Raw genomic sequence first — 144,179 nt, forward strand, 5'->3', positions numbered from 1 at the left:
ATGCCAGAACGATATTAGCAGTGTGATAGATTATTTGTCCCTGCAGGGGAAATGTTTTACCTTTTGTCTGCGTCACCCGAAGTCAGAGGTCCGCTGTGAAAATGTTCTGTCTCGAGAGCAGAAGCACTCTATCCTGGGACATCGTTTTAAGGTATAACTTCAAATGCATTACTCATACATCAAACAATATAAAATTATGACCAGATTATGATAAGCACATTTAACGATGCAGATGTAAATCTGTCATCATGCAGCAGGGAAGGGTTTTTCATGTGAATCCAGTGGTCTAGTTTTACCTGTGGGCTTTTAGTGTCAGTGCCGTCATGCTGAGTTTCCATATGTCGCTGCAAACTGCTTATCAAATTTTATGAGTCATTCACAGAGCACACAATTCACATCCTTATCCTTAACTCCATGCAAAGCCGTCTGCAGATATTTTGTTTGGGCAAACTCAGTCTCATACGGAGGAACCATCCACAGGCACAAAACATAGACTGAATTTGATAACACAGATGAAACGCAACAGATGCATTTGTAGTATATGTATTTGAATTGTTGGTCCTCTGTAGCCTGTAGGACAATCAAATGTCGTCCCTTCCTGATGCAGTAGTTTGCAGCATTGTCCCTCGGAGATGTGTGTCCCATATGGCAAATTATATTGTATTGCAACGTGGAAAAAATTGTGTGGGTTTACTCACATTCAAAAAAACCTCAACCCTGTACTTTACAACAAATGTTGGTGTTTAAAGGGTACGAGTTTGATTCTGGGCCGTTTGCAGACCAGGCAATTCCATCTATGTAAGATAATGTGAAGGAGATCTGATAGGAAATGATGCATTTCAGTGGGGAAATGGGTGAATGCTCAGAACAAAACTTTTTTCCCTGAGACAGATTCCTGGGGGAATTTTGTTTATCAATATTCATCTGCTGAAAGCTGAGCAGCCAGTATGTTAATGCTAGCGACCGCACTTCCCATCAATTTAAAATAAGAATTCTTAGTTAAAATGTAACACAGTAAACATAATTGGAATAAATGCCGACCATCTCGGACAGATGACGAGGAAGAAAAACTACATTGAACCTCAAACTTAAATCCCGCAACCACCGAGAGCTCAACAGCACGAGAAGGATGGTTAGATGTCAGTCAAACTCAGCTCAGGGAGTTCGACTGAGAGTTGGTTGGAAATGTAGAAAAAAAATAACATCAACAAACATTATATCGCTCCAACTTTACAGGCTCCATTAGAACATGCACCGGTGGTGTCGGGGATATCACACACGAGGGTCTGAGAATATTATTCATCTTTGGAAAATGATAAGTTGTGCTTACAAGACAAATATTTCACATACGTCCACTGATGTCTAACAGTACTTAGGTGCAAACTCGTAAATCGACCACTGACTGCCATCTTTATTTCCTTCTTCCCACTCATCACCGACATGCTGAGGACTGAAGGGCAGATTGTTTTTGACCATCTCATCGATCAAATCCAAACTTACCCAATGATTATATCATGAGCGGAGCAATGAAGAGATACAAAGACGTTTCTTTTGATGCTAACCTGCTGTATAACTCACACGCTGCTCTTATCAAAGACTGTTGCTTGACAGAGTGATAAATTCCACAGATCTGAAGGTCACTTTATGTTGTGTGTGCCGTCTCTTCTGTTTATTTTGCTGAACTCTGGAGAGTATATTCAAATCCTCAAGTGTTCAATCTGAAGAACTCTTGGTAGATGCAGCCTTTAAAGACGTGCATGTCTTTTTTGATTCTTCATTCTATAGAAAGTCTGTGAATGTATTGAAGTGCTCCACAGTGGGACATTTGTGACTTTGTGAAAAGACAACTGTCTATATAAAGATGGAGGAAATCCTCTTGATCGCCTCCTGGTGGCCGGCTGGATGCAGTAAGGGTCATAAGCCCTGCCTCCTCCATGTTAGTGGATGAGACGTGGTCCAAACCAAAAGGTGATCAGTTTGTTTTAGGTGTTTGATGGTATAAAGACGGGTGAAGTGTCTTCATTGAGGATTATGAGTGATTGAGGACCTGGAGCATGATCACTTAGGCTTCAAATGATGTCCCAAAAAAAAAAACACAACATGCTGGCACCTGCATTTGCGATATTTTGGTTTAATTTTTTATACAATGTGAGAAAAGGTGAGACACGATCATCTTTACGCTCACCACCCTTCAGCTATGTCCTCTGCCCGGCCCAACACCATCCACAATCCACTTTGCTGTCCACTTTTGTCTTTGCATGGATCCTGCAGCCATGTATGCTTCCCTGGATGGCCTCGAGACACACTGGGACAATATGACCTAGAGAATTTGAAAACAGAGGAGCGTGGCTCTGATCATCCCCTCTGATCGTCCAACCAACCTGCTCTTACCAGCTCTCCAGCTTGAGAGGTCTAGAAATACAGATGTTCCCAGAAGATGATATTGTCCCACTCATATTAGATAACCTGTGGGTGAATCTGAAAGTTAAGCAACTAATAAAAATATTAAACGGCAGCATTTGACATGAATGGCTGTAAAATATATATAATACTCAAGGAGTTTCCCACATATTAGCAAATGTGAGTTTTCCTCGCAGTGCAACAGGATATAGTGCTCCAAGTTAATTCCATTACTAATATCTCATACTACCTGGGTCTATTGCACAATTTACCCTCTGCCATCATAAAGCTCATTTTCATTGACGTGTTGAACAAAGGTTCACATTTAAAAGCCTGTGAATCACGGCATATCAGAGGGAACGACCATGTGGCTCAGATCAAAACCTCCCCTTGACTGAGAAGAAAACTCAGCTAATTAAATGCTTCCTGATTAATTCAGTCACTCTAATTAGATGGGAATTTATTCTACACTGTGTCAGCAGAAATGCAGCCGTGGCCACGAGAGAACGGAGAACCCCCCCCCCCCCCCCCCCCCCCCCCCCCCCCCGCCGCCGCCACCCCATCACACTCGGTGTTATACACACAGACACTCACACTGTGAATGTGAGTACACGCACGCCTAAGCTGTCCCACTTATTTAATCATTTGTCTTCACACTCTGATGAGTTATTTCCCCTGGTGACTGATTTTGAGGGACGGGGCTGATGCAAGAAATGAAAAGTCAAAAGTTCATCAAGTCAGCCCAAACTGCAACTGAGGAGCTCTTAAAATTATGTCTGAACGCCCTCTGAATGACTGCAGAATTGAAATCAAGTACGAGATGCTCTTTGGGTTTATTAAAGTAATTATAATTTTGAGAATTCAATCATTGTTACTGAAGATATTTATTGATTAATTTGACTTTTTTTAAATCATTCTGCAGGATGATGCCCCTGCTGTTAGTCTTGAGCTGATGCTGAGTGGATACGGATCCGTTAAATATGTTCCTTTCTTTTCTTCAAAATTAGCTTTTCTGGGATTTAAAGAAATAACTGACTTGCTTTGAAAAAGTTCCAACAGCTGTAATTGCTCAGATGCTGGAGGCCTCCACATTAAACCTTAATGGGTTTGGGCTTCATCCATGTAGAAAAAAAGACTTTGTTAGGCAAAGCTGATCCCTGAGTTTATTTAAAACTTCTTTCAAGTGAAATTAATAAGGTATTTACTATGTGCAGTTCTACATTTGACTTGTTTTACAGCAGCAGGGTGTTTTTTGGGGACTTTTTCCCTCATGCAGTTTTCAACACATGGGGCCAGAAAAAGAAAAGCTGCATATATGCTTTTGGTTTTGTCGTTCACATCGTGATCATGTTCAGATCATAGCTGCGGGTTCACGTTAACTGTACAATGTAGAAACTGTACAGCTCAGCTGGTGATCCAGGACGGTCCTGAGACATTTGAAGTTCTCTTCTCGTTGCCCAGTGAGTGAAACAAATGTTTGTTGTGATGATCATTTCCTTACATTGATCTGGAGCTGGATCGTGCAGCACCGTGTCTCCAGGGACTTGGCCAGATAGGCAGCCTCTCCGCGGGCTGAGTCGGAATTCTGCAGGATGAGAAATTGGGCTGAGTCAATAATGGTCCAACCATGGATCCCTGGGGAACCACATGACCTTGTTAGAATATCAACCGTTAACACTAACAAACCTTCTTCTGATATTTATTTAATTCAGAAGCAGTGTCATAAAAACCACATTCTCAATACGACACTTCACTCCGAACTACAAACAGGAAATGCATTTCCGTCCCCTGGTTGGAGAATAGAACATCACAGGTGTTGAAATATTGTGACTGCTCCCCCTCCTTCTTAGGTGTGAGGATGAGGGCTCAGAGAAACTGGAAAATGAAGCAGGAAGGCAACAAAAAGAGAAGACAAAAAACAAAAAAAGGTGGAGTGATTGAATGGGAGAAACGCAAGAGTCCTATTATCGATCAAGCACAAACGGCTCATTCACCCCTCTAACAACACATTCGAGGCTGGTGTGAGACCAATATTAAACAAAGGAGATAATTAACCAAGCCCGTGGGCAGCAGTGCAGGAGAGTGGAAACACAAGTGTGCAGTACACAACCACTTTAGCTTCATTAGCAGTGTTGTAACCAGTGAGTCACTCAGCGAGCTACTCTGCTCGTGACCTTTGTAAAGCACTCTTATGCACTTTATGTGCTTTGTTCCGTTCCCCGGCACGAAGTGGTTTAGCTTAATTCACCAGAAATGATTAACCAAACCAGAAATGTGTAAAACAAATTGAAACTACTTGTATTTATACTTTTTTCACTTGTACCATGAGGCTAGAATCACGAATGTTTCAGGAAACTGTAATAAAACTGCCAAGTCATTACTCCTCCCGATCCACATGACTATGAGGCATTCATGTTCTCCACAAAAATCAAGTTGTTTTCAGTCCCGTAATACATCTTTTGTACCAGAATTGACAGATCTATACGATTGACTGCTTTCCCATTGCAATTAAAGGAGTTTTTTTTTCTTTTTATTGCACATGTCAGTGTTTAAACTGCGGAAATATTCACTGTCTTTGGTTTAACCATTGAGTTGATAGTGTGTTTGAGTCAGTGTTATTTTGTTTGACTGCTAACCTATCTTCGGTGTATCGCTGTCACCCACTGCATGCTGGGATAGACACCTGCCCTCTTCACGAATGAATGAGAGCACACGAGATAATGGATGAGCTTCCTAAAAAAAAACGACAGCAGCATTGTCGTGACGCTGCTCCTTTGTGCGACTGTTGCCTCCCACAGAAGGGATGAGTCATCACACTCGTCTTTGGGTTCGGAGTCTGCCAGCCACCGGAACAAAGCCTAACATGTCCGTGTGACAGTGACGAACACAACATCTGCTCACACTCTACTCTGCAGCTGTATTTCATGTAGCCAAGCCAAGAGGACGATGGCCAGCGTATATACTGAATAGTTAAAGAGATTCTTATTAGCTCTATCGTACTATTTCATTCTGAGAGGACGGCTCATTCATGTTTTATGATCTTAGTTCTTCAGGAGGATGTCGTCCTTTCTTGGCTCTAAAAGTTTTACAAGGTTGGGATGTTTTATGTGCAATGATGGCCGATGAAATGTCCCCTCATGGGGGATTATTGCCATTAGCTTCGCACTCACTTGCAGATGAATGTGATGATGTGTTGTGATATTTAGTCAGTGTGATCGGAACAAACACTAATAGCTTTGGTGGGACGGTTTCTACAGGTTTTTATAATTTTCTCTCCTTTACATTGTACAATTTGCTCCTGTCTGTCTCAATAGTCTCAAGAATGACTCAGGTTGTTTATCTGTTGTAAATCGATTAGATGTTTGGGTGAACAGTGGGAGTCACCTCTGAATAAAATCAAAGGTGTTTTATCCATCGCAACAACTCTAATAAATAACAGCGTGAATGCGTATTCGCTCATTTAACAGAACAACAAAAGATTTGTTTTTATCTTTTTAAAGTTGATTGTTCTTTTATTTTTAATCAGTGAATTGAAATCAATTTAAAAACATTGGAACCAGTGAAGGGGCCAGAATCCGTTTTTCTTTTTCCCCTTTAGAAAGACATTATGTGACTCAGTGCTAATGTTGATGAAATTTAGGCTGTTCATTATTTCATAACTTGATCTGAAATGGGAACGACAGCATCTCTGGATTTTAAAAATGTATCAGTTGTGTCTCCGCAACACTATTTCAGTTGAAGTTATAGAAACAGAGCTGATAAAGTTTTGCAACTGACTCAATACAAAATATGTTGGTGGATTGATATTTGTGCGTTTCAAGTCAGAATCTCTTTTAAACTCTCTTCAAAGCTAAAGCTGTTTATTGAGGTAGTTCTATAATATAACATCAGTAAAAGATTTGTAGAAACACTTCTTCAAGTTTTGTTTTCTCATGCAAAATAAATCCAGGATGCATTAGCGTATTTCTACATTTAGTTTTTTCCTTCAAGCCTACTTCAAAACTCCAGCACATTCCGTCTCGTTCGGGCACAGTCAGAAAACAGAAGTTGTTACAACCACAGAAATCAAAGTTGTAAAAGCAGCATAGCTAGGAAACAAACTCTGGTCCAACATGGAGGATTACATATATGTGTTTGAAATGAATCTGCCCTGTGGACTGTGTCACATCACAGCCTCACCGGCCCGATATCGGCTCTCGCTACTCGCTGGGTGATTCAGTTCAACTGTAGTTTTCCGTGCTGATACTGAGACTGGAGTCACAACGGCCTCATTTAATGATAGCGGTGTCATTAATAATAAAATGGGGGGGGGGGGGGGGGGGATTACAAGGGATTCTGGTCGTTTTGAAGCTTGTCCTCTACAACAGGTGTGTGACTTTGAAGATGGATGAGGAGGTAAATTGCTCAAAAGCAAATTATATTTTATTCACGCCGATATAATTATGATAACGTTGATTCTCACACTGTATGTTGAAAGACGATGTATTTCAAACATCGTTTATTCTTTGTGTGATCTTGGCATATTTGCACTGGTTAAACAACCATCCACAGCCCAACCCCACTTTCTTGAAAAGATGGTAAAGTCCAAACGGTGCAAAGTTTGCTCTTTTATTTTTTCTGTTTCATTATAATTTCAAAATTTAAACTCCTCCTGTGTCTTTTTTTTTTTGAGTTGCTCGCCACGTCCTCCAAACTTCGTCTGCTGCATTGGCCTCATAGAGACTATTGGAAAGGACATATGCGCCTTTTACTGTGACACTCGAGCAAACAGCAATGAAGAGGTTTTAAGATGAGCACATTTGTCATTTTGATTATCAAGTGGCCGTCTTTCACAAACGTTTGTGGAACGAGGCCCTTGACATTAAGCAGAAGGGTTGCGAGGGAAAAGTCTGTAAATTCTGCCCTTGACACGAACATGTATGGATTCAGAAAAACGTGTGGTGATATTTCACTCGCTGCTCAATGACTGCGGCACTTTCCACTGATTGATTTGAGCCGACAGAGCGGCAGCATCACAACAGGTTGATAGATCTATGTCAACAAAACCTGTTATAGCTAAAATAAGGTGATGTCTTCATAAAGGTGTCATTTCATTCTGTGATTAGAATCGGTGATATATCGCAGACGAGGTACGGATCTCTTCAAACCATAGATCAGAACAAGGATGAGTGTTTCGCATTAGATGTTAATTATTCGGAACAATCACTGGAGGAATCATAGATCACTTACTGTTGTAAAGGTGCCATCTGGACTGAATGTGAAATATCGTCTCTTAGGTGGCAAAAGCTTCAAGCTGGAATTCATTATGACATAATAGTAATAATACACATACATAATAATATACAATTTTAAAGGCTCATCAGAGTCAAAGCAAGTCACACATCATAAAGATAGTTTGGAGATTTTAAAGCGTTGAATGAAGCATTGGGCAGTTCTGTGGCTGTCAATCAAATTTAATTTGTACGGCCCATCCTCACATCCTCACATCCTCATGTCCTCACATCCTCACGTCCTCCGCCCTTAACCCTCGACAAGAATGAGGAAAAACTGAATAAAACCTTTTATCAGGGGGAGGATACTCCTGACAGTGTCTGACATAAATGGAGAGCTGCATCAGTGTTTGAAGTATTTATACAAAAGAAAATTTCCGACAGATATGAAGGGAGCAATAATGACAATTGTGGTGAAGCAGTATTGCCAGTAATAGTAATATATTACGTATAATTGTCATCAAAATCCCAGATTAGCGGCCGCCACGATCCATGATCATCATGTGGCCGCAGCCGCGACCCTGGATCTGATTTTGCACAATTTATTTATCCTTTGCAAACAAATCATGATGTTTCATGATCCACCAGCAGCGTCTTCCCTCAGTTTTTGTGCTTGCTTAATAAACTCTCCTCAGCTGACAGGGGGCCGGCAGGCAGAACAGTAACGTGAATAGTAAACTGAGATGTTTCTTCTCGAAAAGCCTGAGCAAAGGGGAGCACAGCGAGGACCCGGACACCCTCTGATGGAAGCACAGGATGAGTCAGGCTGCACAAACGCTGCCTGTGCTCCTGGAGGAAGATGGAGGTTTGTATTCCTGATGACAACATGGGTCCATGGGCATCGCTGCATAGCTCAATGGGTAAACACTGATGCACCAGCAAACTGACTGACTCTGTGTGTTGTTGATGAAAATATGTGTAACACCAACACACAACGTTCACTCACAGCAGATTTCCAGCGACTTCAGGGTTGGTGCGAGAAAGTGAAGAGCAAGTTAAACTTCACTCGCTATCTTTTAGTGAGACGCACTTACCAAGATATTTAGAAAGCAGCATGAAGAATAAATGTTGCATGCTCTGCTGTGACAGCAGCAACTGCACTCTGCTGGATTCACTGCTCCACCTGTTTCTTCAACATGATCTCTGTCACAAACCAGACTAACACACACATAACCCACTCTTCATGCATCCTCTCACCACTCCCAACATCAGTCACCCACTCAACTGCCACTTCTCTGTGAAGCCGTCAGGTCGCATACACTCAGATAGTCAGAAAGTATGAAAGCATCAGTGCAAATAAAACCAGGAAATGTGTTTAGGGCAGAGATCTTCATGATTTTGGAGCCACTTCTGTCGAATGAAGAAAATAATGTTGCAGAGCTTTTATGGTAATGAGAAGTGTCTTAATATCTATTGTAAACACGGGCACACTCAGGGTACGTCAAATAAAAAGTAGAGCAAATATAACTGTAGGCTTCTGTCACCACAGGAAGTCTTAATGTCTGAATGGTAAAACTATTCTATGCTACACGTTGCTTCATGAGACTAAGACACAGGTCGTCACTATGCAAGCACCCAATGTGTTTGCACAAGTTGTGTGTGGACCTGAGTTCCTGCAGTCAGACCCAGAGTCCACATTTATGGTATTTTTCTGCCACCTCCTGTCCTGAGGCAGTAGTACAGGAGGACCATAAATACCTGTTGCAACACACAGCATGGGACTCAAACCATTCTATTCTCACACATACCTGTTTTAAAGTCAGCGACGGGAAATCAAATAAATTCTTAAAAACACAAATACTGAACAGATTTTTCATGTAAGATTATAGACCCAAATGAATTCAAGTAATAGACTTTTTTGTTTGCTTTAAAATACCACAAAGTTACGTCACAACTCCAGCATCTGGTCGAGCAAGAGCCACTCACTCCTTCAGGGTGAAGCTCAGATTTAAAACCAGATACCAATTCAATTAAATTCCCCTCAAGCCTTTGCACACATCACCCCACAGAAAAAAATTCAGTGGACCAATCAGGTAAATCCTGAATTTCATGGTTGATGATTCTGTTTTTTATTCATGTCAATCCTCCCACACACCCCACGTGTTGTCCTCTGACGTGGCAGCAGGTGTTTAACAGGAAATGCTGGTTGTTCAAACTCCACCTGTCCTGTTGCCTCATGGGAGGAGCTGCAGAAACACACACACACACACACACACACACACACACACACACTTCCTCGTTCTGCTTCACAGTGGACATCACATGCACAGCACTGACAGATCCAGGACAACTGCAGGTACGGAGACATTTCTAAATATCGCAGCTCTAATTCCAGTCAAGAAGAATACAAATGAAAAGGAGATGAACTCTTCAGCAGGTTCTAAAGGTGGTTGGTTATTGGATGAAAGGGGAAATGCAACAGTGTCATTTAAGATGGAGCAGAGAGGAAATGTCTGGAGGAGTTAACTAGTTTCAATAATGACAATTCGGGATATATATTTAAAAAAGAACAGGACACAAATGAAATAAAGTCAAACATTTAAGGTGTCTGTCTTTAAATCAAAATAAAGAGTTAGTTCACATGCGGAAGCTGTCACATCCCGGATATCTGGTTGGGGTGTCTACCTTCAAAATAAAAGCATTTATTCATTCATTCAGTGAAAAGTCGTGTGTTGTCAGACAAAATGATCAGTTGTGGCTTGGTTTTCTTTGTCAGGTGTAAAATGTAAAGTTTGAAACCAAAATTAATATAAATTTCCACCACGTGCTCCTTCATTATCAGACTAGTTGTTTTGCTTTTGCTAAAGTGGTTTTTCTTTTTCTTTAGTATCAGGCTGGTCTGAGATGCTGAAAGTTGATGGGAACAAAAATTATCTGCACATGTTTTATTCATTTGAAAACAATGATAGTGAACATTTACTCAATGTTTATTTTTAATAAATGTTTAAAGTGAAAAACAGTTCTGGGTCCCTTTCTGTTTGATTATCGAATTGTTACCAAGATACTTTATTTATGTATCCGCTATTTATTTAAGTTTTTATATTTGTTTATTACATTTATATTTTTCTATATCTTTCATTATTTTATTCCCACATTTATTCTACACTTACTTATTAATTAACTGATTATTATTTAACCCTTCTGCAGTAACATTGCAAATTTCCTCGTCGTGGGATGAATAAAATATAATTTTGTCTTGGACCCAAATGTATGTATTTCCTAATTTACTCAGTGGCCAAATATATAAGTAGTCTGGACTGGTAAACGTTACTTAAAAAAATAAAGTTAGCCACATAAACTAGAAGTCTGGTGCTTTGCATGAAAGGGTGGAAATGAATGGAGTCAAATTCCCCGCCTGAATTATTGTCCCAGTCCGCCACTGGAATGGGATGCATCATCTGTAGAAATTGTGTGTGCATTTCCATCATTGGCCAGGAGTACCTGGCTGCTTTCCTGGATGTTTTCTTCTTTATCAGTATTCACCTTATCTGATCTATGCTGCATATATTTTTCTTCATTCACATTAACTGTACATAATTTATGTCTGTGTGGCTTATCTCAATGCACTCAGATCACTTTAATCATCCAGGATTGATCTACATTACAGTTTTCACAGCCCGGTCACCGTCCTTTTACATTCAAATATACTACTCTTACTTTATAACGTTAGTATGCTGCACTGAACCGCGTGCATCTATACAGATTTGTACTTTTACAAGAACATAGTCGTACTTGTACAAGAATAAAGTTGTACTCGTTCAAGAATAAAGTCGTACTTGTACAAAAATAAATTCGTACTTGTACAAGAATAAAGTCGTACTTTTAATTTTTGAAAATCAATTACAATTTATTTCTCCTAATATTACAACAACTAAAAAATCAGATTCTCAACTGCATGTGATGTCACTGATTTGACTTGTTGTCTCTGTCGCTTAGAAAATAAATAAAGTTGTTTTGAATCGTATGCGAGGGAGCTCTTATCCTGAAAAGGTCTGACCGGAAGTGTTTGTTGTTGTTGCTTTGGGCGGAAGTCATGTCCCATAAGTTAGCGTCGCTAGCAGTTAGCTTCCTCAGCTAAATGTAAATGATCCGCTTCTCTCACGTCGGCCGGACCTTTGCTCTCCGTGTCGCCATGAACAGGACGCATTTGAGGCGGTACAAGATCCTGAGGATGGCGCTGATGGGCTCCGGGCCGGAGGAGAGCTTCCTGCACCGGTCACTGAGGATAGCGGCGGTGGTGGCTCTCTACTGGTTCATCTCCATCACGATGGTGTTTCTCAACAACTACCTGCTGGACAACAAGGACCTGGAGGCTCCGCTGTTCGTCACCTTCTTCCAGTGTCTGGTGTCCGTGGTTCTGTGCTGCGTCATGCAGCTGCTGGCCAAGATGTGCCCGTGGCTCATCGACTTCCCGCCGGTCCGCTTCGACCTGAAGACGTCCCGGGAGGTGCTGCCTCTGTCCGTGGTCTTCATCAGCATGATCACCTTCAACAACCTGTGCCTGAAGAATGTCGGAGTGGCCTTTTACACGGTGGGTCGATCCCTCACCACCGTGTTCAACGTGTTGTTGTCCTACGTGATCCTGAAGCAGACCACGTCTCTGCAAGCCATCGTGTGCTGTGGCATCATTCTAGGTAGGTCGCACAGATCATGTTCTACTTAGAACACTCATGTGTTCCCGAAGCCAATCTGGTGATGTGTCCTTATTAGTTTTCACCTCAGGAGTCATGGCAACAGAATAAAGTTTAGTGGTGTAACCAGAATAAAGTTGTGGATTTAGTAGAATAAAGTTGTAGTTTTACCAAAATAAAGTTGTGGATTAACTAGAATAAAGTTGTGGATTAACTAGAATAAAGTTTTGGATTAACTAGAATAAAGTTGTAATTTTACCAAATTACAGTTGTGGATTAACTAGAATAAAGTTGTGGTTTAACTAGAATAAAGTTGTAGTTTTACCAAAATAAAGTTGTGGATTAACTAGAATAAAGTTGTGGATTAAACACAATAAAGTTGTGGTTTAACCAGAATAAAGTTGTGGATTAACTAATATAGAGTCGTACTTTTACAAGAATACAGTGGAGCTCTGTGAGTTTAGGTTCTCCCCGCTGCTTATTGTCATATTTTCTTATTAATTATATTTCCAAAGCTTAATTTCTTTTTTTTTTTAATTTACACTTTTATATTTATACAAGATAAATAACAATCAAACATCTCACATGTACATTTTCCATTAACAAGCTGCTTAACAAAGTCCACCTGACTGTTTGCACAGACGTCTTTGTACTTCGTACTTTGTTTACTTTTTCCTATTGTTACGTTTCCCTGTTTGCAGAAACAGTAACGCTAACAAGCTGATTGACAACTGACAATCAACAAACACTTAAATATTCTACTTAAAGCAGCTAATATTTGTATTGTCTCATCAGTCAAACATTTACCATTGTTCAGGTTTTACTTGATGTTTTGTTGAGTCATTTCATGTCACTACAATATAATTTGCATCTGGTCATATCAAGCAGATCCAGCAAACTTTCACTTTTTAGTTTCTCGAATGTGACAATTTGCCGTTTGTCTATTTTAATTCATTTTGTCATTTGCAATGATGTAAATATATATAAGTAAGTTTTGAACTTTTTTGAAAGTTAGAGAAAACTGCATTTGAAGAATGAGACATTTTGGCTGTTGGTGCATTTTCTTCTTTTTTTTTCAATGACCCAAACCTAAGCTTCAAGTTAAGTAAACTTCACTGTCCCTGAGAGGACATTTCTCATCATCACGCTGCTACACACGTGGACACGATTTCCCGGGATTGAAAGAAAAGATTAATATTCGGTATAAAAGATGTTTTATTGAACTAATTGTTTCAGCTCTAGTTTGATCAATATGTCAATAAGTGCCTGAAAATATCCATAAATCCAAGAATTCTAATTTTATAATTTAAAAAACATGGTCAAGAAACTGAGTTATATATATATATATATATATATATATATATAAATTATATATATGTGTGTGTGTGTGTGTGTGTGTGAAAAGCTGTGTAATGATGTCACTGATATCCTCTATGTGTTCTGTCTTCTCAGGTGGATTCTGGCTTGGTGTGGACCAGGAAGGTTTAGCAGGGTCCCTCTCGTGGTCAGGGGTTTTCTTCGGGGTCATTGCCAGCGCTTGTGTTTCCCTCAATGCCATCTACACCAAGAAGGTGATGCCAGCAGTGGATGGTAACATCTGGAAACTGTCCTACTACAACAACATCAACGCCTGCGTCCTCTTCCTGCCGCTCATTTTTATCTTCGGAGAGTTCGGTCGTCTCGTCAGTTTCAGCCGTGCCTTTGACATGGGCTTTTGGGGCATGATGATATTAGGAGGAGTGTTTGGTTTCGCCATCGGGTACGTCACAGGTCTCCAGATCAAGTTTACCAGTCCGCTCACACACAACGTCTCAGGGACAGCAAAAGCCTGTGCGCAGACTGTCATCGCAGTGCTGTATGAATCGTCCACTAAAAGCGCGCTGTGGTGGACCAGTAACATGATGGTTCTCGGCGGCTCGTCAGCCTACACTGTTGTCAAAAGTCGAGAAATGAAGGGCACTCCCCATAAAGTCCCTCAGGACTCAACCAAAGAAAAACTGCTACCAGAGGAGAAAGACAATCCTGATGTTTGACTACTGGCAGAGAAACGTGTAGCGTTTGTCCATGTGGCGAAAGAATGTTAACTAATGAAATAGTAAAACTGTGATATGAAGCGATACTTTGCCTACGTGGAATCAGAGCGTTTGGTTGGGTTTACTAGTTTTGTGGGTGTTTTTTTTTTTTTTTAATACACTTTAACTTAAAGGGATCGTTCATCGAAAAATGAAAATTCACTCATCACCTACTCACCACTTTATGTTGAAAGGGTGGGTGAAGTGTTTGAGTCCACAAAACTCTTCTGGAGTCTCAGAAGTAAACTTTGGATCAGCCCAATCCGATATACAATTGAAGTCAACGGTGTCCTCTTCGTCTTCAGAGGTAACCAAACAACAGAAAATACACTACATGCCTCCATATGCCGCCGCTCGTGTGGTGTCATCCGAGTGCAGCAAGCCCCGGCATCCATATTCGGCACAAAAGGTCATTTACCATGTTTTAAGCCTGAATTTCTGCTGATATCTTCCTACGAGGTGATTCACGGACCCTCAGACACCAACGTGAAGCTAAGTCAGCTAGCTTAGCCACTTCCTGTGGACTTTTAGGCTTAAAACACGGTGAAAATGACCTCGTTTCTGTGCTTTCGGACACTTGGATGACACCAACCACCGGTTGTTTTATTACATCTGGAGTGTAAGTCACCATTGACTTCAATTGTACTTCACCCACCCCTCCATCGGCATAGTGGTGAGTAGAAAATTAGTGAATTTAAATTTTTCAGTGATCCATTCCTTTAAGTTTGAAGGAATTTGTACATATTATTATATCAAAGCTTCTTATTCGTTTGAGGCCTCTTTTAAATTATTTTTTAATAGAGAAAAATATGAGGTCTCTTTCATGTTGTAAGCTACGAGTGAAGGAAGATATATACGTTTTTCTTTTAGTCAGCGGGAGGGGAGACAATATTCATTTGGTATTGGATTAAAATTTTCGAGAGCTATTTGATTCTGATTGTTATATTTTTATTAGAAGTGATGTTTGAACATGCAAATTGCAGTTAATTTTGAAAAATAATGTAACAATCATGTCGCTGTTTTGAGCCTTTGGGTATAAAATGATTCGTTTTCGCAAATTTGAATAAAGCCAATGTTCATTTGCTTGTTTTTTACAAAGATTTGAGTTGGTGAAATGAAACTGCTGCCAAATATTTCTACTACTTTACAGTTTCTATCCTCAGAGCTTAGTTCATGTAGCTGCTTTGTATCTGTCCTCATTCTTCTGGGGCCTTGTGTAAGGAGTGTCTCAGTGGGAGGTCCTCTATATGTCCCTGCTGTGCCTACCTTGTTTGCTTATTATCAATTAAGAGTCTCCAAATGGAATATTCCTCTAGGCAACATGGAGGGTTCAAAACAGCTCAGGGCACCATGGGTAATAACATGAGCTGAAAAACACTGGTCTCTGATGCTCATTTCAACAGTGACGTAAATTAAAGTTTTGTCTGAATTAGGACACGTAATCTCCCAGACTTCCATCTTTCTCGTACGATGACGTTCAACGTGACTTTATCTCGATCGCAGTTGATTCAAAGGTTTCGAGAATCTAGAAGTACCCACTCATGTTTCTTGATGTGTGGTTGTGGAAAAGTCTCTTTGTTGATGGGACAGTTAATTGATACCAGGTTTCCACAGTTTTATCTTGTGTGCAGGATTTTCATTGATTGTTATGAACGATGTTTTATGTGTTTAAATATCCTCGGCAGCCATCTCATCAAACGTAGACTGAACCAAAAGAGCGAAGCTGCAATGGTCTGAAAGACACTTAACACCCCCCCCCCTGTTTTTATAGTATCAAATAAGTACTTAAAACCATTCTTTGTGTAAAAGTATACACCTGAATACACATCAGTGTGAGAAGAACTTCCTAAAACTACAGAATCCATCTTTGAGAAAAAGTAGTTTGACCACCAGGTGATGATCAAGTCATTTGGCTTCACTTTTTACGAGCAGTCATGTCGTCCTTCATCATATTCAGTCAACGGTTTTACCCTGTTCCCCATGAACTTAGTAGATCTACATCCTCCGTCCACACATATATCATCTATGTCTCGTATCCTTTGAACCAACGGCAGCGGTGATGTACGTCTAGAACAAGTCGTCAAACAGGTTGTCAGCAGATCACAGGGCTGACACGTAGACAAGCAAACATTCACACCCACCTTTGTCTCAAAGTAACCTAAGCTGCCTTTCTGTGGGCTGTGGGAGGAGTTCCCCCACACAGACACAGAGAAAACATGCAAACTCTGAGTCAGGGTTGATGAGAACCATCTTGCTCTGAGGCGACAGAGATAACCACTTTACCACCGTCCCGCCCGAGACCTGCATCATGTAGAACACTATTAACGTTTGCACCAACAACTATAAAACAAAGAATAAAGTGAAAGTCCCAATGTTTTTATAAAGACCAAAAAACAGTTGAAGTCACATCTGTCCGTCCGTCTGCTTGCAACCTGCTGGAAACGAAAAGATGGGAACAGATATGAAATCATAGAATAACGACTTAGGTAATGGAAAAGCAACCTTGGTCCTGAAATGGGCTGTGGCGCTGCTATCAGCCTCATTGCTCCTGGCAGATCTGCGGAGACTGACATCATAAACATTTGAATGGGGTCATTACAGGCAACATCTGGTATTTGTCTACAAAGAAGCTGTGAAGCTGTCATGTCTGGGATCTGACAGCTGGTGTGTGATGACACGTCAGTAAACTCGTTTGTGTCGTGCAGGAACAGCATATATTTATATTTCTAATGACTTTCAATGTCTGGAACGAGAAGAAGCTTCCCCAAAAAATAATGTTCCTTGAATCCTCTCCGTGACCTGACAGATGGACTTTTTTTTTTCCCTCTAGACTTTCTTCATCTCTGTTTTTCTCGTTAGCGTGTTTTCATTTCCCTCAAATGCTCTTTCCACTCACTTTGCCAGCAAAGTTAGTCGCAGCGTGCTCTGCTCAGCCTGAGCTCATAACGGGAGCAGAGAAAGTGGAACCAGTTGCAGATTGAACACTGATTGTGAGCTGAACAATCTCAAAGCAAATGCAACGCTTTGGTGAATGAAAACATCACGAGAGGAATGGGTTAAGGATTTCTCTCTATAATGCGGAGATGGAAGAATTCATCATCCGCAGCTATGCAGTGTTCTGAGCAGAGAGGATGATCTAACTCGGAGCTGGAGCTACTTTCTCTGAACCTTGTTGGAAGTTTGTTGCAGCTAAGATGTTCACTTTCCTCACGAGGAAGATGAACGTGTACCCTGAGCTCTACTGCCTCCTCTTAAATATCTGTTATTGTGTCACAGCTTGGCCTCATGGTGAGTAAAAAGCATTTATTACAGCTTTGATTGAATGTTGTTCTCACTTTTACACAACTTTATATAAATCTCCTTCATATTTTTTTTTATAAAGCTGCTCATTTTCACGAAAAGCCTGTTTACGTATACGTGCTGACTAACTGGAATTATTTCCTGATGAGTCATTTCCTCTGGTCTCAGTTTATGCTTCAGACTGAAATAAGAATAACACGTATCTTCTCCTGCTGGAGCCCTTGTTCAACCCATATATTGTTAATAAATGAAGATGTCAGACGTATTAGCGAGGGCTCGATATCTGGGAGGTTTTGTTATTTACACTTAACACAGAAATCTATAGCTATTGATGGGTTGAATAAAACATGGGATGATGACACTTAGCTGTAGCCCCATCTGAATCAGTCAATGTCTGAATCATGGGGCCCCGAGCTGAGGGGGGACCCCCCCCTGGAGAATGTCAGTTCTCGACGGTTGTGTGAGAACCTCCTTAAATTCTATGATGGTCAATGTTCTTCTGTACTTCAACAACAGCTTGGTTGGAAATCTGAAAAAGTGAGGCAGCATTCATACGCATGTAAACACCTGAGTGAGCTGAAAGGAAATATTCTCATCGGCAGTGTTTCTCCCAGATTCTGATCGTGATAAAGAAATTGTGCTAAATGAGAAAACAACAATTCAGTTGGAACAATAGTTCAAGAACATACTACTGTAATGTACAATATGATGAGGACTCGTGGAGGAGACGTGTTTCTGGACACGTGTTCTGTAACCACACGTGCAAAAGTTTTATTGGAAGAAAATATCTTGGTGTAATTCTTCAGTCACATTTTATTTTGACAACCAATAACTAAGATGTCGGAGGTCAGATGTTTCCTGTTAAGTTTGATCCAATGGCTTTTGTTTGTTTTGTGTCCACAGCTCCTGCAGGGGACAACTGTCCGAGCGCCGAGTGGAACGTCATGTGTCGTCCGTGTTGTGAGTACCACCTGATCCAGTGCCGCTGTCCGTCCAAAGGGTCGAGGGTAGGGTACACTGTCCCCTGCTGCCGCAACGCCCTGGATCAGTGTGACCCCTGTATCATCCACCCAGGTACACTCTCACCGAGACTCATACAAAGTGTTGTGGCAGCAGATGACTTTAGATTTTTACCGTCGTCCTCTTTGTGCTTTTGACCCTGCGAGGCTGCAGCCTGTTTGAGAACTGTAGAACCTGCCACAACGGAACCTGGAAGGCCAACGACGATTTCTTCGTCAATGGGAAGTTTTGCACCGAGTGTCGCCAGGGCTGGAGTGGAGGGGACTGCAAGAGTGAGTTACTCTAAGGTCTTAACTTTCTATAGGTCTAATATTCTGAGAATGCATTGATCACAAAAATACATAGTCGTGAAGATTGCATTTGTCAATTTAGTGTCAGATTTTTTATTATTTACAAGTCTACAAAGAAAATCCTTCACTTAATACTACATTTCTTTAATATCCATCATGATATATTCAAATATACACATTTGTAATACACCACTTGGTCACTTGGTGGCGCCAGTATCCTTTTTTTTTTCTAGGTTCTAATTTTTCTTTGAAAACCAAATCATCTGCATAATGTTGCCGAAGCTCCCGCAGCTAAATGATTTGAATAAAGTGTGGGCTGGTGGATCTCATGGTTTATTAATCGATGCATGCAAACAGGTTGAACACGTTGCCACTCCTGCTTTTCACTCACAAACTTTCATGTGGTGGAAAAAATTCCACATGGAGGAGAGGCCTCCGAGTTATTTTGACGTACACAAGAGGAGCCATTGTGCGGCTTTGTTGTCCTGAGTCACCTGTGAGGTGTTTCACAATCAAACTGTCGAAGAGTTTTTAATTAAAATGGCTGATAACTCGATGAATGATTCACTAAAGGAGTGAAGAGTGATAGAAATCAATTTCCAGAATTTTCCTCATCTTGTTTTTGCCTTTTTTTTTTTTTCTTTTACTCCTCCAAAGCATTACGTCAATAATCACGGTTTGTGAATCCTCCCATCATTTTTAAGACATCACCCGCCAAGTTTAAAAAACATGTCCGCCCTGTGAATATGAATTTACTAAACCAAAGTGACATTTCCCTTCTAGCGTGTGGAGGCGTCATCCAGCGAGCTCAGGGTCACGTAGCCCTGGAGAGTTACCCGACAAACGCCCGATGTGAGTGGAGAGTGCAAGCGCAGAGGGGCAGAAGCATCGAGCTCAGGTAAACGCCCCTTTTCCACAGCAGACAGAGAAAGAGAGAGAGAGAGAGAGAGAGACACGAAGAAGAAATGTAGTTAATCTCGATGTGAAAAGCCCAGCATGTTTATGAGAGGACTTACTGAGCCCCTTGGTGATTCGACAGTGAGTCAAGCAGTCAGAAAGTGTTACTGTCTGTGTCTGGCTGCATGAAACGGCTGCAGACAGAATTCCTCGAGGTTACGTTCGGCTCCGGTCGGCGCAAATATTCACCAGAAACACAGCAAATCAGCAAGTTGTGCATCAGCGGCATCATTGAATGTGGCACATGTTGAGATTAGAGTGAGGAGTAAATACCTGGAACAGGAAGCGGCATAGGGCCTGGAGTGTGAGTGGAGTGCAATGCATGCTGGGAACACAGTCAGACTCATCGTTTCCTCAAGTCATCGCTGCTTATTAGCAAAGTTGTGACCTCAACATAACTTCTCTGCGTGGTTGTGCCGCAGGTTTTCGCTGCTCAGTTTGGAGTCCGACCACAACTGTCGTTACGACTACGTCGAGGTGCGCGACGGCGACGACCTGAGCTCCCCTGTGATTGGTCGGTTTTGCGGGGATCGGCTGCCTCCACCGATAAAAAGCTCCGGGAATCTCCTGCACATCCTGTTCACCTCAGATGGCTACAACAACTTCGATGGATTTGTTCTCACTTATCAGGAGAGTTCAGGCAGGTATATTTGTTATTAGTAATGTGACTGCTATATACTTTATACATTTATACATTCATTCAATATATCGACACGGCATCGAACAAAATGACACAAACACTGAACAGCTTCCATTCAAAGGTTTATGATGTGGGTCTTACTCTGAGTGAGTACGTTTCTGGATTACACTGCATTAAAAATCAAGACAGATTCATTTTTGCAGCATGTGAAAAACAAGAGAGTTGAGCCAAAGTGCTTTACAGTCATGGCACAGAAACGAAAATGCAAGTATGGATAAAAAATAAAAGTAAAAACAGAGAGAGAGAGAGAAAGATGTGATAAAAGACACAAGATAAAAGTAAATGAGATTTAAAACTAAACATGGGCATTAAGAGAATCAGCCTGAAATAAAAGCAAAATTCAAAAATTTTTATCTGGTGTTCCTTCTTATTTTGTCCACACAGTGTGAAGCTGGTTTCCTCTGTGGAGTCCACACACACACAGAATAATAACGCACCCGTCTGATTTATTCTGTTTCATGGTAAACTGAAGGTGTCTGCTTCAGAAATCATGAATACATGATGGTTTTCCACTGCCCATCCATGCATAGTGCAGCACCTCTCTCCTATGAAATGCACCACGTTTGCTACTGGACTTTTTCTGTGTGCGTGTGTGTGTGTGTGTGTGTGTGTTCAGCGATGTGAGACGGGCAGACAGTGACACAGATTTATCACACTCACCTCTCTCTCTCCGTTTCGCCTTCTCTGAAGCGATTCATGCATCTAACTTGCATCCCATTTATTCTCTGTTTTCTCCTCATGGGCATCTCGCGCTCGCTCACAGAACCGTATCATAGCACGGTGTTAACTGCGTGAGAGGGCGTCCGGGCGCATTTCAGAAAGATTTCTGGTAAAAGGTTTACATCAATAAGTTATAGAACAGTTTTTCTTTTTTTTAAGCATAAAATCTCCTCCCCTTGGGGAAAAAAGAACCTTTGAAAAACTTCGAGATTAAATCAGGTCAAAGTAAAAGGTGGTGGTTTCAGAGAAGCTTCAGTGAAGCTTCAGTCAGTTTCTCTCTCAACGTTGAGTTCTATCAGGTTGAAATCTGTTCGCTTCATGAAAAGTGTCAGTGCACCTGAAATTAAAGCCTTGAACAAAAAGAAATGTAAAGGTTTTGGAAAATAAATCACAGATTTTTCCTGTTGGACTGAATTTTTCGTGCAGAAGCCAAACACACGTCTGACTCCACTTTCCATAATGGAAACCAAATGTTATTCATCAGTTTTCTTTTTAAGACTGTTGCAGAAGTTTCATGTGCTGCACTTGTAATTGTAATAGCTCCTGTGAAACTCCGTGAGTTATTCTCTGGAGATTTTGCAAAAACAAATTGAAAAAGAAATCCTGGATCTGCCTCCTGATGCACAGACAGAGGGTTCGTAAACATCACACATCCAGAAAGAAAAACTGTAAACGAATCATTGATTTAAATCCCTTAAAACATATTTTACTATATTTAATTTAAACACATTTCTTTTTAACCTTGGGCATCTTATCGCTTTGTAAGATGTAAAATCTCAAGGACTTGGTCTGTCACACTGATTGAAAAGTGACATTCTATTACTATTATGCTGAACACTGAGATTCAAACTGGCCCCGGAGGAAATGAAGGCTGTTCTTTGTTTGAGCTCAGGATGTTTAGAGCAGAGTCGTCTGTAATCTCACTCGTATTATAAATGAGTTTCAGAAACTTAGCGACCGTGGAAAGATGTTACACATAAAAAGTTGAGGATCAACCAAAACTTGGCTCTGCATGTTTTACACTGCTGCCACCCTCTGGCACAATTTGATTTATTTACACATTTGTCATAATTTTTCAAATTGAAATAAAACAAACAAACAAATTAACTTATGTCTAAATTAGGAAACTGTAAATAATGCTGATTTTTTCCACAATTATTTATTAATCCCTCATGGATTCGTATATGATATTTTAATATATCATATGATATATTTGTAATTGATAGTTCTGCTTTGGACATAAATACATTTGTATTTATCACATTTTAACATTTCAAACTTTTTTTTTTCACAATTTCCTCATATTATTATTGTATTTTTACTTATTTATTACTTTTACTGAAGGTTCTGTTTCTACAATCTATAGTTTCATTACAGTTTTACAATCAAATGTCCCCATAGTGGGACAAATAAAGGATTAACTACATCTGGTCTCATTTTCAAACGTTTTTTTACCGTTGATGGTAAAAATAAATAACCGGTAAATGATTGAAACGATTGTGTCCCTTCAGTTTTGCCTGTTGATTGAGTGGAAGTCTGTCCTTCACTTTTAACAGTCAGATATTTTCTCCTATGTTTCAGCCGCTGGTGATCCGGTGTGTGCACCTCCAGAGGCACCGGTGAACGGATACTGGCTGCCTGTGCACGGCCTCCACGAGAAGCTTGCGTCTGTGAAGTACCGATGTCATCCACCTTTCATTCTCACCGGCTCCCAGCAGAGGAGCTGTCTGCCTGATGGCATGTGGAGTGGCACCGCTCCCACATGTGTGAGAGGTACTTTCTCCCACCAGGTTTTTTTTTCTGGGCTTCATTTCTGAACGCACTGAAAGCCACAAATTATTTTTCTCTCCTTTCTCGCTCATACAGACCAAACCAGCCGAGTCCAGTGCGCCCCTCCTCCTAAATTGCTCAATGGCTTCTACAGGCCGGCTCAGGACACAGCAGGGGGTGCGGGGGCGGAGACGATGGAGTTTTTCTGTAAAAACACTTTCGTGCTGATCGGAAACCACCAGAGCACCTGCCTCTCTAATGGATCCTGGAGCAGCAGGCCACCAAAGTGTGTGAGAGGTTGGTTGTTTTGAAAAAACACACGAGAGGTCGACAACTCACTTCATCACTGTGTCAACATGAAGAAGAAGAATTCCTTTCGATTTCTTATTTCATTTTTTTATTTTACTTCACCTGCAAATGTTCATGTGAAAGAAAAACACATTTTAGAAACTAGAGCACAAGGTTGGATCTTGTTTATTGTGTCATTTTACTTTCTGAACACCTTTATTCATGTTATTGAAACCGAGCCGCTCAGCAGTGGAAGTGATTCTATCATAACAACAGTTGCCCTTTTGGTTTGCAGCCTGTCGAGAGCCCAAAGTGTCCGAACTTGTGCGACACGGTGTTGTGAAGCCGCATCTGTCGTCAAGGTAACGTTCATAACAATGTGCTGTGTGTATTTCAGTCATTTGACTACACTTATGTGTACAAATGCTCGACGTTGTTAAAGCAACACTGTGTAACTTTTACTGAGCAACAGCGCCCTCTGCAGCTGCAGTGTTGATTTGAAGCTAGTTGCCAAATTAACTTTATTAAACATCAAATGCCAAAAAATCAACAAACATCTTAATGTGCATCAAGACCTGATCAAACAATCCACCTTCAGGTAAATCTTTGAGAATGTTAGATTGAGCGAGGAGCTACTGAGACAAGCTGCAGCTCTTTCCCACAGAGAGACTCCAAACCTGCGGCTGCAGCTCTCATCCAGGTTCAACATCCACGATCTGTCGTCCGCCGGGTTCATCCCACCAACACTGGGCCGACTGTCCGCCATAGACAGACATGACGGCGCTTCGGATGAGCTTCCTCGTGGCTTTCACTCTGTCCACACGAGCATCGAGTACAAGTGTGCTTCGCCTCTCTACCGCCACACGGGGAGCTCCCGTCGCACCTGTCTGAAGACCGGCAGGTGGAGCGGGCGCCACGTCTCCTGCTCGCCAGGTGAGGTCACGCTGTGAAGTGAAACTTGAGTAAATGTATATTCTTCTATTAAATGAGTAATATGAAGCATTGAATGGATGTAGAGTTCAATAAAACATGTTTCATCAAATGTGGCAGGGCCTTCAAATATTTATTAAAAATCTCCTTGTCAGAATTATTGCAGTTTATTATGGATTATAGTTTTTGACACTTTTTCCTCTTTGCCTGTTGCTTTTCTAGTTTGTGGCAAATTCGACACTTTCAGTCCTCACAACCTCTCAGACACTCAGTGGCCGTGGCACGCAGCCGTCTACGTCCGCTCGCCTCCTGATGGTACAGCCCGCGGCCACAGGCCCCATGGAGCGAGCGGCAGACGGGAGGCCTCAGAGGAGTCCACGTTCTGGCTCCTGGCCTGCAGCGGGGCTCTGCTCGCCCAGCGCAGCGTCCTGGTGGCAGCTCAGTGTGTGGTGGACAAGGACAAGCAGCAGCCGTTTCACCCTGCGCACGTGAAGGTTGTCATAGGCGTGCAGCACCAGGCGTCCAGGGCTCAGACGAAAAGCCAGCACCACCTCAGGGTACGCCACCGTCGACAACACGTCTGAGGGAAATGCTCTCAGATCTTTGTTTTTAATTCCTAAAATAACTGTTTCATTGTAAAAGCAGCTAAATTTGAGATGATGGTGGATTTATTGCATTTAATCCACATTTATCTCACGTTTAACCTCGAAGCCTAAACATGTTTTCACCTCAAATCCTCCAGTTACACTGGTTTTATTTTTAACATTTTTTAGGCGAAACAGCATAACAAAGTTTCCCATGAGCAAACAGCAGATGCAATGAAGAATTAAGCAAGAAATCTTCATTAAATAAATATAATCCTCTGGACAGGGTTTTGTTTTTACATGGTTACAGGGAGAAATCCTCCCGGCATCAGCATGTGCACTTAAAGCTTTACTGGGATACGACTGTATTTGATTTGGATTTTAAAATAAGTGCACATCTTGATGCATATTATCTGATCTCAACACTTATTCCAAATAGTATTCTACTTTTTAATCCACTTTCTCTTTTCCCTCAACAGGTTGCAGATATTTTAGTCCATCCAAACTTTTACTTCGCCCCGGACGCCACCGTGGCCGTGCTCAAGCTGAAAGACAAGGCCAAGATCAGCGAGCGCGTGCTGCCGGTGTGTCTACCCAGAATGCACGGAGGAGAGGTGACGGTGCGGGAGGCTTACACCGCGAGATGGATTCTACCGAACAATCACAGGCACCTGAGCCGCTACGCCGCCTCGAGCCAAACGGAGCTTGTTGAGTTGAGTGATGTGGCTCATTGTGAAAAAGAATTTGCTCAGGGAGGAACACGTACCGCAGCGATTAGTGACAGCGCGCTGTGTGTCGTCAAGAGGCCATCCAGTCCTGAAAGCCCTTGTCCCGGTGCTGTTCCAGGCCTCACAACCCTGCCAGCTGTGTTTCCACCCACGGGTCGAGTCTTGTCGGGTCAAGAGGAGACTCTGGGAGCCTCCAGCAGCTCGGGCTGGCAGCTGCTCGCTTTGGAGGGTTTCAGCTACGAGGAAAACAACTGCCACCGACAGACTCAGACACGAGTTGGCAGTTTTCAAGACTGGATAGAGAAAAACCTGAATTGAATAATATCACGTGCAGCTAATTTTTATTCTGTTTATTTTGTCTCACTAGTTCTGTATTTGGGTCACCTCCACTTCAGACATAGGCGTGTTAAGGTGCACATCCACATTCTCACACCTTATGGGTACGTGGCTTATTTTTCACAATTAATTTTGTGGATAATCTTCTTCAGAAAATAAATTCTGACAGTTGTTGTCCTGTTTTTGCTGATTTCTTCTCCACGTCAGTGCCGAGTCACTTTCAAATCTAAAAAGTGCGCAGGAGCTCAGAGTGTCCATCCTATAATTCCACCTCTCCGTCCTGCTGACGTGTCCTTGGCCACTGAATCTCTGTCAGCTCCGGGCCTCTGACCTCTGACTAACCAGGAGATAAAACTTTTCCAAGAAGGATAAGTCATTATCTGCACATCGAGCCATAATGGTCATGATGCAAGAGTTCAGATATGCATTTTATGATTCAGTTTGCATGCATCCTTTTAATTCACACAATAAAAACATGCACATTTAGTGCAGCTTAAGAGAACGAACAATCGGGGGCCATTCTCCCTTATTCCCGAGCTACGCATGTGTGCACGTGCATGGCAGCACACCGTGTACAGACTGCATGTTCATCTTAATATGTACACAGCCTGTGTGTCTGTAGCATGTTTGCGTGTGAGGGTACGCGTTCGTGAGTGTCTCTGCAAGACATGTGCCGTCGTCGGGGAAACAAGCACACTGAGAGGATTTGCTAAACTTAGCTCTTACTCCTGAGACGCAGACACCCGCTGTGCTGTCCGCAGCTTTGTGCAGGACACCTTTTAATCCCAGCCAATTAAACAATGAGTATAGTTCAGTAGTCACTCTCTGCGAGCTGGGAGAGTGAAGACAGAATAAAGCAGGAGGGATTTGTTGCTTTCTTCTTGCACAAAGTAAAATCACACGAATCTGGAAAATACATTAATTCAACTGCAGAAGAAAATCAGTGGCTCGGGAATCAAAGAAAGTGAATTCATGCTCTGTAAATACAAAACTGTGGTGAATTTAATCCTCAGGAGGCGTTTTAACCAGCTTTGGGCCTTAATGACTCTTACTAGCAGAGGTCTCCATCTTACTGTTTGATGTCACGCTGCTAAAAACAGGGTGAAACTCCACTAATCTACTGCTCTTTAACTGAGAGAACACCCCCCCACACACACACCTGAGGGGAAGGGCTGACCTCCCCACCCCTCAGTCCGAGCATCACTGTGGATGTGCAGGACGCTTGTGGGGGAGGAGCAGGGATTTCTGCACCTGAACGCGGGAGAGGAGGAGAAACCTGCTGCTCCACCTGTACGAGTTCGCTCCATAGACTCTGCAGATTATTGATTTAAGGAAATTACCTTTTTTTTTTTTTCCAAAATCAAGAAAGAACATTTAAAGAAGACTTCCAAAGGTGAGAATTTTTATTTAAGGATGAGATGCAGAATTAGATGCATAGAACTTTTACAAATCATTCCCATCAGTGCGTCGTCCTCATGCCGGTTGCTTGGTTGGGGACAATTCATCGTAGCTCTCGAGGTGCTGTGTTGTAAGTGCTGTGATTTCTACAGATACCTGAATGTGCTGGTTGGTGCTGAGCTTGGTTCTACTCCCACTCCCCTTCTCTTAAATCAATGGCTCACTGCAGGTCACCTTAGGATACTGGAAAAATGCCTGTACCAGAAAAAAAAAAAATCATCATCAGCGCCCAAAGTCCTGAAATAAGCTGCGTCGGTGCTTCACCAGCCCCCAAAAATGTGAGAGACACATCTGTTAGTGAATTAAAAGATTAATGACTTTACATCTCGGGACAGGAACGAGTCAACTCGTGCATTTTTCTGGAAGTGACAGTTTCTTAAAGCAATGCAAAACTGATGGCCCCGAGCCACATGTGCATCATTAGAGATACTGGCGCTCTTTGAGATCCCCCCCTCCACACACACACACACACACACACACACACACACACACACACACACACACACACACACACACACACACACACACACACGTGCACACGCACCCCCTTCAACTCAAGACAAGACTGTGAGAGGATGAAGTTCAAAAGAATGGCCAGAAGGATCACTCTGTGGATCCCAAGTGAAATTAACTGCATGAGTTGCACATCAGACACTTTTTTTTTCTTTCTGCGTCTTATTAGGGAACGTGACCAAAGACACCATCTTCTTTTGACACCGTATGAATTAAACACTGCATGACGCACATTTCATACATTCATGCAACTTTGTCGTCCGCATGTTCTCGGCAGACTCACAACACTGTAAAACACAATCATGTCACTATAACGTTATGTAATAGTAAAAGAAATAAACAGTTTTTGGGACATTTAGACTGAAATCGAGGGAATAATTCTTTCCACAGAGATTACGTGTGGAAGGAAATCTTATTTTTCTGTAGGTTATAAATGTTCTTTCACAGAATAGGAAGCTGGTCAGTAAAATATTTTTCCATTTTATTAATTTGTGCCTGAATGAGACTTTCAAGTGTCTAATCAGGAGGATAACTGGAAACCCTGAGGAGAAATCTCCAGGTCCAATCACTACTGTGACTTAAGTATTTAAAAAATATATGAACAATTCCAATTTGTAGAGAAGCATAGATTCACTCGGTTTCAAATTAGTGTTCAGCATTTTAAGCTGATGTTTGTGTAATTTGATTTGGTTTTCTTTAAATGAAAATATGGGAAATGCAGATGAAAAGTTCTCTTCTATAAGTGAATTAGAAATATTGTGAATAAATGTGAGAATCTGAGCAGTTTTCCTTCTTAACACTTTCAACCTTGACTCATTTCCTCTGTAGGTCAATCTCTCCTGTTGATAAGTGTGCATCACTTTGCGATGACTTGATTTTATCCCACAGAAGAAAACCTCCTGATATCTACGACATTTTTTCCTCTGAAGAAACAAAAAGTCCAAAGATGAAAAAAAAGACACGACAAATATTTCATTCATTCACGAAAGCTTTTTTTCTTCAGTTATTAATAATTCCACCTCCTCCATATTTCTATTTGCGGCCTCAGGCACAATTATTGTCATCTGAATGTGTAGTTACCCTCAGAAGGCACAGGAGGCAGTGGAGGGACCTTGGCATGTGTCACGCTGTAATTTCCATTCAATTCACTTTCTTTTGAATCAAGTGACAGTCACCGTGTGCATTGTGGGAAATGGGTCATCATGGGACCATAAAGAAGTTTTATCCTGTTTCCTCGAGACTTGGCTCCAGAGGCAGGTGCCCATTAAATCTATAATGCAGGTTCTCACGGCACTATATCATTTAAATCCCAGTAAAACTGTGGCACTTAAATGCATCGGGAACGATCCGTAATTGAATCCCATATTGAGCAATATAGAATTTTAATTTCTGTAAGTACATGATGCATATTTATTTGTGTATTTATCTATTTATACTTTTTAATTAATAATGGTTTTAAACAATAGACAGCTCAGCACCCCCCCACCTCGTACAACACATCTACCAGAGACGTTAATTAATTAGATTAACGACAAAGAGAAAAACAAAGACACAAACAAAAGCTTGAATACTCTTATTTTAAATTTAATAATACGTGTATTTACATCGGAGCCATTTATTGGTCACAGCGTGCATCATCTCAGAAGTCGTGTCTTCATTGTGAAGTTTTCTACCCAACAACCTCCACAAGCTCCAAACAAAACAAGTCCGTGGTTGCTGGTTGCTTGTTTCTGATATTCAACGTATAAACAAGATTTTACAGCGAATAGTTGCTCGTTTTCATTTCTGCCAGTGAAACTATTCAAAGCCAGTTTTGTGCAGCGAGCTTTTCAATGCACAGAGATCTAAATGAATAACAATCATCCTCTCACCTCAGCCATGATAAGACTGCAAACAAGTGCATCGGCCTATAGCTTCATTAATTAGCTTCACTCTGTGGAAGGGTTCGGCTGAGGAGACGTGGTGAAGCGAGCCTGGGTAGAAACGATGTTTCCTCTCGCAGCTTCTTTCTCAAGTGGAGTCAAGAGCTGCTCATCCGATGTGAAATGTTTTAATTGTACATCTCCTGCATAAGTAAGAGCGGTTAGCTCTCGTAATCAGGAGCTCTGGCTCAGATCCAGCTCCAATGCTGCTCTTATCAGACAGATGTCATTAAATTCATCACTGAAACACCGTCATCAGCCGCGCATCATGATTGCAATCCAGCCTCTGCGATGCAAAACAGGGTTTGTATCGGCTCATGACTGCGCTCACTGCATAGCCTGTGGTCCACGCCGATCCACTGTGTTGCATTTATACAGTAATTCAATCAAAGCTATGAAATAATATGATTATTCTGTTCCATAAGCTAAGTCGCGTTTCAGATGAGATTATTTTCAGAATGTTTTCTTATTTTGGTCTTTAGTTTTAGTTGAATCTATTTACTGCAGTGGGAAACTTTATCACCTCTTTATTTACTTCCTGCCATCAAGTTTGTGCAGAAAAGTGTGAACCCACATTTTTGCAGCTACTAGTTTGTTGACTGATGCTTTTTCCATTTTCCTCCAAAAAATTGTTTGGGTTTGGGTGAAGGAAGAACCCTGAGCTAACACTCAGACAGATTTCCATATTGTTTTGACGAAGCAAACCGCCGATACCTCTCAAAATGAATGAGAATATGCATATATATATATATATATATATATGTATATATATGTATGTATATTCTTTTTTGTTGTTGTATTGCACTCTATCGTATATTGTACCATGACTCTAATCTTGGAGCAAAATGGTTGTCGATCTTTTCTGATCTTATCTTAAATATCAGAACTTTTAGTTTTTTTTTACTCTTCCACTTAATCAGTTCAACTAAACACAACTATATTATTAATTAAGTCAGTTTATTGGCTCCGAATTAGTGAAACTCACGAGTCGGATTTGTTTGTGACTGTGTGCAGAGACGTGTGCAAAGGTTCAGACAGAAGAACTCACACCTGGAATCACGTATCTGAAAATGTACCAGTGTTATTGTTAAACTAGTTTTTATTATCTAATCCCAACGAGACGATCCACCATCAGTATCACCGTGTGTTCTCAGCATCTGAAGGAGGAGACCTTGGTGCTACGATGTGTGGGAAATATGTTCTGAGTCCTCACAGCCGCGGACCTGTTCTCGGACCGTGCGTCTGATCCATCTCGGTGTGTATGTGCGCTGGATTAGCGTGGCTCAGGACAGATTAGATAATTATAGACACCTGCTGTCTAAGCGTGCTGCGTGTTGTCAGGTGTTGCAGCATGAGGTTGGTGCTGAGGGCAAAAAAGGTGGAGCGAGGTGCGGAGACGCACGGACGAAGGCTTTGCCATGTGCCCTCCTCGTCCCGTAGAAGCCCTGAGAATGCTGGGTAATTGGAGGCCTTGCGCACGCTCTGCGGATCTTGAGGGTCACCTACCCAACACACAGGGACTCCACACACTGCAGGGATAATGGGCCTATTTCCTGCTGCAGTTATACGTGCTCCTCTCGTCGCAGATCACCGTGCAATCAGACATTCTGTTCACCTTCGATTCCAATTCTCTGATTCCCACGTCGAGGGACGAAGGAGAAACACGTCGACATGAGAAACTGACCCGTGATAAAAGAATACGTTTCAAACGGCTCCAGACACGTCGGTAATCTTCGTGTCCACATGAAGTCGCTCACCCCAGCGCAACATTAATGTGAACTGTAAACGCTGGGAGACTAAAAGAAGCAACGGTCGTTTCCAGGAAGAGAACGATCACACTGAGGCCCGAGCACCAACACTAGAAACTCCTTCCTGTGACTGATGAGCACAAGAAACATTCATGTGTGATTTGATAGAGAGATTTATGTTTTCTGTGATTTTACTTTTTGTTCGCAACAAAACTGAGAAACGCTGCAAATTTGCAAAAACTAGGCCTATTTTTTTTATATAAAACAAAATTACCGAGGTTATATTTTAGACTGAAGTCCCGAGGAAACAGCTGCAAGTCATTTTTTCTCTTCCGCAACTTTTATTTTGACAAATTACTTTTCTTTGAAGTGTTTTGCTGCTAAATTGGGAAGATATTTTCTGTTTGTCAAATTCATTGAGAATCAAATGTTAAAGAATTTATTAATTTCATTCGTGCCTTCTGTTGAGTCTTTCACAAAATAGCAGATGAACCCAATTAAAATTAAAAACATAGTTTGGACAAAACAAGACTCTTTTGAGGTCGTCAAATGAGTAAAAAATGATCAGCCCTGTTTTTAAAAAAAAAAGAAAAATCTGCTCCATTTTTCTGAATTAACAAGATAATAAACAGTTCCTATGAATTATTGTTGCTTGAGAACAAAATTGAAAAAAAGTTCTGAAATAATTGAATGAGTTTTTTCTTCAATACAAAAAATTAGCTTTTTTTAATCAAAACATTTTTATTAAAATTAAAATCATTTTTTTCTCACACCTCTGTTTGTTTTGATGCTATTTCTTTTATTATTCCTGGATTTGCACATTAGGAGTTCAGTAATTAAATTGTCTGACAACCACAAAGTGAATATGAGAGAATTTGGACTTTTCTTTTTCTTTAAAGGATAACTTCCATCAATGTCCGTCAACATTTCTACATCTCTATCCTCTGAAGATGACGAATCAGTTTTTGGGTAAAGAACGAGGCTCAGGTTTCCTCTAAAGGCCGCGAGTAACAAAACGAGTAACGAATTAAAATCGTCTGCAAACCGAAGCCCTTTAACGTTCGAGAGGTAAACAAAACACAAACGTTATAAAAAGACCACCACCGGGATTTTCACTCAGCTGCTAATCTTAGCTGCTTGACTCCACCCTTCCTGTCTGGGAGGCTCCTGTCAGACCTCCATCACTTTCCCTTTACACGCCTCCCTGCAGCTGACTGAGCAGGTGACCGTGGATTTACACCGAGGGAGAAGATTTTGAATTACCGAAGATTCTTTTCTCTTTCAATCATGTTCTGATTGGATTTATTCATGAGTCATGGCTTTGTTAATGTTTTCCCCTGTGAACACGGCTGTGTAGTAGATCTCCACCAAGTTTAATTTCAATTCCAAAACAACTTACAAGACAACTGGTGAGTACTTTTTGTAATGGGATCATCTTCACGCTGTCATAATGAAGAAGTCTTTCCAAAGTTCAGCATCTCCTGAGCAGCTTTAAATCGACGTATATTGATGTATAAGCGATGCATTAATGACTGACGTGTGTGTATATGTGGTTTATAAAGGTTATTTTTCTGCAGTTATACATCTGTAGTCATGCTGTTAACGATACTTATTGATTTTTTTTGTTGAAGCTCTTTAAATGTGGCGCACCCTGTTCTGATCTGTTGGGGAAAAAAATCACGACTTAATTAATGTTTCTTTTGTTTTGCAAGCACAATGGCCACTCGTGCAGATTTGTCTGGTCTCAAACTGATTCGTTTCGTTCCCAAAACAACAATAACTCTGTTTGCAAACGCGGAGGTTTTGTTTTTAAATGAACTTAATCTCCTGCATAATCGTAAGTATGCAGGTAGAGGTGACACCTTGACTTTTCCTGGGAAGCCCCTTTTCTGTTGCATAACTCGGTGGCTTGTGTGCTGGAGGTGCTAATTTTATCCTCTTTAAAAGGCTTAAGTCTCATTAATGCTGGAGCACAGTGTATCAGACAGGCCTGATTGACTTGGCAATTTGTCCTCACCTTATATGTTCTCTGTCACCTTTCATGCCTTTTGCAGAAGCAAATTCACAGACTGAGTTATTGAACGTGGAGCGGCGTGCGCCTTATATTTCTGTGCTACTCAAAATCAGAGCTTTTGTTCCTGCTGTCACTCGTACATTGTTCTCTGTAGAGAAGCACTTTTTCTCTTGGAAGAAACCTTTCACTTAATGTACAACCTCTCCAGAGGGAAACTTCTTGTTTTTTCCCTTCTTTTGCGTTTTAATATTCCAGGTGTTGAAGACATGAAGGTCAACAGTGTCCAAGTGAAACAGGAATTCGCTGTTACATAAGTGTGCACGTCTGTGGTGAGCAGAGGATTTAAAGGCTGCACAGGGGCGAGCTGATCTTTAAGTCAAAGAGGCTTTACGCCAGACCACAACAAACCTGAGATGCTTTTTGCCTCGGTGACACGATGAAGCAGTGAGATGAAGCGGTGCCGGGCTCCTCCATCACCTCGAAGACATCCTCAGGACACATCAGCACGTTACAAAGCACAAATACAAGAAATGTCCCGAATATGCATGTTCTTTACATGCAGGTCGTCTTGCTTACGTCTTTGTAATAAACTTTCATAGATTGCATTCCAACAGCAGCAGCAGCAGGGGACAGATGACTTATCAGTTTATTCAAAGTCAGAGAGAAAAACTGGATTAAATTGTTTAAAATGCCGACTTCAGAACAAACTCTTTGTTGATTCTGTGCTAATTGTTTGGGAACGTCAGTCCCTGATTATATAAAGACTTCCTGTGAACTTCAGAATTCATTTGATTTAATCATGTGTGCATATGTCTCTTTTGGTTAATTAGTGAGTATTGACATTTTTATCAGGACATAGCGTTTTGTTATCATAACACAATCACTCCTCCACAGTTTTGGAATCACCACTCACTTCACTGTGTTGTAACTTCTGTGGTCTCAGTGAAGCTGTAGCTGGAAATCATTCTCCTCCAGTGCACATCTGCTAATCAGCTGCTTGTATTTTCTCCACACACCAGCAGTGACCCGTTGGGTAACGTGTGGGAGATTCACACTCTTTATTCATGTCTTCTCTTTAGTTGTGTTATTTTTATATCAAGGAATCAGCCAAGGTCCAACAGTCTCCTTACATCCAACCAAGCTGCACCAAATTACACACACTCATAGATTTAGACTCCTTTTAATTCATCTTTTTCATCAAGATCCATGAATTATTCCCTGGAAACTTGAGAGTGGCCTTGATCTGCCGCTTTGTTCTGATCCAAAATCGAATGTTTTCAAGTTGTACTGAACATAGTTATCAGTCCTGTTGCTGTATGTATATGAGGTTTTTTTTTTAGTTAAGGTCCACAAGTTATTCACTAGGAAATTGGACAATATGTTCGGTCTACATCGACCCTAAAATCTTCTGGGTTCTTTCTTCTTTCTCTCCCATCTTATATCCTTCCACCAAGTTTCATGGAAATCCGCTCAGTAGTTTTTTGCGTAATCTTGCTTCTTCACAGACAAACATACAGAATGTGTCGGAAACCCTGTGAATAACAGCACTCGTCGTTTTTTCTTCCTCTCCTCCACTTTCAGTGCCAACACAATGAAGAAGCAAGTGGAGGTCAGGATGGACGAGAGCCACCTGGAGCCCATCGTGGAAAATCAGGAGAGCGCGTGCAGCAGCTTCTGTGATAAAGTCATGAAGAACATGGTTCTCACTCTCACCATCCTCGGTACGTTTACACACGACTGCTTTACTGATCACTTATCACGGTCAGGGGGACGCAGGTTTTCCCAGCATGCATTAGACAAAATGTAGGGTGTTTAGGCCGGCAAACACATTCACAGCTCCGGGTGATTATCCCACCTACATGGGTTGTGGGAGAAATTCCACCCACACTTTAAATGGGTGCAGTGTTTTCAAACTACAGCAGTTTCAGAAGAGAGGGAATTAAATGGCAAACAACATATTTTTTTTAATGTTATTCTTCCTTAATGGATTTAAATTAATCTGAAGCACTTTATCTTTCATTTGAGGATTTCACTTACGCTCATGTGTTGACAATAACATCAGAAATAAAGTGGTGCTGTTATTTCATTAGCTGCTGTAAAGTAAAACGTAACAACCTCACGAGTTTAACGGTTTTATTCATCACATATGTTCATAATCATCACAGGATCTAAAGTTAACGTCTCGGCTCGGACTCAGATGATAGTTTGTGGCGATAATTAAGATTCTGATGAGGAGAAAGCGTCGTTACACAGTCGTTAATGTATTTTCATTAGGAAACTTTAAGTGTTGACATTATTTTCATTTCTCGCCGGCTCAGGTGTGTTTCTGGGCTCCATCGCTGGAATGCTGCTGCGGCACATATCTCCTCTGCCGGCTGATGTTATCATGATCATCGCCTTCCCGGGGGAGATCCTCATGAGGATGCTGAAGATGCTGATTCTGCCTCTTGTTGTTTCCAGTCTGGTCACAGGTAGGCGACGGTGCAAAACGCTGAATTTAGGGACAAGTGATATTAGGTCACAGGGTGCAACCTGTTGCTGGGGAGAAATGGGAGGAGAAGAACAAGAGTCTTTTACTTTTTCCTCAGGCAAAATAATAATAAAAATAATTTAAAAAATACCTCTTAATGTACTTTAAACTTTTCACAACTGTATAATGTGTGAGTAATGATGTGTATTTTATATTTATATGTATTTTATTTTATTTGAGTTGACTGTTTTTAACCTAAAGTCTCTTTGAGCATTGTTTAAATTGCTATAACAAAATTAATGCATTTTTATCATATAGTTATATATTTTGTAAAAACGTAAACCTCACATTGGTTTTAAAAGCAGAACTACACAACTACAACATCCCACAAATAGAAATAACACATGAATGCTAGTTGTATTGACATTTCCTCAGAAATACACAAATTAAATAAAACATTATAGTTATTTGTTAGAATATAAGAAAAAACCTTTCTTGGTCTTTATATAAAACTAGTCAGGTGTATTTGTGTGTATATAAATGAAGAAGTGTCTGAACAGACTCATTTAACTGTTTTTACGAATGCATGCATCAATAAGAGAAATACCAAATCATTCTCCAGCAGATTTGAAGATTTAATGCACATATAAAATTGTATATTGTACAATGTGCTGCCTCTCGACCACTTAAACACAACTTCTGACGTATAACTGTAAGTTACCATCATCCCTGCACAGTTCATGTGCTGAAGACAGATGTTCGAGGCATCGTGTTCCGTCCAGGAAGTCGAGACGTCTTGTTTCCTCCATGAGTCAACAAAGAAACTGAGTTACCGTCACCTGCTGTCACGCTGGATAATTAAACCCTGAATTCAAAAGATAAATCCGATTGTCTGACTAAGTGCAAACGTGGGGAGCTGCTGTTCTTCTCGCGGTTACAGGTGCTCGAGCAGCAGTTTCCCACCGAGTCGTCTCACTTTGATCGTAATTCTCACGAAAGCGCCAGGTGCAGAATTTGTTTTTTCCAATACATTCGCACAATACGTCCTCAGAGAGAAGTCACAATTACAACAGCGGCAAGTAAGTGAGATGAGCGGCTCTGTGCACAGGCTGCAGGTGTGGAAGAACAGCAGCAAGTGTTTGGTGAGGGGAGCTGAAAGTCTCACTGTCAAAGAAATACAGAAATCAGACAAACAGCAACTTATAATATATTATTTATTATATAGAGAGTATTTCTGGGTTTTACGCTTTTGATTGTGGACATCGTCGGTATTTCTCTCTAACAGGACTCGCCGGTCTGGACGCAAAATCCAGCGGCCGCTTAGGCACCAGGGCCATGGTGTACTACATGTCGACGACGGTGATCGCAGCCGTCCTCGGAGTGATCCTCGTGCTGCTCATCCACCCCGGAAACCCCAAGCTAAAGGCTAATCTCGGGCAGGGCAAGAAGAACGACGATGTGTCCAGCGTGGACGCCTTCTTCGATCTCATCCGAAATCTTTTCCCAGAGAACTTGGTGCAGGCCTGTTTCCAGCAGGTAGGAGTCTCACAGAAGAAAAGTTCTCACCCACCATGTCAAGTCTGATGCATTCGCGCCAACTGCTTTCTTTCTTTTTTTGCTTCTTGTCCAGATCCAAACAGTCACCACAAAAGTACCAGTGCCCACCAACAGGACCAAGGCACCCCCGCAGTTCACTGTGAAAAGGTCGCTGCAGTTCAAGAGTGGGATGAATGTCCTGGGTAGGTGAAACATTTGGAAACAGAAATAGAAATAAAGAAGTTCTTTTTCGTTTTTTTTCAATATCTCAAATTTCTCCACCAGTGCTGCACAGTCAGACTTCTTCACAGAAAAGGGTTTTACTTCTGCATCTGGATCCAGATCTGTGTCAAAATACTTGCCAGATGTTTTTAATGAGACGTTTTGAAAAGAGAAGATCCACAAAAATAAAGCTCTCGTTCCTCAGATGATCATCTTAAATATCCACAATCAATTTAGAACAGATGCGTATCATAGTAGATATCATAATTCATATATAGAAAAACGGTGTCCAACATACAAAAGTCATGTTGCGTTCATAGAACAGCTTCAGGCTGAACAGCCGTCATGATTAAATACTGCCTGAGGCGAAATCTCTTGAGAAAATATCTGGAGAAAACATGTAGACAACATGTTGAGAAACATGTGGAATTTTTTTTTAGAGAAAATGTGGGGGGGAAACATATCTATAGAAAACATGCAGCAAAAAAAAAACAATGTTCAGTGTTGGTACATCATCTATACACGGAGTATTATCTTTGTTTTCGTAGTCACAGACAATGATTCTCGTATATCTCGGGTTGTTGTGAGACTGACTTAATGTCTCTGTGTCCTGTGTCCTGTGTCCTCCAGGTCTGATTGGATTCTTTGTTGCGTTCGGAGTCATTATGGGCAAAATGGGAGAAAAGGCCAAGCTGATGTTGGAGTTTTTCAACGTCCTGAATGAGATCGTTATGAGGCTCGTTAGTGCGATTATGTGGTGAGTGCTGGCATCGATCCACGATCAGTGCAACTGCCAATACCCAAAGAGTATCCAACAGACGAACAAATGCTAATCACACCCATATCTTCAGGTACTCCCCCGTCGGTATCGCCTGCCTTATCTGCGGAAAGATCATCTCCATCGCTGATCTGGAGGTGGTGGCGAGGCAGCTGGGGATGTACATGGTCACCGTCATCGTGGGCCTCATCATCCACGGAGGCATCTTCCTACCGCTGATATATTTTGTGATAGTTAAAGAAAACCCCTTCAAGTTCTTCATGGGAATATTCCAGGCCTGGGTGACGGCGCTCGGAACAGCGTCCAGGTTTGCGACATTTTGAATATATTCTCTCCTGCTTTCTATTCCAGAGGTTTCCTCTCCCGTGCGCTGCATATTTTTTATAATAACGTCTCTCGGCCGTATTTTGAAAAACATCCACACTTTTTATTCCAAGTGGCGACTACGAAGCCGTCTCGCCAGCAACGGCTTCTCACTTTGCCTCAATGTGGGATATTTCTTTCCTGCACTATGTTTTATTAATGATATGAGATACAATATTTCGCCCTCCTGAGGTGAGCTCGCTTCTTTCAAGTTCCTGTCTGCTCACTGCCGCGCCACCTACACAAGAAACACTTAATTATCAGAGTAACGCAAACAAAACAACTGCTGAGTCACAACCGACGATGTCTCACCGTGGACTCCGAGTGAATTCCAATGAGCAGAAGTTTTAGTTTCTTTGGTGAAGTCAAACTTATGAAAGCCAGAGTGTCACGTAATAAACAGTATATAGTGGATTTATTTCAGAATCAATAGACGAATAAAACATCCAGTGAAATTAAGTTGGTACCTTGTTGTTGAGGTTCATGCCGTTTGTACCAAAACCCTTCTTCCTGTTTCACTCGCCACAGTGCCGGCACCCTGCCCGTCACGTTCCGGTGCTTGGAGGAGAACCTGGGCATCGACAAGAGAGTGACGCGATTCGTGCTCCCCGTGGGGGCCACCATCAACATGGACGGCACCGCGCTCTACGAGGCGGTGGCGGCCATCTTCATCGCTCAGATGAATGGGATCCAGCTCGACTGGGGCCAGATTATCACCGTCAGGTGAGAATGTGGCAACAGGAAGATGTCACAGAACGTTTGTGAGCGAATGTGTCGATGGATTCTGCTCAAACAGGGTTATAAACATTCCCAAACAAAAGTAATTAATATTGTAATTTAAAATATTTTTTTCCCCTTTAAACACCTATGAAAGGTGCTTAAATTAAAATGTTTTTAAATACAGTAAACCTGGAAACATGAATCTCTCAATCCAATTAGTAAAGATGATTTTATTTTTCCAATAAAGGCATATATTTCCTAATTGGACTGATTGTATTTCATTTATTTTTTATTGCGCACGCTTGACGGATTGTTAAGCGTGTGCAGACAGAGTGTGTGTTTGTCGGAGGCTGTGGTTTGACCTGCTGAGCACTGAACTTGTCTCCTGTGCAGTATGACAGCCACCCTGGCCAGTGTCGGAGCAGCCAGTATCCCCAGTGCCGGACTCGTGACCATGCTCCTGATCCTCACGGCGGTGGGGCTGCCCACTCAGGACATCAGCCTCCTGGTGGCTGTCGACTGGCTGCTGTGAGTTTAACACCGACACAAAACTGGCTGTTGATTTCTTTGGGTTTGTTAGAGAAGCAGATGTCAAGACTCCCTTCAAACAGAAATAAGTTTCTTTCCTTTCAATTCATCATCTCAACATCATACACAGGGAGTTTTAATAGAATAACAGTAATGTATGTTCGCTTATAAGGACAACGCTTCACAATCTGATTATTAACTCTCGCTGTAAAGTTGATTCATTACAAGATGAGACAAGATAAGATAAGATAAAACTTTACACAGTTGTTACAGCAGCAGGCAAGAGAATAAAGAAATATCAAAAGGCAATAGAATAAAAATAAAAGTAAAAATTAAACTGAAAAAATGCTAAGCATGTATATTATATACACCTAAAAAAAATAAAAAAAATAAAAATAAACCCACAAGTTCTTTGAAATAAGGAATTAAATAGATGCTTGTCTGTGTTTCTCTCTGACGACTCTATAGATTTGTTTTTTTCTCTTCTTCACACACGTGCAGAAATTGAAACTGATGTTTGACTTTAATTTAAATGTACAGGTTTGTGTCTCATTACACACAATGAGCACTCTACCATCTTTGATGCACATAAACCAAAATCTTCAGGATTAGTCTGACGCGTCATCTGTAAACCACAGTTTCATGTGAATCCATCCCAAAATAGTTTGGATGAGATGGTGCACTGTTAATCTTTTGGTAAATGTTCTCACTCTTCCTCCACATGTTTTCTCTCGTTCTCTTCTCCGACACGCAGCGATCGTTTCCGGACCTCGGTCAACGTGGTGGGAGACTCGTACGGAGCGGGCATCGTCTACCACCTCAGCAAACACGAGCTGGACTCGTTTGATGCCCAGCAGGCCCGGATGGACGAATTTGAGATGGCAAAGACACAGTCCTTCTATGAAAATAACTCCAACCAGAATGTATACACTAACCACAACTCAATCTTGATAGACGACTGCAAGGTACATTTCATGTTAACGGACATAGAGACGTGTATGTAGAGAATCCTTCCCGGCTCCGTCCACGTGTTTGTCCTTCTCTCTATGTGCTCGTGTTTCTTCTTCCATGTGACTTCCTCTGTCGGTGCATTGGTGACCATGTGCATAGTAACTGTCATATGAAAAAGCAGTTTTTGTGATACCAGGTTCACAAAAAGCAAAACTCTGTAATTTTTTTTTTTTATAAACATTTGTTTAATTTTAATCATCCTCCAAAAACTCTGTTTTCTCTTTTAAAATCCCAAATGAAAGTGTTTATTTTTTTAAACATCAATCTTACAGAAAGCGGCGTCTTGTACACGTTTATACTTTAGTCTGTATTTTGTTGTGACATGTCTTGATTTCAGTGAAAAACTGTTCTCTATTTTTCTTTTGTCTACCTAATTGGACATGTATTTATGGCAGCCCTGACCAAATTACAGTTTTTCGATAATCTTCTCAGAGTTTTTGTAGCCAGTGGTACACATAAAGACTGCTGTTTCACCATGTCTCGTCCAAACTGATGCATTCATTCATGAAATGCCAATCTCAGATCCTTCCCCATCTATAGCGTAGCTTTAGCTTTCTAAAACAAACTCAGAGAATTCTCATGCATAAAGTTCCTGTTGATATTTCATTGCCTGTGTAATGCAGCTTTTCTTCTGACGCTATAAAGTTGCATTGTGATCATTTTGATAATTATTGTAATTCGGTTGGGCAGAGAATCCATAAAATACATGGCCAACTCTGGAAGACAGCTCCTCTGTGTAATTCTGTCAATAACAATATCTGTCAGTGTATCAGAGGACATGTTTGTCAATGCCGGGGATTCACAAACTCAGCCCCAGGGCCAGTGGCCTGATGTACTGAACAATGGCTTCTCTGCCCACAGCCGGTGACGGTCTGTGAATGAAGGTGCCTTGGCCCGCAGAAGTTAGATGTTCTTGATAATTGCTTACAGGTCACCATGGGGAAAAATGGCAAGACTACAGACTTCTCTCTTGTTGAGGAGGAACCATGGAAATGCCAGAAATAAAGCAGATTCAGATGCTGCTGCGCCTTACCCTGAGTTCCACCATCTTTTACTTCTCTGCTGACGCAACTATAAAAAAAACTACAACTTAAAAAAGAAAAAATTCATATACAAAAAGAAGAAAAATAAAATTAGCAGAGTCAACAGTTCTGCAAGAACAGAACAAACAGTCGGACATTTGTTTTTTGTCAGTTACCCATCCGGGTAGCTGCTGGAACAAACTACACAAGACTCACCAACCTGTATTAGATCTTTGCATCTGCGCTAGCCGGACACAAACTGCATTGAACGGGTCACGCACTCGTTCCAGAAGAATAAAACCCTCGGTTGACAACACTCAGGGCCTTACTTGGTGCTGCTTCGAGAGCATGAAAGGAAGGAACAGTGCTTCTTGTGGCATTATGATGTAAGTGCAAGAAGGTTAAATACTGCTATTACCTTTGACTGTTTGACTTATGAGATTACGCCCTGGTCGTCATGGTCAAGCCTAAGAAGCAAAGCTTAGGACTTAGGACCATAAGGGGAGAAGGGCGTGGCCTCTAAATGTGGTAACAAACAGTACAGGATGTTTTGCAAAGAGCTATACAACCAGACGATAGAGTGTATTTATTTACTTACTCATTTTTTGTATATATGTTGTTTTATGAGTGAAGCACTGCGATTCTGTGTATGCCTGTGTACTGGAGTTTATGTGTTTCTGAGAGAAAGAGAACGGAACTCTCAGCAGGCCGGTGCATTGCTCTGTTTTATTTCAAACTGTTTATTTCTTTGCTGTAATACAACTTTGCCTTGAAGACGTCAACTGCAGAGTGCAGTCGGTATGATTTCTGGAGAAAAGTTACTCCCGTTCATGAATAACAGTTTTAGCAGAGGAAATTAAAACAGCTTCCACCTTCCGGCTTCACTGACCTCCGGGTGAGGACGGCTGGGCCTTCCTCACAAGATATCATCATGGATTTAGCAGATTTTAAGTGTTTGCACAGTAGAAATAAAAAAGGCTTGCAATTGCATTTAGAGTTAAGAAGCTACGTTTCTTTAGCCAGCACACGCTAAATTCCGCCTCCAGTTCTCGTATGAATCAGAAGCCGTAACAACAAGGTCATTGGATGTTGATTTGTACATGTTTTGAGTCCGTGTAACAACTCAGGTTAAAAACCTGAATTATTTATTTCTCTTTTCATATAAGTGACGTGATGTTCATGTTTAAAGTGCCTCCTTGCACTTTGTGTATATACTTTCTTTAGATAAAGTTTATAAATCATAGAATTTGATATTTTATGTCATCTATCAGACTTGTTTTTTGCTATGCTAAAAGTTTATATAAAGACTATAGCTCTCTCTCTCTCTATATAAATATAATATGTATATGTGTAACAATGCTAGTTCAGTGGAAATGTTCTTTTAATGGGCCACTAGTTGTAGCAGGTTGTGAACGTAGGTTGATTTATTTGCAAACCATACATTCAATTAATGTTTTTAAAGCAACACTCTGTAGCTTCTACTGAGCAACAGCGCCCCCATGTGGTAATGCATTCTGTTGAGCTCTTTGTCAGAGTGATGAAGTGGTTTTCATGTAGAAAAAAAGAGTCAATCTATCAATGTGTTGAGTGGAGCTCTGACTGCGTATTCCCACTCACTGAACTGAAACACAACGGAGCGCTGGAGATTACCCATGATCCCCGGCTTCCTGAACCGGAAGAGCCGCCGCTTTAACAAATCCACCAAACTCTGTTGAGAATTCTTCATATTTTAAAGGTTTCCTGCTGAATATTGGCGATAAACTCTGGTTTTAAGTTTTTTTAACTGATCTACAGTTCTGTATTAGTCTTGAAATTGCTGAACCGGAATTTGACAATTTAAACAACTATCACCCCTTTTTCCGCTGGTCAAAAACTCCACTAACGCCTCGGGCGAACACTCTAATTTGGCAAGACAGCGAGGTGACAGAGCGCCTGAGTTTTCTGTGCGCTAGTGACATCGAACATGACGTCACAGGAGATCGTACCCAAAGTTGCATAGAGCAAGAACAGACGTTCAGGGAAAGAGAGAGGAAACATTTTCCTTTTTCCAAGTCAGTGAACCATTTAACTCATTTTGAAACTGTGATTTTTAAGGAGAGAAAAAGTTGCATATTGTTGCTGACATATTGCTGCTTCCAACATCTGTCTCGTCTAGTCATTGCAGATTTGGTATTTTAAGTTTATGCAGTGTTGTGTGCAGGATAATATTGCTGGCAACTACACTTTGTCTGCATGTTGTTGACCTCGAAGCTCCTCACTGTTTAGCTCAAGCAGCACCTACCTGGAAACTCAGGAATCATGGAATCATCCATTTACCATGATTTATGTAAAAAAAACAATCGTATATCTGTTACACCAATTTTCCAGTGATTCAGTTGGTCCTTCTACTAAATAAGAATATGTTGTTAGTCAGCTGGCCGGGTGTGTTTAGTGTTTTCTATGAACATGTACAATTGTACAATCTTTAGGAAATAAAAGTTGTATTTTCTATCTTTTCTTTTTGTTTCTATGCACATATTGGTCCCAGAAGGTATTCGACACCTCTTCTTGTGTCGGACATTCATTGTAATGCACGACTTCTTATGACTGACTACATCCACTGCCGGATTGACTGCACTTGTTCTACATAAGCTATAACAGAGCACAGAAACATTTCTCAGGCTGACCAGACTGAAAACGTGTACATGTTTTAATACCTGTGTGTGTAAATATTAATGGGAACAAATAAATGTTTATTGAATGAGCCGCTGCTGTGTTTATTTCTCCCGTGACGCGATGCGGCACGTGAACATTCAACAAATGCAAGTTAGAAGAGCTGAAGTGATGCGTAGGTTGTGAAGAGAAGCTAATGAGTTGGTGGGCTGAGTGCTGTTCAACACTCAGAGCTTACATAACCAACGTGGGGGGAAAAAGCAGCTCAATATAAGTAACAGTTCTCATCACAATCTTTAATAATATTATTACAAAGTGATTTAAGTTACATTACAATGAAGGCAAAAACAATAGTTTTATACATCTGAAATTAAAAAACTATTGTAACCAAGTATTTACAACGACACAAAAGGAAATAAAGAACTGACTTTTTTGTCATATTTGAAATAAATGGCATTTGTGCATCTCACCCGGATCGATTTTGGTTTGTTACAGTTAATGACAGAGTTGATATGGAAATAAATTAATCAACCAAAGTGTTGCTGTAGATTCATAGGCAGGTTGCGGCGAAGAGTTGTTGAAAGTCAGCAGGAAAAACCAGATCAGGAGTCTGGCTCAGACGCTGTGACCGTCCACAGACGCTTTCTGCTCAAACGGCCCCGGCAGTTTTTGTTCCTCTGGTCAAATACGTCTGTTACAAAAACAGTTGTGTGGTTCTGTGATGAGTCTCAAGCCCCCCTGAGGGTCTCTCTTGCACTGACTGTCAGTGTGACGAATTACTTTCTGGAAGTTCGTCCAGGGGGATGACTGTGTACTCTGCTGACTTCCCGTTCTCCCTGGGCGTCTCTTTGTGCAGGAACGTCTCCATCTCTTGCTCCCTCTGCTGGTTTGAGGAGTCAGCCTTGGTCTGAGCCTGATGAGGTCCGTTCCACCTGCACATTGAGGAAAAACAGGGATTTAATTCTATGCTCAAAAAAAGTCTAAATAGTTTTCTTTTCTTTCGGATTTTTGAGTCTTACTTGTCTCGGGTAGCGATGGCCACGCAGAGCATTACCAGTGCTGCAACACCGACGATAAAACCAACGATGATGATCCAACCTGGAGATATGGCAGAGAATGGGTTAATTTGTTTTACGCCAAGACGTTATCATGTCCAATGGTGTTTAATTAAATAGTTTTTTGTTCTAGACTCACCTGGAGTACCTTTTGCTGCCGCCTGCGGCGAGGAAATGTCGGGTCTGTGATTAACTAAAGTAGAATGAACACTCTTAAAATCTTCCATAGGAAACAATGAAGTCAATATAAAAGTGATTTCAGGTCAGAACTGTTGGGGATAGAGGACATTACCTGTTTCTAATAATAACTTTGCTGAAGAGTTTGAAAGTTCCTCTGCAGATGCTGATCCTGCAGGTAATAAGTGCAGTCGTGGAGCTGTGGATTGGATGAAAAAAGCTGTGGAGGTTGATGACGCAGTGCTGGTTTCTGTGAAGGAACATTTAAAAACACAGGCTTGAAATCTTCATAAGCAAAGAACAAAGACGACTTGTAGGCGGTCGGAGGTAAAATCATTTTGCCTTTTTTTGAAAAACTCCTCTGACGTACCTGGTGTCGATCCCGACCCTGATCCTTCACCGTCTTCAAACAGTCGTTTAGGGTTGAAAGCAGCCGTGGAGGTCGATGCTGCAGTGCTACTTTCTGTGTTGGAGGCAGGGGTCGTACTAGAGCTTGTGGTGGCGTCCAAGTCTGACTCCTCTCCGTCTCCAGACCCGGAGTCTGAACTCAGAGTGCTCAAGAAGTGGAAGCTGGAGACGGCGGGGTCAGCGGTATGGGTGGCTGAGATGTGGGTGGTGGTTGACGGTTTGGCGTCATTTGGCACCGATGAGGACGTAATGCCAGATGGAGAGCTGGTTGATAAGTCCGTTGTGGTTGTATCGTGGTCACCTCCATGCTGGATGAACACGGCGGTCGTGGTCTCCTCGCTGGGCGCCTCCTTCACGGCCTCTTTGGGGTCAGAGGGTGGCTGCTGGGACGCTAGGACGGTGGTGTTCCTTTTTGGCGATCGAGTTGTGAAGAAGTGGTTGACGAGGAACCCGTCGGTCACCGCCTCTCGGAAAACATCATCCTCGGCTTTGGCCGGGATCTGGGTCACAGCTGGAGGAAAACCGAGATGGAAAAAACCCACATGTCACGTGAAGTGTTTGCCAACCAACATGAGCGGACAGGAAAGTTACCAAGCTTTTTGTGAAGTGTTACAAAGTCATCTAACGTGGGCTTAAGTGCTTCGCCCCAAATTCTTGTATAAACTTGTGCTGCGGGCGTGGTGAGAAACGGTAATGATTAACCTCTGCGACTAATCATCTGCGAGTGGGGTAACAAAAGAGAGGCCGTCTCATCAAAGCACCCGTTTTGTTGAGAGCCAACCACACAGCTGTGACACACCTCGTGCTGCAGAGTAAACCATGAGCGCTCTTGTTCTGTGTGAGTTGGACGGAAGCCACTGACATCGTTTCATGTCACAGAAGAACGGATCAGGCCACGAGTTTGATCACGCAACGGATGGAAACATTCATTCGTCTCTTGTGCATTTAAATGTATTTTCTTCAGCTGCCTGTACAATCACAGTTTAATAGCAGTGAGGTTATAATAAAATTAGTACTATACTAATACTATATTTCCATTTTATGCTGTAACTTTATACTTTAATACATTTCGGAACTATATGGATGGATATTGCCAGTAGTTACATTTCAGATTAAGATTGTATATTGAAAATACAAAGAATCAGTGGTTTCCAACAATTTGTCATGTTTTCACCTATAGATAAAGTGTCGTTATCTGTTCAACAAATGAAAGATTTCCCTCGTAGCGTCTGAAAATATTTCATTTTGAATTTACATAATATAATAAGATAATACAAAAACTACATTGTTACCCTCACTTGAGTAAACGATCTGTCTCGCTGACCTTAAAAAGCCATAACCTGTTTTCTTGTGAAATCTCAGCAGCTAATTAAAAAAGCGAAAGGAAAAAGGGACCAATAAGAATCAAATCACACTTCTCCACTTTCCATTTCTGCCCCGTCATGTTCAGCTCGAGCGAACCCTATGAAGTTACCAGTCGCCAAGACTCGTGTAACAGCTCTTTGCCGATCTTTGGTTTCACCTCATTCAAGCCGTACGCATTAATGCACCTCCTGGAGCAGCTCGGAACATTTCACAAAGGCGTCTGTGTGTAATCTGGAGGTGCGAGTGAAACCTGTGCACAGACTATGAAATCCTATTCTTACAGAGAGAGTTAGACCTGGAACACGAGGAGCATCTGAGGTGGCGGCAGCGAAAGTGCTGACTCACAAGGTGGGAAAAAGGACACTGTGGGAATTGTTGAAATTTCAGAGGTCTGCACAGAATAATTTCTGTAGTTTTCTGCCTTCGTTACCCACGAGTGCGGCCTCACGAGTCCTGAGGTAGACGACTGTCAAGAGTTTCATTGACCATCAGTGAATGTGACGACGTAAGCAGAAAAATTAAATCCACCTGGATTTGGAACCTCATTTTAAAGTCTGATTCTCAAAGGAAAAAATCAAACGGCTGATAAATGAATTCGGACACAGAAGCAATAAGAAAAAAAAAAGTGGTGGTTTAAGCTTTTCAAAAAGATAAACCTGTAAAATGAGAAAACGTATTTTAACTTACTCGGAACAGGTGTCGCCTGGACAACAGCAAGAAGTCCCAGAAAAAGTCCAACAAGAATAGTTTTCATCTTCATTCCAGAAAGTGATGAAGCTACAGACTGAAGTTATTAGTTAACAGGTCGGAACTATATAGCTGAACAGATGAATCATGCCTTTGCCTTTTATACACACCAGCAGGGAGGTGTTGCATCAGTACAACAATGGCTGGCAGCACAAAAACATACACAGGAGGGCAGGCACACCTGGGTATACACCCTCTTCCTCTGACACTTTCTCACGCTTCTTTCCTCCTCCTTCCATCAGGCACACAAAAAAAATCAATTTGTTCTGGAAGTCTCTTCCCTCGAAGACAAAGGCTCTAAATGTAACAAAGGTCATAATGGGATTCATAGCTGCCAGATACTAACAAAATATACAGGACACATTCAACCACTAAAAACAATCTGTATGATTAAAGTAATAATGTAAATCATCATCACTTTGTTTGAACGTCTAATGGACAAAATAATTGGTTCATGAGAGTAAAACATTGCATCTTTTGAATAAGCAGATTTATTTAATGATTTAATAATCTAGACAGAGGAACCAGGTCTGACACAACAATGAAAACCAGGATTCCAACACATCAAGACAAACAGGAACTAGAAAGTCAGAGAGACTGTGATCAACAAACAGGCACATGACATTAATGACAATACATCCTGCTGGAACCTCCTAGTGCAGTTTTAAAAAGGCAGGAACATTTCAAGACAAAACTACATTTGAGTTTTGGTAATGTAATTTTCTTATTAAAGATGTTTAACCAAAGAAAAAAGTGTTTAGGGCCTGAAAAGTGATTGATATCATCGGGAATCCTTTTTTCTCTTCTACTACCTACTCATGATTCCAGGCACACAAAGAACGATTTCTCAGACATCTTTTGCTTTTTGGTTTATATGGATAAATAAAACTAATTATAATTTAAGTAATATACGTAAATGCTGCAATAAACAATGAAACATTAAAGCTTATTATTGCCCTCTTTGCGGGAAGGAGCATACAGATCTTCACGTGGCGACACACAGGTTAGAAACCACCACCACCAATAAACAAACACCGCAGACCATCGGTGGCGACCACAGAGCCGTGTGATAAAGTTCCACCAGCAGCTCAGTTATCAACAACAACAAAAGAAAAAGTGAAAGTTCTCTGTGCACAGTTGGAAACAGCTTTCAGAGAAATTGGGAATCTGTTTGCCGACAGCAAACTCTTTGGAAAACTGCTCAGGTAGAGATCTCAGGTAGAGAAGATAAATCATGAGCAGCTCTGGAGACACATGAAACAACACGCCCCCTCTCATTAGCGCTTCCTTATGATTCTATCTCCTGCCAGTGTGGGATTCGAACAGACCGAGAATCGTCACTTGTGGTCTTGTTTCGGCGTTTCAGAATACGCACTTCTTGGACTCAGCTCAGTATCATCTTCCCTCAGGCAGTGTGCGCCGCACATAATGACTGTTGTGATACGCTGACATCTGACGGAAATGGATGCGTCACCGCAGAGCTGTAGCCCCGGGCTTCCTGGCACGTTTCGTGACCTTGCGACACTCGTCATAAATTACTCAGCGTGTGTGGGTGAGCGCTCGTCCAGACATGAACACCACACCTAGTCATAGTTTATACCTGTTACTGTAGAGATTTACTCTTTAGAATGCAACTGAATTAGCTAGGATGAGTAACAGGACTAACTTGCGTGCAACAGTCGCATGCATTGGATAGACACTAGGCAAGTGAGTCAAGATTTAAATTATTCTGTGCTTCCCTGTGGGTGACGGAGGAGGGTCTGTACATTAAACTGTGGGAGAGACTGAATCCTCTGAGGCTCAATGTGATAAAATCGATGACATTTTTGATTAAAATAATCTAGATTTATGTCAAAAAGTTCAGTTATCCAAATGATCGTCACCCCCCAGAGTTTATAGAGCATGACAGCGACGCCCACTCTGATTCCAGGAGTAGATTCCCAACTCGTTCTCTCCATTGCTGTTTCAGAAGAGCCACATAAAAAGAGATTTAAAGGTTCAGTGTGTAAGATTTATGGTGAAAGGGATCTAATGGCAGGAATGTATTTATAAAATAATTCTAGTGATGTTTTCACTAATGTTTTTTCATCTAAATTGTATGAATTGTAGTTTTCTTTACCCTAGAATTGGCCCTTTATATTTTAAATACTTAATATGTACATAGGTCCATGTTTTTAACAGTAGTCCAGACTGGACAAACTAAACCTTTTGAGTTTTTATGAGAACCGAAGTTTACCGCAGGTGTCTCTCTGTCTCTCTCTCTGTCTCTCTCTCTCTCTCTCTCTCTTGCTCAATTCGAAAAATGAGTCCAGGTAAAACATCAGGTTTAACGTGGAAAAAAAACAAAGAACGGGAGCGGCTATCAGGCCACCGTCACACAGTTTGAGAATCACTGAGCTAGTAGATGAATCATCATCAAAAAAAAAAATCTAAAATACTGTAAACACAAAAAAGAGTGAAGGAACCACACACCCCATAAACCATTGTAATGAATCCTTTAGGGAGAATAAACAACACACTGGGTGACTACCATCCTGTTTTGGCTTTATCAATGAGATGTGAGAAATTATATATAATAAATTAATTAATATTTCGACTGAACTGTCAAGATTAAGTTCTCTGGAAGTTTGATAACTAAAAGAGTAAAAAAACCATTCCAGCGACTTCCAGCGCACTTTTCTGATTCAACCCAGAGTTGGAATATATTGTAGTTTTGTATGTATTTGTACAGCATTTTATCCAGTGTGTAGTTTAGTAACCAAGTGTATGCTGAATGATCTGATCAGTCAATGTGGTTGTGGTAAAAAATCAGAGACGTCGCTATTACACCTGAGGATTGTGGGTAGTGTGGTAATTCAGCTTGATCGCGAATAAAACACATTTATCTTCATTTATCACCGACTGAACTTCTCACTGTTGAGCTCTACTGCCTTTTGAATAGTTGGTTTAAAACTTAACATGAGCAGCTTAATCTGGAAATTGTTTTTTTTTTTTTGTGCAAAATGATAACGTCAGAATTTTTTGGGGAAAAAGCTTAAAAGCAACGTGAGTGGAGGCTTTAACTGGCGAAGAGTTTCATCATCCTGCAAACTTCAAATGCTTTTCAACTAACATGAGGGTGAATCGGTAATGACTGGATTCTCATTTTGAGTTGAGCTGTTGCTTTACGTTCTTGAGATATTTAGACTCAGAGCAGTATTTCTCTTTGGTTGAGTGTTTTACATTTTTCAGCAGCGAGCCTTGATATGGAGCCCTGAACATCGGCCCCCCCGCTGGAGCAGGGCTTTTCTTCAAAAAAATAAATTCCAGTGCGTTTTAAATCTTGAAAAGTGAAATAGCCTGAATTTCAAAAAGCCCAGTCTGAACACAAGCACTGCAAATGTACGAGTCTAATCTTTGATGTTCATCTTTTTTCTCAAGCGATTCCCTGAAAAAAAAAACACATTCACCTCAGGATCACCGCACTTTCAAACTCACGGTGGTTTCTCTGTGTTCATGTATAATCAAACGTATCACTGGACAAACTTCTGCAAAGCAGCAGAACACGAGGTCTTTGGTCTGCTGGGCATGTGCAGGTCAATTAGCAGCGCGTGTAGACTGCAGACTCCCTCCCTCCGCTCTTATTTCATGTTTCACAGCAGCCACTATTGTTGCTGTCCCTAAAATCCCCAGACGGCTGAGCTCAGCGGTCTGCGCTACCACGACCAAAAATAATGAGAGTAACTAGTCACCGCACCGTGGACAAATATCCTCTTCAGTTCGTCAGATTCACAATAGCAGGACAAAGACACCAGAGCTCATCACTGCCTCTTTCCTCAATTTTGACCTTATGAGGTGTGAAGGGGGATTTTTAAACCATAATACGGAGGAAAGAAAACTGGAATCGAAACATTACGGTCACTGGAAGTTTGGAAAGTTGATGCAACATTGTTCACCTTGTTCCATCCAGAATATATATTCATTTTTAGAGATGGTCACCGTGAGCTCCATTATGGTTGGCTGAGGCTGCAGGAGCGGGTCGTCCACCAACCAGGACAGTGGTTTAATCTTCAGCTGCTCCGGTCTGGATTCTAAAGTGTCCTGTCAGGACACTGAACCCCGAAATTTCCCCTGAGGGCTTTGACGAGCACAAGCACAGCACATAGTAGCGCTGGATGAATGGATAGATGAGGCCAAGGAAATGTTTTATGAATACGGAACATTTACACTATTTAATCTGAATCTATGTTTTCATTTCTAAACACTTCAGTGTTATGTCTTCATACAACTAAAATGTCATAGTAGAAATTTAAAAATGATAAGAGCTGAAAAAATATGTTGGTATATAATTTGAGTGTAAGCATCATCAAGTCTTCTCCCCCACCGCCTTTCTTCTAAAACCTAAATAAAAAAAACTGAAGTGTACGAGTTAGCATTGAACATAACTTTATAGTCGTGGCTTGCAAAACCGTCACCGCTAAATCAAACTTTGCTTAAAGCTGTGTTTATTTTATTTGAATGGCATTTGAACCTCTATCCCTGTTTGACCCATATTGGATGAAAGCAAAGGGAGGGAACACAAAGCAGTGCAGGTGGCAGTTAATCTGCTGAATCATTCAATTCCCAGTCAAACGTAAATAAGTGGTGCGGCTTAAGCAGAGTGGTTTTCTACAAGATGGATCATGCATTTTCATTTGCAGCCATCATTTAAATCAAACACTTCATTTGGGACATTTATCTGAGAACGTCCGTTCTTTGTGTTCTTGGTTTTTGGTCCATGCCAGTTTTTCAATTGATCAAAAGTATAACTGTCATTCATTTTTAATAGAGTGCTAAATTCTCTGGATTTCTTTTAACACCCAATAAAACACATCCGCAACTATAACTTCCTGCGCTACTCACCACCTGGAAACCATTTTGGGACACACCCAATGTTTGTGTTTCCACGTTGCTAACTGCTGAAGAAATTAGGCAGGAGCCCAGTATGCTGACGTCTTCATCCACAATCTGGCTCGGCTGGATTTATTTACACCACTGACAAAACTTGACATGGCAAAACATGGCAGGCAGCTAGATACAAAGGTGCCACTCCTTTTCATTTGTCGGTGAAAAATGCCTTGAGGGTTAAAGGACCAACAATATCCAGGATGGGTTGATTTGCATTTGTTCCGCTCCACGATGAATAAACAAAAAAACTTACAAAGAAGTAACTGTCCGATGAACACAAACAGGTTTCTATGGATTGTCACTGGGGGCTTCAAAAATACTTTAATCTGAGACGGACATCTATTTTTACACACTGACTGAAACCTTCTTTTCCTCGTTGATCAAATTCAAATATGACAGTAGATGAATGGATGACTATCAGACATCATGTTCCACTTTGAAACGCTTCGTTATTAGGTTTTTTTGCATGTTTTTTTACCATATTTATTTATTTTCCTGCCTTCACATTTACATTTACTGTGTTCTATTGTAAATGCGTTTGATATTTCACTCTGGATGACATGTTTACACTTAATGAAGGCCAACAATAATAATCATCAAAAGTCACCAGCCTCATTGACTCAGAATTGGCTGCGTGTGCCAATTTTCGCACTGATTCATTCAATTGATTTTGAGATATAAGTGAACATTTAACCTGCTGCTGGATGTAATTACTTAATGAATTAAAGTTATATGGGTTCATCCTCATGGGACATTTATATCTGTAGTTTTAATTGCAAATCAATCCATTAGATAATTGGTGATTTAAGAGCAGGAAGGTAGCTTTGAAAAAGATTAAAGTTGAGCTGTGTGAATCCATATACAGTCCATACATCTGCCCATAGATATAATCATATATGTGTTGTAACATGATCAAAGACTGAGCTTTTTCAAACCAATTTTCCACAACCCCGGGCAGTGTGTGTTCCACCGGCGCAGTTTGCAGAGTTTCATGACACCTCACTCTTACACAAGACGCTCACTCATCTCTGATGAGACCTCTGACGAGAGGTAGACCCTCAGTGACATCTGCCAGACGGTAGATTGGCCAAAACACATTACTCACAGCATTATTTTCAGGTTCTCATACACAGTTTGAGACTTGGAGTCTTCTCAACAGGGAACAAAGCAAAGCTGTTAGGAGGAGTGGCTGCTCTGCACGCGGCGATCGTCAACTATTCCAGGTAAAGTTCCTTTGAGCAAAGAGACAGCGTGTTCTGGATAGATGCAGAAATGTTATGTGTTTCTGGCTTGTTTTGAATAGAATTTAATTTTCAAATGAGAAACGATTTACCATCAGCCAAACAAGATGAGTTTTTCCATAAAAATACTAATGAAAGCTCTTCTCCCCTGCCGCCCTTTGTGCTGTAACCCAAATCACAGTGTTTTTGTGTGTCCGTTTCCAGGTGATTACTGGTGACTCATCACACAGTCAATTACAATAATATGGACGATTATTAACATATTTAAAGTTATCGACTTAGCATTGAAGATAACATTATTGTTGTCGCTTGTAAACAGTCACCATTTAGTCAAACTTGCTTGTATAAGCTGTTTGTGTTTATTTATATCTGAATGGCATTTGAACCTCTCTGCCTGAATAACCCATGAGGGATGAAAGCAAAGGGAGGGAACACAAAGCAGTGCAGGTGGCAGCTATTCTGCTGAATCATTCAATTTAAGAGTTGTTTTCTTACTTTGCAACCATCATTAAAATCAATATGCATATTTTCTTATGCAGTAAATGTTTATATGACAACAGATATATTTACCGCGTATATTCAAGAACAGGGGGCTCTGTAATTTATATCATTTAAAGGTATGCGAAGTGGCAAAAATAAATCATCCATCCAACCATCATCTACTCTGCTAAATCTTTTAGGCTGGCAGCGGGGGTGTTGCCAATCCCAGCTGACATTGTGCAAGAGGCGGGGTAAACCCAGGACAGGTCACCAGCGTATTGCAGCGCCAACACACAGACACGAGCATCCATTACCTCACGTATTCACACCTACGGTTGATTTAGCATTCCCAATTAGCACTCTGCAGTATTCAGAGAAAAACCCTCCCACACACACACAGGGGAAAACAATTTGGTTAATTATAAGTAATAATTTAAATGCTAATTCCAGCATTCCCTATCAAACTCCTGCACTACCTGTATGACTCTATGGAGTGTGTCATAACAATACAACATGTCCTGCATAAACAGCTATGGTTTCATCCTTGCACATCTTTGTCCAGCTGTTATTTCCAGGTAAACTTGTAGTCTGTGTTTATATAAAGAGACTGAAACCGGAGTGAAATGGCCAGAAAGGTACGAGCAAAAATCAAATCTGTAAAGTTAATTCTAAGTCAAATGTCAAAATGTACAACATAGAGTCTGATGTAGAACAGAGAGAGAGTTAATTAAGTCAATGAGCAGAAATGGACGATGTAGATTTTAAAATAAGTATGTTAGCTCTGATAGCATAAACACTAATGGAGGACCAGACTGAGCTATAAACCAGGGGAGTATTGAGAGTATGAGGGGATGTATTTGTAAAAATAGATAGTATATCAGTATATCACAAGTAAAATTAGGATTTAGGCAAATAAATGTTTTAGTTCTAATCCATCGTGCAGTCCCAACAGGTAGCCGTCTGTAAATCATTCATTCATTATAAATATCCTCTGTAATGATGAGGAGTCCTGCAACAGATGGTTGAGACGCCCGCAGAGCCCCGATCTCGACATCATGGTCTAAGTTACAAGAGGAGACAAATGGATCCACAGAAGAAATGTGGCAGGTCTTACAAGATGCTCGGAGCATCCAACTACCCTGGAGCCCTGGTGCAAAGGGTGGTGACACTGCACTTTTGTATGAAGCTAATTTAAAAACTATTTCAATAATTTCCGAAAGCATCCTCACTTTATTTTTAGTGTGCATTTAAAACACACACACTTGTTTCTGTAGCCAGAACAATGAGTGTATTTTTATAGCCTGCTTCTACTTCTTTACTTTTAACTGAGCTTTTCTTTTTTTTTATAAAGGCAGAATTTAATATTTGTACAATGATTTTACAATGAATAATCTCAATACATCTTCCACTACAGATGATATGATTCAGTTTTACAACTCATTTATTTTACTATTATTTAATCAGAGTATTTTTATCAACTCATTTGCAAATTTTTATTTGATGTCATTTTAATAGCTTTTTGCAAAACATTTTTTTTTTTTTTATCACTGGCTGTTAAATTACCTTAAAGTGCAATTAATTTATTTTTCTAAAAAATATAACCACAAACCAATTTCAGAAAGTATCTGTTAAATTATAAGAAAGTATTCAAATGTGGTATCACCCATACCAGAAGTTTATCTGGACCATATATATATTTATATACATATATATATATATATATATATATGTATATAAATACACACAGCCATGTTTCCATCTGTTTATAATCTCACTTTAATCCCAATTAACAATTTCCACGGCGCACAATCACAATTTCACATAATCCCATCAACGTGGATTGACACTAACTACAGGGGGGAACCATATTCACCACAACGCTCCCGCGTCGCACGTAGACGACGCAGCGTTAGCAGTAGCATTAGCTGCAGGCGTTAGCATGTCACTACGTCGCTCTCTTTGAACGCAGACTGGATTAACAACACGAGGAAACGGTAAGAAGTCGTTCGCAGCGTCGTCGCGCTGCCGCAGAGGGAACCGTGAGAACGGGACGAGTGTGTTTTCTTTCTTTCTTTAAAGTTAACCCAAGACAGCCGAGACAGCGTTAGCATTAGCTAGCTGCGCACAACTTCACTTCGCCCTGCATCGAACGAGCTAACACCACATCACCCAGCTAAGCTTAGCCTAGCCTAGCTAGCTAACCCTTAACCTTTATGCTGCAGAAAACGTCGCTACTCACATTTAGCTTCATTTCCTGGAGAGAGTTCATGACGCGTGACGTGTGATTGAACTTATAAATGAATCCTCAAGCCACGTGTTCTCCTCTGTCAACAACAACAGCTACTTATGAGAACTTTTTTAAAACATGAACTCTGTGTTTGACCTGGTTTATATGGTGTCAGACACCATCAGTCGATGCTTGATCACAGTTCACTAGTTTCTTATACATCACTAAACTCTTAAATAAAATAGTTTCCTCTAGTTTTTAGAAAACAACTCGACTTAATGTTTGTGCCATTGAAGCTAAACATTGAACATTGTGAATTTAAAGTATGAGGAAAACAAGGTAAGAGACAAAACAACCAAATAGAGGTTACGATTAAATATCGTTAGATCACAGGCTTAATTAAATCGTTTTTTAAATCTTATTTGTTCTTAGATTACATTTTTATTATCTCAACGCTCTTCAGAAGTTTATCTTGCGTCCCGAGACGTCCACGGATCCGTACCAACAAACGTTCAATTTAGCAAAAGTAGTGAATTCTCACATTTAAGAACCGGAAACCGCCAGAAAATCTGGTATATTTAGTCAATTAAATCAAGTAAAACTGCTAAAATAAAAAATTTTAATATCTGTGTTTTCAGCTTCTTTTGTATATTCAGATCTAAATTGTGCTCGTTTTGAAAGTGTTGGCCTCGTGCACCATATCACAGTTGTTTGCTCGGGTGTAAGATTAACAAACGGCAATGATGCATCTGAAGAGGCAACGTTGATCCACTTTGTTGAAATGAATGGCGTATATATTTATTTACTTAGTGACATCAGCAGCTCTGTACAAGATCATTTAGTTCTCAGTGTTGGATGACACAGAATTGCTCAAAGAAGTATTTGTGCCGACTTGTTTAGTTTCTGCGGAGTAGCCACCGCAAATTTCCTAGAAAAATAACAACATAAGCATAACGTCACAGAAAGTAGTTATTGAGAAATACAGAATTTGTTACCGTCATGATACCCCATTTCTTTTGAATAAATAGTCAGTTATTTTTCAATTAATCCGTTGATGTTTTTTTGACTAAGTACTATCTTTAAAATGTCACCCATTGTCAGCAACACTTAACGTAACAGTTTTTCATTGAAACTGGGATTTCCCATGATAGATTGCAAACGTGAAGTTAACAGATTTACAATCAAATTAATAACCTACTGCCACAACATGGCAATAATATCATGTCTCCTCCTACAGTTGGACACCAATCACGACAAAAGTCACATAAGCAACGATCGATTGTCAGTTGTAGTTAACGCTTTGCACTTGAAGTAAATCCATCTTGTGCTCCTACATTCAGCTCTTGAGGGAATTCTAGCTGTGTAGCTCACAGGCATCTCACATTAGCGTATCCTCCTCCACTAAACCAGTCCATCTTTACTGTAAACTCAAAAAAGCTAACTAACACTATTTACCCGTCAACACAGCTCGGTGGATCCCTCTGACTGTCTGTTTGCACAGTTCCCTGCAGCACAACCCATCCCTTAAACCCGTAGTCAAACATGAAACAATAAAACTAAATGTTCTCTCAATACTGGCGTCTCTGCATCAAGCGAGTCCACAGGTAGCAGTCGATAACGCTCTCTGTCGTGGCTTGTTTGTTTTTATTTGGGCTTTTTTAAAACCAGAAAGTACTTTGGTGTTTCCTGTTCAAACTGACACACAAATCACTGGACATTGTTTATTAACTGTACAGCAATGTATTTCACAAACTACTATGAAGACACAGCTTGACCCCCCCCCCTGACCACACCAACAGAACACCAATTCATTTCCTTTTCCAACAGTCAGCTCCAAACATTTTCTCAGATCATACTGGTTCACTTCAACGCTCTTAAAAACAAGGGGATGTCCATTGTGCCATCATCCTTCCAACTAAGGGAACCGCGGATTATCTGTTAACTGACATGTGGGAGGTGAAGAAAAGGAAGGAATGACTGATAACAGTAAATTACTTCTCGTGTATTCCCCCTGCATTTTTCAAACAGTATCTGATTCCAACAGGGAATGAATCAACACAAGGAAGTAAAAAAAAAAAAAAAAACCTACTTAAGTGCACTTAGCCTGTCTCGTATGACAAAAAAATATTTGTTGCTGCAACCGTTTCCCAGGCATCTCTTGGCATTGTCAAATTGATATTAATGTTGTCAACGGTTTTTCTCACAGGAGATGTCGTCTGTTTGTGGTACCGGCAATGGCTTCCAAGATGAGCGACAAGAGGTCACAGAGAAACAGGCAAGCATCAGCACGACAGATGAACACTTGGAACTGCGTGTGTGTGGGAAATCATGAGCGTACCTGGTATTCACATGCATCTTGGATGATCCGATCACAGTTCACACCTGACGTCGTCACGTTGATCTCGAATGACCCCCTGTGATATAATTGATCCACTCTCTAAATAAAGACGTGCGCTCCAGACAGAGAGCCCACGCTGCATGAGATGCTGAGCTTATCAATTTGCCGTGTGGAGCTCTACAATGAAATAATGTGGCGGTCAACGTTGGTATCATGGTGGGCCCCTACAAAGAAATCAATGTATGGGAGACACTGTGTGCGTTTACACCTGTGCTGAGATGCTTTCAGCCGTGCACCGAACTCCGTGCTTTCTCCTGACATTCTCCAGAGGGGCTGTGTGTGTGTGTGTGTGTGAGAACGCAAATGTCCTAGTTTCAGTTCCATGGTGAAATGAGAGTGAGAGACGCGAGTAAATGACATTTCCTGCTGCATTCTTTATACTTGACGAGCAAAGTTATGATGGCAGTTGTTAATACCAGGTCTGAACAAGGCTTTGGAAACGCACCATGTCTTCGGGAGAAAAACAAAATGTACAACTCAGTAGCGGTCACACACACACATACTGATTTATGTGTGATAAAATGTGATAAACTTGAGCTGTGATAAAGCCGTCAACAATTTTGTGTCTGTTCCAGGACCTGGCGCATCCACGACTACTCATCCCTGAGTTATGTCGACTCTTCTACCAGCTGGGATGGGTGACAGGGACGGGCGGAGGGATCAGTATCAGACGAGGGTTTGTATCTAGATCAAGTTTTTGTAGAATAATGTGGAGGATCAGAAATATTACATGATTTTTATGCTCATATACTTATCTGTAACTGTTTATTCCAGCTTAAACTGCTGCTAAATGGGCCTGTTATTCCAATTTAATTACGAATTGGCATGCCATCGTTTAACTTCTGAATTTGCATAACTTTGACAGTTGTTAAGATGCTACTAAATGCTGTGAGGGATTTTTTTTTTTTTAAACTTTGTATGCTGACAAAAGTGCAGCGGGGGCTAATGCGAGGTCAGTTTTATTGGTTTTGACAATGTGTGTAAATTTAGGGGAGAAGATGGAAGGCCACGGTTTTTCCATAATGAAGCCGAATTCAAACTGAAGACTTTGACAGGTTATTACAAACGTCTTTGAACTGTGTTATTTTGGATGGCAGCTACAAAGAAGGCACCACCCATTAGCAAATCCTTGCCTGAAATGGGGACTGGCAGACATTTATAAAGGCCCTGCCGGGGAACCTGATGAAACCTCACGAAGAAACCAAATAAGATTCTCTGACTGCCGCTCCACGTATGCTGCTGTTTCATTCTGACAGAAAGAAAGAAAAAAAACTGTCACTCTAACGTGATTCCAGACTATTTTCTTTCATCTTGTTAAATTATTATACTTTGAGATTTAGATAAAAATAGGCAGTTCTCTGCCGAACTCCTCTGCTGGATCTCTGTAAATGATCATTTCTCAAAAGAGCCGTGGGTTTGATGACTATTTTCAAGTTGTCACCGGCTCGAATGTGAACCACAAGGTTGAGCTCGTCCTGCAGCTGCCTTGGTTTGAAAAAGTTTATGAGACCAGCAGGCAGAGTGACAGTCTTTTAAGATTCTTTGCACTTTTATTTGAGGGCTACTACATTTTACTATAAAAACGCATCACTGTTACTATGTCTGAGAAGTTTGGGCCCCATTTGAGTTTAAAAACTCTTTGCTTCCTGATTGGTCGTGACTAGCAAAACAAAAACGTTGTAGCATGGACGTAACCGTAGATTACATACATACTATGTATATATATGTAAAATATACAATTAAATCGGATCAAACAGAATCCAGCTTACCCCTATACTAATAAAAATCTATAATCAAAAATTGTACAAATAAAAGTCAATCTGTGGACCCATCCCACACGGTCTACTATCTGTATCTATAGAATTTAATTTGCGGCTGCTAGTAAACTGTTTATAAATGGCTTAATGAATCATAAATGTTCCTATATGTATATTAATTGTGCTTAAACAGTGCTCAGGAATCTTAAGAGCTGTGTGGATAGATGGAGCAAACTGAAGAGCCGGGAGTGTTTTCCACAAAAATGAGTGTATTTATATTTTCAGTGAGTGCAGCTCTGAATTTTAAGTTTAGAAACCCTGTTTTTTTCTACAGTTGCTTTGGTTTGACTCAGAGATGAGTCAGAGCCTGAGGCCGCCTCACCAAAACTTGCACTCAAAATCAATATGCTACTCCTTTATCTGGTGCGCTTGTTGTTAGATAAAGAAGAGTACAGTTGCTGTATCCTCTACATTCTATGGGAAAATGTTAAGCTGCTCAAGACTTAAGTTAAAAATATGATCACTGTTTATGTATATTAAACGTCGCAATGCAGTATTACTATATTTTTCATTTGAGTCTTCTTTCTCAGTGGGTTTTTTTGGGCTACGGCCAGAGAAAGACTTTCCAACAGTGACAAAACAGTAAGTAAAAGTGACACAAGACAGTCACTGAAGTTATTTGCATGTTATTGCATGTCTGCAGCTCAATGTGTACGTCAAGAAAAATGGAAGGATGGAGCCTGATCCACAAAAAGCAGTTTAAGGAAAATGTTCAGTGATGCAGAAACACAACGAATCACTTACAATAGGTGCTTTGGGGTATTGGGCCTTTTATAGATGGATTGAAAAGCTTTCGTGACTCTGTCATGTTTTGCAATAGCCGGATAGATTCAAGCCAGTACACGCCAGAACATTTTCTCTGAGGGGAAGACATAAGAAGCTCGGACCTGTTCAGTGATTTGTTTTCTGTGGAAGGACATGATGCTCCACGAAAATTAAGGCAACACCCCATATTTTTTTATTTGAAAACGCATCAACTGTTTGCGGATACACTTGACGTCCGCAGTACTCTCGAATTTAAGAGCTGTTAAAACAGAGAAGTTAGGTTCTGCATTTCAGTCATTGCAGAGATGCCTGAAAACAGTGATGGAGACACTCTGCATCTTTTTCGGAACACAATGGAATCTTCATTGATTCGTCGAGCTCTTATCACATGATCCCATTTTGGAAGAAAGCAACCGGCATCAGCCTCGACCATCAGTGTTGAACACAACATGGATAATCAATTACAAGCGTTTCTGACCTTGCAGTTAAATCATTCATGCGAAGGACACAATCTCTTATTTGTCTTTACACGTGTTTGTAGCCTCGGTCTTTCTGCAACCAAATGACTCTGGACATTATGTTGGTTTTCAGCCATGTTAGTATGGGCGGGGAGTAGAACTGATACGGAGCCAAAAACATAGTATGGATGAAGCCTAACACAAAAAAAAGTGTTTTGTCCCTTTACTTGATATTTATTCCAACCATGTTGTATGTTCTGTTTCTCATAGAGAGCACATCTACATCGCACCATCCGGTGTCCAGAAGGAGAGAATGCAGGTGAGCAATTTTTAGCACAGTCTGAATTGTTTTCCCTTCCCTAATAAGAGACGATGACTCATTCAACCAGTTTTAAATGAGCAGTATTCAAATAACTCACACCTCTGTAATATTTGTGCTGCTCAGCCAGAAGACCTGTTTGTGTGTGACATGGAGGAGAGGGACATCAGCTGTCCGCCTCCCTTGAAGAAGTTAAAGAAGAGCCAGTGCACGCCGCTCTTTATGAATGCCTACACTATGAGAGGTGAGTCACCGCAGTGCGCCTATAATAACCACAGTTTGAAGTCAGTCAGCGATAGAGCTGATCAGTTTCTCAATCCCACCTATTACCTTTCAAATGAAGTCAGTGCTGTTCTGCAGCACAAAGGAAGAAAATTACTTTTCATTTAAATACAGATATTTAAAAGGCTGAATGGAAATTAGGTTTTATATACATTTCAAAGAGCCCTAATGTTCTGGAAAAAAAAAAAAAAAAAGGTTTAATTTTATTTTAACGTCATAACTGAGGAACAGAAGAAGAGGTTGTGACTTTATTTCCTGCAACTCGACTGTTTGACGGACGCTGTACAACTACAAAAAGCACTGATTCTAGTCTTTTGGATAAATCTGTAATATTATTTTGCACAAAATACGGTTGTCCATTTGGAATCTGTGGTTTCTCCTGAAATTGTAGTTATTTCAATAAATAAACAGAGAGGACTGTATACTGACGTGATACCACCGTGGGCATCGTAATTCAAGCTCATCGCTTTTTTTCTCTCCCTCTTGCCTCGTGACAGTTATCATTTCAGAAAGACCACACCTGTAGATAACATTTCAAAAAATCCAAATCTGATTTTCCTTTGTTAAAATACAGGGGCTCAGGCAGTCATACACACCCACTCCAAGGCTGCTGTCATGGCAACGCTGCTGTATCCTGGCAAAGAGTTCAGGATAACACACCAGGAGATGATCAAGGGGATTCGCAAGGGCACCTCAGGTTCCAACTATCGGTACGTAATCAAGCAGCGGGGATTGGTGATGTCCAAGTAGGTTCCTGGTCGAGTAGAGCTTTGCAGAGTTTGTCTTTAAGGTGTGGATTTTTGAGGCTGATACAGAACATGGGGAGTAAGAAATGTCCTATCACAACATCTAACCCTATTTAGAAGACAAAATCAAAGACTGCCAATCGAACATCAGACATCTTTGTTGTGGAAATCAACACGTCAGAGTTTTTACCTTCATCGGGGTTAAGAAAAGCTTAACCAAGGTTCATCTTGCAACTGCAAGAAGAGGAAAATTTCAACACACACTGTCGGTATTTACACACACAAGATAATATGGAAATATCTGTTTGGCATCTCGAGAATATGTCCTGTCTTGCCTGACTCACCGAGTAACAGGATAAAACCTGCGGGTCCTTATCTCGAAGTTGATCTGTGTAAAACAGGCCTTGTTCCCTCAGTTCAGGATTTCTTATTGTCTTGTCTGAAAAGTTAACTCCACTTTAAAGCTGATGGCAAATGTTGATGCCTCAAATAGTTTCCAGCCTGGGTGTCGTTTATATTTTCGTTTCCTGTATTTACACAGGTACGATGACACCTTGGTGGTGCCAATTATTGAAAATACACCAGAGGAGAAGGACTTGAAAGACCGGATGGCTCTAGCGATGGATGAATACCCTGATTCATGCGCGGTCCTCGTGCGCCGGCACGGTGTTTATGTCTGGGGTGAGACGTGGGAGAAAGCCAAGACCATGTGAGTATTTACCCCCCCCCAGTGCTATTAACCTCTCTGAGCTTGTTTATGACTAAATGTGTATTTGTATTAAGAACATTTTAACAAAGAAAACTGACTTTAATGCAAAATACTGCCTCATTTTGTAGGTGTGAATGCTACGACTACCTGTTCGATATCTCCGTCCAGATGAAGCAGTGTGGACTGGACCCTTCTGCCCTCCCACTGGAACACAAAATTTGACACTCGCTGGCGCTTTTTAAGGAGACGTTTGTCGCAGAACGGCCCGGTGGAATTCAATCAGCAGATTGTAATCATTTGCCTTTCACGCTGGTCTGCTTCAAATTTGATGGTGCGGGCTGATTCAGGGTTGGAGGAGATGGAACGCTCGTGATCCAGAAGCACCTGGAGGTACGCTGCAAAGCACTGTGGGAAGACTCCCGAGTGAGCTGCAGTGAAATCAACGTCCTCGGGTTCGAATGGTTTCTTATTCCAAGTTTGACGGTGCTGGAATCAAGGTCTTGCTGAACGGCATGAACGTGGTGTATAGCCTTTATTTCAATTGATCTGTTGTCAATAAAAAGAATGGAATGTAAATCATTTTGTGTTGTTGAAAGTAGGTTTCCCCTTCTATAGAAAACCCATACTGAAACCACAAATGTGCAGATTTACAACCAATTATTTCTCATCCTATTATTTTTCAAATATAAGCAGAGTGATGTTTGCTTTGTGGTAAATGCAGCATACGAACAGATGGCTTTGGTCATTTTGTGGAAACCCCTTTCAGGGAAAATAACACTGCATTGAGTAAAAGGACTCTCGCTGTGTCCGTGGATCCTTTCACTCCCACTACATCATTCTGGCACAGGCAGATCCATTTGGCGCAGGCATCGCACAAAGCCTGTAGATCTTTGCACAGCATGCTTTCAGTAGTCAGCGCGCTCATTCTCCCATGAAAGCCAGAGCTGTTGTTCTTTTAACAAGCTCCCTCTGCTGCCACCATCCCATCGCCTCCGCAACTACTCTCTGAAAACAGAGCACTGTCAAATATGCCGCAGGCTCATTTAAAATTGGAAAAGCAAGAAGTATACGTACATAAAACATTTCTTCCTTTTTGTACTAACAATGCCAAGATACCCCGTCTTCTGATTACTGAGGAATTCTGGGAAAATCATTTGAAAGTAGAAACTGAACGCAAGCCCGTGACTAAAAAAAAGATATTTAAAGCTCAGAAGGTCAAACATAAATGAATCAGTGATGATTGTCTACAAAAAAACAAACTAGTGTATAATAGAGAAAAAGAAAACGACTCCGCAAGATATTCAGCGATGTCAAAATCAGATAAAAATCTGGCACCAACATTTCAAAGGGGTCAAGTGCTTGCAGCAAATGTTGAGGGTATTATACAGCATATTATTATGTATTCATATTAATATTTATTACCTGTCAGCCAGAGAGATTCAGCAACAGACACATAACATGAATAAGAAGGTTAAAAAAGGAGTCACATATTGAGGCTGTGGCACATTAACCATTCTGTGGCGACACCAGCCTCACAAACACTTGAAAACCGCTGCAGTTTAAGATCCATTTTTTAAAAATGTGGAAGCAGCCCAGAGCTACAAAGCACAGGTGGTCACTTTAGAGATAAGCAGGAGCAGAGAAGAGAGAGTTTGAACTGACCAGAGGTCCATTTTTAAACCTCGGTGGCAAAAACTGTAAGTTTCTGACACAACAGCGACAAGATCACGTTTTTGTTTACAGCACATCTTGGGCTTTTATCACCTGAAACTCTCTCGACGTCGTCCTCGGTTTATTCTTCGTCAAAGGCTCCACTTTTTCATCCTGAGATATTTTCTTTTTTTCATCACCAGCTGCTTTCCGCCTTTACTGCCGTGGCCTAGCAACAGAGCTATGGGAGAAAAAGTTATTTGCTTAATTAAAAAAAACATTGAAAGAAATTAGTTTTATTAGATGTATTTATTCAAATAATCACAATTAAAGGATTTACTTTTAACAATACACTCCAGATCTCCAGAGTTCAGTGCCTGTCTGAAAGCAGCTGAGGAGACGCACTGATGGAGATAATGAAGTTAATGACTGGGACTCTTGAATAGAACAGAGTCATTATGGAGGTTATCAGGAACACCGGGACCTTTTCCTACTCATCAAACTGCCTCGTCGTTATAATAATGACGTTATTGAACGCTCTGTTCTCTTTAGGTGCACGGCCTTGATTCATGGGATTAGCAGCACCTGGGTTTACTGACTATGTCGTGTCAAATAGGCGGCAGTGAAAAAAAGAGCTGGAGGCCAACTGCAGTAAAACAAGGACGAGAACCCCCCCCCCCAGATCAGTCTGACAAGAATCACCAAACCAATCCAAGCCGTCACCATTCTACTGAGCCTCTAAAGTCCACACTGATGATACTTTCAATCTTGTTTATTAAGTTGTTTGCACATGATAAATATCTTGTGCGCACCACGACGGAGAGAACTTTTTCATATCTGAATGTCATGTTATAAAATTCTTGTTGCTCTTGTAGGAAAATTGTGCAAACAAGTTATTTGTCTTGTGTGCACAAGATATTTATTTTGTGGGAACAAGTTATTATCTTGTGCACACAAATTAAAAACTTTGTATGGACTTCAAGGGCCCAGCATCCGGCAAGATCTGGTCGTGGAGAGCTGCATCATCTTCCCAAAATCTACCACAGGATCAAACTAAAACAGTGTCTGTTTGTTCCTGGGTGAAAATAATCACATGGCAGCTATTGAGCTATTTTACACTCATATGGAATGCAGCAAATCCCATTGGCTCCAAAAGCCTCTCGTGTATTTGCTGTTAAGAAGCAAGGTACAGGATGGTGCAAATTATTGCAATGCACAGCGCCATATGCCGGGTGGCGTTCTAAACATCTGCCACATGATGTTCTCATTAAATGCCACTTTATAGCTGGAAGAGTTTAGGAAGTCGTGTGAGGTTGTGGATGAGGCTGAACTTTTTTAACTTGGGGGAAGGATGCTGTGTGTGTCCGAGAAGAACGCTGCAAGATTTTCTTTTTTGAGAGAATAGTTCATGGATCTTGCATAGAATTAACAAGAAAACGACTTCCTCTGTCCCTCAACAAGAGTGAGGAAAAACTACCACAGGGCACGGATGTGTACAAGTGTGAAATCTGATGCAGACCTAGAGAATTAAACGTGGTTCCATGGGGAGATTGCTGGTGGAGGTGTATCTGCATCTGCACCCACAGACACGGCTAACAGCCACATCAGCTGTGTCCACTCCAGGTGCAAATAGCTGTTGACCACATAGCAACTGCCAAAATTCATGCTGCGGAGAGTAAGAGGATAACTGACCTGCAGGTTTATCCCAAATTATATGTAAGTGGTAGTGAACAGCCACTGACGGAGCAGCTTGTTTGTTGGGACGTTCCCTGAAAAACACTTTGTAATCTCCACTCTGAGCCAAACCGCTGCTTCCTTTGGGTCGTCTGTGACACAGGCTCCGAGATAACCGTCATAACTTCGCCCCTTGTTTGCATTTGTGTTTGAACTCCATCAAAAAGCTCATTTTAATTTACATTAGTTCATAAAACTTTAAATGGTGAACACAGTGTGTTCAGGAAAATACACTCTACACACTTGATCCTCTCCTCCTCCATCACTGCAGCCATTAGCAGTGTTTTTTTTTTTTTGAGCACACTATCAGTTGCTATGCAGGGCATCTCATTACGAGCGCTGCAGAAAATGTTATTTTCCTTTTCAATCAACTGAGGGACATAGAATAGTTCAAGTGGCGACGTGGCGCCGCTCAACACATAAATTATTTTCAAGTTGTATTAGCGTGTTTGGCACCTGTGTCTCAGGAGAAAGGGAACGCTTGTTGCTGCACCATATTTTTTATGATATTGATTAAATTGTAAAAGTGTTGATGATTTTTAGCTCCAGTAAAAGCCTTGTGACAGGCCGAATGGTGACATAAATTAACGTTATTGACGGTCAGACACAGAAGTAGCACGCGCTCATGTGTGTCTGCCGCTCCGCACCCATCCACGCAAAAAGAAAAAAAACACGTGAAGCTCACTAAGTATCTTAGACTCGACAGTTTTTTGCACACTGACATTCTCATCGCACTTGAATCTGTTTTGATTTTTTTGTCCGTGCACGCTGCAGTATTTTCTTTAGCCTACTGCAGGATTTAATATTGATTTTTAACACAGTCTTTTGTCACTTCACATTTAGTATTTGATATGGAGGAGTTCAGTCAAATACATAACGTATGTAACATGCATTTATTCTTTCAATGATTCGTGTGGCAGAACTGTGGACCAGCTATTATCTTCATTATTTAGGTTGTTTATTTCTGTTAACTGTTACTTTACAACCGTGTTTGGTAAAATTTTCATTCTGCAAATTTTAAAAATGAATCAGACAGTACAAGAAGTACAATTCTACTTCAATATACGGCTGCAGATGAATTATACTTGATGCACTGACCATTCTTCTGTAGTGGTTGTTGCTTGGTGTGACGGAGGCAGTGACCAGGTAACCAGAGGTTCAACAGGTTTGTATCAATAACATATTGATGCAATACACTCAAGTTTAAAATTAAGAACTAAATCAGAGCTGCGGGGAAACATGATTCGTTTTAACCGAACACTGACAGAATTTACGTTCCAATGATTTATGAAAAATGCTACGTTGCTACGTTAGCTGCAGTAAATGAGTACTGATAAACACGAGACTATGCACATAAATATCTATATAGATATACTCTGTGTACATTAATCATCTACAAGATGGAACTTAACGAATCATCTCGTGTTGCTGAGGAAACGTCACTTGTAGTTCAGTGATCAACTCATGCGAACACATCAGACACGTGTGAATCACTAATTGTACTAATTAAAACACTTTGAAGGGGATTCGTTTCGGATCCAGGACTTGAGGTGTTGCTGCTGGTTCACGAAGGCGTTGAGACTCACGCCTCTCCGTCAGGTTTTGTTTACTGAGCTGCATCATTTAATCTGGATGGCTGCTTGATGAGCTTAGCTGAGAATTTAGCCGAGGTGAGTTGTGTCTACAGAAACAAAGTGTGCCTTGATTTCTAGCCACAGTTAGAGAAAAATTACTTATTTTCTTAGATGTCCTCAAACAGTAATGGTTTTAATGTGAATCAGCCGCCGCCTCAGAAAAACTTATCGTAGCAGCAGCAGCAGCACTTTGCTCTGGGCCATCGTCTTCTTCTCTTAATCCCTCCGCCCAGACCTCACTTTGTTTTCTCGCCTGCTCTGACTTTGCTGATAGAGATGTGACGAACCTCCCCTGAAAACCTCTGTTTGCAGATACACACAGTTTCAAATTAAAGCAGCCAACAACAACAACCCGAGAATGTCTTTTCAAACCACTCGACATCACATATAGCTTCAGTTATATTCTAAGTTTTGAATATTTTTTGCAAGTCATTAATTGAGATTCTCAATTCGCAAATGTGAATTACACTCTCAAATCTCATTATTAGTGAAATCCATATCGTATAGATTATGTTCAGGGTCAGGTGACAGGAAACCTGTGAGGGATTTACTTTGTTCTTTCCATAGAAAAGGTCATTCAAACCAAAATAGTTTCCCTCAGTCGACTGTGATTCTTCTATTCGATCATCTTGAGTTTTTATTTTATTCTTTCTCAGTCAGTGTGCAACTGCTTCTGAGGACACTTCTCTCCAGTTGTTGCAGATTTACTTTATCATGAAAGTTTCTGAACATTCCAACGAATCCCGTAGTTTAATAAGTGTTGTTTTGTTTGGATTTGATCGATCAGGAGTCGACAGTTCAGTATTATTCACAAAGAAGTATTTCAACCTCATTCATGAAATTCTACTTTTACTTTACACTCGACATTTTGACTTTATTCTCTCCTTAACTTTATTCTTGAAATTTCCACTTTTTGTAAAAAATGCAAAATGAAATCTCAATTTTTTCTCATGCGAATATATTATAATACTCTGGCATATTGAATATAAAACTGAACTCATCATTTATAATACAGAAATTATAATTAACTTTTCCTAAATTCCCAAATATACATATTGTGTATTTTGTTAAAGCTTTTTGAAGGTTTCCGTTACGATTAGTGAATCAGGTTTAACGGTGCAAGTGACTGTTGGGTAAACGTAGCATCAATGGGAAGTCATGAAACTGTGATCGAGAACCTTTGGGGAAAACGTACATTTATGTGATGATCAACAAACAGACATTTGGAGGGACACCTCATCAGTTGTGGGTTTTTACAGTAGCATTTCATATATGAGTTTGTTTGAGGAGATGCCCACATGGCTGCCTTCAATCATGTGGCTTCAAACGAGCTTTGAGAATATACTGTAGCTTTGACTTCAGCTTTGGTTTTCTCCTCCTCTGAGGCCTTTTTCGTCCCGTGGGCCCTGAACACATCCTCAAACATATGGATTGAACAAGAAGGCTAATCAGTAGAAACACAGAATTTAAATCAATCAGACGCAAAACATTCAAAATGTCGGACTGGTTGGACTGGTCGGACATCCATGAGCTGCTTTGATGCTTTAATTCTGACACGTGTTTTGAATCTTAGATCTTTAAAGCTTCAGAGTCAGAAATGCACCAGCCTCAAGATTCAGAACCAGCGGGGAACAGAACGTCATCAATTCTAAACTGTAAAAGTGACCTGTTGGAATTGAGCCTCGGCAAATAAAGACCTGCTGCTGGACTCAGAAACCTGAAGCCTCGTCACCGCTGCTGCACAAAAACATGTTCACCGGTTTGTTCTAAGTTGGGTGAAGCTCGACCCTTGCACTGCGTTGATGAGTCCCAGCAGCCGGTTTATTCAAAATGTATTAATATTGAAAACATCACGTGTCGAAGTTGCTACCTAATAATTCTCCACTGCACTTGCTTTGGCCCTTAGCTACACACACACGTCAAGTGCGAAGCAGATGAGATGAAGGGTTCTCGAGATACGCGAGACAAATTTGGACAGAGACAGACGGGCAATGCAAGATATTTCCGTTATTTCAAAGCAAATCAGACACGACAGGAAAAAAGCGAGACTGGATATATGACAGATTATGAGCCAGACTTATCACTGATTGACGATAATTCCTCTAAATCCTTATTTCTAAGTGACCAGCAGACCCTGGCTGAACCAGAGTCATAAATAAAGTCGATTGCTCCAGACTTCAGAAGAGACACATAATTTCATTCTTCATCTAAAAGTGTCCTGATACTAATTCCCTCAAGGAAATGCCACTAAATAATGATGCTGATATCAGCTGAAGCAGAGACGCCCCCCCTCGACAGAAGCAGCAGAAATGAGTTCATCTCGTAAAGTGTTGATGTTGGGTAAAAAGCCTGGATTACAGATGGTGTTAAACCCCCAGTCTGGCAGACCAGTACGGTCCAGGTTCTACTCACGGGCCCCTAAAGTTATATGTGCGTCACCTGTCGAGGATCAAATGGATTAAAATCATAAAATCGTGTTCCCGTTTCACGCGGTGTGCTTCACCCGCTGACATTCTACACGGTATTAGTTTGAGAATGTCGTTTTATTGGTGCATTTTAATTCGCCGCTCTCGCCGCAAACCAGCTTCATGCTGAACTGTACGACTTGAGGGTGAGAGCTTTTTTTAAGAGGGGTTAAATGACGAAGATAATTAACCCTCATCTTTTACAACAAAACAACAACAACAACAAAAAGATTTAGTGTGGAAACTGGAGAATAACAGGGTGTTTAGCCTGCTGATGCTAACGGCAATGATAATAAATGATTCTCTGAACTAAGGTTAATTAACTTCACTGTGAGGTGTAAATTCAACAGATAAAGGACAATGGGGATTATATATGATCCGAAATTATTCAGCACGAGTCGCCCAACATAAAATGGCTAAATCCATGTTTTCTCACTTCTTGCATGCAATAATGAAAACTCGTGACATACAGCACGCAGATTCAATTATATTGAATGATATTATCAGAGCCAATGGTGCAGATAAAACCATATTTTCCACATTCAAGACACAATCAACCAATCTGCGCGGCTTTCGCACAAAATGTCATTTCACCTGTAATTGTTGTTATTCGTCTGCTTGTTTGTCTGATGAGTTCATTTAATAACCTGCCCGCAGTTCTTACCGTTCTCCAAACATTTTCAAAATCAAATTTTGAGCTGAATTTTCTTCATTAGATGAAATATAAAATTGTATTATTGGATGTGTATTTTTTTTGCTATTTTTTATTTCCCTTTTGGTTTGATGACTTAAATGTAAATGAGACGTGCAAATAAAGTTATTATCATCTTGCTGATTTTCTCATGTAAACACTCACTTCCCACAATCCCACAGTAAAACGCGGAGTAATGCATTATTCAACCAGCTCTTTTCAAGTCTCATCTTACTTTCCAAGTCAAATTCAAGTTCTTTTATTCTCCTGGATTTTATATCTTGTTAGAAAACTAAAGATATATCTGATTTCCATGGTCGGTGTGTGATGAACAGTGTTGAAAGAAAGAAAATATGTTAGAGCCTCCAGACTGTGATATTATGCAATATACAGTAGTTTCTGAGAGACTTTCACACACGAACACTTTTCTAATTATGTCCCGGATGTTTTATTTCCCCCCTCGTTTGTTCAGAGTCTATAACACTTATTGCTCTCCTGCTTTCACGGTCGTCCATTATTTCAATACATCCACTGAAGTTGAGCCTTTTTATTTAGTAACAAAAACGTAATGAATTACATTTCAACGGACTGGTTTCTTCACTAAGTCGCTGTTTCATTCGTCCCTCGAGTCCTTTTTCATTTGAAGTTGTGTTTCTGGCCGTTGAATATAATGAGTATTGAGGCCGTATGAAGAAAAGAAGAGAGATTTCCAGAATGTCATATTATTACGGGAATGAAATTGTAATATAATGAAAATAAAGTTTAATTTAACAAGTCAAAATGTAAATATCACGAGAATAAAGTCGTGATTTCAAATTTAAGATTCAGTTTCTGATGATAATGTGGAACTGATGAGACATAACATTAAGGATTTCATTATAAATGTTCCACGTTTCTTATTTTAACACAAGCGACCGGCAGATCTTCTGATATTCCCTCTTTAACACAACAAGTGTCCTGAAACAATTTCAATATTTTGTAATATAACAACTTTATTGACAAAATCTCAGATAATTCTTTTCCCTCTGAGGGGCCCTAACATCTCCTCATGGAAGAAGCCAACGTCTGCACACGGAGAGGCATCAGCCGCTGGGTTCGAACCCACGGCCTTCTCACTGAGAGCCACCCCCCCCCCACATATCCACTGGAGCCAAAATCCATTAGGCTTCACCCGAGTGTCATTTCAAGATGAAGTATTACATTTATTAATCAAGTGTTTTGTATGAGCCCTGGGAATCCTCCTCCTCACTCATTTAGCTTCTCCGGGCATCTGCGTCATTCACCTCCTCCTCCTCCTCCTCCTCACCTCCCCCCAATTGGAGTTCAAGGTTCTGTCATGCAAAGCACATTTTGCCAAATCAAATTTGAATGGATTGGAAGGATGACAACCATTCCCAGTGAATGGATTTGCAAGGGACTTAGTTCCTTCTTGGCACACATCCCCGCGCGGAGAAACAGCCACGAGACAGGATGCCTGTGCAGCTGCCACCGCACATCTCTGCTGCATCACAGCGGAAATATTTTGTATTCCTGCCGTGCATTTCATACATAACGTGATTGGATGCATCCAGTGGAGATCTGGCAGCCGTGCTCCTAATCTGGTTACCTCCACATCTGGATTAAATTAACTGCGAAGCCAAGAAGATGTTGGATGATATTTAGTTTTACACATATTTTCTAATCAAAGCAGATCCTTGTTTATCTGACATCTCAGGAGAGGAGGCTGTTTGCTCAAGGGGTGAAGGCATTATTACAATAGACCTCACTCTGAACCTCGAATCGTGCAATCACAGAAAAGAGCTGCAGTGCGAGAGGCCCCCGACAACCACATCTCCCACAGTCCAACCCAGAGCGGACTGGGATCTCTTCTGAAGTCAGACATTTTTGAGACTGCCAGTTACTTTCCAGTTGTGCCTGACTGGTGCTTTTAGGTTTGGAGCGAGCTGACAGCTTCACTACTGTTCCGCAGCACAACATGGCAGGAATATGTTGGCCCGACTTAACTGTCACATTCAGGTCCCATAAGCATCTGATCGCCCCGCAGCTTCCGCCCTTTTTTTTTTTTCCTGGTTCCTGCCTCCTCTGGGTTCTTGTTAAATGCGGCTCTTGGAGGTGCCCTACAAACGGCTGCCGGGGAGGATGATGCCTTATTGATGCCCTCTGCTGGTGCCTTGTTGGTGCTAATTGATGTTATTAATGATGCTGTGATTTACTGACATTAATAAATAGATGATTGAGAACGAGGGAAGCCAGATATCAACAACCTTTGATCATCGTTTACAACATTTATGTGACTAAATTGTAATTTTTTTTGTTTAAAATAGCATATACTGGAAATCTAGAGGCTATTTATGATGAAGTGAAGTTGTTTATTTTGTGCATGTTATGGATTGTTCTCAGGTGCAATCTCACAAACTGGAATTCTGGACAGAAAGGAAATAATAAGAAGACAAAATAAAGAAACGTGCCCCCGGCAGAAAGAAGGACAAACAAAATAAAATAAATTAAAGTCTGATTTTCTTCCACCTTGAAGTTTTAACAGATTTACGCCCGATTTCTTCGTGTCGGAGCGCTCTGCGTGCTCGATCAAATGACGATCACGCACGTATTACAACAAGATATTTGCATCTTTGCAATGTGCTTTCAGAGCCGGGCTGCAAAACGTGCCGTGGGACTGCGGAGAGGCTGCTGAATCCAACACTTGCTCCAATTAAATTCGCAAATACATGCAAATCTCGTAGACACTTCATATTTGAGTAATTTCTGCTCAGAAGAGAAAATGTCCACTTTGTTGTGTTTTGTATTGCGTTGTTTTGCTCTACTTTCCCCCCCGCACCAGCTCGGCGCGCAGAAGCACCCACTCAGCACTATGGCCCACGGTGTCTGGCAGGAACATGTGTCGAGTTCACATTTCTCCCAGTGTCGCTGCCAGTTCCGCTTTATGGGCCCCAGTGAAACAAGAGGGACGGCGAACATCGAGGGAGCACATCACACTCGGCTGTTTTTATTTTTTTAACTCTTGCATTAATGAGTGCGTGCGATGATTCATCATTAGGAGCTGGCTTGTGTCAAGTGTTTGGTAAAAGGAGGGATCGCTCGAGAGCAGCTGTTGAAGAAACATGCATGTAACATGTAAGTGAATGCGTTTCCAATTCTTCAAACATGGAGAAATGATTGTTGGGTCCCGCGTGCTACACGTGTTCTGTGGCAGCTCGTGTGGGAATAGAAAGAATTCTCGAGTTTCAGAATCTGAGTTTTCTCTCCGTGGAAAAGAGAAGCCGTGTGAAGCATCTGGCTTCCTGACTGACCACCTGTGCCTCCACGTTAGAGTTCTGGATAAACATCACCAGCAATTATTGTACACTCAAGATGAATTTTCAAATCACAGCCTCCACAAACCAGCTGGCATCTGTTCATTTAAGCAGCACGGGGTATACGGATGATTATCTTATTATCTGCAGAAGGTGAACGATGAGAAGAAAACAAATTCACCTGCTCACAAAAGGTCTGCAGGAGTAACACAAGACTACAAACGCCTGCAAAGCTGAGGTAATAATTTAGACGTGCCGCCAGGAGACAGGTCTTACTGAGCTCTTAGGAAACCATGACGGCACCTCATCTGTCATCTGTCATCCTCCCTTCAGACCATCTACTGGGCCCCGGCAGGAGAGCCCCCTCCGTCTCTGTGCAGGGACAGAGACGGAGGAATATATGATGGATGAGGGGAGCCTGCACACAAGCCTCAGCCTCTCAGCAGAGCATGACTCCATTTACACCTACAACATCACCAGTGAGCACCGTCTGGCTGTCCCGGCGTCGTCCTCAACCTCATCCTCAACACTTTTACGAGCAGACAGGCACCACCCACTCTCTGAAGAGGGAGGTTCGTAAAGTGAAGCGCAAACGGAAAGCCGGCAAAAATGTTTACGATGGAAAACATGAAGGACTTGATGAAGAAATATAACGCTGCAGTGAATCCATCAGAATCTGCAAAACTCTAAAGGGCTCTTTAGAAACACTTGACCCGACTGTGGGAGCCCCACCCAGCGTTCACTCACATGCATCACCTGAGCTCAGAGAAAAAACAAACCTGTACATCAGCATTTTAAACTGTTGAACAAATTAAAAAGTAGTGAGTCAGCTCTGCACCACTGTTCATTCCGGCGGAGTTAAGCAGGTACGCAGAGTTTTTTTGTCTGAATCAGAACGGTGACAACAGCCGGTGTCTTTGCTACTTTCTCAAATTTAAATCTACTTTACTTTAACATCCTCAGCACTGTCAAACCCTGACAGACCTCTCTGGAGAATATGTCATGAATTATTCCCCACTTTTTAACTAACATTAATTATGACAGCTCTTATGTTTTTCTCGCAGCGTTTTCACTTTTCACTTGCTTGGATTTGCTTTCGGGAAAATGTGCGTTACAAAGCTCTTTCGCAGCGTCTAAGACGGCACAACTGTCAAAGCCTGTTTCATATTTGATTTGTTTGCTTTGCTCCTCACTTCTTCCGAAAAGTGATCACATGTCTCAGGTAAGATAACGTGATCACATGGCTGCAGGTTACTCCAACAGGAGGTAACGTATGTGTATATATGCTTGAGTCACGTCTTTAATTAATATAAGAAAATTAAAGGTCCAGTGTGTAAGAAAGGGAACTATTGGCAGAACTTTAATGTAGAATAATCCTCATGATGTTTTCACTAGTTCGTTTCATTTAAATCGTATGAATTGTAGTTTTCTTTACCTCAGAAAATACCCTTTATATTTAAATACTTTATATACTTTCCTCTCTACGGAGGCCACCATGTTTTTTAAAGACTGGACAAACTAAACACCTTTTGAGTTTTTATGACAACTGAAGCTGCCACAGGTTCTTTTTCATGTTAAGAAGTGGAGGTGAGGGGTGTTCAGCTGCGACACGACACTTCAACACTAGATATCACTAAATTCTACAAACTGCACCTTTAAATAAATACAATAAACCTTATTTAACTCTCTTTAATCAAAATAAAATAAACAGCTGCTGCAGCTATTCTCAACTGCAGGCTGGACAGAGCCCAAAGCCAATTTCCCCATGGGGCCAATAAAGTATATCTTATTTTATCTTATCACATGGAGCTTCTCTTTCCTCTTCTCCCTCCTTATCACATCAAAAAAATTAATGTCTCATCAAGACATGTTACTGACTTGACTTCTTCCCCGGAGTCCCTGTGCTCCATCGTTCTCGGATCGTGGATTATGACGGTGGATCGTGAATCAGAGATCGTGATAGTGATCCTGTATCTGATGATGGATCCTGATGGCAGCAGTGGATCCTGATGATGGATCACGATGGTGGATCCTGATCGTGGACTATGATTACAACATAATCTGCTTGATAGACAATATGTCTCCTCAGATACTCAGATACCATTACCGACAATAAGTCCTCAGTTCATTTACCTTCCATCATGCTTCAAACTGTTTACTCTAACCAATGCTGTGATTAATCTTATTTTCTGACGTCCTCCATTACACGTGGCATTTATTGCACTTCTGTCCGTCCTGGGAGACGGATCCCTCACATGTGTCTCTCTCTGAGGTGTCTACGCTCTTTTTTGGTTTGTCCTCACTCTTGTTGAGGGTTGAGAACAGAGGATGTTGTTAAAAGCCCTATGAGACAAAGTGTGATTTGTGAATATGGGCTATAGAAATAAAAATCTAATTTGATTGATTGATTGATTGATTGATTGATTGATTATGTTGTTAAATTGTAGAGGTGACTTCGGCAGCCTCACATCTACTCACGTTGGGTGTGGTGTCGCTGATGTTGTGTCGATTCCCATGTGTTTACTCGGGGATGTGAGGGACGTGTAATCTGTGTGACGTCAGGTGCTGCGGTCACATAATGTTCTGCCGGGATTTTAGCAAAACGAGCCGAATGTGCTTATTAAAGAAAAAAAATAGTTATTTACTGAGTTCAGCTCTGTAACAACTGAGGCATGGAAGGTGCAATAAAAGCTGTGAAAACATAATGTGCATTTAGTCGTGGAAGTGCAAATATATCTTATTATATATATATATATATATATATATAAACACAAAATCTGTCAGGACATAATAACCTGACTGCTCAGGTCCTCCGAGTTCTTCTTCATCTTCCACCTTTAATGTGACATCATAATCCACCATGTGCTTTCTAATAATCCATCATGCACCTCTCTGTTACCTCCTGAGTGAGTTAAGATAATACTCCCACTCTGCCTTTATTAGTTTGAATCTGGAGGGCCACGGTTATTTAATTCCAATATGTTTTTTTTTTTTAATGTCGGGGATACATGGAGGTTAACTCTAAAGAGATCCTGGCTTCAAACCTGTTTGTCTCACACAACACAGACTGCACCGCTTACATAAACTCATAAAAATCGACCGACCCCTTAAAATTAACAGCCGCACATTTAAATACTTTTCCTTTTTTCTTGCTGTCGTTCTTACATTTTGCCTTTTTTTTTTCTGCCGCGCATTTAATTTCTCAGGCAATTATTCTTGGTTATTTAGATTTTTCTTCCCTTTACCGTTTTTTATTTATTCCTCTTTTTGCTGATCCTGCTCCTATTGATTGGCTGCACTCTGTTGCAGCTGAGAGGGATGGGTAGGTGGTGCGTGGGCGTTTTATGATCCGTCCTCATCCTCTTTCCATCCTGTAAAGTGCTTAACGACAATCAATCTTAACTCCCCTCCTTAGGAGATAACGTTGACCATGAGGTTGGTATTGATTTGTGAAGAGTCCTCCAGGTGGTCTTTAGTCATTCCGCAAACCTCACCTACACCCGCCGACGGAGGGAAAATACTGATTTAGAAGGAATCCGAGCGTCGGTGATGAATTGGGCTCGGTAGCATCGGTGGTAGCTAACACAACACCGGCAGTGAGGAGCGCATATCTGATAACCCAGGAGACATAACCTCAATTAATTAAATTAGCTGGCTGGTGAATGGAGCAGTTAGATGAGCTGGTCGCATAATGAATTGTGCTGCCTGACTGATTGTCACGTAGATTTATGCCGCAGTCACTATTTGCGGGCGAGTATATCCTTCTTCTGACATCTGACTCGGGTTCCGTGTGTGCGGCTGAAATGTGACACAAAAGTCTGTAACATCAGATCCTGCGTATTGATTAATACGACCACCTGATCATATCTGTCATCCATCAGCCATTTTATAGGATTTCAGGGCAGAGAAAATGGTCTTGTTAAGGTGACAATTTTATCGCCTACACAACTAAAGGGTGGTTTACTAGTCCCACATTTTTATTTATTTGTTTTATTTTTTTCTCCCTCCGAGCATTGATTTTGAATATAAATGCTTCTGGCATCCAGAAACGACTTTAGCAGAAAGATAAGGTTTAAAATTCAGTACATGAGCACCGGCAGATCAATGTTGCAGAAGACTGGCTCGGCTTGTAAGAGGCAATCCTACAAATGGAAGGTCACTGCTTCGGTCCTTTATGACACCCGCTGTCCATTCTGATTAAGAAGGACATTGAACTGCCACGGCAGGAGCGCCACCAGTATCTTAACCTGCTGCGTGGTTCTCTAAGTGATGAATGCACATGTTCGTCTGCCTGTGATTAATGTGGAGAGGAACAATTTTCCCTTTACGCTCGGGCGAAATTAGAATTTTCTAAAACCCTGACTTGAAAGAAAAGAGCCTGCAACTTAAAAACACATATATAGCTTCAGTCCCATCCATCTAAACGTTTTCATTATGTTCCTTTTCCTCCCTAATAAGGTTAAATCCCTCCTCTGTCTCGGAGCACCCCACAGATCACACACGTATGTAAAACGTAGTATGTAATGCATGTAATGAGCTGTGATTTCTCAGCTGTGAGGCCTGCATGTGGGGAGCTCGATCACTCAGCGGGTTCTGAGTGCTTTTGCTTTATTGTGACATGCTATAGCATTTATGACAAAATAACAGGACACACTAAATTCCCCTTAACTGCCGTCCCCTGTCCGCACCTTGGCGCCCGAAGCATCTGCATTTATCACCGTCCTCGTGCGCTTAGCCCTTTTCCCGAGCCGCTCCGCAGGTTCATGCGAGGCGGTAAAACTGTCGAGAAAGTTAAAGATAAAAGATAAAACGCCGCAGCCCGTTTTAGCGGTGCCTTATCTCTCCCTCTCTCTCTCTCTCTCTCTCTCTCTCTCTCTTCATGTTTATGCTAATAAGCTTCATTATCATGCTTTATAGAAATCTGGGCCCGTACAGGAAGCGGCATGAAGAGGACTTGGTACACTGCTTTGGAGGTCATTCAAATTCAATGGGGGCCTGCTGTAATTAATCAAAATAATGTATTCTGGAGAAACGAGGCCCGTTGGACAGCGGTGTCGAACAACAATGGGCACACGCAGCGCGTTTGACCATACGCCAGTTGGAACGCTGTACGAGGGAGTAGCGTTGCATACCTCCTCGTTGTTTCCTCCTGAAATAATCGGCCCCAGAACCAGTGACAAGGTTTAAAATATCATTATTTTCATCCTCACATTTGTCTCCTTGCAAATGTGTGACAAAAATCAACGTGTTGGCATAATTGTCTCTTTGTAAAGCAGCGACCAGAAAGATTTAACCGTCCGGATGTGGCTTCACATAAAGCAGCATTTATTAGACTTATTAACATTGAGGTGGGAAACTCTCAGTGTTCCACCTGATTGACAAGAACATTCATACAAAGAACACAACGCTTTATAAGGAGAATAACAAGCGGACCAAGGCTGTTTAACTTGAGTTCTCTCTCTGGTTTCCACTTGTTTTTGCTTCAAATTAATTCAGTGGATAAAATTAAATGATCAGCTGTTTTATTCACAAAGGCCCCAAAGAAATGTAGGCTTTTGTGACCAAGCAAATAAACGACTCTTTGACCTACATACACATCCTGTTTGGAGCCTCTGTAAACCAGGGACAAACACACACTTATATTATAGTGGCTGCTTTCCGAGACGCACTAATCCCCTGACATTCTCCGGAGGAGCTCCTGACTTCCTCTGGAGAACACGAGATTCTCCGCATGATTCATCGCGAGCGAGTGGACGCGGTGATGACATTTCTAACACGGGACAAATGCAAAAGTGAAAAAAAACAAAAGTAACACGGACAAAGTTTTCAAAAAACATTACATCCTTCCTCCGCCCGCTGCTCCACCTCTCACCTGAGTCCTGCAGAGATGAACGTGTTGTCTCGACCGTGTCTTAGTGGAGAGTCAAAGCCAAAAACCCCGGAGATGGTTCTGACCCATTGTGCGGACATTAATGTCCAAACATTTCTTTAGCGAATAACTTCAATTGCTTGATACCAGTGGAAAAACATGTTCAGATATTTTCTTTAATCTAAAAATTTCTTGGCTTCACATTAAAAGTGGGGGAGTGGTCTCAGTGCCTCTGACACTGGCACCTCTCCATTCACTTCAGAGGGGAAACATTTGCAGCCTTCACAGTCAATTCAACAGCGGAGTTGTTGATTTTTTTTTTTCTTTCTTTAATCCACAAAGGGGCTTTAGTGTAATATGCATACACAGAAACGCCACTTCAATTATCTGGAACTGCTGTAATGAGAGGAAACACAGTCCATTAAGGTTCATCCTCCTACGCTGCTCACTGTGATCACTGAATACTCACAATATGAAATGAAATTTAGAAGAAAAAAAGAATATGGAAAATAAATTCAAACGCCGCGAGGGCTCTCCTGGGGGAGGGGGGGGGGGTTTCTACTGAGGCATGTTAGAGCAAGAAATGTCCTCACAGGGAACATGGACACTTACAGGGGATGTATATACTTTTTTTCCTCTTTCCTCTGTTCCTGTGTTTGTAAAAGGCTAAAAATAAGATACGATTCCTGAACGACAGAGGCTGAAAAGAGGAGCTGCAGCAACGGACGGGATGAGGATGTGTTTTCTGACCAGAAGAGCCTGGAAACCTTTTCAATCAATAACCCAAATCCAAATTCTGAACTTGGACATGAGCAGAATATTTCTCCTATGATGGTTTAGATGAGCATGACGTGAATCAAAAGGAAGGAAGAATGAATCCGACTTGTTGCATCAGAAGATATTCACGAGGCTCGGGGGTTAAAAATAGAAACAAACATTACTACTCACTTCATGTTGTTTTTGTATTTGTTGTATATAAAGTCCGGTGGCCATTGCAGTAATAATACTTTCATGCTTTCAGGTTTAAATTGCTTTCTCTTCATTTTGTCTCTGTGTGTTTTTCTTTCCCTTTATAAATAATATTGCCATGTCTTACCTGAATGTGGAAACAGGTTCTTTTCTCTGTTCAACTGCAAAACAGGACAAAACATTACACACAAAATGGGGGGACAAAACAGTACAAGTACACACAACAGAGGATGGCACAAGTACAGACAAAGCAGTATAAACTGGCATGTACACGTGTATGTGAAAGAGAGTCTGTGTGTGTTACAGAAAGAAAACCAAATTGGAGACAAATTTGGACGCAGATTAAGGAGCAGATCCAGGATTATTTTCCCCTCCACTGTCTTTAACTATGTTCTATGACAAATAAGTGATCGAGGTAATCGGATCTCGTGTGTGTGTTGGCCTTGGTGGAGGTATGTGAACATTAATATGAGAGTGAGAGGGGGCATGCTGCTGCATAATAAATACATTTTTACTTTGAAATTACCTCCTGTGTTTTACCTTTACGAAAGAGGCCAGAGCCGTCTCTATTTTCTGAGACGGCTCAGGTCCTTCAACATAGTCAGGACGATGCTGCGGATGTTTTATGAGTCTGTTGTGTCCAGTGCCATCATGTTTGTTGAAGAAGGACATTAATAGACTCAACAAGCTAATCAGGAAAGCCAGCCATGTTGTTGGGGGGGGGGGACTGGACAGTGTCACAGTGGTGATGGAGAGGACAATATTGGACTTTCCGTCACACCCTCTCCATAATGTCTTGATTAGCCTCTGCAGCTCGCTGTCAAACTGTTCAATGACAACCTGTAAAGTATAAAGATTAATAATGTATACTGCGTATACTTTAACTTTACCTTTAACTAACTTTACTCATGCACAAATGTAAATCTATAAATACCCGGTCTTTACTTACTACATATGTATATCTTTATCTCGATTAGCCTTACTTGATTTTTATATTTTATATGTTTATACCTGCTTTTGCCGTTTCACCTCTTTCTCAGGGGCTCTGTAACATTTTAATTTCCCTACGGGGATTAATATAGTTAATTCACTTTGATTAAAATAGAAAATGGATTTTTCAGTTTTATCAAGCTCTCAAAGTTACATTTACCTGTTCAACCATACCGTCGTGCAGCTTCTGTGCGCATTGCATTTTCTATCACACACCATTTATATACAGTCGGCACAGCTGTCACGAGCAATTTGGGGTCATCTTGTCCAAGGACACTTGGGGAAGCAGACTAGAGGAGCCTCAGATCGAACCACCGACCTTCTGGGTATAGTGGACGACTATCTCCTGATCCACAGTCGTGTCTGCAGCCTGATTACCTGGGGACAGTTCTTTTGACCTCATGACAGGAATATTTGCTCCATTCAAAGTCAAATCTAACCAAACAAAAAAGGGGAATAAATCCAAGCGCTTGATTTAAAGCAGGTGGTGTCTCCTCCATTGCTTCATGTGAGGAGGATCGTAACGCCTCATAATCTCTAAAGTTCGTGACCATTTCGCAAAATCTCATCAGACTGCGTGGGACCGGGTCAAGCCCCCAATGAAAGGATCGGGACCTCTGTTATTCCACTTTGCGGTTGTCGTAGAGGAGGTGACGTCTCCTGTCTGCTTGGATAAAAGTACCACACGCTCTCCTTGATGCTAATAACTCAGTCCGTCAGCCTGTCTTTAATGGAATTTAGGCCAAACGTGACAGGAATACCGTCCTCTTCAAAGTCATGCAGTCGGCTGCACAGATAGTCCCTCGCTCATCGACTGCTGCGGTGGGGATGCGAGGAGTCAAGCACCCTCAGCCTTTGCTCTCTGCGTGGGCTTCGTCTTCTGGATATCTGTCTCTTTGGGGGCGGCCATTTTAATATTCAAAGCAGGCAGAGAGAACAAGTGCAGAGGGACAGCGGCCATTTGAATAATTGAAGAGGCTCCGTAGAGCTAGAGTATCCTCTCTCTCTCTCTCTCTCTCTCTCTCTCTCTTTCTCTCCACCATATTTTCCCTTGCATCTTTTTTTCTTCACGCAGCTTCTTGAAGTTTGTCCCAGAAAGCAGTCTGGGACACAAGCTACCACAGCAGCCGATCCGACAATCCCAGTAGGCTGATGGAAGGAGATGGAAAAGGAGGAAGATGGAAAGGAAGTGTCTCACAGAGAGAAAGAAATATAGAGGCCAAATCTATTTCGACAGAGAAGTGGCTGCAGACCAAAATGTGGGATGAAAAGGAATCGACTAAAGCCATGTCTGCCCATGATTTGTTAAACACTTTTACATAGTTTTCCCATCTGCGTCCTTCAATTTGTTTGACAGACTTTAGAGCCTGGATGTCTTCATAAGTCAGTGGAAAGAGCCTTCGTCCTCCAGAAAGACTGGATGAAGCATATAGCCGTTTTTAAACTTCCAATATTCTTTCTTATTTTTTTAATCTCACTCGCAGTTGGAGGAAAAAGCGTTTGAAGCTCGGCTGACGTGATGAAAAATAAAGCGTCACGTGAGAGTTCTGTTGAAGTTTAAGTCCATCTGTTCGTGTTTGCATTTAGCAGAGGAGAGTGAAGGTAGGCACAGCTTGACGTACAGTATTTTGATCGAGTATTCCAGCTGCTCTATATTTGTCTTTCTGCACGAAGACTCAAAGTAAATGTCTGTTTGTCTGAATCCTTCAGGAAAAAATGCACAGGAACAAAAGTGAGAACCAAACTCTTTCCAACTTTGCCTTTTGCATAGAAAACAGACGTAACGGAGGCTGTCGAGCTGTCACATGCTGCTCAAACTCGTTGTGTGGAGTTACCACCCATGAAGCTGTTTGTGGGCTTCACCACTGCTGTATGGGTTTGAAAGAAATGAATGGAGGCTAAATAAGAAATACAGTATATTACTATTGTCACAGCATGAAAAACAATGTAATGAGGGAGTGCATTGTTGAAGCAGAATGTTGTTGACATTGATTTGATTGTGCAGATCTGCTGAGGCTTTCGTTTAAAGCGGTGTGTGTGTGTGTGTGTGTGTTTGTGTAGCCCTCCCCCTGGTTCCCTGCACTTTTTATTTTTTTATTTTTTTTCCTGCTCAGGGGATCTCGAGGAATTAAAATGCATGTTTCATCAAAGCGTGAATAAAATGCTGATAACTGGAAAATATATCAAATGTATCTCGAGTGTTTTTTAGCGGAGAGACGGTGGAAGTCTCTCGCAAGTTATGTAACGGGCCCCACATTAACATTGGGGCTGCGTATGGAAGATTACATTGAAGTAAAGACCAATATAGGTAATGAGAATCACAGGAGACGACCAGTTGCGTGAACCGAGAGCTGACTTTATACTGAGGCGATGAAAAATTCCTGCAGATGAGATTTCCTCTGATTTATGGCCGCTGCACACGAGAGGAATTTTAAATCTTAACTGATTTTAAAAAGGAGGGGAGACCGCGGACATAACGACAACTGTAACCTAGCCGATTCATTATCTTTTAATCGAGAGAACGCACGTAGACAATCAGGTCGAGACCTGACCCCGGAGGGTGAGGTGAGGGGTATTCAGCTGCAACATTCAACTTCACCACTAGATGTCACTAAATTATACACACTGAACCTTTAAATATTCCACAAGTTCGTCCTTTTCTACCGTCCACCTGGTTCAGGAATCAAACGTCTCAGTTTGGGTTCACAACACAAGGATGCAACATTCACATGGCGACACTTCCCCATCAGCTCTCTCATGGCTATTGCTGGTTTCTGCTCACTCGCTCACTCGCCGTTCCTTTCATGCCACACAAGTATCTCCGATAAATCTCCGATTTCGATATTGTGACATCAAGATTATGTCTGGAAACCTCTCCCACAAAAGGATAATTTTGGCCGTGAATCTCAAAATCCTGATCCGATACAGCTGATCAGAAAACTGTCAAATCTGGGATTTTGTTGGGAAACAACGCTGTTGAAGACACAGGTTTTTATCAGCTAAACGTGTCTAACCCGGGCGAACGTGCTTCTCCCCTCTGCACTGGACATCGCTAGCAGCAGGATTCAACAGAAAAAAAACAGAGACAAACTGGTCTACTGGCAAAAAGGACAAGAGTCACGTGCCGTTTTTTTAACCCACATTTGAATAAAACTGTGTATGACTATTTTGCTGTAAAGACGTATTTGTGAAACAGCTTGTGTTTTGTCAGGTCGCAGTTTTAATTATGCATAACGGAGGAAAGTTCTGACTTCCACAGAACTAAAATATTCACATTTCCAAATAAAAGCATGGGAGTTAAAAACTCAGATAATGAATTGTCCGACAACTGAAAACCTTATTACTAATTTTGACCTTGTCGTGGAAAATCCGCTAACAAGAAGTGTGTTTTACTTTTACACAAACTGACATCGGCTGTGTTTAAAAGAAAGTTTCGGCAGCAGAGTTTTAACAATGACAAACAGGAGCACAAGGACAGAGTTTAGCCTTACTTCTTAAAATGAGTCTCTGACTTCGATTTCAGTCAAAAATCATTTTTTGAAATCTCATTTCTTATGATCCACCCACACACACTTTTTCATCTCGGCTGTCGATAAAACTGTCAAACTCACAGGTCGTCATTATGAACACAACAGCTTCTAAAAACTTTCTTTTTCAGTTGACTCTTGTGATGTGTTGCAGACAACTGTTGTGACATATTGTCATAATTGATTGATGACTAAGTGCAATAACTAATTAAAGGAAAATCCAACATTAAGTGTTGTTTAGAAGCGTTGGTTTGTCCGTGTGTTTAGATTCTCCCTGTTTCTGAAACTCAACTTCCTCCACAGTTTAATCATTAATCAATCAACAGAAATTTAATCTGCAGCTATTTTGAAAACAGATCAATCATTTAAGTAATTTGTAGCCACACTAACTTTTCAAACGCTGATGCTGGCACAGTTTGGTTTGTTGCCCAGTCCGTCCACCACCGAGCTGCACATCAAAATATCTACTGGATGGAGAAGTGAGACGGAACCTTTTACAGACAGTGATGACGACTCCTCCTGATTCCCAGCATCTTCAGACTTTAGACACAACAACTTGGGCTTTGGGGAATTGCGATATTTTTCATCCCTGCTTTTGTGTCTCTGTACCAAATAACTCAACAACGAATCCATCCAATTCCCCCCAAACTTAATGAGATGTTTCTCGGAAGAGCATCTCCAGATGATTAACCTTTGGAGCTGATTGGTCGGAAGTGAAATTCAAGGTCAGCAAAAAGTTTGAAGAAATATTTGTTTCCCAAGATACATCTGCAATCACATGGTGAGTGATGATGAGTCAGAAACTGCCTGTATGTTGGCCCCGTGATACACTGATGACCTGTTATTGGTTCCTCCGTCATGGATGATGGATGGATGGATGATGGATGGATGGATGGATGGATGATGGATTATGGGAATGGTGTTATTGTGTCTTCACAATGAAAATTCCACATTTCGTCACGTAGAAATGCATAAACTTCGCATCCAGTACAATTAGAGACACGATCTACAGCTAATTCAGATCCGCCAATCATCTGTCATCATCCTGATCACTATGAAATGACATCATTATAATGTAATAAAGTTGTCACTCACATTTCATAGATAAAATGATGAATAAATCCTGATTAACCCTGTTACTTGATGATGAAACTGATCTTTGGTCGTTGCCCCGTTTATCTCATTTGTTGTTTTGATGACGACTGTCTAACATGTTGATCTGGTGAATCACCTCCTTTACATACTCCAACAGCCCATCAACACCTCCTGCTCCGCAGTGAAGCGTCTGCTCCACGTTGTTTCTCCAGCATCTCATTCACATTGTTTCCTCCTCCCACCGCTCCTGCAGATAAACTGTAATTACTCACCTCATGTTCCTCGGAGTCTCTCACTCAGCTCTTTGTGTGTGTGTGTGTGTGTGATGAAAACAACATGTGATACATTTCCATTATATGACTGATTTATATTCTCTGTGTCTCACTCGGCAGCACGACCTCAGTGGCCAGGAGCCACTCTGTCAGGTAGCTGAATTGTGGTCCATTATGTCATCTAATGAGACAGGCTGTTCATCTCAGATCAAATGAATGCACACTCTCTTGTCTATACTGCAGGTCACAAAAGTCACTAAACCTCCTTCTCCTGCAGAACCGCCCGGTCTGCGCCGCATCAATAGCGGCGGACGAAGTGAAACGTTCTCCTTTTATACGACCATCGCCTGTAAATCAGTACGGAGCCGTGCAGGAGTTCCACAGGGTTTGTATGAGGAATGAATTGGTGTCGGACAGGTGGGGATATAATGTGATGTTCCAGTTAGTCCACGGCCTTGATGCTGTGTCCCTGCTGTCGATGTGGAGGAGAACTCTACGTGTTGCAGTGTGTGGACATGGTCCTGTGTTGGGTGACTGGATGGAGACTGACGCCTGTAGGTGGCAACCATACCTCATCAAGAACTGAATCACACGTGGACGCGCATCCCCCCCCCACCCACACACATACACACACTCAAAGACATGAGACCTGGGGCTTGATGCGTTAATGCTATTGATCCCTGATAATTAACGACCTCTGGCTGATTTAAATGGGCAGATGGACGGGCGCGCGGGGTGGTCAAAGTTAAAGTGGTCCCTGGGCGATGCGCGAACACGCTCACGCCTACACGGGGCGCGCACCTGCACTTACACTCGCCTCACTCACTCACTCACACACACGTGACTCGGTGCACACGCAGATCTGTGCCCGGGGACCGTGATTTCAGCGCGCTCGTGGGGCTGCAGCCATTAGGAGCCGGTGGCAGGAACACGCTTCATTTGCAGCGCACGGACGCCGCCGCCGCCGCGTCCACGCCGCGCGGATCGCACACACGCGCCCCGACAAGCGGAATTATCCCCCAATAGCCGCGTTATGTAATCAATACATCGGGATTGGAAGCGGCGTCTCGCGGATTCTCGCCCCTTCTTCTTCTTGGCGGAAAACGCCGCGCACCATATGCTCCGCAGCCGATGACAAGCCATTGGGGCTGATGTGACGCGTGTGATGGTTGCAGTGGGACGGATATCCTTAATTCTCATCCAATAGGCGTCCTCAGGTCCTCTTCTTGTTTCGCAGGACGCTCCCGCACCTCTCTGCGCTGACCTTATCAGCAATGCTGTAAATAGGCAGCAGCTGATTGTCATGTGTGTGTGCGCTGAGCTTCATTCCAAAGACAACGATGCGCGTAAAAACGCATCCAGGCTGTGAGATCCGGAAGAATTAGCGCACTTTGTTTTTTTTTGTTTTTTTCTTCTTCCTTTTCTTATCTCTTTCTGTAGGGTTTTTTTTTTTTTTTGGAAAAGAGGAAACCACCGGTGGGAGTCAGTTCTGGACTGTGACTGGTTTTGGACGGGGGGGTGCTGGGAGAGAGAGGAAAAGGGGCCTTTACAGACTTGATCTCCCCCTCATGTGAAACTCTGCAGGATTTCCTCCTCCTCAGTCCAGAGGAATATCTCCAGGTTCCAGGCACCAGGCCACTGCTGCTGCTGGTCATCCGAGGGGTGGGGGGGGGGGATTGGTGGATCGTGCACATCCGAGGGAATGGTGGCGGCACCGCAGATCCGCGCAACTCTTTCTGAATGTTTGGCATTTTTTCTCAGGCGTGCGTCTTGACTTGTGATCGAGGGAGACGCGGACTGCAGCAGCCTCCAGGTCCCTTTTCACATGGAGATTTGTGCCTCGGTCACGGCGCAGCAGATCTTGGAAACGGGGACCGGGGCCCTGCTGCTGATTTTTCCCGCACTGCTCTCAACCTCGATTTCATTTATTCGAGAAAATGCGTAAGTGTCTTCTTTTTTTTGTGTCTTACTGCATCCAGAGGCTGCTCGGTGTGACATGCTGCTGTACATCCCCATTACTCATCGCCATTTAACCCATGACGTGTGGTTGGATCACTCACACTTCCATGAGACGATACTTTTTCTCCAGAAATGTCCTTTTTCACCTCCTTATGGTCGCTGTCTCTCGTGTGTGTGTGTGTGTGTGTGTACAGAGAGATAAGGATGGATAGAGGCAGAAGAGGGGTTGAGGAGGTGTGTGTGTGTGTGAGAGAGGAGGAGGAGAGAGGGGGGGGGTGTTAGCTGGTGCAACAAATTGTGTGTTTGAGCCCCTGTGTGGGTCTGTCTGGAACAGTCCCTGTTACCAGTATAGGACACTAGTGCTACAGAGGAAAAAGAGGGGGCCTACGTCATGTGGTAATTCAAATTCAGTTCAGGTATTCTCAGCATACACGTTTGCAGCAAGAAAGAGCGCCGGATTGGCCAGGTGGGCAGACTGGCCCACAGGAAGGGGGCTTGGAGTCGGAATGTGGGGCAAAGGAAGAAGCTCCTTTCTACTGCTGCTGCTTCACATTGACCCATGTATGTCTGCAAAAAAAAAAAAAAACACAGCAAGCAAAGCCACCCATGGGCGATGTGTTCACCTCCAGCAGAAAAGAGGTTGCTGTTTCTCCTCAGCACAGACTGCATGAGCAGATTATCCAGTAGATTCCAGCTGTCAGGTCCTGCAGTTGTTGCTTTGACAGAACAAACCCCCCCCCCCCCCCCCTTTTTTTTTTATTTTTAAATTTTATTTTTTCTGTATAATAAAAAGCATGTGAACAGGAGCTGTCCGGCAGTGGGAGGTGCTGAAAATGCCCTGATGCTGAAAACCCTTGTGTTGGTTGAAGTGGGGAGAGGGAGCTGCCGTCACATCTGAAATTGCTGCAGCCAAAAAAGCATTCCCACTTAAAACCTGAACCGGTCCTCAAGTGTACACTCACACAGTCACGCCTGGTGGTTTTTTACGACCCGTCTGTAAAATGAAGGACACAGTCTGAGGGGTTTAAAAATGCCCCCCCCCCCCCCAAAAGCCTCATTCCGCTGGTTACCACAGGACAAGCAGAGCCTGCCCATCACATTTCACCTATAGCCTGTTTGATTGGGTCGGAGGTGTGTGTGTGTGGGGGGGGGGGGGGCGCTGATGATTAAATTGTGAAGTGAATCATTTGCTGCAGTGCCATTTCAGCTGGTAGATCAGATTGTAGGGGAATGTGCATGGTGTTTTGTGTGCAGAATTCATTTTCAGCCATGCGTTTACACCTAGATTTACAGCTGTTGTAATTATTTTAACTGCATTGCATTCAATTCCACATCCCCTGTTACCCCCGAGCCCTGTAATGCTCTGGTAGCTGCTCAAATTAAGGCCACACACACACACACCATTAAGTGTCTCTATAGGGCATTGGGCCACCATGAACTACCTGAGCTGCTACACTGAACTTGAAAAAACTCAACTCGATGTGGCTATTTTTTCTAACTGCTTGAACTTTAAAGGTGGTGAGTAACATTGTTCCCAGAATCACTGTGGGGCTCAGCTCGGCCCAGACATGGTGCCCAATACGCTGCCTGGGTGGTAAACATGATTTCCATGCTCAGGAAACAACCTGAGGAGATGTCGTGGCCTGTGGATTTGGATTTGTCACCTTTCTAACGCTCCTCTGTCATCACGACAGAGACACCAAAGCATAAGAGAAGTGATCTTTCTGACAGGCGTAGTTTTTTTTTGGCATTCACCTGCCCGCCGAGGGAGCGAATGGAGGTAAACGATGCCAGGACCACTCACCAGAACAGCCCTGACAGAAGCCGTCACTGTGGGAAATAAGCACTTGGGCGAATAGATTACTTTCCATGCGTGACACACATGCATTTTGTTCTTGCACAACCTTCTGCGTCAGAGAGACAGTTTATACATTAAATGCAGCTTAACACGATGCAGCTCCATCACTAGGTTACTCCTTAGATTTCTTGTGACAAGCTGCCGTCTTACACCTCACACACACGTTTGTAGTGAGTTGATTCATAGTGTCTTGTCTATTTTTTTCTTTTCTTGCATCTGGAAACGTCAGAGTGGAGTAATTCAGGATATGCATCTGTTCCTCGCAGGTGGTCACGTCGTCAGTATATCTTCCCGGCATCATCACTTCAGCTACTTTTTCTGGCCATAAATTAAATAATGTAAGTCACAGAAGATAAGATAATGAACTCAGATAATCAGCTCTCTATAAAAGTCAGAGATTACTTATTTGAGCAACAGCAGCCAAAATAACGAGCAACTGGGTCTGCCAGGGTTTTTACATACAACACTGAGCATGCTGGGATGTTAATAGCCTTCGGGACCAGTTACACAACCGTGTGGAATAAAGTTCCTGTTTTTTAATTCATTTTAGATGTCAAATGTCCTGTCAGTCAAACTAGGATTCAGAATTTATTTCCTTCTCCTTGGTTGTGGGTCAACCACAAAAAAAAACAGTTGCTGATTTGAGTGGAACCGTTTTAAAACAAGAAAAAAATGGTTTTGGTTGTTGCACTTCAGACTTCTTCATGGGTCCAAAAAGTCTGCAGCCGAACCCGACCTGGACCTGTCTATCATTTAAAAGCTTGGACCGGGACCCGTGCAGAATCCTGCTGATTTAAAGAGCAGCATGGCTAACTTCATCCACTCTTAATCCATTTCTTGTCAAGGTGATGGATGACAATTGGGACTCAGTGTTTGCACATAACGTAAATCTGACTTAGGACCTGTGGTAATAGAACGCGACCCTACCTTGACCCAAGTGACTGTACAACACGTGGATCCAAACCTGTGCAGGCTCCAGGTCAGTCCTACGGTTCGGACTGACCTGTGAAAACCATGACGCACTTACAAGTCCAGTATGATCAGATTCAGGCTGAAGACACGTAGGATTTATTTACTGCTGAACTTGACAAATGATTAATCGGCAACATAAACGAACATTGTGAGGATTTACTGTTTGGTATCGTTATATGTATCAGCTATAGCTGAGTTTGGGAGTTTATAATTTAAAGGCATCACCTTGGACTCTTGGACAATGTGATGGGCATCTTTTGACCTTTTATTGGATAAGTGCAATGCCTGTGTTAACCGTGCCTGTTTAGAATGGGTCGTTTGCTCGTCCAGTCGTGATCCTGGTTGCAGCTTTCTTTCCTTCCTAACTGGAGAATCAGTTGTTTTTGTGAACGAACCCATTGTTGTGAACGTGCTTTTGTCTTGATGGACAATGTCACTTACATTGATGTGTCTCAGCCGCAGCTGCTACAGAGCGCCGGCCGCCTGTTTATTCAAATGTGATTAATATTGAACATATCATGTGTCCATATTGCACCAAGTTCATCCTTGCACTGGCAAATAACAATAACAATATTCATAAGTGTGGACCCAATAAGATGAGCGGTCCTTGAGATATGCAAACCAGACACAGACAGAGATTTCTGGAAATATTAGATAAACACGTTACTGGTTGATTATTCAAAAACAAAACAATGAAGATATGAATCCCTCATGAAGATAATAGAATAAGTTTCACTTCTAGAGTAGGTTTCACCTTTTATTTAATAGATGACTATGTCACCTTCTGACGAGCCCCAACACGTCTTCATATAATGGCGGCATTTGTTAAACTACAGCAGGTCTTTCCGTCCTGAAACTATACTGTGATTTAGATTAATGCCCATTTTTTAAAAGTGTTGGGTTTCAACCTGTCAACAGCAAATATGCTGATTCATTTCCAAACGACTATCTTCTCCTCTGCACTTATGCTTGTGGCGACTGATGGGGGCAGTCAGTGTTTTTGAGGGATATGCTTGACTATACGGGGGCACTGTTGTGTTGTTTCATCAATTTATATTGTCGTCCCAGCCTCCTGCACGCTCCTCCGTGTGATATGAGGATTGGTGTTGGGAGTGGTGATAATTTATGGCTGAGGTCCCTCCAGGCTTGTGCTTTTTATCTTAACTAATACAGAGGGATTGTGTGCATTTCTGTGCAGCATGTGTCTGCGTGACATAAATAAGCAAGTGGGATGCAGCCCGAGATTAGACTGACTTCCAGCCGGCTCCATTTTGATAGATAACAGTCTGTATCTTTCCAGTAGCACCTCCGCAAAACATGTGTTTGTGTCGAGTCAAGAGACAGGCCAATCTGAGCGGGTCGGACTGCTGGGGTGTGAAAGAGTCCGACGCATGCCAGGCTGCAGAGACTTAGTATTCACTGTGGCAGCTTAAGTTATGCCTTTGTGCACCAGAAAGAGGATTATTCAGCGAATCCCGCTCTGTGTCATTCACAAGTCTGCATTTCTAAATCAACAAATATTAACGTATGCAGAGGCTGTGTCTGTGTGTGTCTGTGGATCCAGTGCTGCAAGTACTGTACAGCCTAGCACCCTGCAACACTGATGATTCCTGTGAAGAAATCATAACTTATGGCACGAATGTCATAATGACTCATTGACTGTTTTGACTGCAGCCGTTGGTGCCGTATTTCACCATCTGTGTTGTGCACCATGTGTCGGCAGTGGCCTGCAGCAGCTACCAGCCTTCAACTCCAATGAGAGCCTCTGAGAGAAAGAGTATGCTCAGGCTGCGGGTGCCAGTGTTTCTGCCTCTTCAGCAACCAGCTACATCCTGCACACGCCGCCCATAGATTCCCCTGCACTAAGTACACATGTGCAGTTGAGCAACATTCTCCCGTCAACTTCACTGTATGTGATTAGAGTTATGGTGGAGCTGCGATGCGAGGCACAGCTGAGTACCGCCCACTGCTCTGAAGAATGCATAATCACAGTAAACAATGCCCTAAAGGCAATCATAGCTTTCTACAGTTACACTGCTTTTTCTTTTTTAGCATTTCAGAAGTTTTCTTCAGATTGGAGGAACAAGAAAAAAATCAAGAACAGTCGACCCAGCTCACACGAAAGCGCAGAAAGCTGTGCATCATGGGAATTATCCCTGAGAACATGCAGGGCCGTGTTTTGATAGTAGATTTCATTTTTAAGTTCATGAAACACTGATTAGATCACAAAGACTTCGCTAATCAAATCTTTTATCTCCTCTCCTCCCAATTTTACCAACAGAAACAGTGAAAAGGTTCAGCTGATGGAATCATCAAGTCATCAATAATATAAAGTATCACAACAAGCACGGTCTCTAAATTGCTGTGAAACCGGAAAATAACATTTAAGAAAACTCAAATTCGGTGCAGTTTTACCAAAGATAGCTCCCAATCTCAAAATCCACTCCCGCCTGGCCGCACGAGGAACAACTTGAGCTTTAGATTTGGGAATTTCAGTCTTTGCGGTCTGATTTGGATTTGTCCAAGTGAACAGTTGAAACGCAGCGCCTGCTCCTCCGTGGAGGACGGCAGCTTGGAGCCACAGCTGTGAAAAACCCAGAGATAGAGGGGATAAAAAAACAAATCAGAATGTCCATATAGAAAGTCCTGAACTCATGCAGCATTATTCATCTCTCCTCCGTCCATCTGCACACTCAGTATGTTCCAAACAGTCAAATATCTGCCAAAATATGGTGCTAGTGAGATTGTGACAAACTGAGAATATGGATGGTCAGTGGAGGAGAATATTCTGTTTCCCTGGACAATGTGATTTTTCAGTCTCAAGCATAAACTGGGCCAGCTTTTAGAAATCCATGCTGTAAATGTCAAAAATAGTTTATAGAGTATAGTATTTACTTCTTCAGGAATGTGATGCCAAACGAATAGAAACAGTAAGTACTTTTATACAAAGAGTACGTTAAGATACTAAATTCATCCGTACAAGAAATGTCGATCAGAACAGCAGCAGCCTGATGAGAATATTGAGATATTGAGTGTATTGTTTAATTTGGGTTAAACCCAAATATTTCCAAAAGGCTTTATAAGAATAAATATAAATATACTCTGAAGATGTAAAGAGAAAATGAAAGTTGTGCATAACTTATACAAACGACACTGTTTGTATGATATCTTATGATGAGTCTGATGTTTTGTTAAACTATAATTTACTTTAACCCGGATGATGTTGGATGTTTGACGCGGAGCCACAAAGACGCAGAACTAAAGGTTCAGTTACAGACAGAAGAATGAAAAACCAACTCTTAAGGACACGACCAGGTCACTGATACAAAGGTTTGCTGTAGAACTAGATCCTAGATCCATGGTTCTAGATCCATGGTTCCAGATCAACAGCTGTGAGGCAGAACTCTTTTGTTCTGAATAATAAAGTTAGAAAATCAACGCACCCACAATGACAATGCTGATGTTGTGCAATAGTTAAACTGTGTTTACCATCTTGGTTTAATGTGCTAACCTGCTATATTTGATGATCAGCACTAAAAACAATATAGTTGATACCTTTGGGAGAGTTATTTATTGGAGTTAGTTGAAAACTGAACAGATGAAAAAAGACGTTATAATTCAGCCCGAGGGGAAGATTGTGAAAATACATAAATTCATGGGAATTCACCCAAAGATTGTCAACAGATTTCACTCAAAACCCAAAACTGCAAACCTCACAAATGGAAAGATTCACAAAATTTTACAGGGTCTATAATCTGGGAGCAATAAATGTTTGCAACAATCCAGAATATTAAACATTGGCATTGCATTGAGGCTTTAGTTTCAGTTTTAGGTTCCATTGTTATGGCACAGTGGATCTGTACCATCTGTTATCTTGCCATAAAGATCTGTTTCTCAAAAGATGGAGGCATAGAAGAACATTTAGGGGATGAACACAGATTTTTATAATTAATGTGAAAAGACTATTTCATTTAAACATTGTGATTAAACAACAGGACAATGCACAGGTTCAGAATTCATCACCTGGGAACCGTGGATGTGTTTGAGAAGGTTTGTACCGATCCAGTAGACGTAGAAATATGTTACTGGCTGAGTGAAACATCAGTGGATCATGTGTAAAGGTTCCTTCTCGTGTCTCGGGGGATCTTTACCACATTTATTAGCAATGTTGTTATTGTCAAAATCAATAATGGCTGCTCTAGAAGAATATTACGGGGGACGACCTCAGTCAGTCGGATTCTGGACAGTTCCTCCAGCGGTTGTTAAGATATTTCAGTCTGAGGCGAAGTGGAGGACTGGGTGGCCGACCGTAACGCATTAGTATCTCTGAAAATCTTTAACTGAATTTCATTATTTAGCTTTTTCCTCTGTGACATTCTTTCTTCTGCAGTTGCTACCCACAGCTCTACAATATAAGGAATTTCTGTCTCTTCTCTCCCTTTGACTTTTTGCGGTTTCCTAATTAGACGTTCACAGAGGAGCGAGGAAAGAGAATTTGAGTCTTTTACCCTGCAAAGACCACGGGCAGCTGGAATGTGCATCCTGATGAATGTGTTGTAGGCCACCCACAAACAAGTCTGCACAGCACAAATGTCGCCTCAACACACAACTGCACAGCAGAATCCAGCACAGTGCAGCACAATTAATCTAAGTGCACTCTGCCACATGCAGACGCGAACGTGACGGCCGCTCCTGTGTTTGTGCTCCGTCTGCTCGTTCTCCACACCCCCAATAAAGACACGACCAATCGGTTTCTGCTGACGCGACGGAGCGTGTGGCGGTCACATGACTGTCCGGCGTAGGGACCAGCTTGGAGTGAATTCCAACAGGAAGGAACGGAGACACTGAGCGGAGATAGTTGATCTGTAAAACCTGCAAAGTTAACGTCGCTGCATCGTGAAGCAAGGCAGCGAATATCTATGGAAACTTATGGCGACTGTAGGAAAGTGAAAACTTCTAATTTTGGGCTGATTCCAATACTGATTTTAAACATTTAGAATTATAGGCTACAGGTTTATTGGTGCATAAAAAGAAATGTGATTCCTTAGATTTCATTTTTAAACGAAATGTAATTGGCATTTCGATATTTTACCGTCAAACCTAAAAGTTTATTATTAATAAAACTAAAAATGAAAAGAAATCACAAGTAGAACTCCACATATAGAACTTTAATTGACAAGATAAATATAATTGATTCTGTGTAAAATGCAACATGAATGTTTTTTATTATCTCTGCATTGTTCAGTCAGTAAAATAAAAATGTTAATATTGATGCATTTCAACAAACAAACTGAGATTCCTGTACGTCTGCTCATGTTTGTAGTTTTTATTGGCTAACCAATAAATCTGGCTTCAGTGGAAATCCACACGGGTGGCTGTGGCTCAGGAGGAAATGGCGGGTGGTCCACTAACCAAAAGGCCTGTGGTTTGATCCCCGGCTCCTCCATTCCACATGCTGAATCGTCCTTGGGCAAGACACTGAACTCAACAGCCGTGCCGTGATATGTAATGGAGAAAGTGCAGCACATAGATGAAGTGAGTGTGTGACTGGCACAGACAACACAACACATAACACAACGGCCATAGTGTTTGTGAGTGTTCGTCAATGTGACAAGGAGGAGAGTCGGACCAAGCAGATAAGATAAGAGATGTAGTTCCCGTCAGTGGCAAAGAGGGATTTCAGAAAACGATTTGCACGCTGGACACACTGAACTATTTCCCATCTATTCATCTGCAGTGGTGTAAAAGTAAAAGTCAGAGCGTGTGTGTTTATTATAATCACACAGTTTCTTCCACTTTAATCACAGAATAACTTCTCGCCTGAATCGCGCTGCACTAATTTCAACAAACACCAAAGAGCGCCATGGAGCATTCTGTCATTTGATGAAGTTCAAACCTCGTGTAGGTGAAAACAAGCCCTTGGAAGAGCTTCGCCTTGAAGCCCGGGCAAATCTCATTGTCTGCTTATCAGCCTCAAATTTACTCCGCCTTACTGAGATATTCCCTCAGAGAATTAGGGATAATAGCTGAAGTGATGACTGTCATGATGAGTCTCTATCTCGCTCGTGTTCAATGCCCTCCCTCCTCCTCCTCCCGTCTCCCGATCTCCAACTTTCCCCTATTTATCTAATTCTCCACATATTAATATACATTTTATCTGGTGCCAGTTCATTTAGCTCAGATGTCTTTGATGACAGCATCCTAACGATACTTACTGAGTTCCATGTTGCAGCTGACGAGGAACAGACGGCCGTTCATGATTTAAGGGAGTCTCTGAATCAGGGTAAGAATAAAATGTATATCTGGTTCATTAATACTTTGGCATCTAGATGCTGGAATACTCTAGTTTGGCTTAATTGGCAAAGATGAAACCTCAGTAACTGGCGCCCAAGTCAAACACGACTAAAACCGACGAGGGAATCTTGTAGCGCTCGCAAGATGTGGCTGAAATACGCCTCTGCTACATTTTCCCCCTGTTTTTATAACACTGTTCTTCAGCTGCAGTGTTTGCAGGATTCGAACCAGGCTGTTAGAACGTCTCGTTCCCCCGTCGCCATGAACTAATGCATTATTGGTGAACCTCGTTGTTTGCCACAAAAGCATTTTGTCCTTCACATTCAAAGGGAAAGAAAGAGAAAAGCTCCTGTGATGATATTCTTTGTGTCTTGTATCCTCAATAATAACAAAGTCACTTTGATATGTCGTGAAATGTATTAAACCTCGGCTGAGTATCGGAGCGCTTTATTGACATTTGCGGCGCATTTGTTCTTCAGCTTGTTTTCCTGCATCCCGAAACCGTTTTAAGTCACCGGAGATAGTCACGTCCCAAACACGTGTTTTTCCAGTTTATTACAATCAAGACACCGACACAAACGTTCACTACACATTTTAGTTATTGCTCCACAGCACAGGTGCACACTGAATTCCTATCTTGCAGCATTGAGATCACAGCTTTCCTGTAACATTAATACAAAGAGGAAGGTCGCTGTCTTTATGTTGAGAGAAGAATGTCTGCAGACTAAAGCTTTTTTTTTTTTTTTTTTAATTTCCTATAGCTCCACTTTGAACAGACTTCTGCTGCTGAGATTATAAATGTTCCCAACAACAGCAGCATGTCAGAGGTGGAGCTGTAAGATGTAAGACGACAGTTAAAGCGTCTGTGTTCACACCGCGGGCTGACGCAGTCGTTTCTGAACCGTGCAATTAACTCGTGGGTCAGTCTCTCACTGTGGATATCAGAATTCTGAGGGCAGCTCACGGACCTGAGCAACAAATAAAGGATCAGAAATAGAAACCAAGTAATTATTTGATTTTTGTTGTTTGATATATTTTTACATTTTGATCTTTTAACACCGTCTCATTATAACAAGGTGCTGTAAGGTAATCATGCAAATTACAGGCTGGAAACATGCCATAAACGAGCTGGCACTCATTAGAGCACATGCCTCTGCCAATTAAGGACCCACAGTCCCCTTAAATTCAATCAAGCTGCAGCACATTACACACACTCATATATGTCATTCTCCTATGTATGCGCCATATTTCTTCATCAAGTTAATTGAATTATTCACCGGATAATTAGTGAAAATGGCAACAAAAGTTTCATGGAGATCCATTTTGCTTTATCCTGCAGAAAACATTAACGAACCGACCAACGGGAAGGTATATTCAGAGAGCGCACATCACATAAATATTCCACAAACTCTTTACATTTAACACACGGGAAAATGTCCACAGAGTTTAAAGGAATATTTGTTAGCTCGCAGTGACTGTAGAAAGATCAGCCAACCTAAGAAAAATATTTATTTTGATTCACAAAATCCAGATCATTGCCCGGATCTACTCCACATTTCACCTTTTATTAGCATTTTACTCAAAATGGGTTCTTCCTTGGCTGATGCTGTATCTTTCCACCATCTTCTGTCGTCTACATTTGTTCAGATTAAACAGAACATTATATATATTTTGATCACATTTTTAAATTGTTTTAAAACTTTAATTTATTTGTCTGAATTTTACATCCCAATCTTCTAACCTCAGTGTATAAACCCACAGTGACGTGCGTGCCTCAATAATGTTTCGGTTCAGAGAAGAAAAATGCTTTCGGTGAGTTTGGTGTTTAAATAATTAATTATAATTTTTGATTAACTGATTAATTGGCTGAAAGATTCACTGGCTGATCCAGTGTGTGTAAACGAGTCTAAATGTGTAAATATGTTTGGGTTTTGAAGACATCACCTCATTAATCAAGAAAACATTCAGCACATTAATCAATAATGAAGATAATCATTAGCTGGAGCTCTAGTCTGTGAGATCTTCAATCATCAAATGCAGCACTTACAACACTTATCCCAATCTTCGTTGCCCTTGAAGCTCACTTGTCGTCTGCGAGGACACACAACCGAGGTGAAATTTTGCAAGCTCGCTTAACTAGCACCTGCTGCTTGGACTTTAATTATCCAGGCAGGGAACGCTGGCACAAACAAAGAGGGAGCGCCAAGTCTTTATCTCATTCACACCTCGGACACAACGAACTAACAATGTCGGAGACGGAACCGTTTGAATTCAGCAAGTCCAAGCCGGCGGAGCAGGTCAGACGAAGTGCGATGTTGATATTCCTGAAGATAAGAATAAAATGTGACTGTGAAAACTTCCTGAATGTCAACTCCTGCAGGCGCAGAGGAGGAAAGAGACTCGTTTTTTTTTTTTAGCTTCACCGCCATGTTCTGTTGAATCAATATCATGGGTTTGAAAAAGCTTCTGCGAGGGAAAGAGTTTATTCCAACCTGGAGAGCGGCGTGCAGCCTCTGAAGCAAAATTTAAAGGATTCTCAACAGATCACGTCACAAGTAGATCTGAAAAAAAATTATTATTGTCATATTGACCAAAGAAGATTATTTTTTTCTGCTCATGTCTTTTAAGAGCTAGTTTTGACAAAGAAAAGCAAAAAATCCTCACATCTAAGAGGCGGAAACATCACAAAGTTTGACAAAAAACATATTTATTTTAATCATTCTGAATAATCTATGACTGTGTTTGATAATCGAACAATGATTTCAGTCGTGTTTCAATTAAAGATGCAAAATATTTTCTGCTTTTTCGCTGCAGAAATGTCAAGATCTTATGTCTTTGTTTGACAAATATAATAGAAAAATGTTTCTAGGTGTTGTTCAGGGAAATGGTCAAAATAACACTTTAGTCTGTGGGATGAAATGTGATGTGAGATTAGTAGAAAGTGAAATTAAATTTAAAAAGAACGAACTGGAACTACGACCGGAACCAGACAAGGATCGTCAGAAGTCAATGATTCGTTTCCAGTTGACTTCTTGTTTCGGCAGAAATTGTAAATCTCATTCTGCAGTGAAAATATGTAATAACACTCAAATAACTATTAAATGATTGAAGGCCAGAAAACCAATAACCAGTCTGATAACTTCAGTCATGTTTCGAGCAAAGATGTCAAACATTTCCTGCTTTTTCGCTGCAGAAATGTCACAATCTTATGCTTCAAACACAAAATTAGCTGTTTCAAGACTTCCCTGTAGAATCTGGGATGAAAGTTAACCGTTAACCGGTGTCTCCCAGTTGTGTTTTCTCACTCACTGGTGGAGATGATATGTAGACTATGCATCCTGAATCATTTAATACAGAGTGGAGCAGCGAGGCTAAGGGGCATATGGCGTCGTTGGAGCCGAGCCATGTGGCTTAAGGCGGGGTAAACGCATGGGCAGGGATAGCTTGGTGCATTAGCTGCTCGGCTCAGCGTCGTGTCTCACTGTTGTCTCTACAGCGAGCGCACTGTTTACCCAACAGCAGTAAATAAAACATTACAATCAGCCCTTTTTTTTTTTTTTCCGTGTCAGAGGTAGTTGGTGTACTCAGGGCCGTCACTCTGTCGATACCGTTTGTCTGTGCGTTCAGATGAGAGAGAGAATAAGAGAGAGGCAGACGGAGAGGAAGAAAAAAAATCCTTGGCGTTGAAAGACTGCTGTATTCACACTTTATTCACGGACAGTTTGTACCAACACTAACATTCTGCTGAGGGTATGATCGGCCGTGATTGGCTGAATGCACTGGAGAGAATGCTGCCGCTGAGCTAGAGCGCTGACGACGGACTGTGTGTGTCGACTGTTGATTATGGGGAGAGCCTGTGGTTCCATCTATTTCATATTCATGAGCCAAATGGTGCACGATGTAATATTCATGAACAAATTAGACGTTCAAAACACCAGTGTGAGTGAGGCCGTATGGAGAATGCATAGAGACTCATAAACCCTCACTTGAACGTCTCCCACCTTCTTTACTGGCCCGATGCACAAATTCAGCTCTCGATCCTGAAGCTGTTTCCCTGCAACTGAGCTGCTGATGCTGAATATAACCCACTGATTTTTTTTTTGTCCTTTTTAGTAGCACAGAGCTCTGCACTCCTCTTCGTGCAGCAGCTTCTGCAAGCGTCGGTAAAATGAAGGCAGCCTTTCTATTTTTTTTAAAAAATATACATCCTGTTTACTATACAGGAGGCTGAGATGCCGACTGGCTTGTAAGAGAGCGGCTTTGTTCTGCCTCTCTGATCAGCTGGCTTGCGAGCAGTCGGGACGGGGAAACAGAAGTGTGTCCAATCAAGCTGAGCCCTTTTTTTTTTTTTAAAGGCCCTGCAGTCCTTGGGCAGAGGCCGCGTTTATGACCCAAAAATCGAGGAGGCAAGTCTGGCCCTCGTCCAAACCCTTCGGCTCGTGTATTCAGTTTGAGCATATCCAGAGGAGAGTGCAGTACTGCGAGGAGGCCTCATGGGGCACCTGTACATGCGGAGCTGTGCGTGCGTGTTTGTAAGAACAGTTTCAGATGAAAGAAGAACTTGTTTAACCTTCAAACCTGCTCTGATTTTATAGAAAACATCGAGATGAGTTGCAACAGAACATGAGATATTTCATGAGGTCAAAAAAACAAAACACGTGCATCCAATAAACCGTCACTCAGCGATAATACATTCATATAATAAAAGCAATCGTCTACCTTTGACTTCAGTTAACAATCAAATTAACAACCACCTCAATTACATCAGCTAAACGGGAAACTACAGCCATTTTTGTGATTACAGTACGTTTGGTCAATTACTGTAATGGTGCGGATTTAAATCACATTTTTCCCCATTAGGTGATCAGGAGGTGTTCTACACCACAGTGGGTCTCATCCCTTCAAGAGTTCATCCCTGAACCAAGGTCACAATCAAGGGTCAATGACTGTGTGTGTGTGTGTGTCTGAAATCCATTGGAACACACCCTTTGGCTGTAATTGATGGCAAATTAGATGCAGAGATGACGCCATTAAGGCACTAAATATGATTTCATACCTTAATAATTTCATTTCATACCTTAATTGCTATGTTTTATATATTAAGCAGATAAAATGTGATATCTATCTTCTCGGTTCTCGGGGACTCTCCTTTTCTAATCTGATAAGCCCTGCAGAGAGTCACAATTACCCCAGTATGATTCGTATGATGCTAGCCGGATGCTATTCTGCATTTCTGATATTCTGCAAGCGAGGGACAAGTCTTTTGGTTTCTGTCTCTGGTTTGACCAATCACGTTTGAGCAGGTAGAAAGAGGCGGAACACACTGACCTAAATACATGGGCTTTTTAATTATCTGTGTTTATATGCAGACAGCTGTTAATAGTGACGAGCCAAAATATTGTCTGGACCTAAAACACCTACTAAAGTATGAAGGGATGTAACAAAGTACATTTACTTAGTTTCAGTGCCGACTCACAGTATCTGTTCTCGGATATTTTCACTTTTACTCCACTTCTTATATATCAGGAAATATCTCTACTCCACTACTTTTGTATAAAAATAGTGTTATATGTTCATAAAGTGTTGGTTTTTGTCATATGTTTAAAAATAATCAGTGTCGACAGGGGAATTGATTCCCTGATCCAATCAGAGCTGTCACGCAACATCAGACCCGCCTCTATACTTGTGAATGAGACTGTGGACTCAAGTAAATAGTCTGTACTATCAGCAAGTATTCCCTTTTAGTACTTCACGTGTATTCAAGAGCAAGTACTTACCGTTGCTACTTTTACCTAAATACAATTTGTCTTATTGCATTTGTACTTTAACTTCATTAAATGTTTGAGTACATTTTCCATCAGTGCATAAAAAGAAAGAAGTCAGAAATAGTGTCCGGAAAACAGAACACGGAGGCTTGGCCCAGATATTCACCGCCCCAAAATATTGGCCTTTGTCGCCAGAGGATAATTCGCTGTCATACGATGGCTGATGGGCTCCGAGAACTGCTTGTGTGTGTGTGTGTGTGTGTGTGTGTGTGTGTATGTGTGTGTGTGTGTGTGTGTGTGTGTGTGTGTACATGTGTTGTTGCACTGCAATAGTTTGTTTTCCTCTGAGCGGATCTCTGCCAGCGTGGCCCGTGCTCATGGTGATCAATAGGCATTAGCTTGAGACAAGTGTTTTGTCAAGTAGGTTGTTCGGTGAGTGATTGGCATCTCTGTGCTTCACTCAGACATCAGCATGAACCTTCCCGCACTTCTCGACCTGAATGACTGAACGTTCCACTCACTGGGCTGTCAAATCTTTTCAAAATAAAAAAAAACACTGCAGCTATTCCACAGCTCTGAAATTATCCATCAAAATATGTTTCTAGATCAATCTTCAGGTGGGAAAAATTGGGCCCCACGGTCACCCCACAGCAGCCAGGTTCCGGGATCGAACGTTGGCCCCGTTCCTCAGCGGTTTTTATAATTTGTACTTTGTCATCGTGTTCACTGAAGTTTCCTTCCAAACAAAAAATCATTCATCAAGACACCGGTTGTTGACCGACCAATGTTTGAATAGATACGATTCATCAAACGGGAATTTCCCTACGGAGACTGTTGGACCTATTGTAAAATCATGGTTCACAAAGATTGGGACTTTCTGGGGAAGGGTCAGGGTTGGATCAATATTGACTCTGAATTCACACACCCACCTGAAAATGAGCAGCAGAAGATGAAATATATATTTAAATATCCATCCATCATGGCATCAATATCCTTATCGTTTATCCTTCAAGGGTCTTGGGGGAGCTGGAGTCAATCCCAGCTGACATTGGTCAAGAGTTGGGGTACATCCTGTTCTGGTCTTGTATTAATATTTATTTGACTTGGTGATTTAACAGGTGTAGTTTATAGAAAGATAGATGGATGTGTAGTTTATTGATCCCAAATTGGGGAATTACTGTGTTGGAGCAGCATTTCAAGGGCGTTGCTCGTAGAGCGAAGTAGGAATAAAACAGATAGGAAGAATTAGAATAGCTCAAAACACTGAACATACTCCGTAAGTAAATTCTACACAACAAAAGAACTAGAATACGCAGTAAAGTACTCAATATAATTGAACAACGAATTAGCCCATAAACAAGAGTCTAAATACTAAATATGACAAGTGTGCAAAGTTGCAGTAGTTTGCATTTAAGACAAAGGAATGAAGTAGGTAGAATATGACTCTTGTCCTTTTTGCAGAAAAACTGGATCACAGGGGGAAGAATAACGACAGAAAATCATTAAGGCTGCAGATCAGTCAGTGCACACCGGCCTTTCTCTCCTCCTTTCTTGTATTAGGTTGAGTTTGGTCTCGGTAGATGTCTCTCAGATTTAGATTTAGCTGCAAAAACTGTGAGATGTGAGATGTGTCTCTGACTGTCCAGATCCAAACACTGGTTCTGCTCCTCTCAATACCATGCATCCATATTCCAACTGCAGCTCAATTGATTTTCTTTCACACTTTCACAGTTCCCGTCCCTCTTTGCAACATCTAATGAGTCACAAACCAATTTGCACCTGATTTCACATGTCAACTTACACGGATAGAGACCCGCGTGTTCCCTGTGCGGCTGCATCACACAGTGGAGCAATGGTGAACGCCTCAATAACCATGTCAGACGTATTATATTCTCCTCTAGTTGCATATTAATGCAGACACTGTCTGTACCTTAACACCGTCTGGATTGAGAGGTACAATACCTTGAATGGGAATTTGCACAACAAAGACGAGGCCTATCAGTAACTGGGGAGGCTGCGAATGTGGCCGTGGACTTGGAGATGTGCAACAGGAGAGATAATTTAATTATTGAGAATCTTGTGGGCTTCTTCCTTTGCCTCCCCACCCCCGACGGTGTTCAAGGTTAATTGTCATAAGTTCAGGCCAATCTACCACCAAGGCACAAGGGAGGGGACCAGAGGAGAGCCGCCACGCCAGAATTCCATTTTATTAAGATGATTGTGCATTCAAGCAGTATTTTCCATTAGGCATTGATTCCTCAGCGCAGACTACCTTCAGGCAGCTTCAAAGAGTCGCTTCAATTTTCTACACGGAGTAACCGCTCGTCCCCGCTTCTCACGAGCATCACTGCAGATAGAAAAAGCAATGCAATACATTCACTGTAGAGCCAAACGTAAGTAAAAGGGAATATGAAATGTCCTCTGAACCGTGTCCTGAAATAAGGCTCTTGGCAAAGGCATTAACAAAGGTGTTTGGCATCGCAGAGGCACTGCAGATAGACGCAGGCCATTCCAGACACCGGCGTGTTAGCGTGTCTCAGCCGTTTAGAGGATTGCTTGTGTAATACCATCTGTATTCAGGGGATCAACACCCACTTTTACACCAGGGCAGGGAGAGAGGAGCAACAGTGACTTCAGCCAACATCTGTCGCTTCCCCTCTATCCTCCATTCACTCATCCGCCAGTCGCTTTCATCCACTTAAAGTAGTGACACAAGACCGGATATGTTAATTGAAGGAACAACTCACTCCTCACAGTGAATGTGAAGGAGAAAAGTGTTTTGTCAACGCAGAACATGGACTGCAGCGGAACAACGATTGGCCGTTGAAATTTAAACGCACAGCAAATGATTCATGGATTGAGCTCCATCGTTCTTACAAGAAGAAATCCAGAATATAAACAGGAAACGGTCAATGTGTCACGGGGAGATAAAGCTGAAACACCTGTTAGTAAGTGAAATGTTGGAATTCTTAATTCGGGGTTTCCAGGAGAAAGTGCGAACGAGAGCTAGAATGATAAGACAACAAATCCCTTAGTTCGTCTACAGCAAAATATTCTGATGTTTCTGATAATTAAATAATTTTTTAAAATAAGTTTACAAGGAAAGAAAACACTTGCTCGTTACAGCTCCCTGCTCACGTGTCAGGCTTTTATGTGACATACTTGCTATTGGGTTGATTATTACAGTAAATTAGAAAGTAAGATCTTGTTAAACCATCACTACTTAACCTAATTGTCATTTTACGGGGTTGTAATAAATGACCTAATGAAAATACTGCATCATCTACAATAAAAGATCCTGTACTTTAGTTTGTCTGGACCTTTTCTATTGTTTTGCCATTAGAGGCACAATGAAGATACATTTGTAAAGAAAAGAAAAGCAAACGTGTGCAAACACATTGGACGCATGAAAAAGTAAATTAAACTGTTACAGACGATGTTAAAGACGAGATGTGACGTAAAAGCTCAGTGATGCAAATCCACACGATGCACAAACTGCTGTTGTTTCTATATAAGTGAACAGTTTTTACAGAATGTGCAAACGACGAGAGGCTGTGAAACTTTCTGTTGACGCTGCAGCCGCTCGCTGCTGTTCAGGCGACACTTTGTTTTTCTAAATTTTATGAGATTCTTTTTTTTTTACCTCCATTTTACTTGACAGCAGCTTTGATGAATGATCATTGCAATGTCCCAAAAAAAAAAAAAAAAAAGGACCAGTCCATTTTGTTTCTCCTTCATCCTTAAGTGCTTCTCATCTTTGGAAAGCAAAACCACTCAGTACTTTGCTTTTGGCTTGCAGACACTTATTTCCATGTTTTCTAATTCATGTGGGTTTTCTTACATTTTGAGCTCTTGTAATTTGATTCTCTGTATGTGCCATCTCTTAGTTGTTTCTGTTTGTGCAGGGCACCCGGTTGTTGGTGTTCAGCTGCTGCTGCTGTTGTTGCTGCTCCATGAAAACACAGAAGCATCATTTCCTGTGGCGAACAGGAGCAAAAACAACAGACGGAGTGACACTGGATTTGTTTGTGAAGATATAAATTAACATGCACTTCGGATTCTGGATTAATTCTCGTATAATCAGTGTACTGTCATTAACGAGGATCCTTAATAATATCTGCAAAACACACACACACACACACTGTAGTATTACTTTGACTCCAATCCTTTACCACTGCTGTCAGAACAAGGCAAACTTTGTTGTTCAAATTTAGCTCAAAGAGCAACTCTCTCATTTTTTCCCCACAGACTGAACAGGGGGATGATCAGTGCTCCCTAATTTTAGTTTGCAGTTAATTGACGTGACATTATTTTGGTCTCGCAGCGTTTTCAGGATCAAATGAACACACTTCCGTTTGTGTGTGTGTTTAAATGGGGCATGACACACTGTCTGGATTTATAAATCAAATGCAGTAAAACATTCAAATCTTAAAGCTGGAAAAAGTAAATGTGAAAATGCAAAATTAACTTTAAAGGATTAAATATATACGCTGACACTGACAATGACGGTTTTAGTTTTTGCGGCTTTTCTAAACTGCACTGTTCGATAAATAGGCACTTGTTTGTTTGGTATTTTTAGTTCGTGTTGTACATTTGCTATTTTGGATTCATTCCCATGTCAGGAAGACGTCATCTCACACTCAGAGCAGTGACAGTTGCAGTTTCTTAGACGTAAATGTGATTTATCAAACCTTGAAGTATGTGGAAAACAGCTCTCTTAAATATTGCACATAGAAAACCAGAGCTCTTTCCCTTTTGGAGCAGGCTCTGATTTTAATTACTATACATGGTGAATTAGCTAATGAATAATGAATGGATTCCTCACACTAAGTGCTCTGACTGCTAATGCACTTGCAGTTCTCTCACTCTACAACCTCCTCACACACAGCCAATGTTGCTTTCTGATTCGGTCTCTTTTCAAACCCTCCTCCACCTCTTCCTCTTCCTCCTCTTCCTCCTCACCAAGTCAGATTCACACACACAAACACACACACACACACAATTTCTTCCTGTTTTTTTTTTTTTCACTCTCACTCACATTTGATTAGATTTTCCTCTGTGAGGAATTATTTAGCGATGATAGTAGAGAATGAGAGGGGGACAGAGAGAGGCTCGGGGATAGATGGAGACGGATAGTGGATCTCGGGGGAGCGAGGGCGAAGGGGAAAGGTGCTTTGAGGAAAAGCAGAGCAGGAGGAAAAAGCTGCAGGATTCAGGTGTCGCGGAGCTGCAGACGTGGAGCAAGAAGCAGAAACAGACAATATCCATGTGCTGAGCGTGCATAACTTCAAATGACATATGCATATATAAATATACTTAAATACATGTAATACTGAATTATACAAGACGAGGGTTGTGTTGTTTTATCCTGTTAGCCAGCTAGACACCTAAACTCCACACATTTACATGTTATCAGTGTGTCAGCATCCGTTTCTTCCACGTGCTCCACTTTCCTCCCACCGCACAAAGACATGTAGGTGAAATGGAGCCGACTCTAAATTGCCTGTAGGTGTGAATGAGTTCGTCTGTGTGGAGCTGCCTCGAACTTTTCCACACGTTACCCAGAGGAGCTGCATGTGAGAATACAAATGTCCAACTGGGTTAGACCGGACATTAGCGAGCTTTACCCTGGCGGCTCCTCAGCTCCAAAGACTGTGTAATGTCTGATAAAGTGTGAATATATAGCTGGTTATTGTCTGGGGGATTCACAGCCAATGAGTGGGCACGATGTGACGTTTCTGTGGCTCTAAGCCGGCACCACCTCCTCGTCCGAAGCAAACTGAGGAGGTGAGAATGCATCTCACACGGACAAGCTCCTGTGAGGTGCTACATGTGTGAGAGGGGCGACTCCGCTCAGCGTCTGGACCCGAATCTGCGGACCTTGTCCCATGAGAAGACGACTTGTATGTGCAGGAATGCTGGAAGTCAGTCAGAGTCGAGGGTGCTAAAAGCTGTATAATGACGTCATATCCAATATTTAATAGCTTAACTTCTGTAGCTAATGATATAAAAGGAATAAATAATAATGTCAAATGATAATTGAAGTGATATCTCCTCCTACACCTGACCGTGTCCTCCGTCCCATGAAGGATCCGACTGTCGCTCGTTGGCATTGATTTTGTGGTTTACTGCTCTGTCATGGTGGCAGCTACTGTCACAGGCAGCTAGCTTCACCTCCGGCTGATGCAACAAACTGTTTCTGTCGTTTTTCGACGCCTGAGGCTTGTTTACTAAATTTCTCTACAACACGTAGACACTCGTATGTATCTGTGACGTAATAAACATGCTGAGTCATGTGTTGAGATGGGGCTGTGTTATTGGTGTTGGGGTAGTTGTTCAGAAGCGTATGAGAGCCACTGCACGTCACTGCAATCGAGCTACATGCTTGAATCAAACAGTAATGAAAGGGGAGGAGAAAGAACAGGGATGAGCAATAATCAGCAGCACGGCGGCCGGGCAGTCCGGCCTCAGGGCGACGAGGATTAAATATACACAGTGTGAAATGTGTAAAGATAAACCAGCTACTGTCGACTCAGGATTAAAGCCTGAGGTTCAGGTGTGAAAATCCACATGTACGGAAACATGGTGTTTGGACAGCAGGGAATTGAACTTTAACAATGCTGCCGGAAAAAAAGAGCAGAGTGATTCACAAAGAAGAAGGTCGTGTTTAAATGTCACCTACTATTGTAGTGGCCACTTCGCGGACAGAATCCACCAAAGCCTGTTTGGCATGGATTCGGTAAATGGAAAAGTTGTCGGACTATTTTAGTGTGATGTGGTTTTCACTGTGGCCTGTTCCTGTAAAAAGCTGCAGGGTTACTATGGTAACTGGAGCACCAGGAGGGGTTAAAAGAGGATACGACAGTTGGTTTTGTTGAAAAAAAAAAAATGTAAATCACGGCTCACAGAGTTGTGCAGGAGAAAGTTCCCGTCAAGCTCATCCCAGTGAGTCCTACGCCGTCATCGTAGGCCCAGATTAATGGATGTTAACTTTGCAGTATAACTTTATAGTACATCATAAGACTTAAGTATTGTGAAGGATGCCTGAAATGGTCAGAAATATTTTCAAAGAATGGAAGGGGCCGTCTTCTGAGCATCGATCACAGGAGTTTGTGATTTATTATGTCGGACAATAAACTTGAGCTGTTGCATATGATAATTTCCTTGTGCAGTGTCTGGAAATAAATAAATAAAAAACATGAAACAAAAAAGGGACAAACAAGGACAAACCGATGGGGAGAACATTTTTAAAGGAGGGGTTACAAATTTTGGCACGGCACCCGCTCTAAACAGCTTATTAGCATGCCAGCTGAGACTTCACACTATGAACAAATAATGAAAGAAAAACAAGATGGACTACCTACTGTGTGCTGTCGACGCCGGCTACAAACAATCAATCTGCCATCAGCAGTGAGAAAACTCTCACAATCTTTTACCTACACTGACTCAGCCGCTGCATTCAGCAGCTGGCTTTGCAGATAATAAAGCGTAATAACACTTTTGCCACCACTGTCAAAATAAGAGGTAATGATGGCTGGCGTAAAATGCAAAGTTAAAAAGGTACATTATGTTTGCGCTGCAACGATACGATAAATCCCAAAGCCTTCCAAATGACCTTGCACAAGCAGAACAATAATATGGCTCATGGTGATGATTTGTGATCCTCTTAGTAGAGTTTTTATGAGGGACTGTGAGCACAGTGTACATCCGTCTTTCACAAAATTGTTGACTGCCACTTGAATAATTGCATTTTTCCCCCCGCTTTGATTTCTGACTGACTTTAAGACGGTCTCCCACCGAGCGTCATGCATCGGCTGCTGAAATTATCAAAGCAGATTAACGGCGAGAAAAGAAAAGGGAAGAGAGAAGAGGAGCGGCGAGAGAAAGAACGAAAGATAGAGAGGAGGAAAAAAAAAATCAAAATCAAAATCACACCGCAGAGAAAATGTCTGCTCCTCAAGCTTTCATTTATCAAGTCCAAATATATTGGATGATGGTTATTTTTAAACAGACCCTAATCCTCAGCTCACCCTTCATAGTGAGGTAGATAATTATAGTAATCTGGTCGAGGGGAATTAAATTTCCGAGCTGTAAATCGTTGCAGTGGGATGGGACTAGTTGCTTTATGAAAGGGATTTATAGATTCCTGCAGTTTTCACTGTTTGACACATGTGGCATGTAACATTGCTGCACGGTTACTTAATTAGCAGTATCGGCACCAGGTTCTCTCGTGGAATGACTCGGCACATGGCGGAGATATACCTGAAGGAGAATAGCTGCAGAAGTACCCATTGTTCCTCATGTTCTATCTTGAGGGCTAGATGAATAACTTCCCTTCAAAGTAGGACAACATAATGGTGCTCCCCTAATGTTCACTTCAAATAAAATCCTACCCTCCACCTCTAGAAGCTGTGCGTCTTCTGTTGGGAATTTCTTTTGAAGATATAAGAGATTTGAAATGGCCCTCCCATTGTTGCCATACAGGAAGAGAGCCTGTAATGTGCTCGCCGTTCTTGTCCTGCCCTTGAGCAAATCAGTGATTCCCCACTGACTCGCTGGCAGCTCCAGGGGCGCTCTAAGTGAAGATGACCCCAAACTCTGACCTCCCTGGAGGGAGCGAAGTGAAAAGAGAGTTCCACTGCGGGGATCAATAGAAGTATCACGTCCTTATCGCTTCACACGAGTCAGTTAGGCTTTGGGAAATAAGAGCTTGAATTTAATCTCTCGGCCAAGATATGCAGGGACACGCTGCACGTATGCATGTGTGGTTATTATGTGAACATGCATGTGTGTGTTTGTCCCAAAGCAAAATTATCATCTATAATTATCAGCTTGATATAAGTTGCAGAACATTAAATAATATATCCTCCTTATGCTCCATGACAGAAACTAACGACGTTAATCTTTCCGGGTTCATTTTAATTTTTCAGTGGAGTATTTAATGCTTTTTGTTGATGTGTGCATAAAGGTAATTAGGCGTAAATGGCTTACTGATAGTCTCACAGGTGCACACTGTATGCTCAGTATGGAAGCACAAAGAGAGGATTGGATGCAGTTTGCTTTTTTGGAATATAAACGGTGACGCCCGTTAACTACAACGAACCCGTTTCATCTCTGTAGATGTTTTCTTAAGACCCCGGACATGATTCTGAGAGCTGGAGCTCGGCCTCCGAGTGGATACAGATCTGAGCTCGACCGGATGAGTGAGACCAAGTCATCCATCACTGTTGCATCAGAACATTAACAATCACTTTTACATTCTTTGAAAGAAGCTCTGCTCAGCGTTACATATTCATGCTCACAGTCAGGAGCACTGTGTCAGGAGGAGCAGCTAATTTCATTTGCACAGTTTACCGGAACATTTGGCAAAGTTAACTCAAAACTCTGTGAAGGAAACAGACAAAACAAAACTGACAATTTCACTTAAGAAAAACAGGCAAATATGATTTTAAATCCTCATTTGTATTTTCCTCATTCTGAATTTTAGATTGACAGAACAGCAGGCATGATAGTCTGTTAGTGAAAAACGTTGGAATCATGCCCAAAGATTTAAACCTGGATCTCTGTGGTTTTGCCTCTTTTGTTTTTATGTATTCGTTCCATGTGTTTGAGGCTAAACGGTTGCTTTTATTATTAACATTTTAGTTTTATTGACCCACAAATAAGACTTTAAAATTCTACCCTCTTCTGCAGGAACAACTGCTACAACACATTTCTACAATTAAATCCAAAAACATCTCTTTACAAATCTTAAAAAAGTACGTAAATAAGACACCAAGCCAAAGCTGATTTCAAAGGCTTTCAAAAATGAACCATAACCTGGCGTCTTATACACAACAGCTGTTAACCTAAATATTATTTAGGTTAACATATGTTATCAGTGTTGCAGAAACCACATTCATATCGAGGTTTTGTGAGACTGTGTCGACACAACCTACGTACCAAGAGTGCGTCAGTATGCGGATGTGCGTCTACGGCGTTTTTACTGACGTGATGAATGACTCCTCACAGTCCAGAGAATTGATTTCCAGTGAGAAACTGGTGGGCAGTAATCTTAAAAGAACAAAAGACTTGCACTGCGTATGGTCCCATCTGTTGTCAGTGTTCTGTCACCCCAACATTCACACAGAAGCTCCAGAGGGAAATGCGTCCAACTTCTCTTATTCAGTCAATTTACAAACTAGAATGGCCGGAATTCTTTGGCAAATAGCTGCGACTGAACGGAGGACACTCCAGTGAACTAATCCCTTCGAGCACTCTGCATTTAGCAAGAAGCGGCAACCTGCCAACACCGGCCATTGAAGCTGCATTCCTATTGAGACATTTTTAATACAACGCTGTTGTCTTTCTCAATACTGACAATGAATAACAGTATTTTGTCCTTTCGGAGGTATAAACGTAGAATCCCACAACAGCGGTGATGCACCACAGTGAGGTAGAGATCTCAATTGTTCCTGCAAAATTGCAAACAACCTGGCCCACATTCTACAGCGTCCCAACCTGAAAGAAATCACATTCATTATGTCTGTCAACACATTTGGAAGGAGCCACGTTCCACTGATGACGAGCGTAAAACAAGGGCACCACTGGAATGTGGAACCTTTATAATTGAATATTTAAATAATTGATCTTTCCAACAAAGTGAGTGTCCTGAGTTCATGATAGATTATTTTGCTGGTCCTCAGCTGCATGGACCTACTTCACCAGTGAGGCAAATCCTCGGCTGAGGCGGGGATCTGTTTAACTACCATGAGGAGGCAGCTTACAGGGTCTGTGCAGCTCATTATTCTGCCGCTGCTGCCGGCTGTGTGTACTCACCGACCTAAACCCGGGCTGTCACCTGCTTTTAAGCGCTGCATTGTGTAGGAAGCATGTTTCCAGCTTTCTAACCACGAAAACCCAAAATGTTTTGCAGGGAGAGCATTAGTCCATATCTGTATAACCAATTACCGAGGACGGTGGCCACCATCTGAGTCACGCTAACATACTTCCCTGTGCCATGTTTTCATTTAGTCCAGTCAGCCCTGATCCTGCCGCCGTGCCCTTCCAACTACAGTTGGTTGATCCTGCACGCCTCTTTTTAGGAACGCAGTCATGGAAGCAGATTGGTGGGCGACACAAGTGACACGAATACTAAGAGCGCCCTCGCATTCAGCCATTCTGCCACCCAGGGCATCTTTTCTTAATCCCTTTTGCAGAGACCAGACACAGCCTTGGCACGGTGCATTTGAACACCGACGTCCCTGCAGATTATTTAACCCATGCAATTATCATAATGGAGGTAGCATAAGGCAATACGTGAACAGGAATCGAATATTCACTTGAAAGGCGTCTCTTCACCGACTCGCTCTGCCAAACAAACCTTCCTGTGCTCACCTGAAATTAAGATATTAAAATAACACATGCAACTCCGAGCTCTAAAATGTGACGCTCCTTAACAGAGGAGGAATTTCAAGTGCAAATCCCTGAAAAACAGCTGCACTCAGTGAATCCTGTTTAACATTAGCTGTACTCACTCACACAGGTTTAATATAATCCCTACTTCCAGAATTTACAGATGTGTAGTATTAAAAAATGCATGCCTGGCATTTTATATACTTTCTACATATTGGATCATTTTAAACCAGACTGGGAGTAAATTGAGAGTACTTTAAAGATCTTGCTTTTCTTACTCCTCTACAGAGATTAACACCATGTTGCAGCAATTACAGAGCAATTTGATAAAATAAAAAAATCATAAGACTTTCATTAACCTAGACTACAATCAGTCGGAGGGGCAAAGAGGCTGGATGGGTGAAAATAACAATAAAGCATATTGCACCTTGTTCTCTGAATAATTCTCGGTCTGACCGTAATTCCAGATGGCAGTTTGATTGCTCTCAAATTTGCCTTTATTTTAATTTAATCACTGACTGGAGAAAATGAGCCTGATCGTCAACAATCACGATGATTTCCGATGATACGATGATGCCATCTGGGAGCGCTCGTTCCCCTCGAGGGGACGGCAGATGTAGTCTCAGGTCAGAGTGTCAGCTGCACCACCCTCTCACCTTAAATTGATGGAGAGACCAAGATTATTGTCTGTTCTCCTCACTGAACCAGAGTGAACAGGAATCTTTTCACGCAGACCAACATCAACAATGCTAGTAATACATTACGAGGAGTCTGCAGTTAGCTGGATAATCTCTAGACTCCTGTGAACCTGAGAAGTCAGTGTGGGAAATTGACTGCTTTTCTATTTATACGTTATTTTTGATCCCTGCGTTTGCTGCGTGGTATTTCCAAGAATAAACCTGAATATATTTCTTATTTATAACATATAAATGGAACATCTCTATTTGGATTTTCCTTGAGAACCACTAATCCGATTGAACTTGGGTGGGTGTATCGCTAACGAACCACCGAAGTGAAGTTTTGACTGTTGGGTGTTTTTGGTATAGTTGAGAAAAATTACAGCGGAAAGAGATTCCTCCGTTCATTTGAAGCTGTAAACGTTTTGAACAGAGGCATTGATGACGTCATGAGAGTTGAGGCTCGTCAAGCTGCCCGTCCAGCTCTGAAACATGGTTACCATGGTAACAGCAAGTGCAGTTTGAAAAATGTGGAGGAATTTCTGTCGATTTTTTTTTTTTTGCAGTCGACGCGGCTACTTCCTTTAGGTCTTCCGCAGGGTGCAATGGAAAATTCCAAGACTTTGCTGTATTGTGCATGAACGACAGGTGGAAGCTGTAACTCTTCTGCGTCAGAATTCTGCCATCGTGCAATCAGCATTAAGGTTTTGTGACCGTTTACTCGTGTGCATGTGCAATTTTATAATGGGCCTCAAATTTGGACAGAGAGATGAACTCAGGGAGTTTCAGGATTATCGCTGGTGGTGAGAGTCTCTGTGGAAGAGCCCAAAATCCCCAAGACCCAAGAAGATCTGGAGTACGTCGAAAATCATGCTAATCCTTTTGAGTCAAATTCTCTGAGGGGTGTGCAGCTCTGTAACGTTGGGGTTTGTTGCTTAAAGTAAAAGTCGTTTGACTACAACACAAGGTCCACCTGCCAAAACCTGCCACGCCTTACTCATCTCCAAAATGAAATTCAATAACAACATCAGCTAACAAAATTCCATAACGTTTTAAGCCTCTATTAGATTATTGTTTAGATTTTAAGGATTCAATATTTTTTTATTGGTTTAATCAATTTATGAGTTTATTGTTTTTATGCCCTCTATCGTCCAATAGTCAATTAATGGAGCTTTAAAATTAATGGAACCAACTCAGACAAAACAAGTTATTCTCCTGAACACTTCAAAATGATTGATAACTGCTTTAAATGTAGGAAATGTAATTTAAACACATCGTGGCTTTTGTCATCAAATGTGAGCACCGGTGTGAACACTTTAGTTGAGCTCTACTAAATGTGGCGTGTCCCTACTGTCATTATAGCATCATGTTGTCGCTGAGACAAGAACATTATCCCAAAAACAGATGAGAAAATTAACTGAAGCTTCAGCCCAGAAGAATGACCTTGCTTACACATTTCTTTTTTTTTTTTCCTATTTGTGTCTTTGGCCATATCAGTGACTCTAAAATCCTCTTTCAACAAGATGTTATCGAACGTTTCATTGATTGCATCTCCCGCACAATCAGGAAGTCGTTACTCTGACGACATCCAATGAAAATGAGTAATTTTGCTCGGATGATCATGTTTGTGAGCACCGCACTAAGTGATGTTCCACACGGGGTGTTGCTAAGGAAACATCCACAACACCAGAAGGTGGTTTGCATCGTTTCTTTTCTTTTCAGGGGCCAGCTGTGAATCAGGAAGTCGAGCTGGTCGTCCATTAATCAAAAGGTTCAGTCTACGGCTTTGCAGAAAGATCAATTTGAACCCTAATGCATCTTAACATGTAACTGTGATAGAAAAGCTCCTTGTGAATGTGCATGAATGGGTGAATATGGCTTAAGTAAGTCGATAAGAAAAGTGCTAATACAAATGTAGTGCTTTTCCCATTCACCATTTCAGGATCTAGATTTACCACAACAGTAAAAAAAAAACAAATTTCTTTCAATGCATCACTTTTACAACCGGCCAAACCAAACACGTCATAAAGGCAAAAATGCAAATGTGAAAAAAATATATCAGGCGCAAAAGAAAATACAAAGACAATATACTAAAGTTATCTTGTATTTGAGAGCTAAATCCTAAAAAACAGAACCAGAACTTCTCCTGGACAGTTATAGACACAGTTTAAAAACTGGCAGCAGCAACAAGCCAGTGCCAATTCAAAAAAAAAATCAAATGCTTGTTGGATAAAACCAACCCAGGAGAATGGAAAAATATTCAGGGAAATAAACATCGTTTCTGCTGAACTCTTGCGGTCAGCCAAAGAGCCACCGTGTCAGTTTCTGAAAAGGGTTTGGTTGTTTAGTCAGCAGCACCCAACTGCCTCCGAGATTTATTTACCCAACACCAGCACTGGTGGGGGAGGGGAGCTGCCTTTTATCTTTGAAGGTGGAGCAAAGGTGAGGTGATCCAGGCAGCAGCAGTCACCCGCTGGTGATGAGAACCCCAGAGCAACGTTTTAAATATCCCACAGACTCACGTATGCAAACATGCAAACGTGCACACGCAGTAAAGATGTATTTATTATTTTAGTATTCGAACACGGAGTGTACACAAATGGTCATGAAATCAATTCATTTCTGTGTAAAAGCAATTAAAATGAGTAGAATCACTGTAATCATCCCTGAAGTATTTTCAAAACCGTAAAAATAAAGTATAAATGTGTCATGGACAGAACACGCTTGCTTCATCCAACAATATTTAAATATTTTGCAATGACAGTTGTTCACTCAAATGCCAGATTATACAGTTTGTATTTCAGTTTAATCTGCTTTAGTTTCATTAGAGAGCTGCATTCATTTGTACTTTTTAATTATGAATTACTCCTTTTACCATTTTCCTTATAAATAAATCTTGCTCTGATGCAGAGTGGTGAAAAATACCCAGAACAGTTTCCCGGATCTTTAATCACACAACTGTGAAAACCCAAAGAAATTCATGTGTGTTTAGCAATTTTAGAAATAATGAAAAGTGTAGATCAATAGGCAGAATAACAGCTGATTAATTGTTTGGACATTTCACAGGAAATTGAATTGGCTTACAATTTCACTTTTTGTTTCTTTCCAGGTGATTTTACAGAATGAGGCTGGTAATAGGAAATACATGTTTGTTTAACAATAAAAGACCAAACCACTGATGCATCCAGTAGAAGAAGACGATTGATTTGTTGTCATGGAGATTTACATCTTCAATAGGAATAAATAGCTTTTGCAGAACTGAGAGATCCAGTACTACACATAGTTTTCACTCTTTCCCTGGTTTTTTCATTGAAAATAAGAAAAACTCGTCGTTCAACACGTTTTCTTAGAACATATGCTCGCTAATAATTTATTACTACTTGAGATTTGTGTCGTCACTTCAAACCCCGACACAACAAAGCTGCCACCCATCTGTATCTCCTTTCCGCCGTGTGCACAGGTCTTGTAAGTCGCAGATGGTCTGTGAGGTTACGGCATCAAACAAGATTAAAACAAGACATGCAGCAAAAAAAGCATGCGAATGCTGTGAATCAGTGATGTGTTGAATGAATTAGCGAGATGACATTTAGTTCATCAGACAGCCGTCTCAGTGGCCACGGGCTTCTGTCTCTGTCATGATGTGAGACTGCCAGATTTCATATCACTTCATCTTTTACCCACTCTATCAATTTCACACTCGCTGGATCGACTGCGAAAGGCAGAGATTGGTAATCGTCTAATAAAAAAAATGACAGCGTTAGTTTAAAGGGCTTTTTTAAAAACCTAATTATTAAAATTAATTATTTGACGCATCATTTTTAAGTTATTCCCCGTGGCTTTGGTCATTAGAAAATAAACCTCAGTTTTTTGGGGGGATGTAAAAGGTGAAAATGGGATTCATGAGGATGTATTGCACAGTAGAGTGTTAATAGTATAAACTGTGATAATATCAGGCTTCAAACCGTCTGCCACACATGAGATTTGCACATTGACTGTTGAGCATGTGACTTTTTATTTTGTCTGATAGTGAAAGTGCAAATTGAGATGTTTGTTTCTTGTCACTCCGTTGGAATAATCCTTTTTATACATGAGAGAAATTCCCCTTAGAGCCGTGAGGGGAGATGCTGAATATGCCAACAAGACAAGACAAATATCAAAATCAAAATGTGACTGCAAAACAAGTTGTTCAATAATGCAACAATTCTTGCTAAATATCATATTCATGGATTAGTTGTATTCTCAATTTGCGTGGAGCAGTTTTAACACATTTCTTCTCGTATTCTTACCATCGCAAAATGAAACAGAATCTTTTCTGCTGGAAATGAGGTGTTACCTCTGCTGATTGCGAGACAGTCGGTTATTTAGGCAGTTATTCCGTTGTAATCTGCCAAGTTTGGTTCCCTGGCATGTGGGAATGTCCAAGCTAGTTGTCCAAGGTGTCGTTTCTTGTGGTGCACAACACCGACACTCTAATTATCTGACATTGTAATTTAAGTGCTCTGATGTTCAGGAAATACTCTCTGCTAAATATATTACAGGCCCCTCGCTATGTGCAACCAGATTTAGACACATGTTACCACAGCACCTTTCCAACAAACTCATTATAACAAATGAATTTGGCAAATCACGGTGGTGTCAGACATAATTCCAATGGCTGCTGGTGCAGAAGCAGAAAAGTAATTGTGGGTGTGTTTTTATGTTGCTGGCAGGATTTTAGGTGTAAGCAGCTCCTGCTTACAGTGACTCTGAATGCATGTTGAGCCTGGATGAAAATAATCCATGCAGTGTTGCACCGACAAAAGGAAGGAGGATGTTTGAAGTGATTTTTTTCCCTTTGTGAAATATATGTGCCATCTCTTTATGTAATGATGCATTACCTGCTGGTATTCAGATAAAATGTTTTTTTATGAAGAAGTAGAGTTGTAGAGCAACACACTCATACCTTAATTTACAGCTGATAATCTCTATCAGCGAGCCTGTTCAAGTTCCATCTCTTCGTGGCAACGCGGGGTTGTTGTAATTCCAGCCAGACGAAATGAGCTCCTGCCAGTGGGAGGCCTCACTCGATCAGAATCCTTCAGCAGTGGCTCCGCTCTCCGTTCAGCCTCTCTACGCCGAGGTCGGCGTCGGCTGCAAAACCAAGTCACATGCAGATTAATTTCTCCTGATTAACACAGCCATTCATCTTCACTGGAGAACATCTCCACCCTTAAACAAAAAAAATCTGTCATTACACAATCATTTCTTGTTGCTCGTGGTTTGACGGGAAAGGATGATTAACAGAAGCTTGAGTTGGAAGAGCTGAAAAGAGAATGTCTAAGGAGCCAGTAGGGAAGGATAATGTTTCTTTCGCACTAGCAAGAAGGCAAGAGTGCCTCGCTACTGGCAAAGGCATAAACGGCACTGAAGAACTTAATTGTACAGCTTGACACAATGCTGTCACATTTCATAAAATCACCGCACATATGATCTGATGGTCATATAATATGTATTGATTTAAGTGTAGGTTACCATCTTTGCAAGTGGAAGATAATAGATGGTGATAGCAACACGTCAAGAGAAGTACAGGCTGTACTGTATGTGCATAATGTCTCGGGAAATTTTATCTCGAGCACACTCAGGCATATTCATAGACACTTTGGCTGAATGGACTAAACTAATCTGATTTAATCTAATCTAAGATAACAGAGTAATGAGTTTCTTGTTAGTCACTTTATTTGATGGATAATAAATTCTGCTACAGCTAAGCAAGGACAATATCTGGACCTCTTCAGTCTATTTGTCAGGGATTTTGCGATTATAAATTGGATCGTAATGAAAAGTAAACAGGGCTGCAAAACTGCTTTAAATAAAAAAATTTACAAAAAAAGCATTAATCATGAATCAGTGGATGAAGAGAAACCCAGGAAATGAATCACAGATAAAAGACTTTTAAAGGCCATAAAGAAGGTAGAAGTTTATTTTAATGAAAAGGCAAAATCGTGAAAAGTAACCCTGATTGATTTTTCCTCTGTATTTGGAGTTGGGTTTCCTCTTTGATTACCATTGTATGCTTTTCACAGTGTGCATTGTTTTGAGTATTGACAGATGTTCTGTAAAAGTTCCTCACCGGCACTCAGACAGGATTATCTGGTTTTCCTGCAGAGCCATGTTCGCTGGGCGTAATGATGTGGTGTCAGTGACTTGTCTTGCCCTAAAACAACCTGGTCCCAGTGAACTCAAAAGATGCTACTATTTCTTCTAAAAATTTCATGACTAAGGCTTTGTGTATTAAATAATTCCAGGCTTAGGATTTCAATGAGTAAAGGGCTTACAAGAAATTCACGGTTCCTGCTCGAAGGGGAGACAGATGCTAAGTTCTCGTTTTTCATTTTCAGTCTCCAGTGTAGATGCATCAGCTTCTGTGAAGTCTGGAAATCTGGGGCAATCCAGGGTTAGGGAGCTAACAAAAAGCTTGTTATATCCCACAGATGGGCAATACTGACAATTAGTGAAGCTTTTAATTCATCTAGGTTCCTTTTTCATGCACATTGTACTGTATAAATAGCTCTGGGCAGCTCGTTGATTATTTTCATAGTCAATTATCTGTCGAGTGAACTCAAAGTTACATTCTCAATAGTTTGGTTCATCTGACCAACGCTCCCAAACGTCCATTTCACAATCATAAAACATAACAAAGCAGCAATTGTTCATATCTGAGATTCTGAAAAAAGCAAATGTTTTGGTTGCCAGTTAATTTTCTGCCGACTATTCAATTCGGAATTAAAAAGATCTTGTCAAGAGTCAAATTTAACCATGACTCAGAAATACAGCATCAACATCTGGTCCAATGTGCTTATTAACTATTTTTCTTTTTTCTGTCTTCTTGTTGCAGAGAACACAAACAGCAGATGAACTATGAATGCTGAACACAATGATCTCCTCCCTCCAGCGCCAGACAATGAGAGGTCGTAGGCTGAAGGGGGCGCTGTCCAACCCCCTCTTTGTGCTGCTTTTAGCCCTTCAGATCCTGGTGGTGGCTGGGCTGGTTCGCGCTCAGACCTGTCCGTCTGTCTGCTCATGCAGTAACCAGTTCAGCAAAGTCATATGCACCCGCCGAGGTCTACGGGATGTCCCAGATGGCATTTCCACCAACACTCGCTACCTGAACCTCCAGGACAACCTCATCCAGGTCATCAAGGTGGACAGTTTTAAACATCTGCGCCATCTGGAGATCCTGCAGCTGAGCAAGAACCACATTCGCAGCATTGAAATTGGTGCCTTCAATGGGTTAGCCAGTCTCAACACTTTGGAGCTCTTTGATAATCGGCTCACGACAATCCCCAATGGAGCATTCGAGTACTTGTCCAAGCTGAAGGAGTTGTGGCTCCGGAACAACCCCATTGAAAGTATACCATCATATGCCTTCAATCGAGTCCCCTCACTTCGAAGGCTAGATCTGGGTGAGCTCAAACGTCTCTCCTACATTTCTGACGGAGCTTTCAAGGACTTAAGCAACCTGCGCTACCTGAACCTGGGAATGTGCAACCTCAAAGAGATTCCCAACATTTTACCGTTGATCAGGCTTGAAGAACTTGAAATGTCAGGAAACCAGCTCTCTGTTGTCAAGCCCAGCTCATTTACCGGATTAGTGAACCTCCAGAAGCTGTGGATGATGCATGCCCAAATCCAAACTATCGAGAGGAATTCATTTGATGACCTGCAGTCAATGGTGGAGCTCAACCTGGCTCACAACAACCTCACCTTTCTACCACATGACCTCTTCACGCCACTGCATCGCCTGGAGCGGGTCCACCTCCATCACAACCCTTGGAACTGCAACTGTGATATCTTGTGGCTCAGCTGGTGGCTGAAGGAAACTGTACCTGCCAACACCAGCTGCTGTGCACGTTGCCATTCTCCGTCAGCTTTTAAAGGTCGCTACATTGGGGAACTGGACCACAGCTACTTCCAGTGTGATGTTCCTGTCATTGTGGAGCCACCCAGTGACTTGAATGTGACAGAGGGCATGGCTGCAGAGCTTAAATGTCGTACAAGCTCGTTGACATCCATCAGCTGGCTTACACCAAATGGCTCATTGGTGACACATGGGGCTTACAAGGTGCGTTTGTCTGTACTCAATGACGGGACACTGAACTTTACTAGCGTCACAATGCAGGACACTGGGACATACACCTGTATGGTTAGTAACACAGCAGGCAACATTTCCGCCTCTGCTGTCCTTAATGTTACGTCCGTGGAAAACAGTGGTGTGACCTATTTCACCACAGTCACCGTGGAGACCATTGAGACTCCAGGGGACGATAGCCAAACGCCGTTCGGCTGGGTGTCGTCCTCAACAACTAAAGGTACTCCTGTGTCAACGAGGACCACAGAGCGGACTTACACCATTCCAGTTCTTGATCCGGATGGAGAGGGAGCCCTCAACGGCCTGGACGAAGTGATGAAAACCACCAAGATTATCATTGGCTGCTTCGTGGCCATCACGCTCATGGCCGCCGTTCTGCTGGTTATTTTCTACAAGATGAGGAAACAGCATAACCAGCAGGATCCCGATGGCCCTGCCTCTTCTATGGAGGTCATTACTGTTGAAGAAGAGCTTGCAGGTGTTGCTGCCATGGAGAGACACCTATCGTTGCCCCCTCTGGAGCACTACAACCACTACAACACCTACAAGAGCACTTACCACCACCCGTCCATGCTCAGCACCATACACAGCTCTGCCACACAGGAACCTTTACTGATTCAAGCCTGCTCAAAAGACAATGTACAAGAGACCCAGATCTGATCTTGTATTTGACTAAATATCCACTATCAGCAGTTTCATACAAGTACAATGGACAAAAACACGAAGACAAAAGAAAATCAAAAATGGCATTGACTTGACAGAGTTGATGTCGATAATAGCGATAAATCAGCATTTGGCAAAGGGACATCACACGATACTTTAACAAGTGTCTTTACAAAAACAAAGATTATTTATTAAAAATATGTCTAGTGACTAAATGAAGAAAAACAATTTGTGATAGCTTTTTAGCACATTTTATTTCTCTCTCTCTCTCTCTCTTTCTCTCTGTGTGTGTGTAATACTGCACAAGGGAAAGAATGGTTCACTAAAGGCGAATATGGAATTCATTGTCTACATCTGAAACCTATTGCAGAAATTGGCCTTATTCTACAATTATTACAGTGCTATTAATAGAATAGTTTGATTTGAGTAACAACTATTTTGTAGAAATGCATTGCTTTAGTCGGGAGAAGCATTTAGTTTCCAGTTGTTGGACAAATCTTGTCCAGTTTAGCAGAGGTTTATGAGACAAAACATAAAATGGGTTTATTTTGGCGCCATTATATTGTAGCTGTCATTCAACACAAAATGGGATCTGTTAATGACAGGGCTCCGGATGATATCACAGTGAAGCCAGCATGCCTGAGGAGCAACGCAGCCAAAATGAGTAAATGTGCATTTCCCCTGTGGCTCCTCAACAACAGACATAGATCCTTCACTTTAATTAAGATTAAGTTCTTGCTCCCACCCCTCCTCCTACATTTTCTTTATGCTTCTACATTTACTCTGTCTTTCTTTCTACTCCTCTATTCCATCTCTGAATTCTCCATCTTCCCCGTCTACCCTTGTTCTGCTTCCCCCTCTCTGTCTCTCTCCTCCATGTCCCCATTCTTCTTTGATTGTCTCTCTGTCACTTTGCTCAGGCAGGTTCCTCACCCCTTCGCCATGTCTCATTTGTCTCGCTTTATCCGTCGGCGTGTGCCGCACGACGGCAGAATATTGCTTGGGAAAATGAAGGGGAGCATAAGGCTGCAGTCTGCAGCCTCCCTGTTAACCCAGCAATGATCTACGTCCACTCAGCGTCGTGTTACCTTGCCATCACCCCAGGGTCACACAAGCTTGGGCGCTGATAGTCCATCTGTTAGTACAGATAAAGAGGCAAATGAGGCTGCTTTGTAATGTAGTGTGACCCTGTCAGTCTAGCACAGAGAGGGCTAACATCGTCAGTGAAGCAGCTAGGAACCTGCAAAAAATAAGGGGATATGGGTTATAGCTCATTAATCTGTATCAGCAGTTCATTTGCGGACTAACAGAGGAAAGCTGATAACAAAACAGCATGAGACTTTTCACTCTCCCTGTGCCTCACATCTAACGGGGGGGCGGAGGCCTTTGATATTGAAGCGACCCCTGTTCGGTCTCATTTTTTTGTCAGAGAAAAACACACAAACTTTGATGTTGCATCATTTATGGACCATCAAAACAGTGTCTCTCCTGTAGTCTGTTGACGCTCTGCTTTTTCATTTAGTCTTTCAAAGAGGGAGGCTTACGGAAGGGGGAGGTAGGGATGAAAAGTGAAGAGCAGTGGGTGGGGTGGGGGTGGCGAAGGGGTGTGGATCCACAACGGTCATGAGGGGTCTTCAAACGGAGATATTGCCGATATGAAGAGGGAGAGGAGTGAAAAAATAGATAAGGAATAAGGAGGCAAAACTAGCCATCAGACGGTTGCCAAGGAAACAGTGACCTTGTGCAGAAAATAAAAAGAGGTAGATCTGGCTTTCTCTTTGGTCGATGCAACGAGCACAAAGCGTATATATTTTGAGCCAATTTCCTAAAAGCGATTCTGCAAATGCCAAATCAAGAAAATTGCTATAATGAAACGTGTGTTCACAGATGGTTCTGATGGGATCTGACCTGCACACGTCTTAAATAGAATAAAAAAACCGAAATAAATCACTGCGCGATGTGAAAAACTGAACAATTTAACCATCCAGCAGTTCCACTCGCCTTATTGATTTTCATCCCTGTGAAGACGGCGACCGTAGCATGAGCGTAATAAAGCACTGTCACAGAATCACGTGCCTCTGATCCGTCATTCTCCAGAATCCGTTTTTACATTTTCTACAATAACGGCAAACAAAAGGTGGCGGGGGGGGGGGTAAATGTAAAAATTTACATCTAAAGACTGGTGACATCTGTTGAGGTGGAGACGGATGAAACTGCAAATGGAGCAGGAAGAGCAGACAAACCAACACATTCATCATCGGCGTCTCGTCAGCCATGAATGACAAGAGTAGGACAGTCAATGAGTGACCCATTCTTTCCCTTTCCACTGTTTTCTTTTTCGATGCTCAATTCCTTTTCAATGCTTTTGGTGGCTTAATGATTAAATGTCGACGCTGGCTACAGTGAAAAAAAAAAAAAGGTTGAGATTTTTTTTTTTTATATATATATATACATATATATATTTGGGGATGAGGATTGTGAGTTATTCGGAATGAATGGAATATCTCTGTTTTGGTATTTACTTGAGCGGGATGGCTTGATGTGAAGAGGTATTTGAATGCCAGAATGAAATTAAGACTGACAGAATGTTGGGACTTGAAAATACCAGCGGAGTGAGCTTGATTTATGTGCAAAACCCGAAGCCAAGGTGATCAAATTCTTGTGTGTTATTCTGCCAACTGTCTACGTATGGGGAGGGTTACTGTACGAGGGGATATTCTCTCTCATTTTTGGAGAGAATAATCATCAAATGGTGAAATTTCTACAAAAAAAAAATATTTTCAAAAACATAATACAAAAAAAAAAATCTTCAGATCATAATTTTACATGTGCTTCAATTGTTAAAAAAAAGACGAAAAAGCAAAACAAAAAATGAGAAAAAAAAAACAAACAAGAGACTTGTGCTTGTAAGGAGTCCAACTAATTTCTCTGAGGATGATGTTCAATTATTGATACCTGAGATTGTAGTTCATACTGTACATGAATACAAATAAAAATTGCAATTCTTTTTTTTTTTCCAATAGATTTCATTGAATGCATTATTCACCGGCGATGTCGCCGTTTTTTCCATCTCTGCCCCATTTGCACATGAAAACATTTATAGAGATACTCAAACAAAAAGGATTACTTAGCAGCTCCCAGAATGCTGAAGTGAGAAGAATGTGCTGCGAGGAAACGTACTGTGGCGTATTTTATGAGGTCAGAGGAGGGAAGTGGATCTCGGAGAGGAAAAGGAAGAGTGATCTTTCTGTATTATCCATGGGAAGTCGGATTCCTTTATCTAATTTGAATCACTCCATCTGTCTGACAGGATAATTTGCTGCATGCAGGCAAATCTGAGAATTTCATAACCAACAGCACAATGGGCTCACCCTGCGCTCTCTCCGCTGACTCAATATGATGAACAAAGGACCTCACAGACCCTTGGAGAACATTGTCACGGGCATAAAAACACAAGTCTAATAGCACTACCCTCACTGCCACTTCCAAATGTATTCAATCTCAAATCTATTAAACTGAATCTCAGCAGGAGATGACCATGATTTTATATCTAAAAAAAAAAAAAAATAAAAACCAGTGAAGTGGCCGCTTTTTCATGATGACATCCCCACTACGCCAAATAGCACAGAATGACATTGCCTTTGGGATTTGCTCTATTTCATTCACAAAGTACTCGATGGCGACGCTGGCCTCGTTTAGAAAATACACTCGTTTGTCCACAGACGGTTTATAAAAATGGACGTGGATCCTCCAGAACACCAAGCAACTACTGGGGTGGCAAGTCAGTTTCCATAGGTTTCAATGAGAAAATGACTTCACACTTGATCCATCACATCAGTAAACATTATCCTTTAGAGTTTATTCTCTCAATCTCTTATTTTAGGTCTCCTTCAGAATACAGAAGGATGTTAATGTTGTAAGTCCCGGTCCCATGTAGACTCTAATAGAACCTAAAGCACCATATGCACTGGGGCCTTGGATACCGTGTGATCGACAGCGAGTACCGTCCAATGTGTCAATTAGCTCCAACCCCCCACTCCTCCAAATATGGTTACTTCTGGTTTCCAAAAAAAAACAAGATGGTGCCGTTCCAACATGGAGATCATTCATTCATTACCTAACTGATCGATTCATCCAGGAGGTGACACATCCTCAATGAAATGATGCCAATGAGTCCAACTCAGAAACCGAACAGTGTTCACATTCATTTCATCAGTGCACATGAAGCTGCATGTGGGAGAGTGACAAGCAATGAATCAGATGTTGGTTCATTTTTTTCCGTGGGAGCAGTGTGGGTTTGTGTCTTTGTTTTTCAGAGCACTTGACGTCAACTGACAAGAATGAAAAAGAAAAAAAGAGGCTGCCGTTCTGTGTCAGTGACTCTGTGTGTGTGTGTGTGTGTGTGTGCACGGGTGTTGAGTCCTGATCATTTAAAACGTGAAATTCAGCTTCACCCATGCTGTTCATTCACAGAACTATACGAGAGAATTACTTTTTTCCCCCCAGACACATACACCATGAAACAACTGAAATCTGGCCATGTTCCCTTTAGGTTAGAGTCCAAGTGACAACAGGTCAAGATGTGAAGAAAACCACAGGAGATATTGTGTTCAAGAGGCCAACTACATGTTATATAAAGGCCGTTTGACCTCCCAAATCTCATCAGAGATTGAAAGGATTGTTGGGAGGGATTCTTAAGATGAGACGTTCACAAGGTAAAAAATGTTCTGTAGAGGTCACAGCATTCCTGACCTTGGAACTAAGACTACAAAAATCGAATCAGTTCATCCTTTTGTTTAACTCAACACGAAATGAGTTCTACATTTGTCGAAAGTCCCTCAAGGTGTTTTCACAAGAATGAGAAAGATGGATGGGAGTCCTGAAAACAGAATACCTCTGGCCACCGGCCATCGCTCGCGTGGAGGCATAAAAACTGTCCGTTTTCTACGATGATCAACACGAGTATCTCACCTCTTACTACATTTGAAACTTGAACACTGATACCACTCGTATATTCTTACAATGTCATCTTTTTACTCTGTAATCTCGTCTTTTCTGAGAACTTCTCCACTTGAGAACAACTGTTCTGTTGAGCTGGCGATGTTAAACCTGCAGAGGCTTTAGGAAATAGCGACATTTATTCATCAATATTATTTAATTTGAGAAAAAAAATAAATCACTCAAATCCTTGTCGAACACAGCTGGATTTTCACATACTGCGCTTGACAGGTTGTTAAACTGAAACCTGAGTCATCAGCAACTTTACTGACATTGAAAGGGAGTCTGCATTTCTTGCTGCAGAGCGAGAGTGAAGGCCTCCTCGTGTCGAGAGCACATTTAACAAACAAACAGATTAAGACGAGAAGTCATTTAAATCCTAAAAGAAGCAACATGTCAACAGAAAATATCATTTTTTTAATTTTTAATTCTAAAGCTTCTTTCAAGGTACCCAAGGCTGTTTTATGGAGTAAAACAAAGAAGCCAGTGAAGACTTTAAATGGAAGGAAGCAGCGATAAATATCACAGCGAGTACTTTACTTTAAGTGAGTAGCCTACTGAGTGTGAAAAAGGCCACTTTACACCTAATAATAATGCAGCATTTTTAGCAAAGGAGCCTCACTGAGCTCTTCAGAGGATGCGGCATAAGGCCACTGTTTCAAGTGGTTCATGATTTAGATAGAGAATATAATATACAATCTATAAGTTTGGTTTTATCAAACTTGTCAAGGCTGAATTGTCCAACTCCAGAGAGTCAATCAGGGGCACAGTTATGTCGCCTGAACATTGCTTTAGATGCTCCATGAAGAGAGACAGAATTTATTTCATACCAAGGACGTTGTGTTTTCACTTCTGTCTTCATTGACTGTTGCAAGGTTACACAAAAAATTAGGAACTTGTTCAAAAGGTGCAGCGTAGGTCAGAGAGGTTGGCAATACATTCAGGTACAGATCCATATGAGGGCCAGGCAGAAAACCAGTAACAGTAGAAGGTGATGAAAGGTGCAGGGGAGGAAAATCGTTCTCAAAGTCAAACTTTGATGAGACACAAGTAAATAATTTGGTCTGAAATCAAACTTTTCACAGTATTTTTCACAATATACAGTAAAGCAGACATTTTCATGAAATAAATACTATGAAATTGGCAGATATGAGGCTCAACCTGTAAAATATTTTGACGCATGCTTTAAAATCTCATCTTTTTACAATGGCATCTGATTTCATGGGAGAAAATGCAATATGCTGACTTTTTTTTTCCTGGGATTGATAAATAAAATCAAATAAAAGTAAAAAGAGTGGAAACTTTGTTTAATGCAAAAGTTTAATCTTATTGCTTTTTCGCTAGAGAAATGCAGTGTTTTTAAAAAAAAAAAAAAGATGCAGCCACAGCTTTATCTGTTTGTATCACTGCATTCACAAAATATCTCATGTTGGTAGTCCGTAACTTAAGCTCTATCACACGAGTCAATGTGAAACAAATGTAGGCCAAGGTTGTGTTTCAAGGCGCATAGCGTCGCCTCTCAATACAGTTTGGCATCGCTCATGATTTTGGCAGCTTTTATGCCTAAAGTAGCTTCAGACATTTGTCTGCACAGACCGGATAAGACAAGGAGCCAAGTGTCTTCAGATTGTATGCAGAGGAGAAGAAAACATTCCTGTGGCCTCAATGCTCATTCGGAATCTGTGTGTATTTGTATTTGCATATTTGTGAGGACCATTTTGAGTATAAACCTCACAGCGTGAACATTTTGGAAAAGTGAGAACACTTGGAAAAAGGGAACATTTTGGTAAGTTTTCACTTTTACACAGACTTCTTAAGACTTGATGTTTAGGTGAGGGTTAGGATTTGGGTGAGGCATTAAACTGGGATTGTTAAATTAAGGGAAAGAGGAATTATGCCTAAGAAAGAAGTATAAAATTATGTGTGTACTCATATCTTTGTTAGGACCATTTTGATTAGACCTAATGTCGTCAGGACGTTTTGAACAATATATTGAATGTGGATATTTTTGAGCGTTTCTTCCTTCCACAGTCCAAAAACACGTGGATTAGCTTAATCTGAGAATCTGAATTAGCCGTAGTTTGTCTCTGTATGTCAGAGCAGCAATGGGCCGACAATTCTACCCCACCTCTCTAGATGAACATATGGGCCTGTCCTCACTTTCTGACTCCTTCCTTCTTGTTTTGTTTTGGTTAGAATTAGCTTTAGCTTGGCATGAAGAGAAGGGCTGAGGTTCGGCATGATGTTATAAACTGAGATTAAAGAGCTGGGGAATTCATTAAATCAACAGGAAGGGAGCTCAGGCACCACTTTATCACCATATTGCAAGAATGGAGAAAGTGAAAAAGAGTTCCTGGATCTGCTCCAAAATGTAATGGTCTCTTCCTTCTGTCATGCCCCTGCCCTCCAAAACATTTCCTGCAAATTGGTTGAGTAGGTTTTGAGTAATCCTGCTGCTCGTTGGCAGTTAAAGATAGGAGAGTGTGTGTGTGTGTAAGGTAGCAGCAGTTTGACTCATGTGCTGCTTAATGGATAATTTATTACAATATCAGAAAGAGAGCAAACAGCTAAAAAAAAATGTATAGGTGACTAAAGGCAGCAGAGATTCTGACATCTGGTGAAGGATGGGAACAACCCAGAGACGTCAGTGCAGCCTACATGTGACAGCTGCAGCAAATTATGATGCAAAGGAAATGGCTGCATGTTGCGTTGACAGCGAGCGCTGTCAATCACGTGCTTAAGTCCCACCTACTCCAAGACAAACCGGTGCTGCGACAGATGAGCCAAAAGTGGATTCGAGCAAACTGGCAGCAGCCGCAGAGGCATGTGGCCGCTGCCTGAAAGTGATAGTCGCTCAGCGTGGCCGCTCGACTCCTGTGGGCTGAAAAATCTAAAATATGTGTAGAAGCTCCAGAAATGAGTTCATCTTTAGAGAGAGAGGGAGGGAGAGAGAGCTTAAAAAATGACATGTCAGCCAATGTTTCCCTTCGGGGTGGAGGAAGACATCTGATTTGCTTAATCTGTCGTAGTCTGTGTGGTTGTTTTTAACCAAAACCACTCAGAGGCAGAATCTGACAAGCTGAGTATCATCTGATTCAACCCTTGGGACTCCTGTGCTCTTTTACTCAGCTTTGAATGCTGTTGAGTTTTGCCTTTTTATATAAATCTATTATATATATATATATATATATATATAAGAATTTTGTTTTACAATGCCAAGATTTGGTATCCTTCTTTTCAGCACAACATTACAGATTATCACAGATTATATATATTATCATTTAAACCTATCAAATCTGATGGAAAAACAATATTTCTGTTGCTGCAAAACATACCAACATACTCAATGGAGTATTTTCTGATATAAAATCTATTTACACCTGCAGAAACCAAAAGCAGGTGATGTACTCGTAGGCATCTTGTTTCTCGTAGCTACTTTATTCTTCCAGATACTTGATGTGCACATGGCTGGAGAGGTTCTGTCTGAATGTACGTACCCTGAGTCTGTTTGGTGCTGAAGTTGGATTAGGGGCCTCGTGCATGAATGATGGTGCTTAGCTTTTTCTGCCTTGAACTCAGAAGTAACCAAAGACTAACTTACTCCTGTGTCTCCGTCGTTTGTTCTTACTAATACAAATCTGGAAGTTCTATGTGAGTTCTGTGGCGTGTATCCGCTGCCTCAGACAAAGACACTCTGCCTATCAACACCAAACAAAAACTAGCGTCGAGTTTCAAAACCAGATCTTTCAGCTGTTTTTTTTTAATAAGATATGTATTTTTATTAAGAGCTTTTTATGTAATGACCAGAAAGTGAAGCTTACAACATTCACAGGCTTCTATTTCCTAATATCTATATCGTTCTATGCCTGTTTTCATTCCTTGTTGTTTTTTTCTAATATCACTCTGGTTTGGTTCTAAATTTAACTTCAAGATCTGACACTCTCTTTTTTTTTTTTTTTTGAGCGCAGGGACGCGAGTTACACAAAACCAGACTGACAGTTTCAGCGGAGGACGAACTGTGACAGGACCTCACATGTTGTGCAGACGAGTCAGACTGTCAAGTGGCAGATTAAACAGAACGCATCAAGTAGACCTTTATATTCCTCGACTTTAGTAGCCCAAGTCTCAGTGTGCTGGTGTTGCAGCTCTGGCGTCGTTTCAAGCAACAGTGACACAGCCATAAAAGTGCTGCTTTGACGTATTGGAAAAGCTGCAGAGGAAGAGGGAGCACTATGAGCGAATAGAACAGCTGTGTACGTAGGTGTAGCGGTTGTGAAATTGACCATGAGCCAAAAGGAAAATGTCAAAATACCCTCTGGCACTGAGCTTCATGACTGTGAATTTGCAGCTTTTCTCTGTTTGGTACTTATGTTAACTAGATATCAGGGTTCCTGCAGGTTTCAACGAGTCAAATGTGAGACTTTTTAAGACCATAATGGAAGAAGTGTGAGGCCGGTTTCCACTGCGACAGATATGAGGGAATGTCAGAGTCCCAGAATTACTTTCACTGACCCATAATTGACAGTAGGTGAAGTAGCCGAGTAGAGAATGGTCCTGGAAGCACCAGGTTATCTATCAGAGACAGTAAGTGTCCACAGTCTTTCACAGTTTCCACAACTCGAGAACAACTTGAGAAAGAACTACAACACGTAGAGTCATTGCAAAATATTCATGCCGCCAAAACATTACTCTTAAAAAATGTTAAGTGTGATGGAAGTTTCATTAAATGAATATTACCATAATTAAGACTTACACACAGTGCGTAATATTTTCACAGAGGCCATGTAAGACTTTTTAATGTCTGAAATTCAGATTATTACATTTCAGACAGAACCCTGTATGTTGGCGTTGTTGACGGCAGATTGAACAGAACAAGCCATTTGAGGCCCTTGAGGAGCAGTGATGGGCGTTTATGACCCTGTCTGACATTTTCTTTACCCGGCGATGAATCCGTTAACGATGATTGTTGTTTGCTGTGTTAATACCTGAGACTTTACGGCTGTGGTTTCAGAATTATCACCCAGTTGGTGGAGGAGTGTCGTCGCTGCTGCTGCTGCTGCTGCTGCTTGGAAGAACCAGACGTGTCTTATGTTAAGCAGGTGGTTACCTGCGCTGGCACAGACGTTTGGCAGAGGCGACGATATTCTCTGCCCTTTTCCTTTGCTTTGATGAGCTGGCGGCCGACCACCCGACCGCTCAGCCGTTCAAATGACAGACTGCGGCTCCACTCTGGTGCTAATCTGGCAGCTACAACAAGCAGCGGATCCTCCTGACTGTTTATGTCATTAGGTACAAACGATCATAGGATGTGATCATACATGCTCCATCAATACCAGACAGTTTAGTGAACCGTATATCAAACGGCTCCATGCAGACTCAGAAATCAATAAATGTTTTTATTATATATAAAGACATTCACGAAAGAGCCATGTGTTTTTACAGATGTTAGATTCCTTCACATCTCAGCCATTTAATGCCTTCGATTTTGTTTTATTTATTTTTTTTATTGTACAGCCCTTAGGTCGACTCTGGTTGCTTTTATAAAGTTTCCAAAACTTTTCAAAACAGAATTACACCTCAGAGGAAAGGAACATACAAGAATTTATGATTGTAAGTAAAAACTTAACGGTGTTTGGACCTAAAAACAAACATTACATCAATATAGAAGCAGAGAAAGTCTAAAAGTCTAAAAATAAGGAATTTATTAAGGAGCCAGAGTGAATTTAAATAGTAAAGACATAGTTTATATAGCTTTGTAGTATATGGGTGCTGTTGACCAATCATGTTCATTTAATACAAAACATGATTTTAGTATATTCCACAATGGGGGGGGGGGGCAGGGTATTTAATAAAACATGTCTATGTACAGTGTGTATTTGAAAGAGAATGAATCTATATGTATGAAGTTGAAGTATTTTTTTCACCATGTCACATATCAGATGCTCTGTTGTTGTTTCTACATTTACACGGAAGCATTGTTATTGAATGTTGCCTCCCTGAGGAATTGTGGGACATTTTTGTGTCTTTCTCGTTCCAGTGTGTCCAACGCTGAAGGTGATAAGAAGAGAAGTGAGGAAAAAACCTTTTCTTTACATTAAGTCAATTTGACCAGCGCTCATCATGGCTGCCACTCCGACACTTCCAGGTCATCCCACTCTGTTAGAATAAAACTATTTGACAGGAGTAGGAGTACACTTACAAGTTACCGTTCAGTATTGTTCATATTAACTGTGGCCGCAATATGATTTTACTGCACTACATTAGAAAACAACATCCCACAGTGGAGGACAAAACTCATTTGCATTTAAGAAGTTCGTAAGATTCAAAGGTGAGAGCTAAAAAGGAAAACACACAAAGGAAACAAGAACGGCTTCAATAGAGGTCATAACACCACCAAGTCCTGTTAAATCCAATCAGGCTGCAACAACATTGCACACACTCATAGATATCAGTTCCCTTAATGTGCCTGTTCTTCTTCAAGATCCATGAATTATTCCCACGGTAATCGGTGAAATGTTAAAGAAAGAGATTCCTGAATCTGCCCACTTGGATCTACTCCAGGTGGATTCTTTCTTTGTTCATCTCCCATCCTTCCAGCAAAGTTTTGTGGAAATCTTTACAGTAGTTTTTGCGCAATCCTGCCAACAAACCAACCATCCAACCGACCAACCATCCAACGACAGGGGCTAAAACAAATGGAAAGAATATGAGGGCTGATTATAAAGATGTTTTCGTTTTCAGCTCCTCTGACAGGACTTTTCAGAGGAAGAAGCCCGATCATCCACTCTGTATGTGGACCTGTGCCAGGAATTCAAAATGTCCAGAAGGGCCCAATGTGACAACGTCAGAGCACATTCCATCTTTTAAAGGAAGTAAAAACATTTGAGAAACGTCCCGGCCTTGTCGAGAGTTAAAAGAACTCTGTAAAATATCCCCCAAAAAAGAGAAATCAATTGAAACCCTGACAGGCAGCTGGTGCTCGGATGCAGGATGGCGTTAATCTGCTGCCATGTCACAGCAGGTGGGACGGAGAACAGGGGATTACACAAGAGGATATGAAAGCCACATGTGATAGAAATGATCTTTGCAGTGTTCCTGGGTTATAACAAGGATCAATCAGATTCATAGAAGATTTATCTGGTGTCATATATTAAATCAGTCGTTTAACTTTAATGACTGATGTCAAACTAAAACATGACAGAGTGGAGGCATGACACATGAGTTCAAACTCACACAGTTTTTGAAGTCTGGTCTCAGTTATCTAGTAAAAGCAGTGTAATAGTGAAGGTTTGGGTAATCTGTCGTGTTGCTCAACATTCATCAACTATTGATCTCTGGGGCAAATCGGGTTTCACAGTTACTCTAACAGAAGAATAGAAATATATATATATATATATACTTAGAGAATTATATTAGATGTAAGTAGTGTGTAAAAAATAAGAAGCATATGCATTATTCTATAATATATATAGAACATACATGTAATTAAAAAAAAGGATGTTAAGATGAAAGCAATATGAAATGTACAGTATAAATGTGGTATTTGTGCAAAGTTCTACACAGTTTATTGCACAAAGTAGTGTATTCCTCAGTGGTAATTTAACACACGACACAAATAAAAAGGTGACGATGTAGTAGAATATGATAACGAAGTGATCCACTGAAAGCCACAGGATCCTTCCTTCATCAGGACTCAGCTGAACTACGTTACATGTGACGGTATAACTTTAAGGTTAAATTACTTTTAGTATACTGCACATTCCCCTTTTGTATTTACTGTGATTCTACCTTGCACTTTACATTACTTTATGCACATTATTCTCTTCACTGCACATTTGTTATCGTTACCAGATTTATAATTGCTGTATCGTTGGTGCCTTTTTCACCCATTTACTCCTTTTTCCAAACCGTTTGTTGAGCAATTACAACAAAAAGAAATTTCCCTGTGGAGATCATTAAATTTCTAAAAGTTTTAAAAAGTAGTGGAGGAATACATGGAAACTATAATTACCTCTCGACCTACAGGATTTGTTTCATTGCCAAATTTGGTATACATGTATATATATATATATATATATATATATATATATATATATATATATTTATAATATATATATTTACCAGTCGATTTTGTTATTGGAATCCTTTTACTTCTCAATACCAAACACCAAAAGCTGTTCGGGCTGTGATGAAAAAAAAAAACCATGGATGCTTAATCTCACCAGAAACACAGACGGTTATATCTTGATTTGATTAAGATCTATGAGATTCTTATTTTGTTGCTAACTCAAGTCTAACTTAAGTAAATCAGAACTTGTGTGATCCTTTAGTTAGTCGGTATCGAGTGAAGACCCCTCCCCTTCCTCCTGCGTTGTCCAATACAGAAACATGACGATGCAACACGTCCCTGTGTGGATATGAGACGCTCATTTCAAATGTGTAAAATCCCAGTTTCAGGTGATTAAACACAAATGAATACATCATCATGTTTAATTTCTGCCAATAAAGCCCCTTAAATACAACACACTGATCCTTAAAGGGACGTGTAAATCAATACATTATAATTTAGAGCAAATAATTACTAATTGATTGGTTGTCAGAATAAATGCCAAACATGCTGTTAATGTTTAACTGGGCTGGTATCTACCCCGAGGTCTCTCTCTCTCTCTCTCTCTCTCTGACAGCTCCATGCCTCCGAAATGTTTTAACACCGTCTGGGAGGAAAATCATCATCGGGGAAATGGAGAGAGGATTTGTAGTGATATGATTTTTTTTTTTTTCTTCTTCCCCTCAAACATACACCTCCCCCGTCCTCGTACATCTTAGGAAAACATGCTCTAAAAGAACGCTGCAGGCGGCTGTGGAACAATGGAACATGGCGCTCAGGATACATGTACACTACGACTGTAAATCCATATGCACTGATACCAAAATAATCCCCTTCAAAGCTGGAGAGAGGGAGAGAGGGGAAGGAAACGCACGGGAGAGAGGGGAGGTAAATGGGATCAGAACTCGGTGTTCATCTCCAGAACTTGGAGTGAGCACTTTTCCTGTGTGGGTGTCTGGAGTCATGCCAAGCTCTAACAAAAGACCCCATCACCTCGTGAAAGGATTACACGCCTTGACTTTTTGACATTTGTATACGTACAAATTACACCTCCCTTTCTTTCTTAGTGCTTTTGTTTCCTGGCAAGAGGATCTGTGTGATCACCTTGAGAAAAACTGAGTGACTCGCTTTTCAAAACAGCCTTGTCTACTATTTTGACTAATATTTTTTAATTTGTCCAATTTAACCCGAATATTTAGCCCCGGGAAAAATTAAAAGACCTCTACACGTTTGTCTTTAATCTGCATATGAAGGGAAGTGTCTGAAGAATGTGGGAGAAATATCAGTAGTTTGAAGAATAGAACAGAAATGTTAATGTTTATTTTATTGTGTATACCAGAGAAACTAATAATCATGATAATGTGATTAAGTATGATGTTTTTGTAAAGATGTACGACCTGGCCTCATGCTAAAAGTTAAGCAAAAATATCTATATCACCCTCTGGTGGCCACCCGCAGTAAAAGTCATGAACGCCACCTCCTCCGTGTTGATGAATGGGACATGAACCAAACTAAAAAACCATGCGTATACATGTATCTGTTATTAAATGTCGTTTTTAGCTCATGTGCTCAAGTGGTCATGTTTCGTAAAACATGGTGAAGCGTCTTGATTGACTCGCAATCGGTCGAGGACGTGGGAATTGCGGGGACGATGATACCTCGGCTCCGCACCATGATGTTTACTGCTCAGACTCCTGCTCCAAGAGACGTCGCCAGCACGTTGCAGCATCCACATCCCGGATATCTTGGCCTTATTTTGTCCCTCGGGAGGAAGTGGAGCTGCATCGTCCGTCTTTATTAACAGTCACTGGTGGCAGTTCAGTGAAATGAGTGCAATACTACATGTGTAGGCGTTTTTAAAAAGAAGATGTAAAGACATATTCTGGGCATTTCGCCTTCACTGAAGGGACAGTCCAAGCGTGAAATGGGGAAGACACGCAGTCACTGCAGGAGGAATCAAGCCTCAGTATGCAGAGCACTCACGCTCCCAGGTGAGGTAACCCTAGTTTAACTATTTTAATGTTATTGTACGATGCACTGCCTTTTCTTTTATTCTGTCATTCATTAAACATCTCCATAAAATAAAATGATGCTCTGTGTGGCACGCACATGCACACACACCATTAATTGAGCTACTAATGTCTGTAATATTCTATTACTTAAGCAGAAGATCACTGGGGGGGGATATGTGCAGTGCGCAGCCATATCAAATTAGTGCAGGTGTAATGAAAGACGGAGACATTAACGCCATGATGTGATGAAGATGCAGCACTGAGGAGAGGTAAGCAGGTAAGTGGCCTGCAGAGATGATCTCCTGTGTGAGAGCAGAGAGGAAGTCAGAGACTCTCCGTTCATTTCCTGCTCTTCTTGTTGAGTCATGAGAAGTGTGTGTGTGAGTGTGTGTGTGAGTGTGTGTGTGTGTGTGAGAGAGGCGTGCCTGGTTCATCTCCACAGCTCCACACAGACACACACATACGGTGCATTAATTACAAATGTGTGTGTGTGTGTGTGTTTGTTGCTCGTTACCTGTTTGATATATGGAGCTGTAGCCGTGATGGATGTTTGGTCGTTCGCCGGTTAATTATTTTGGGACGATGTTAAACCATTAAATAAACCTGAGAGACTGCGTCCATGTGGTCCTTGTTCCTGTGATGGCAGATGGAAGGACACACATCAGGACGGAATCAATTATTTATAACGAGACGAGATCAGCTCATTTCAGATGGAAAGTTTACACAAACATAAGACAGGAAAAATACTGTGATTCTGATTTCTATTGATACTGAAAAGACGAGGAGTGTTAATGAAGCTGCCAGATGTTGTTTGGAAACACACTGTTCGTATGTAAGAAAGTAGAGCACGACAGATGTGGATTTTTGTGGGGACGATGCCGATACTGATATTTGGGGGTAAAGCATTTCATGCACCGATACATACAGATTCCTTGGATGTCTTTATCAAACCCTAATGACCACAAATTTAACAATGAATTAAATATCACTTTAAAAAAAAGTGCACATCTTTTCTGCATTGTTCGTTTACTGAGTTATATAAACATTTTATATCACCAAACAGTAACGCTTACACCGATAAGGAAGCACCTAACAACCTTAAATGAGCAGAACAGAGGAAATGTAGAGCGACATTTAAAAAAATGAGGGGGGAAAAAAAATGCTGCATCACTTTCTGAAATTGTTACGATGGTTTTAAAGTTCCACACGGCTGCTGCTGATCTTTGTGAACATTTTCATTTTCTCTCTAGGACGTGCACCAGCGCCTGCGTGAGTAACATATAGAACTCTAAAGACACAGAATTCAATTTATATATAATTCCTCTGTGGTTGGAAAGGTTATTTCTAGTCGATGCTTGTATCCACATCTGGATTCTTTAATTTAAATCTTTGTCTAGTTTCCTCATTTTAACCAAAAAAGATGGTGGAAATCATGGAGTCGGAAATCATCGTTGGGTGAGATAATTATCTTTCACCAGTTGCTGACTGTTTGTCATAGCGTGGTTTTCACTTCAGGGGGCACGAATGTGAATGCAACTAAAACAACCTGACATGCTGTTTTTACTGCCAGGCAATGAGACGACAAACTGCAGACAATAACTATTGTGTTTTATATGCAAGCTTTTCCATCATATTTTAGTGGCTTGTTTAGTCGTGTTTAATATCCATCAAAAAGTAATTACAGTATTTTTTTGTCTTTTTTTTTTGTACGCACCCAGTTAGTTTCCCGACATCATTTGTAATATTCACTTCTCCTCCTCCTCTCGTGAGTGCATTAAAGTTACAGTCTTGGGGAGCAGGATATGAATGATGTCTCCACCGCATTGATTAAAAATCAGTTTTCCATATGCAGATAATACAACACGGTTGAACCAGTGAACGAGCACTTGACTTGCTGCTGAATATGCAGCCTGCTGGGTAACAGGTGCAACATCTGTGACACTGTCATGAAGGTCTTCATCAGTCTTCATCACTAACTCTCAAGGCTGCATCTATGTTTTATTTTGAAAATGACATTTAGAAACCAAACAGATCCAAGTCCACATGAGTCTTTTGGCTCATGACTTTTAATC

General features: G+C 41.4%; 6 protein-coding genes across 9 annotated transcripts; 5 read left to right on the forward strand and 1 right to left on the reverse strand.

The window, feature by feature from the left end:
• The first annotated feature begins 9,856 nt into the window (after positions 1-9,856).
• Positions 9,857-15,471, forward strand: slc35c1 (solute carrier family 35 member C1). 2 transcript variants are annotated; one of them, XM_020099537.2, is made up of 3 exons: positions 9,857-9,966; positions 11,811-12,304; positions 13,754-15,471. In XM_020099537.2, the coding sequence occupies exons 2-3, from the start codon at positions 11,842-11,844 to the stop codon at positions 14,332-14,334; spliced, it is 1,044 nt and encodes a 347-aa protein (XP_019955096.1). In that variant the 5' UTR covers positions 9,857-9,966; positions 11,811-11,841; the 3' UTR covers positions 14,335-15,471. The 2 variants fall into 2 exon arrangements, with proteins under 2 accessions (XP_019955096.1, XP_019955095.1); XM_020099536.2 differs by lacking the exon at positions 9,857-9,966 and having other exon boundaries at positions 11,485-12,304.
• A 334-nt stretch (positions 15,472-15,805) lies between these two features.
• Positions 15,806-26,169, forward strand: pamr1a (peptidase domain containing associated with muscle regeneration 1a). Its single transcript, XM_020099456.2, has 11 exons — positions 15,806-17,661; positions 18,577-18,747; positions 18,840-18,965; positions 19,767-19,881; positions 20,363-20,580; positions 22,942-23,133; positions 23,227-23,427; positions 23,714-23,780; positions 24,083-24,351; positions 24,571-24,905; positions 25,412-26,169. The coding sequence occupies exons 1-11, from the start codon at positions 17,568-17,570 to the stop codon at positions 25,976-25,978; spliced, it is 2,355 nt and encodes a 784-aa protein (XP_019955015.2). The 5' UTR covers positions 15,806-17,567; the 3' UTR covers positions 25,979-26,169.
• Positions 26,170-27,171: 1,002 nt separating this feature from the next.
• slc1a2a (solute carrier family 1 member 2a) lies at positions 27,172-45,044 on the forward strand. Of its 2 annotated transcripts, none has more exons than XM_069526920.1 (11): positions 27,172-27,389; positions 35,233-35,372; positions 35,970-36,122; positions 37,407-37,657; positions 37,752-37,860; positions 38,510-38,636; positions 38,731-38,964; positions 39,549-39,743; positions 40,134-40,268; positions 41,023-41,233; positions 42,210-45,044. In XM_069526920.1, the coding sequence occupies exons 2-11, from the start codon at positions 35,243-35,245 to the stop codon at positions 42,282-42,284; spliced, it is 1,620 nt and encodes a 539-aa protein (XP_069383021.1). In that variant the 5' UTR covers positions 27,172-27,389; positions 35,233-35,242; the 3' UTR covers positions 42,285-45,044. The 2 variants fall into 2 exon arrangements, with proteins under 2 accessions (XP_069383021.1, XP_019955008.1); XM_020099449.2 differs by lacking the exon at positions 27,172-27,389 and adding an exon at positions 32,809-33,046.
• LOC109637180 (uncharacterized) lies at positions 44,747-48,808 on the reverse strand. Its single transcript, XM_020099383.2, has 6 exons — positions 48,646-48,808; positions 46,556-47,104; positions 46,301-46,435; positions 46,148-46,201; positions 45,973-46,051; positions 44,747-45,885 (listed from the first exon to the last, which is right to left on the reverse strand). Exons 1-6 carry the CDS (start codon positions 48,716-48,718, stop codon positions 45,717-45,719), a joined length of 1,059 nt encoding a protein of 352 aa, XP_019954942.2. The 5' UTR covers positions 48,719-48,808; the 3' UTR covers positions 44,747-45,716.
• A 6,023-nt stretch (positions 48,809-54,831) lies between these two features.
• On the forward strand, positions 54,832-65,649 carry apip (APAF1 interacting protein). Of its 2 annotated transcripts, none has more exons than XM_069526950.1 (8): positions 54,832-54,854; positions 59,786-59,854; positions 60,553-60,653; positions 63,288-63,336; positions 63,463-63,580; positions 64,193-64,328; positions 64,906-65,073; positions 65,202-65,649. In XM_069526950.1, exons 2-8 carry the CDS (start codon positions 59,789-59,791, stop codon positions 65,293-65,295), a joined length of 732 nt encoding a protein of 243 aa, XP_069383051.1. In that variant the 5' UTR covers positions 54,832-54,854; positions 59,786-59,788; the 3' UTR covers positions 65,296-65,649. The 2 variants fall into 2 exon arrangements, with proteins under 2 accessions (XP_069383051.1, XP_019954943.2); XM_020099384.2 differs by lacking the exon at positions 54,832-54,854 and adding an exon at positions 57,189-57,346.
• A 22,763-nt stretch (positions 65,650-88,412) lies between these two features.
• lrrc4cb (leucine rich repeat containing 4C, genome duplicate b) lies at positions 88,413-129,997 on the forward strand. Its single transcript, XM_020099535.2, has 2 exons — positions 88,413-91,221; positions 125,074-129,997. Exon 2 carries the CDS (start codon positions 125,101-125,103, stop codon positions 126,985-126,987), a length of 1,887 nt encoding a protein of 628 aa, XP_019955094.1. The 5' UTR covers positions 88,413-91,221; positions 125,074-125,100; the 3' UTR covers positions 126,988-129,997.
• Positions 129,998-144,179: the final 14,182 nt, after the last annotated feature.

Source organism: Paralichthys olivaceus, chromosome 1 (genome assembly GCF_024713975.1).
Source record: "Paralichthys olivaceus isolate ysfri-2021 chromosome 1, ASM2471397v2, whole genome shotgun sequence".
Lineage (NCBI taxonomy): Eukaryota > Metazoa > Chordata > Actinopteri > Pleuronectiformes > Paralichthyidae > Paralichthys > Paralichthys olivaceus.

Bases quoted from the DNA above. Each gene is read 5' to 3' on its own strand.
- slc35c1 (XM_020099536.2), top strand. From the start codon at position 11,755: ATGATCCGCTTCTCTCACGTCGGCCGGACCTTTGCTCTCCGTGTCGCC. The intron at 12,305-13,753 runs GTAGGTCGCACA...CTGTCTTCTCAG, and splicing joins GTGCTGTGGCATCATTCTAG to GTGGATTCTGGCTTGGTGTG.
- pamr1a (XM_020099456.2), top strand. From the start codon at position 17,568: ATGTTCACTTTCCTCACGAGGAAGATGAACGTGTACCCTGAGCTCTAC. The intron at 24,352-24,570 runs GTGAGGTCACGC...TTGCTTTTCTAG, and splicing joins CCACGTCTCCTGCTCGCCAG to TTTGTGGCAAATTCGACACT. The intron at 24,906-25,411 runs GTACGCCACCGT...TTCCCTCAACAG, and splicing joins AAAGCCAGCACCACCTCAGG to GTTGCAGATATTTTAGTCCA.
- slc1a2a (XM_069526920.1), top strand. From the start codon at position 35,243: ATGAAGAAGCAAGTGGAGGTCAGGATGGACGAGAGCCACCTGGAGCCC. The intron at 38,637-38,730 runs GTGAGTGCTGGC...CCATATCTTCAG, and splicing joins CTCGTTAGTGCGATTATGTG to GTACTCCCCCGTCGGTATCG. The intron at 38,965-39,548 runs GTTTGCGACATT...CACTCGCCACAG, and splicing joins GCGCTCGGAACAGCGTCCAG to TGCCGGCACCCTGCCCGTCA.
- LOC109637180 (XM_020099383.2), bottom strand. From the start codon at position 48,718: ATGAAGATGAAAACTATTCTTGTTGGACTTTTTCTGGGACTTCTTGCT. The intron at 46,052-46,147 runs GTGAGTCTAGAA...CCATATCTCCAG, and splicing joins GGCAGCAAAAGGTACTCCAG to GTTGGATCATCATCGTTGGT. The intron at 45,886-45,972 runs GTAAGACTCAAA...CTCAATGTGCAG, and splicing joins GCCATCGCTACCCGAGACAA to GTGGAACGGACCTCATCAGG.
- apip (XM_069526950.1), top strand. From the start codon at position 59,789: ATGTCGTCTGTTTGTGGTACCGGCAATGGCTTCCAAGATGAGCGACAA. The intron at 60,654-63,287 runs GTTTGTATCTAG...TGTTTCTCATAG, and splicing joins GGGATCAGTATCAGACGAGG to AGAGCACATCTACATCGCAC. The intron at 64,329-64,905 runs GTACGTAATCAA...GTATTTACACAG, and splicing joins ACCTCAGGTTCCAACTATCG to GTACGATGACACCTTGGTGG.
- lrrc4cb (XM_020099535.2), top strand. From the start codon at position 125,101: ATGCTGAACACAATGATCTCCTCCCTCCAGCGCCAGACAATGAGAGGT.